Raw genomic sequence first — 131,949 nt, forward strand, 5'->3', positions numbered from 1 at the left:
CGCAATTCGGGCATAACAGTAAGGTTTCTCTCCCACTCTGAACTTCCTCATGCAGAAACTGAAGTCCAAGTGGAAGGCCTCCTCGGACTGAGGATATTCACGGAGGATTACATGTGAGATCGACAGGGCTTTGCCATGTGCTTCCAGTCTGAGGGCTTGTCTCCACCAGGAGGTCTCACGTGGCTCCCATGGGACGGGTGGCTACTGAAGTTTCCTCCAGTAGCTGTACTGGTACATCTCCCCTGTGTGTGCCCTCCTGCGGGCAGTCAGGCTAGAGCCCCTACTGAAGGCTTTTCCACAGTTGCTGCAATGGGAAAGCTTCTCCCCACTATGCGCTCTCCTGCGCGCCCTCAGATGGCATTTCCTCCCAAAGGCTTTGCCAAGGTCAGCACACAGATAGTCCCTCCTGGCGTGCGCTCTCTTAGGCACGGAAGGCCTTTCTACAGTCATTGCATTTATACAGTTTCTTCCAATTGTGTATCCTCTTGAGAACAGGAGGCTCAAGCTGGATGTGAAGAATTTCCCGCATTGGTTGCACTCGGTTTGTCTCCAGTGGGAGTTCGCACATGTGTCATAAAGGACGAATGAGGACCCAAAGCTTTCCAACAATGAAAACATTCATAGGGTTTCTTGCCAGCCTGAGATCACACGTGGGTCCGAAGGGATGGAGGGTAACTAAGCACTCCCCCACGTTCTTTACGTTCCTTTCATTTTTCTCCTGTGTCATTCCTCTTGGGCGAAATACGGTTAGAATTCCTTCTGGGGGCGCCTGGGTGGCTCAGTCAGTTAAGCGTTCGACTTCAGCTCAGGTCATGATCTTTGTGTCTGAGTTCGAGCCCCGCATGGGGCTCTGTGCTGACAGCTCAAAGCCTGGAGCCTATTTCAGAATCTGAGTCTCCCTTTTTCTCTGCCCCTCCTCTGCTCGTGATCTCTCTTGCTCTCAAAAATAAATAAAACATTTTTAAAAATTAAAAAAAAAAAGAATTCCTTCTGATGGTTTTTCTACATAGACTACATTCATGGGGAGTCTCTTCAGGCAGAGTTGGCACCTACTAGTTAAGGGATAAGTCGTAACTAAAGGCTTTCTCACTTTCACTCCACTCGTGAGGGTTCCCCCCTCCCCTAGAAAGTCTGTGCTGTAAGAAAAAAAGCAAATTCCTACATTAGAACTCGCTACCATTTTCAGACCTTATGTATTGCTTCTGCCTTGTTCGAGTTCTTTCAAATTTTAAGGTGAGTGCTCTGCCACAGGGTCCAGAATTAACTTGACATAGTCATGACATAATCATGACATTCACAAACCTTCTCACGTAGATTTTTCCTGAAAATTATTTTAACAAAAACTGAATTATGCGTCAACATTCACTAAGTCACATTAATGGATATGCTTACTTGTGGGAACTATCCATAAATAGATACTAGAAACTGGTTTAGAATGTTCCACAAATTCATGATTCTCAGAAATAACTTCTGGGTGAAGGTTACTGGTCTGACTCTGAGAAATAACTTCTTCTGGGTGAAGGTCACTGGTCCCAAGTGTCTCCCCTGGTGGTTATGCTCTTCTGTGTCACAGCAATCCCAGCAAGAGAACCAGCAATGCACCCTCAGGAGAGAGGCATTCAGGAGCCTTACCCTTTTCCTGACAGTAGATGTATTTCCCAAACTTAATTCTGCTTTGCAGTGGTCTCTTTGGCTTTATGTGGAAACTTTTGATCTGAAATTAATGGGGGAGAGGAGGACAAATATTTATCTTAGAGAAATAAATTATGTGGTAAAGGTGATTGAAAACAACAATGTGTGGGGCACTTGGGTGGCTCAATCAGTTAAGCATCCTAGGCTCAGGTCATGATCTCACGGTTCATAAGTTCAAGGCCCGCGTCAGGCTCTGTGCTGACTGCTCAGAGCCTAGAGCCTGCTTCAGATTCTGTGTTTCCCTCTCTCTCTGCCCCTCCCCTGCTCCTTCTCTCTCACCCAGGTGCCCCAGACAAGATAACATTGTAGATGGCACTGTAATAGTGGCGTATGGTGACAGGTGGTAGCTACACTTGTGGTGAACCCCTCATAACATATAGACTTGTCCAATAACTGTGTTGTATACCTGAAACTAATGTAACACTGTGTCAACTACACTTTAATGAAAAAAAAATCACGACATTTTAGAAATTTCCTGAATGGAGTTCCTTTTGCGTGAGGCTCACCTGAACAGATTTCTTGGACAATCAGAACTCTCCTCTTCTTGGTCCTTAGCTCCTCATGGGTGAGCAGGGTGGGTTTACGGAAATGATACCCCATACACAGAAAAAGACACATCAGGGGGACTGTGCAGGGATGAAAAGGCAACTTCCCCTCAGAGTGGGACCCCCACGTTCTGAGGATGGACAAGTGTGACCCCAAGAGCTATGACATGATGGTACCCAGGACCCAAACCAACCACCTCACATCATGCCCTGGAGGGACTGGGGATCCTCAGACCCAAGCTCAGAGACACACTTCGGGAGCACCAAAGCTTCTAATCATTAAAAAGATAAAGTCAGCGTAATAGATGAACCTTTATTCTTTTTTTAAAAATTTTTAAAATGTTTTTTATTTATTTCTGAGAGAGAAAGACAGCGGGAGCAGGGGAGGGTCAGAGAGAGAGGGAGATACAGAATCTAAAGCAGGCTCCAGGCTCTGAGCTGTCAGCACAGAGCCCGACGCGGGGCTCGAACCCACGAACCGTGAGATCATGACCCGAGCCAAAGTCGGACGCTTAACCGACTGAGTCACCCAGGCGCCCAGATGAATCGTTATTCTTAAGGGGAAGATGCTAGAGTAGAGATTAGTGACTACACCCCAGGGGTTAGCCACCTGCCTTTGTAATTATAGTTTCATTGGAACGTGGCTCTGCCTATTTGTTTACATCCCACACTACACTGGGCGCTGCACTGGCAGCACTAGATCAGTGTGTAGCTGCCAACGGAAACTCTACAGCCCGCTATGCTGAGAATAGTTTCTCTCTGGCCTTTTAAGGAAAAGTGTGGCCACTCCTGCTGTACACCGTCACCCCTCAAGACTGGGCCACATCTCCCTATTCACTACTCTCTTCCCGAGACCAAGAAGAGTTCCTGGCATGTAGCAGGTGCTTAAGAAATATCTGCAGCAGAAATCTACGAATGAAGACATGAGGCTGCCTGAGGCCAGGCTCCCGTAGCTGTCCGGCATCGCGTCTCTACACCAGATTTTCTGAGCAGGGTCTAGCGGTGGCCTGATGCAAGGCTTGAACTCACAGACTGTGAGATCATGACCTGAACCAAAGTCAGACGCTTAACAGACAGGCACCCAGGTGCCCCCAAGGGGCTCTTAAATACAGAGAACAAACTGAGGGTTGCTGGAGGGTGTTGGATGGGGGTGATGGGCGACGGGGGGAGGGGCATTAAGGAGGACACTTGTTGGGATGAGCATTGGGTGTTATATGTAAGTGATGAATCACTAAATTCTATTCCTGAAAGTATTATTACACTAGATGTTAACTAACGTGGATTTAAATTTTTAAAAATTAAAAATTAAAACATATCACACTGGTAGTTGTTCACAGGACAGAACAGGGAAAGCGAGAGTAAAAGGAGTAAAAGGGGTGGGTGGCTGTTGCCCCACTTTAGGGGCAACAGCAGGGTCCAGGTGAAGATGGGGACTCCTTGGCAGCAGCAGAGGTGATTGTACAGATTTTGAAGGGAATGTCAAAGGATCTGCTAGAGACTTAGATTGGGGTGAAAAGTGAGGAGAGGGGGAGATGTGCGGCCAGTGAGAGAACTTAGAGAAACCACAGGTTTTTGTACCAACAATGTCTAACTTCATACCCAAACTCTGCGCTCCTAGAAAAGTGTGACGGGCAAGAAATCCCCCAGCCCTTTGTGCTCTGGGAAATGCCTGGGTGCAATGACACACCCTTTCCTGCATGACCCCTTGTTTACCTATGACAAGGCCAGGCACAGACTGTCCAAATTCCCACTTTTATCTCATGAATGAGTAGCTCCACTGTTCATCCCCACTGGACTACTTAGATAAAAAGCCTCTGAATTGAATTTGAGTTCACTAAACTTCAGTCAATCTCCTCTCCTCCCAAACCCACTCCTGAGCACTGGGACTCAGAATAACCCTCTACCAGCCCCTCTCTGACAACCAGCTGATCTCCCCGACCAACTACCCTATCACCCCACCTCCCAGCCTTGTGAATTATTTCCTATAGAAGAAAAGCTCTTTAGTGCCAGTGTTTAGGGTGTCCTGCCTACAGCAATGTTCTTTCCTTACAATGCCAATAAACTGAAGAGGTGGTGGTGCTCTCACCCTAAGAGGGAAAGATTAAGAAGAGGCAAATTTGACAGTCTCTTCAACAGATGGTTTCGGGAAAACCGGACAGCGACATCCAGGAAGAATGAAACTGGACTACTTTCTTACACCATCCACAAAAATAAATTCAGAATGGATGAAAGAATAAATGTGAAACCGGAAGCCATCAAAATCCTAGAGGAGAAAACAGTCAGCAACCTCTTTGACCTGGGCCAGGGCAACTTCTTACTAGACAGGTCACTGGAGGCAAGGGGAAAGAAAACATGAACTGTTGGGTCCTCATCCAGATAAAAAGCTTCTGCACAGTGAAGGAAACTATCAACAAAACTAAAAGCGATCCTACAGAATTTGCAAATGATATATCTTTTTTTTCCTTCAGTTTATTTGAGAGAGAGAGGGGTGCCTGGGTGGCTCAGTCAGTTAAGTATCAGACTTCAGCTCAGGTCATGATATCACGGTTCATGAGTTCGAGCCCTGAATTGGGTGAATTCCAGCTCCACTTTGGGTGAGCCCGAGCCCCACTTTAGGTGAGCCCCCACTTTTCTCTCTCTCTCTCTCTGTCCCTCACTCACTTGTGCCCTCTCTCAAACACACACACACACACACACACACACACACACACAAAGAGAGAGAGAGGCAGAGAGAGAATCCCAAGCAGGCTCCTCGCTATTAGCACAGAGCCCAATGAGGGGGTTGGGGGAGAGGGCTCAGTCTCACAAACTGTGAGATCATGACCTGAGCTGAAATCAAGAGTCAGTTACTTAACCAACTGAGCCACCCAGGTGCCCCACAAATGGCATATCTGACAAAGGATTAGTATCCTATATCTATTAAAAACTTTTCAAACTCACACTGGGTGGCTCAGTCAGTTGAGCTGAGTGTTGAGCATCAGACTCTTTTGGCTCAGGTCACAATCCCAGGGTCGCAAGATCAAGCTTGGGTTGGTGATGAGTGTGGAGCCTGTTTAAGATCTTCTCAGTTTCCCTCTGCCCCTCTCCCCTACTCACACTCTCTCTCTCTCTCAAAATAAATAAACTTGAAAAATTTTCATAAAAATAGAACTACCGTACGACACAGCGATTGCGTTACTTGGTATTTACCCAAAGGATAAAAAAATATATTGATTCAAAGGGACACATGCACCTCGATGTTTACAGCTGCATTATCAACAATAGTCAAATTATGGAAAGAGCCCAAATGTCTATCAACCAACTGATGAATGGATAAAAAAAGATGTGGCACACATGTACAATGGAATATTACTCAGCCATCAAATTGAATGAAATCTTGTCATTTGCAATGACGTGGATGGAGCTAAGAGTGTGTTATGCTAAGTGAAAGAAGTCAATCAGAGAATGACAAATACCATATGATTGCACTCATATGTGGGGACTCAAAAAACAAAAGAGATGAACATAAGGGAAGGAGGAAAGAAAGAGGGAGGCAAAGGGGCTTTGGGTGGCTCAGTCGGTTAAGCGTCCGACTTTGGCTCAGGACATGATCTCATGGTTCATGGGTTTGAGCCCCATGTCGGGCTCTGTGCTGACAGCTAGCTCAGAGCCTGGAGCCTGCTTCAGATTCTGTATCTCCCTCTCTCTCTGACCCTCCCCTGCTCATGCTGTCTCTCTCTCTCTGAAATAAATAAAACATTTAAAAATTAAAAAACAAAAAAGAGGGAGGCAAACCATAAGAGACTCAACTATAGAGAACAAACAGGGTTGGTGAGGGAGTTGGGTAGGGGATGGGCTAAATGGTTGATGGATATTGAGGGCACTAGTGATGAGCACTGAGTATTAGTGATAAATCACTACATTCTACTCCTGAAACCAGTATTACACTATATGTTAACTCACTAGAATTTAAATAAAAACTTGAAACAAACAAAAAAAGTGGCAAATTGTTCAAGATGAAGTTTCACAGAACAAAAAATATATATATATATTGTGTGTAATATGTGAAAATTAATATGTATCATATGCAATATACCTTATAAATATACAGAACATTTAACATATTTTATGTACGGCATATTTTCCCATCAAATTAAAAAGTGTATATATCGGGGTGCCTGGGTGGCTCAGTTGGTTAAGGGGCTGACTCTCGACTTCAGCTCAGCTCAGGTCATGATCTCACAGTTCATGGGTTCAAGCCCCACATCAGATCTGCTTGAGATCCTCTCTCCCTCTGTGTCCCTCCCCTGCTTGTGTGCTCTTTCTCTCTCTCTCAAAATAAAGAAATAAACTTTAAAAAAGAAGTGGGGGGTTATATAACAGCAGAGAGCCCACGCACTAGGCAACTAGGAAGCACAGAGGGCAGGTACATCTATCCATCTGACCACTGTCTCCTCACATCATGGCAACAGAGGAAGGGATGGACAGCTGGAGGGTTCAGGGAAGGAAAGGAAATTTCCTCCTAGGGCAGGGCAACTCCCACAAGGTATGCTCCCCCTTAGAGAAGTTTAATAGGGCAGAGGGTTGGGGAAGGGCGGGTATTGGGACTTTGAGGGGGATCTTTTAGCAAGAGGCATATCAAGGCCTATATTTTAGCTTGTGGGAATAATGTGGGTTGGCAGGAATAATTTCAAAACATGGTAGACCATCAGGCTGAGGGAGGGCTTCTAGGGGATAACTTATCTGGGTTCCAAGTTCAGGCCACCAATTCCTTGGCACTGGGTAGAAAAACTGTCTTACCACAAATGACAAAGGATGACCAGAGGTCACTGGTAGTTGGGAGTGTGTTGGGATATTGGAATTTATGTCTACAAAAATTTTTAAATAGTCCTATGCCTTCAACCAGCAACTTGTAGGGTGGTAACCAAGAGAAACTGCAGCATCTGTGCAGATAGATAGACAGGTATGTGTGCCGTTCAAGCTTGTTCATTGCAAACTATTTATAATAGGTAGAAACTGGAACTAACTGAAATATATATTACATTATGGCAAGGGCCCAAATAATTGTCCTATATTCATACTATGGGATAAGACTATGGTGTTTAAAACAAAAACTGATACAAATCTGAAGGTAAAGTATAAATTTATTTATATAACTTATAAAATACATATATGCAGAAAGGTATATATATGCATTAAAAATGACAGGCAAAGGACTTGAACAGACATTTCTCCAAAGAAGGCATACAAGGGCACCTGGGTGGGTCAGCTGGTTAAGCGTCAGACTCTTGGTTTCAGCTCAGGTCATGATCTCACGGTTCACGGGTTCCAGCCCCACATCAAGCTCTGCACTGACAGTACGGAGCCTGCTTGGGATTCTCTTTCCCCTCTCTCTGCCTCTACCCCACTAGTGCTCTCTTTCTCAAAATAAATAAATAAACATTAAAATAAAGACATATGTATGGCAAATCAGCACATGACAAGATGTTCAACGTCGCTAATCATTAGGGAAATGCGAATCAAAACCATAAGGAGATGCTACTTCATATCCATTAGGAGAGCGATTATCAAAAAAATAAAGATAAAATAGGGGCACCTGGGTGGCTCATCAATTAAGCATCTGACTTCGGCTCAGGTCATGATTTCAGGTCTGTGGGTTTGAGCCCCAAGTCGGGCTCTGTGCTGACAGCTAGCTCAGAGCCTGGAGCCTGCTTCAGATCCTGTGTCTCCCTCTCTCTGCCCCTTCCCTGCTGGTGCTCTGTCTCTCTCTCTCTCTCTCTCTCAAAAATAAACACACACTAAAAACCTTTTTTAATAAAAAAATAAATAAAAATAACAAGTGTTGGTGAGGATATGGAGAAATTAGAACCCTTACTCATTGCTGCTAGGAATGTGAAAAGGTAGAGCCACTGTAGAGAATAGTAGGGTGGTTCCTCAAAAAGCTTAACATTGAATTATCATATGATCCAGTAAGTCCACTTCTGAGCATGTACCCAAGAGGACTGAAGGCAGAAACTTGAAGAGATATTTGTGAACTGATGCTTACAGTAGCAGGATTCACAATAGCCACAAGGTGGACAACCCAAATGAATAGAAAAACAAAATGCATACATTTAAGGCTGAGTAATGTTATACTTACATTTATATATTATATTATATATTATAAATTCTAGTGTAAATAAATGTAAGTACATTTAATGTATATTTATATATTACATTTATATTAAATATAAGATCACATTTTACAAATAAAATATATACAAAATGTAAAATATGCAAAATATGTAAATATATAATGTAAAATATATAAAATATAACCCGATATAAAATATGCAAAATATAAACATATAAATATCCTGTCATAAATATATAATGTAAATATATTATTATTCAACCTTAAAAAGGAATAAAATCCTGATACATGCTACAACAGGTGTGTATTTTAGAACATTATGCTAAAGTGAAATAATCTAGACACAAAAGAATGGTATTGCATGATTCCACTTATATGAGGCATGGACAAAAGTCGGGTTTACAGAGAAAGAAAATAGCACAGAGTTTACCAGGGGCTGGGAATTAGGGTTACGGGGAGTTATTTTTTTTAACGGGAATAGTTTCATTTGGGGAAGATGAAAAACTTTTGAAGACGCGTGGTGGTAACACTGCACAATAATGTGACTGTACTTAATGCCAATGAATAGTACCCTCAAAAGCGGTTAAAGGGAAAATTTTATGATTTGTACATTTGACCGCCACAATTAAAAAAATCACGCCAAGGCCACACGGCCATCAGTAACACTGGGGGCCTCCAGAGAAAAGCAGGACATGGTATTTTACGTGCACTTGGCAGGGAGAACGTGAAGGGAACCGTTAACATTCTCACCCTACGGTTTCTGAATTATTTGAACGGTGAACAACAAAAGCAACATACCCGCGTATTACTTGTGTAATCAAGAAAAAGAAACAGTCAAGCACAAACAAAACTAATGCACACAGCTGGGGCATCACGTCTGCACACAGCACATCTCACGGATCAGCTCGACCTTTGCCATCTCACTCCCCGCCCCCACCCCAATGCCTTCGGTCTGGGGCCCTGACAAACAGCACGCTCTAGACCCACTCGTTAGAGACTACAGATTCATACTTCATCTATTTCCCATCTTTCTTTCCAACCAAGGGAAAAGCATCTTAAATCAAACATCTACAGCCTTACAAGGCGAGCCTGGGTGGCTCAGTCCCTTAAGCGCTGGACTCTCGCTTTAAGCTCAGGTCATGACCTCAAGGTTCGTAAGTTCAAACCCCGCATCAAGCTCTCTGCCTGACCCGGCCCCCCAATCCCCCGCATGCGCTCTCTCTCAAAAACAAGCAACATTTTTTTTAAAAACTTTAAAAAATAAAAAATGCTTGTTGGGATGAGCATTGGGTGTTATATGTAAACCAACTTGACAATAAACTATAAAAAAATTAAAAATAGGGGCGTCTGGGTGGCTCAGTCGGTTTAGTGTCCGACTTCGTCTCAGGTCATGATCTCAACGGTTCGTGGGTTCGAGCCGCGTGTCGGGCTCTGTGCTGACAGCCCAGAGCCTGGAGCCTGTTTCCGATTCTGTATCTCCCTCTCTCTCTGACCCTCCGCTGCTCACGCTCTCTCTCTCTCAGAAATAAATAAAACATTAGAAAAAATAAATAAAAAATAAAACTCTAGCGCGAGGGCAGGCTCTTGGAGGAGAGGTGCGAACTACAGACAGAGCTGAGTAACTTTGTGAGGCTTGTTACTTACATTTTCACTTACTCCACTGCATTTCATTTTATTACACTTTTTTATTGACACGCTAGGATTCTGAGAAAGCATTTTCCCAAATGAATGTATCAAACGTAATTAACCAAAACTAAGTTTTAAGATATTCTCACCTCAGCCGTTCTCACAAAAGCCACAAGTAAGTCTCCTGTATAACGAAGGCAGAAGAAGACCTCCTCGAAGTAAATTTCACCAAGACCTCTTACCCCCCGCCCCCAAAACCGACACCCCGAGTTCAGAAGGACTGAAGGACGCAGAGAAACGACCACCGTCCGTTGGTCTCCAGACTCGCGAGACCGAGCCCCTGCCCCGCGCGCGGCCGCGGAGACTCAGTCCCCGCCCCACAGCCAGGGATCCGCCCCCCCGAGACCACGCCCTCGCTGGCCACGCCCCCGAGGCCTGTCTGGGAGGGGCTCCGTTTGCCCCTCCTCACGAGACCCCGCCTTCCCCAGCCGCGCATCCCCGCCTGAGTCAAGGGCCCGCGCGCAGAGGCTCGTTTCCCAGCTCTAGCCCCGACCGCGCACCTGCAGCCGCTCTTCGTGCCGGAGGCAAATGATGAGGAAACCGGTGAAGGGAAGTTGACCGCCGCTCAGATCACTAGCACTCCACTTCCGGTCTCGGGGCTTAAAAGGTGGAAGGCTCCGGCAGGGCTTAAGAGCGCCGAGGCAAAGGGGAGGGACCTCGGGGCGGGACCAGAACGGTCCAGAGTCGGTTGGACCGAGCCTCGCGCCTGCCTCCGACGGGTCAGGCGGCTTCTGATCAAAAAAATGCTGTTTTTGCAGTGGTATTCAAGGGTGTGCTAAGCTTGGAGGTGCTTTGTTATGAAGCAGTAGATAACTGATACATCCCTTTCACTATTCTTTAAAAACTTCTTTGCCCCTTCTCAGAAGTTTTTGGTATTATCTTTGAACTTGTCTTAAATGTGTATAGTAGGCTTGGGACTGTTGGCCTATGTATTTAAATCTTTCTGGTTTTGGAGAGCCTGGGTGGCTCAGTTGGTTAAGCAGCCGACGTTGGCTCGGGTCATGATCTCGCAGTTTGTGAGTTTGAGCCCCGCGTCGGGCTCTGTGCTGACCGCTCGGAGCCTGGAGCCTGCTTCAGATTCTGTGTCTCCTTCTCTCTCTGCTCTTCCCCTGCTCACGCTTTGTCTCTCTGTCTCTCAAAAATATATAAAACTTTAAAAACTAAATAAATCTTTCCGTTTTTATATGGCAAATATGAAACATTTTTAGACTTGAGTATGAACATGTTTAGATCTTTTATACATTTCATTGCTGGTTTTTGTGTGGTCACCATCACTTTTATTTACGTTTTTATGTAATTAGGTAATCTCTACATACAACGGAGGGCTTGAACTCAGGAGCACCAGATCAGGAGTCACATGCTCTTATGACTGAGCCAGCCAGATACCCCAACCAGCACTTCCCTTAATAATGCTTTTCCTTTTGCTCATTCGAGTCCTACATTCACACAACTTTTACTTCAAAGGGGGAGGAGGACAGATAGTAGAACAAACATACAAGAAAACATTTCCTATGTCAATGCCACATTGGGCTATTTGTAGTATATTAAAAATAATCTTGTGGAGATTCATTCAGTCATTTCTTTTTAAACCTTTTAAAGGGGCTCCCGGTGACTCAGTCGGTAAAGCATCTGACTTCAGCTTAGATCATGATCTCACCATCTGTGACTTCAAGCCAGCCTTAGAACTCTGTGCTGATAGCTCAGAGCCTGGAGCTCCCTTTGGATTCTGTGTCTCCCTTTCTCTCTGCCTCTCTCCAGCTTGTGCTCTGTCTCTTTCTCTAAAAAATAAGCAAGCATTTAAAAAAAAACAAACAACTTTGAAAAGGAACCCCCCCCAACGTTAGAAATCCCATGTATCCATTTCTCAATCATAATAAACTCCTGGCCCCCCAACATAAAAGTGAGCAATATTCTGGTTTTTATGGTAATCACTTCCTTGCCTTTCTTTATACTTGTGCTACCTAAGTATTCATTCCTGATTCAATATAGTTTAATTTTGCATGTTTTTGACTTACAGAAGTGGAGTCATACAGGGTTTAAAAATGTTGTTGTGATGAGTGTCTGGATGGCTCAGTTGGTTAAGTGTCCAACTCTGTCTCAGGTCTTAATCACAGGGTCATGAATGAGTTCAAGCCCGACCTTGGGCTTCACATTGAGACTGAAGCCTACTTTAAAAATAAATATGTAAGATAATTTTTTTTGTAAGATTCAGGCATATTAATGTGTATACTTCTGTGCATTTATGATAACATATAATATTACATTGCATGAATACACCACAATCTATTTCTCATTTTAGTGATGATGGGCTTTAAATTGTTTCTAGTTTTGGGTTGTTTCAAATCGTGCTTCTCTGAAAATTCTTGTACTAGCACCTATCTCTTGGTGCCCATGTGCAAGCATTTCTGTTGTGTACGTTCCAAAGAGTGATTTACAGGGTCCTTGGGTGTACATATCCTCTACACTAAAAAGTGTATTATCATTTACTCCTCACAATCTCAATGTAGCTCTTTCTGCCCACAAGTCCTGTCCCTGCGCTATAATAAAAGCACCTTTTGCACCAAAAACATCTCAAGATTTCTTGCTTGACCTTTCGCGCAAGGACCCCACATCACTATTCATGAAAGGTTGCTTCTTCAATGCCAGCAATAGGGAGGGGAAGACTCTAGAAACTAATGTCAGCTAGCTAGTGTTGTATAATGCATAATATCATTATAATGACAAGAGTGGCATCTCATCACCCCTGCCATAGTCTATTAGTTAGAAAGAAATGTGATAGGGCATATTTATCCTCCCACATGTGTGTGAGGATTACTGTTCTGCTTCCCTATCCATATTTGGCATTGTCAGCCTGTCATTTTCAACACTGTTAAGTGTGTACTGGCATCTCTGGATGGTTCTATTCCCATTTCATTGATCACTGAAACTGACCATCTTTTTTTTTTAATGTTTTATTTCTGAAAGAGAGAGAGAGAGAGAGACAGCGTGAGCAGGGGAAGGTCAGAGAGAGTGAGACAGAGAATCTGAAACAGGCTCCAGGCTCTGAGCTAGCAGTCAGCACAGAGCCCGATGCGGGGCTCGAACTCGTGAACCATCAGATCATGACCTGAGCCAAAGTCAGACGCTTAACCGACTGACCCACCCAGGCGACCCATGAAACTGACCATCTTTTCATACATTTGTTTGGAACCTTTTGTGAACTGCCTACTCAAGACTCTTGCCCATTTTTCTTCTGGAACTTTTGTTTTCTTCTTATGATAATGTAGGAGTTATTAATTTATTCTGGACAGCAGTCCTGTTCAGCTATATATGTTGCCTATATCTTAGCCCTCGTTATAGCTTATTTTCCCATTCTTAATGATGTCTTTAAGAAAAATTTTTTAATGTTTATTTATTTTTGGGAGAGGGAGCGCAAATGCGGGAAGGGACAGAGAGAGAGGGAGATACAGAATCCGAAACAGGCTCCAGGCTCTGAGGTGTCAGCACAGAGCCGGATGCGGGGCTTGAACCCACAAACCTCAAGATCATGACCTGAGCCCAAGTCGGAAGCCCAACCAACTCACCACCCAGGCGCCCCCCTCATGGGGTCTTTTTGATAGAGCTCTCTAGTGTACTAATGGCTCTGTCGTAAATGTTGTGGGTACTATTATTTCTTATCTATAAATTGCCTGTTTCCATGCCAATTGTCTATTGAATTGCTTGCCTTTTCCTCATTGATACCTAGGAGCAAGTTGTATTTCCTGGATTTAGTCCATCGTGAGCAGAGAAGCACGGGTACCCAGGGCTGGGGCGGAACGGAGTGGGAGGAGGGCAGAGTCTGAAGAAGCCAGCGGGCAGGGGAGAGTCTTTAATCCGCCCAGCCAGGAAGAAGTAGAGCATTAGCCGGCGGTGCAGGGGCGGGGACCGTGCCTGGGGGCGTGGCCTGGCTGGAGACAGGCCTTGGGGGCGTGGCAGGGGTGGAGACCAATCTTGGAAGGCGGGGCTGAGGGTAAATGTTAAGGCATCGTGGGCAGGGCTAAGGTGGCTTCCAGGCTCAGGGGGCGAAAACCGGGTGGGGACCAGGTGTGAGGGCAGAGCTTGAGGGGGGCCTGACTCCGCTGGCCTGTCCTCAGGATGCCCAATAAAAGCTTTTTTTGCTCCTTTTCTCTGCCCTTCCGAGACCCTATGTGACAGAACACCAGGTTTACAAAAGTATCTGCCAGTCCACAAAGTGGATCGCACTTCCATTTATCCCGTTCCTTCCTTAGGCCCTTAAAGTTTAAAAATTTTCTTCTTTCCGTTAGGTTTACTCCTAGACACTGTATACACGTACATTTAATTTTTTGTTTGCCTGGGTTTGCCTGGGCATGAGGTTGCAAATTTTTGCTATTCCAAAATAAGCCCATCTTTTGCTGATAAAATAACTGCCAAAACAAAACAACTTTTGTTTTTAAGGTCAACAGTTCTCACATTAAATGTTGGTTTATTTCTTTTTGAGAGAAAGAGCAGGGAAGGAGCATAGACAGTGAGAGAGAGACTCCCAAGCAATCTTTCACCAACTGAGAGATCATGACCTGAGCTGAAATCAAGAGTCAGTTGCTTAATGAACTGAGCCACCCAGGAGCCCCAACAGTTCTCACTTTAAAAAGCATTTTCCCTTCTCACTATAACTTTGGTTACAATATCTGCCTGGTGTTTGAGGTAAGGAGAAAGAATAAGGGATGAGAAAACTAAGGCCCAGAAACCTGTACACACAGTATTTCCACTTCACCCCCCAGCAATCTGGTTGAAGGAATTTAGAAAATGAATGTGGATTTCTGGGGAAAGAATGAACAGCAAGTGCAAAGGTCCTGAGGTAGAAGAGGTTTAGCCTCTAAACAACAATAGAGAGGCACCTGGGTGGCTCAGTCAGGTAAGCGTCCAAGTCTTGATTTTGGCTCAGGTCATGATCTCACAGTTTGTGAGTTCGAACCCTGCATCGGGCTCCACACTGGCAGCGCAGAGCTTGCTTGGGATTCTTTCTCTCTCTCCTCTCTCCCCACTTCTGCTCTCTCTCTCTCAAAATAAATAAACTTAAAAAAAATAAACCACATCAGAAGTCCAGTGTCTAAAATGATTGAAGTGAGTCGGGCAGGATGGAGACTAGTTGGAAGTGAAGTCAGAGAAGCAGTGGAGTCAGATCATACAAGGCCACCTGGGCAACTGTAAGAATTGCGGGTTTCACCTTGAGTGCAGTGGGGGAGCCTCTGAAGACCTTTGAGCTCCAGCAGCAACGTGATCTGATGAATATTTTTAAAAATTCTTTGTCTTTTGTGTAACGCTAGGGAGGCAAAGATAGAATCAGGGAAGACAATTAGAATGTCAAGGCAGTAATCCCAGTGACACATGGAGATGCCTGGACAAAGGTGGCAGGGAGAATGGAGGGTGTGGGATCCACTCTGATGCTAAAATTAAGACAGAACCAATGACTATCTGCTGATGGATTTGTGTAGTTTTAGGGAAAAGAGTCAAAAATGACCCACAGGATTTTTGTTTCTTTATCATTGTCAAAAATAATTCTGGACATTGGTAAAGAGACTTCATTGAAAGGGATTATCGCAAGAGGGAGAAAACACGGGTGTGCCTGGGTGGCTCAGTCGGTTAAGCTCCTGACTTTGGTTCAGGTCATGGTGTTGCAGTTCATGAGTTCAAGCCCCCCGTTGGGCTGTCCAAGTGGAGCCTGGCTGGGACCTTCTGTCCCCTTCTCTCTCTGACCCTCCCCAACTTGTTTTCTCTCCTCTCTTTCTCTCAAAAATAAACATTAAAAATTTTATTTTATTGGGGCACCTGGGTAGCTTAGTTGGTTGAGCATCTGACTTTCGCTTAGGTCATGATCTCGCGGTTCATGGGTTCGAGCCCTGCATCGGGCTCTGTGCTGACTGCCAGCTCAGAGCCTGGAGCCAGTTTCAGTCTGTGACTCCCTCTCTCTCTGACCCTCCCCTGCTCACGCTGTCTCTCTCTCTCCTAGAAATAAAATTTAAAAAAAAATTTTTTAATTTTATTTTATTATTTTAAAAAATTTTTAATGTTTTATTTATTTCTAAAAGAGAGAGAGAGAGTGAGCAAGGGAGGGTCAGAGAGAGGGAGATACAGAATCCGAAGCAGGCTCCAGGCTCTGAGCTGGCTGTCAGCATAGAGCCCTGAGGAGACTAAGTAACGTCATTTTGAGGTTAAGGCCTCCATTAAGAGCAACCTCGGCTGCACGTAGCCCCAGTTCCAGGAAAAGCCTCAGATTGCTCAAGGCTGAAGCCACCCTCGGACCACCCTCAGATCAGCCAATCAAAAGAAGTTAAAAATATTCCTGTGGTCTGAGTCAGGGACTGAGGATTATAGATACTTACTTTGTACAAACTAGCTAATCACTCACGGCTTGCCTAAAACCCCACGTGGGCCCTTTGAACTCACCTCATCATTGGTCATTTTCAAAGGATTCTCAAAGGTCATGATTGGGTCCCACCAAAAGTAACGAACACCTCACAGATACTGAATGGTCAAAACTGTTACCATGGGTGTTGTGCAATTATGATTGGTGCTTATGTGATGATGCTATATGTACAATGTGTGCACTGTAACACCCCCGTCCCTTACCCCATAAAAACCCTGCTCGCCATTGTTCGGGGCTTCACCCTGCTGCCACTGAGCCGGTTGACAGGTGAGCCCCTGCTCGAGCTTGTAATAAAGACCCTTATGTACTTGCATTGGTGTCGGCTCCTTGATGGTCTGGGGATTCGTGATTCGGGTACAACAGCCCGACGCAGGGCTCGAACCCACGAGCTGTGAGATCATGACCTGAGCCGAAGTCAGACACTTAACTGACTGAGCCACCCAGGCGCCCCAAAAATTTTTTAAATAAAGAGTGAGAAAAGGCCCATGGAAATAAGGCGAGCACTCCAACCATAAGATCTATAAGTATCTTAAAGGTTAAACAGAAAAAGCCTCTTCCTCTTCTTTTGTAGGCAGCAGTAAGCAAAGCCCAGGGAATGTCCATGCTTAAGGAGGTACCATGTTAAGTGCCTGCCATTTAGTTGTTGATTGAAGAGGCTTCCATTTTATGAACTTGAATAAAGGAAATGTCATTTAAAATGGAGTCAGGGGGCCGCTGGGTGGTCAGTCAGTTGGGCATCCGACTTCGGGTCAGCTCACTATCTCACAGCTTGTGACTTCGAGCCCTGTGTCAGGGTCTGTGCTGACAGCTCGGAGCCGGGAGCCTGCTTCAGATTCTGTGTCTCCCTCTCTCTCTGCCCCTCCCCTGTGTGCTCTCTCTCTCTTTCACTCTCTCTCTCTCAAAAATAAACATTTTAAAAATGTTTTAAATGTCTTTGATTTTTCTCCAAAGTCCCAGTAGTAGACACAATTCTAGAAGACTATATATATATCAAACTTCTCACAGTGATTTTCTCTGGGGCCTGGGATTAGAAAGAGGGTCACTTTTTGTAATGTTAAAATTCTTTACATGCGTATATTACTTTTTTATATCAGGAAAAATTATTTTAATGAAATATATGTGCTTTAACACAAATATCCATCAAAAGATGAATGGGTAACAAATTGTGCTATTTATGGCCGCATGATGGAATACTCAGGAACAAGGTTTTGATTCCTACAACAGCCTGGATGAATCCAAAATAATTATGATGAGTAAAAGACAAGATTCTCTGTCTCTCTGTCTTTATGTCTGTCTGTCTCTGTCTGTCTGTCTCTCTCTCTCTCTCACACACACACAGCATATATGATTCTATTTATATAAAATTCTAGGAAAATAAAAATAATCTATAGTGACAGAAAGGAGGTCTGGGAACAGGGTTGGAGGGAGGGAGAATTAAAAGGAGCCACAGGGAAAGTTTAGCGGGTTATGGAAATATTTGTTATCTTGATTGTGGTGATGGTTTTAAAAGTGTACACATGTGTCAAAACTTATCAAATTATGTTGGGGCGCCTGGGTGGCTCAGTCGGTTAAGCCTCTGACTTTGGCTCAGGTCATGATCTCACAGTTTGTGGGTTCGAGCCCTGCGTTGATGGCTCTGTGCTGACAGCTCAGAGCCTGAAGCCTGCTTTGGATTGTGTCTGCCTCTGGCTCTGCCTCTCCCGTGCTCATGCTCTGTCTCTCTCTCTCTCTCAAAAATTAATAAGTGTTAAAAAAAATTTAACAAATTTTCATTTATGCACTTAAATATGTGCTGTCTATTCCTATAAATTATACCTCAATAGAGCTACATGATAATTTATATGTCCAGTCTTTGTCCCCTGATGGGGCACTCTGTTGGGCCAGGCTTTTAGAACCGCTACCTATCCGCTAGGCAGCTTTGCCTAAGGGTTAGGACCATAAGATAAGATTATTCAGTTCTGCTACTTTTCTTAGTTGTGTGACTTTGGACAACTTAACTTCTCGGTGCTTCAGTTTCCTCCTCTGTACCTTCCTCAACGGGCTGCTGGTAGAAGTCCATGCATGAAGGACTGAGCATAGTACCTGACACAAAACAGACACTCAATAAATGTTAGCTATTGTGATTGTTCTTTACTTTCAGTGGAGAGTGTATTCATCGTGTTTTTAATTTTCTGTAATTTGTGATGCTTTCACACCGTAGGGCCTTGCAAACCTGGCTGAGGACACCCTTCCGAGGGTTGGGTAATTCCTAGAGATAGCAAACAACTTGCTTTTGAGTCCACTTTCATATGCAAACCAGTCAACCCAACTACCTTCTTTATCTCTCTTAGCATACAGGAAGTCAATGTTTCCTATGCCCTAAATCACCCCAGGGACAGTAACAGACAACTAGGAAACACCTGTAGAGCCCAGAGCCCACCAAAATTATTCAAATTAGCCGATTCTAAATGTTTCAGCTTGCCTACCCTGCCTCACCTATTTCTTCCTGCAAAAACCATAATAAAGGCTCAAGCTGGTGATTTCCTCCTATTCCTGCCTCCGACAGACCCTGGCTTTTCCCCGTAATGCCTCTGTGAGGCATTGTGTGTGTGCCCCCCTCCTCTGGAGAATTACACGTACTGTACCTTTTAGAAAAGAATCTGCCACTCAAAGCCTTGCTGGTTATGGATAATGCCCCTGCTCATCCTCCAGGCTTGAGGAATTCAAATTCGTTAAGGTCAAGTTCCTTCCTCCCAACACCACTCCAGTCCTCCAGCCCATGGGTCAGCAGGCCATTGTGAACTTTATTTTTTATTTTTTAGCATGAAATGGAATCTTCTCTTGGGGAGAAGAAACCTTTTCTTTTTTTAAAAAAATTTTTAAATGTTTTATTTATTTCTGAGAGAGGGAGACAGCGTGAGCAGGGGAGGGTCAGAAAGAGAGGGAGACACAGAATCTGAAACAGGCTCCAGGCTCTGAGCTGGCAGTCAGCACAGAGCCTGATGAAAGGCTAAAACCCAAGAACAGTGAGATCATGACCTGAGCCAAAATCGGACACTTAACCAACTGAGCCACCCAGGCACCCCTCATTTCTTTTTTTAATTTAACATTGAATTTTTGAGAGACAGACACAGAGTGAGCAGGGGAAGAGGCAGAGAGAGAGAGGGACACAGAATCTGAAGCAGGCTCCAGGCTCTGAGCTGGCAGTCAGCACAGAGTCTGATGCAGGGCTCGAACCCACGAACTGTGAGATCATGAGCCGAAGTCGGACGCTTAACCGACTGCGCCCCCTAGGCGCCCCCATTTCGAACTTTAAAAAGCTTCACACCCAAGCGCTATTTCAGCAATGATTCGAGGTGACTGAAGGAACAAACGTTACCCTCCAAGAGTTTTGGAAAAATCATTTCCACATCGTGAAGTGGCTCAGGATCATTGATAGAGCCTAGCGTGGGGTCACCAAGAGAATCCTCAATTCTGCTTGTAGAAAACTACGGCCCAATTGCGTTCTTGGACATGACTCAGAAGGGCTTGCTCATGAACAAGAGCCACCAATTGTCGATGAAAGTGTGTCCTTGGGGAAGACCAGGGGCCTGGAGGTGAATGAGGATGATATTCGAGAGCAGGTGGAGGAACATGGCCAGGAGCTGACCACCAACGGCTGACGGACCTGCATCATGAGCAACAGCAAGAAGCTATGGAGGAGATCTCCCCTGCAGAGAAGGAGGAGGAAAAGGTGGAGGGATCCCTCACCTCAACTGAGATTAGGGAGATGTGTAAAATGTGGGAAGCAGTGCCAGATTTTGTAGAAAAGTGCCACCTGAATGAGGCTGTAGCAGTGCAAGCGGTGAATCTGTTTAACGACAATGCAATGCCACATCCCGGCGAAATCCTCAAAAGGAGGCAAAAACAAGTGTCATTGATAGATTCCTTGTTAAAGGTGCACGACAAGAAAGATTCCACTGAGCCAATAGACAGCAGTGATTCCGTTAGTGATAGTGAAAGTCGTCCTACACAATCATTCTCCTCTCTCTTGTCTTCCTCACACCAGCCACGAAAGTCTTCAAAGGTAAGCGCAGGTTAGTTTGTTTCTTTCTCTTTATATTTTGTATTTTCTTTATTATTTTGTATTATATTACAGTATTGTAATCATTCTTATATGAATATTTCTGGGTTGTGGAATGAATCATCTGAGTTTCCATTCTTTCTTCTGGGGAAATTTGCTTTGATATACAAGTGCTTTGGATTACAAGCATGTTTCCGGAACAAATTGTGGTCGCAAACCGAGGTTTTACTGTAATAAAGTTTTCCTCCAAAGATGGTTGTCTCTGTGTCCATCACCGTACGTGGTTTTTGAAAAAAGATTTTTTTAAGTTTATTTATTTTTGAGAGAAAGAGGCAGAACATGAATGGGGGAGGGGCAGAGAGAGAGACACACACAGAACTAGAAGCAGATTCCAGGCTCTGAGCTGTCCGCACAGAGCCCGACGCGGAGCTTAACCCCATGAACTGTGAGATCATGACCCGAGTCGAAGTCGGCCACTCAACCCACTGAGCCACCTGGGCGCCCCTACCTTACGTGATTAAAACAGATCTCAGGTACATTTTATAACAGAGGGCATCCTCATATCCCCGGCCCCTTGTCCAGAAGGCAGTGGACAGGGATGGAAGCTCTGCCATAATGCTACCAGCCCTCAGAGCTAAGCCCAGGGAAGGGGTCACCAAAGTGGGGTGGGCCCGGGAGAAAGACACCGCCCGCGAGTGGCATGCTGAAGGCAGCCCAGGCCAGCTCAGGAGGGCCAAGTGTTAAACTTGCAGGAACTTTGTGAGCCAGTGGTTAGACTATTGGTAGCATGAAACCAGCCACTTACACCACGGAAATCGGCACACACTACAAATCAGGTCTTCCCCCCAACACCACTTGCTGGTGCTGGTTGCTAAGCACTTCCGGGTGCACCATGGCCTCCAACTTCATGCCCGCTGCTCCGTTTTCTGCAGGAAAAGCAGGAAGAAGAAAGGAAGGAAACTTTTTCTTTGTCCTCGAGCTGCTCCAGGACCACCAGCAGAGCCCGGCATCAGAGGGGGGCTGGCCCCTCCAGCACACTCGCCACAGCAGACCTCAGGCCTGCAGACACCCTCACAACACGATCTCCTGTCCCAACCTGAGCCTTCTTCAGTCCTAACGCCCCAGCCTAGAGCGATCTCGTCCCCCAGGTGCCCTGGGCCGGAGCTGCCAGATTTGATCACAGCATGGGACAGGTAGACCCCAACCATGGCCACACTGGGGGAGCACTCGTACCATAGTCCTCAGGTGGCCTGATGGAAAACTTCCGCTCCACCCGCTAGCGGGAAAGCACAGGAGAGACATCCAGGCCCTCTGAGAAGCGAGCTTGGAACAAGTAACCAAGGATATCAGCTCAGCTCCGTTTTCTCTTCTGGCTCTGGCCCACCGCAGAGCAGGCAGGCTGGGCTGGCGGGCCGGTGGTGAACCTGGAGAGTTCATACACGCCCTCCTACCCAGCTCGGGTCAGAAGTGACATTCATCCCAAGGGCAGGCGCCCCTGATCGCTATCAGCCTGCCACCTGTGTCTTTCAAGTGGCTCAGACACAACAGGCAGGAAAAGGAGTTGCTACTTTCTGAACCCATAAAGCCTGGGCCACCTGTGGGGACCCTCCAACCTCACCCCATCAGCTCTCTCACTTTGCTTCCTGTTGCTCACCTCTTGTTTTCTCGGCCACACAGATCTTCTTCCTTGTGTTGAAAGATAATCAAGCTCATTCCCATCTCAGGGTCTTGACCTTCGTTTCCCTGGCACTTCCCAGAGTGGGTTCCTCGTCACCCCTCGGGTCTCCAGACTTGAGGGGCTCACCCCACCCACTCCACCAGACACAGAAATCTCCATCACGTAAGCCTAGCTTAAAATCATCTGTCTTGGGGCGCCTGGGTGGCTCAGTCGGTTAAGCGTCCAACTCTGGCTCAGGTCATGATCTCACGATTTGTGAGTTCAAGCCCCGCATTGGGCTCTGTGCTGACAGCCTGGAGCCTGCTTCAGATTCTGCCTCCCTCTCTCTGCTCCTCACATGCTCACACACTGTCTCTTTCTCAAAAATAAATAAACAAACATTAAAAAAACTTTAAATCGTCTCAGTCTCTACAATTATCATATCAATGTGTTCAGCAGCTGATCGCCCTGCTGTCTGCTCAGGTCTTGTTTTGTTCACTGCTGTGGCCCCAGGGCTTCGAACAGTGCCTGCGAAATAATGGACACATAAGAAATGTTTGTTGAATGAATAAACCAAATGCTCTTGGAAAACAAATTATTTTTCTTTAATAGCAAAATAATATATATTGTGGAAAAACTGGAAAATATGGAATACCAAAATACCAAAAATACAACTGAAACCTTCATTGACACTTTCGATCGTCAAAGCAGAAGTCTTCCTTGGCTTTCTCATCTTGTCCCTCGTGTATCAATGGTGTGTCGGTGTGGGGGTGCACATGCATAGACGGTCTTTCCGGGACTCCTAAAGGGGCCCTGGTCCCTCAGGTCCCCCTAATCCTAACCCCACCCTGCTGCATCCATCCTGTTCCTGAGAACGACCTGTCATCGAGGACCCTTGCGGCCCAGGGCTGGTAGAGAGTAAGGCTTCACAATGTAACCATGAGGTAGCTGTATGATCTTCCCCACTTCCAGATGTGGGGACAGGCCCTCCGAGAGGCTGGCTAATGTCACGGAGGCCAAACAACTGGCAAACAGGGATTCGAACTGTCCGGAGGCCCCAAGGCTCTCAGGCCCGTGCAGCCCGATTACAGGCCCTCTGCAAGGCACTATTCGGAGGGTCTGGGGCTCAGCCATGAAAGGTGACGTGGATGCGTGGTACAGTCACATCCACCAGTCCATGGACTCTTTGGGGCAGGCCCTGACGATGACCACACAGTGGGGCAGCCCCTTACACAAGATCCTCTCGGCCTCCTGACCCTCCCACCCCAGCCCCTGCAGCTCAAGGACCCTGAGCTTGGGCATGGCAAGGCAGGAAGAGAGGATTTCAGCCGGGGAAGGCATTTCTGGGGTGATGAGAGGGCCTAGCAAGCACAGACTCTCCAGGGCCGGCATGCCCTCCAAGACAGACAGGCCGGGGGCCGAGAGGCCCCTCACGGTCAGCCGGATCTTCCGCACCTCCCGGAGGTGGCGACTGATGGCCAGGAGGGTGCTGTCGGCTGACAGGGTGCAGCCCAGCACCTCCAGCCTCCGCAGGTAGCTCAGCTCCTGTAGGCCCGCATCCAGCCCCGTCTCGGTCACGCGGTAGGTACCGCCCAGCACCAGCGACCGCAGGGCGCGGAAGCGCGTCAGGCCCTGCAGGTGCTCATCGCGGAAGGCGGGGACTCGGTCCAGCACGATGCACTCGAGCAAGGGCAGCACGGTGGGGTCCTGCTCCCTGAGGAGCCAGGCCATGGAGATCTCGCAGCTGTGCAGCTCCAGGGTCCTCAGGGTGCAGGGCAGGCTGGTGATGGGCACCATGGTCAGGTCGGCCACGTGCAGGCAGAGACGCTTCAGGTTGGGGCACTTCTGGCCCAGGGCCCTCATCAAGGCAGGGGACAGCTGAGGGGCCTGGGAGCCTGAGAACAGGTAACCGCCCATCCGCAGGGAATGGAGCCGGGAAGCCATGTACCGGCGAAGGAGGTGCCACATGACTTTAGGCCGCATCTGTAAGAGCCGGGGATGCGGGTGACAGCGTGAGAGATATGGAGAATATTCCACGACCCCTGCCTGCCTGGAGATGGACCAGCCCCAGCTGCGGCAATGTCCCCCCCCAGGCCTCTGCCCTCCCCCGCCAGCCTCATCTCACCACGCACCTCCCCAGGGATAACAGGACAATTTAACCCCATCATTTTGGCTTCTAGGTTTGTTTGTTTGTTTAATTTTTTTTTTAATGTTTTTATTTATTTCTGAGAGAGAGAGCATGAGCCGGGGAGGGTCAGAGAGAGAGGGAGACACAGAATCCGAAACAGGCTCCAGGCTCTGAGCTAGCTGTCAGCACAGAGCCCGACGCGGGGCTCAAACCCACAAATCGTGAAATCATGACCTGAGCCAAAGTCGGACACTTAACCAACTGAGCCACCCAAGCACCCCTTGACTTCTAGGTTTGAACAAAAGCAATGAGGGAAAACAGAAAATCATAACAGATCTGTCTGAAGCAACAGAGGGGTGTCCTTGTTATCCAGAGTGAGAAAGCAAACAGGTCACCAGCATTTTATCCCTTTCTTAATGCCCACTGCCACTAGGAAGAAGTGACACAAAATCCAATTGAAAAAGGCTACAACTGCCCAGAGTAAATTAAAGCCATGTTTAAAAAAAAATAATGATAATAGGGGCGCCTGGGTGACTCAGTGGGTTAAATGTCTGACTTCAGCTCAGGTTGTGACCTCACAGTTCGTGAGTTCAAGCCCCATGTCCTGCTTCAGACCCTGTGTCTCCCACTCTCTCTGCCCCTCCCCTGGTCCCGCTCTCTCTCTCTCTCTCTCAGAAATAAACAAACATTCAAAATAATAATAATAATAATGAAAATCACAATGGTGAAAACTGTAAAACTTAACCCTGGGAAGTTAATTATTGAAAAATAAACAAAATGTAACCGGAAGCACCCTGCATTTCATTGTATGTGCATTTAGCCTTTAAGAAAAAAAAAGACCATAGGGGTGCCTGCGTGGCTAGACTGAGAGTCCACTTCAGCTCAGGTCATGATCTCACAGTTCATGGGTTTGAGCCCCATGTTGGCCTCTGTGCTAGAGGCATGGAGGGAGCCTGCTTTGGACTCTCTCTGCTCCTCCCCTGCTTGCACATTCTCTGTCTCTCAAAAATAAATAAACATTAAAAAAAAAAAAAAAGAAAGAAAGAAAATAGAAAAAAGAAACTGCATAGTGTAAAATTTGTGCCTCGCATAAAACCTGAGAGGCCGTTAGAAATTCAGAATCTGGGGTCCCACCCAGTTCACTGAATCATAATCAGCACTTTATTTTTTTATTATTTTTTTAAAATTATTTTTAAGTTATCTCTACGCCCAACGTGGGGCTTGAACTCACAACCCCGAGATCAAGAGTTACATGCTCTGCTGAATGAGCCAGCCAGATGCCCTAGAATCATCATCTTAACAAGATTCTTAGGTGATTCATATACACAGGAAAGTTTCACTCTACTTCATAACACTGTTCACAGTAGTAAAAAGTTGGAAATAACCTAAAGGTCTGTCAACAGGTAAATAGGTAAACAAATTGTGGTATATTCATTTGACAAGTTGAAAGGAAGGAACTAGATTGATATGTGTGAAAAGCAATATTGTATGAATGAAGTCATCTGTGGATATGTAATAAATAGCACTTAATTACCTAGGCAGAATAGCATTATTTCAACATTAGAAACACATTAACAAAAATTGTATATTGCTTATGGGTACTCACACAGGAAGTAAACAAAAATGTAAAAGGAATACCACAAATCCATTTTATAATAGTGGTCACCTCTGAAGAAGGGTTTCAAAAAATACAATGAACATATCTAAAAACGTCACATGGATATACATACACATAAGCCTTTTCATGTATGTTTCACATGATCTGCAGCAAAAAATGACCAAAGGTTAGGGGCGCCTGGGTGGCTCAGTACCTTAAGCATTTGACTCTTGATTTCGGCTCAGGTCATGATCCCATGGTTGGTGCGTTTGAGCCCCAGGTTGGGCTCCAAGCTCAGAACTAGAGCCTGCTTGGAATTCTCTCTCCCTTCCTCTCCCTCTGGCCCTCCCCTGCTCCCTCTATCTCTCAAACTAAATAAACTTAAAAAAAAAAAAAAGACTAAAGGTTAAAATGGGTTAAATTATTATCCTCTATACATTTCTATATATATATTTGAAATAGTACACAAGAAAAGGAGAAAAATACAATGCAAGTGGGAAAACGTGGAAGAGGTTCAGTTGCACTACTCAGGAAATAAATTCTGGAAATTAAGTTGAATCTGGAGAATGATTTCTCCAGGAAAACTCATTAACAGCTAATGTAATCAGGAGACATTTGTCATATGCTTTCTGTACGCCAGACACTGCTCTAAGCTCCCTGCACGATATTGGTTATCCTCATTTTGGAGATGAGGACACAGGCCCGGAGGTCACCGAGGGGCGGGGTAAGGGACGCTGCCGGGATGCGCCCTGGACTGCCAAGCTCGAAATCTAGGGTGCAAGGGGTGGGCCTCGCGGCCCGGAGACCCGACCGCGCCCCATGCCCGCCGGGTTGGCCCCGCGTACCGTGTACAAAGTCAGGTCGACGTGTCGCCAGAGCCACCGGTCGTCCACCAGCCTCTTCCAGCGGTGACAAACCCTGGGGGAGGGGACCCGCCGTTAAAAACACTAACCGCGAATCCCCGGGAACCGGATCCGTATCTCAAGGTGCATCCCTCGCCCCCGCCCGGCCCTTTCCCACCCCACCCCCCGCGGGGCGGGGCCGCACCTGGAGATGCGAATTCGATCCCGGACCGGGAGGTAAGAGAAGATCTCCAACAGAACTGAGTCCGGCAGGTCCGCCAGAGTCGCCATGATCCCGCCGACACGCACTTCCGCTGGTGGCTAAGGGGATTCGGGATCTCGCTCTCCGGGCGCCGGCAGGCGGCGGGTGGCTGGGGGTGCCGGCAGGGCGGTGGCCGCCGCCTCCAGCAGCCGGCGGAGAGTCAGCTTTCCTCTCGCCGCGACATGCCTGGGCCGCGGCGACACGCCCGCCCACTATCTGGACGGAGCGCAGGCGAAGCGCTGGGAACCAGGCCTGAGCCCGGAAGGCGTGGCTGAGGCGGTGATGCAATCCGGGGGCGGGGTCGGGGCGGGGCCAAGGCTGTGGGCGGGGCTGGAGCTAGGACAGAGCCGGGAGGCAGGGACCGGACAGTGACTAGGGGCTCAGGGGCGGGCCTGGGGCGGTGACCGGAGACCCAGGGACGACTTTGGGGCGGGAACTAGGCTCGAGGCGGGGCTGGGAACTGGGATCCAGCCTGGGATAAGTGGCTCGATTGTTGACGGGCGGCCCCCGGCCGGGCCTAAGGGCGGGACAAGCCCGGAGCACGGCGAATCTTGGGTGGGCGGGGCTACAGACCCCAGGGCCAAGCCCGGAGTCTTGAGAGCCACGTTGGGGCGGGACGACTAACGGCTGGCCTAAAGGAGAGCGAGGCCCTAGCTTTTGTATCTAATAATGCTTTTTGATGCCTACAAACAAGAGTGAATTTGTAGAACCAAAACAGCTTGTTAAAGGGTGGACTCAACCTTTCATTTTGATTGGTAGAGCCAAGTTGTTCTCCACAGACGCTGAATTGACACTCCTGCCAAATGTATGTCGTTCTTTTAAAAAATTTTTTATCATTTACTTATTTTTGAGAGACAGAGAGAACGAGCAGGGGAGAGGCAGAGAGAGGGAGACACAGAATTTGAAGCAAGGTTCCAGGCTCTGAGCTGTCAGCATAGAGCCTGACACGGGGCTTGAACTCACAAACCTCGAGATCATGACCTGAGCCAAGTCATTTGCTTAACTCGGCCACCCAGGCGCCTCTATTTTGTTTTGTTTTTGAGAGTGCGTGCATGTGCGGGGACGGGCAGAGAGAGAGCATCTCAAGCAGGCTCCACGCCCAGCTTGTTGCCCGGATGCCTGGTTCCATACCACAACAGGGAGTTCATGACTTGAGCCCAAATCAGGAGTCAGATGTTTACCCAACTGAGACGCCCAGGTACCCCTAAGATTTTATAATTTTTTAAGAATTTATTTGAGAGAGAGCGAATGCACGCACAAGAGAGCAGGGGAGAAGCAGAGAGCAAGGGAGAGAGAGAATCCTAAACAGGCTCTGTGCGGTTAGCAGAGTCCCACACAGGGCTCCATTTCACAAATTGTGAGATCATGAGCTGAGCAGAAATCAAGAGTCCAATGCTTGAGTGCCTCGTGGCTCAGTTGCTTAAGTGTCCAACTTCAGCTCAGGTCATGATCCTGTGGTTCATGGGTTCAAGCCCCCCACACCGGGCTTTGTGCTGACAGCTCAGAGGCTGAAGCAGCTTCAGATTCTGTGCCTCTCTCTGCCCCTCCGCTACTTATACTCTGTCTCTCTCTCAAAAAGAAATTAAAAAAAAAAAAGTGTCCGATGCTTAACCAACTGAGTCATCCAGTGCCCCTTTAAGATTTTATTTTTAGGTAATCTCTACACCCATTGTGGGTCTTGAATGTACAACCTGGAGATAAATTTAGACATTTTTAAGTAGGTTCCATGCCTAACATGGGGCTTGAACTCATGACTCTGAGATCAAGAGTCACATGCTGTACCAACTGAGCCAGCTAGGGGCACCATATCACTCATTTTTTTTTTTTTTTTTTAAGATTTTATTTTCAAGTAATTGCTATACCCAACGTGGGACTTGAACCCACAACCCTGATATCCAGGGTCACATGCTGTACTGTGACCCATCCAGCTACCCCATCACTCATTTTTAAATTAGCAATTCATAAGAGCACTGAATTTTTTCCAAACATCCCTATATTGATGAGTATTCAAGCTGTTCCAGAGTTGTTACACAGACAATATTGGAGCTAAATATTATTTTATATATGTCTATACATGTGTATATACATATACGTCTCATGTTTTTATTTATTTTTTTAATTTTTTAATGTTTACTTACTTTTGAGAGAGAGAGCGAGAGAGCAGGGGAGGGGCAGAGAGAGAGGGAGACAGAATCTGAAGTAGGTTCCAGGCTCTGAGCTGTCAGCACAGAACCTGATGCAGGGCTTGAACAGGCAGATCATGACCTGAGCCAAAGTCGGACGCTTAATCAACTGAGCCACCCAGGCACCTACCCTCCCCCCCCATGTTATTATTTCTATTGGATAAATAACCAGGAGTCAGTTTGATGGGTCAAAAGGGATGTGAAATTTAATACTGAGGTTTTCCTAAACCATTCCCCCAAGAGCCTATAATGGCAATAAATGTTTTCAATACATACACACACACACACACGCAGAAATTGGAGATGCTGAAAACTGTTTTAAAAAGAAATGGATGGGGCACTTTGGTGGCTGAGTCGGTTAAGTTCCAACTTTGGCTCAGGTCATATTTTGGTTCATGACTTTGAGCCCCTCCTTGGGCTCCACTCTGATGGCCCAGAGCGTGCTTGGGATTCTCAATCTCTCCACACTCTCTATCCCTTCCCCTACTCGCACTTTCTCTCTCAAAATAAACTTAAAAAAAATTTTTTTTAATGCAAAACAGGGACATCTGGCTGGTTCAGTTAGAAGAGCATTTGACTCAATCTCAGGGCCTTGAGTTTGGGCCCCATAATGGGTTTAGAGATTACTAAAATTAAGTAGACTTTTTTTAATGTTTATTTTTCGGGGGTGGGAGAGCATTCACATGCACAAGTAGGGGAGGGGCAGAGAGAGCGGGAGATTGAGGATCTGAAGCTGACCTGTGCTGACAGCAGAGAGCCCAATGGGGGGGCTCGAACTCATGAACCATGAAATTAAGGCCTGATCCCAAGTGGGTGGATTAACTGACTGAGCCACCCAAGAGCCCCTAAATACAAATAACTTAAAAAAAAATGTAAACAAACATTTAAAAAATTCAAAAAAGCTAAACTCATTAAAATGTGAACATTAAATGTGTGCAATTTTGCCTGTCAACTATACTTCGGTAAAGCTAAAAAGAAATACATCAGTATGCGCACACTTATCCATAAATAAATAAAAAGTAAAACACTATGGTTTCCATCTATCAGCTTAAAAAAGATGAAGAAACTGGAAAATACACACACTGGCTTTGGTGTGAAGAAACAGACTCTTTCACCCCTGCAGAAAGGGCAGAATTGATTCAAATTCTTGAAGGCAATTTAGCAATATATCAGCCTCTATTGGACCCAAGAAACCCATGTCTAGGATCTCAAATTGCTATTAAAAAAAAAAAAATGAGGTACGTCTTTCTGTGGCATTTCAAACAATCTCCAGGATCGCTTTAAAAAGCAAAAGGTGTAGGGGAGCCTGGGTAGCTCAGTCGGTTGAGCATCTGACTCTTGACTTTGACCCAGGTCATGATTTCACTGTTCATGAGATCAAGCGTTGCATCGGGCTCTGCACTGACAGCGAGGAGCCTACCTGGGATATTCCCTCTCTCTCTGCCCCTACTCTGCTTGCATTTTCTCTCTCTCAAACTAAATAAACATTTTTTTTAATTCAAAATAAAAATAAAAAGCAGGGGCGCCTGGGTGGCTTACTCAGTTAAGTATTTGACTTTGGCTCAGGCCATTATCTCACAGTCTGTGAGTTCAAGCCCCACTCTGGGCTCTGTGCTAACAGCTCAGAGGCTGGAGTCTGCTTCTGATTGTGTCTCCTTTCTCTGCCCCTCCCCCACTCACACTCTGTCTCTCTCAAAAAAAAAAAAACATTAAAAAAAAGACACAAATGCTTAGAGCAGCATTGTTCATAGTAGCAAAAAAATTTAAAAAAAAAAGCAAAAGGTGTAGAGATCACTGGGTAGTTTGATTTACATAGATCTCCAAAAAATGCACACAATTATGTTTCACTTTTTTGTTTTTTTAATGTTTATTTTTGTTTTTTGTTTTAAATTGTCTTATTTTCTTAATGTTTTATTTATTTCTGAGAGAGAAAAGAGACAGCGTGAGCAGGGGAGGGTCAGAGAGAGAGGGAGACAGAATCTCAAACAGGCTCCAGGCTCTGAGCTAGCTGGCAGCACAAAGCCGGACGTGGGGCTTGAACCCACAAACCGTAAGATCACGACCTGAGCCGAAGTCGGACACTTAACTAACTGAGCCACCCAGGCGCTCGTTTTAATTTTTTTTAACATTTATTCATTTTTGAGAGAGAGAGATAGAGTGCGAGTGGAGAGGGGCAGAGACCGAGGGAGACACAGAATCTGAAGCAGGCTCCAGGTTCTGAGCTATTAGCACAAGCCCAATGTGGGGTACAAACCCATGAGTAGTGAGATCATGACCTAAGCCGAAGTTGGACGCTTAACCGACTGAGCCACCCAGGTGCCCCTATTTATTTCTGAAGGAGAGAGAGAGATAGAGTGTGAGCAGGGGAGGGGCAGAAAGGGTGGGAGACACAGAATCCCAAGCAGGCCCCAGGCTCTGACCTGTCAGCACAGAGCCCGACGCAGGGCTCAAACTCATGAGCTGTGAGATCATGACCTCTCATGAGCTGTGAGATCATGACCTCTCATGAGCTGTGAGATCATGACCTAAGCCAAAGTCAGATGCTTAACTGACTGAGCCACCCAGGAGCCCCTGTATTTTTCACTCTTTATACGTGAAGACCTGTATAAAAACCAAGTCATTCGTTTCTGCCCTTTGATATAATTCAAAATATTGTATGTTACTTCAAAATACAAAGTGTCTGTCTCTTTTGAAATGTGTTAACATCTGAAAGTTTTAATCATTTTCTTGGGAGGCTCCCTATCACACTTTAGAAGATGCAGGACTTTCTCTAGAAAATGGAAACTTTTAATGGTACTTGCCCCTGGGGAGGGCTGGGATCTGAAGGGTAACGAGACTTTATGCTGTCATAGATGTACTTTTACATGGCTTGAATTTTTACCACGTGCAATTATTGCCTTAAGAAAACAAAAGTTCCAAATGTTTATTAAGAAATCAACACCCTTTGATATTTTTCCTCAAACAAAGATATAGAAAAAAATGCTTCATGCTTCCGCAACCATCTTGCAACTGTGGAAAGACCAGAAGAATCCTCCAGAGGCCAAGTCACTTCCCAGGGCCACAGCTAAGATCTGATGCCACAGTACAGCCCTCTAGCACAGTCCTCTGTGGTCTTGATATCCTCTGGAAAGCCAATGCCATCACGCATGGGGAATGATGTCTTTGCTCCCAGCACCTTGGGCTTCCCCCTCACAGCATCTGTCACATCGTACAGAAGACCTCTTCATTTGTCTTATTCTTCTGTCAGACTGAATTCTGGGGTAGTGGGTCAGCCTTGGTCACTGCTGTCCCTCCAAGTCCTGCTGACAGGCTGAGACATTGGGGAAAGGGAACTCGTAAGCAATTCCCTCTGCCCCTAAGATTCTTTCCCCTCTGGTGAGCCTCAGGCGTGGCAACTGCTTTTAAGTTCAGCAGAACCCAAATGTTCCCTTATAACTGAGCCCCTTGCTCAGTTATAAGGGGTTCCTAAGAACCATCTCCTGCTCCACCAGCATTCAACGATGGAGGGAAGAAATCCTCACATAGTGGATCCTTCCTCTGGGTCAGAAACCCAGGAAACAGGGGGCAGAGAGGGCCTGACCAGCTTGCTCCTTGGGTTGTGACCCAGAATTCTTCCTCCCGGGAAGCACCTACCTTCTCCCTAGGCCAGCACCTCAGACAGCACACCTGCTGCTGCTCAGATAGGGGGTTGGGGCTGCCCTTGTCCCTTGTTTATTTATTTTTGAGAGATAGCATGAGCCAGGGAGGGGCAGAGAGAAGAGAGGACAGAAGATCTGAAGCGGGATCTGTGCTGCCAGCAGAGCCCGATGCGGGGCTCAAACTCAAGAACCTCAAGATCATGACCTGAGCCAAAGTCAGACGCTTAACAAACGGAGCCACCCAGGCGCCTCTTGTGTAAATTCTTAAAGAACTGTCAGAGGCTGGTCCAAGACCAATTCTTACTACAATCCTAGAGTGGGAATTGCTGTCCCCTTTCCGTAGATGAAAAAAAGAATAAATGTGGGTAGGGGCGCCTGGGTGGCTCAGACCGTTAAACTTACAACTCTTGGTTTCAGCTCAGGTCATGATCTCATGGTTCATGACTTCGAGCCCCACATCGGGCTCTGTGCTGACGGTGGGGAGCCTGCTTGGGATTCTCTCTCTGTCCCTTCCCTGCTCGCTCTCTCAAAAAATAAATTTTAAAAAGTATTTAAAAAAAAAAAGAATAAGTGTGGGTAACTGTCTTACTTGAAATCATATAGTTTAATATTAAGGGGTAATGTTGAGGTTTTGACTCATCTGTCTAAATCCAAAGCCTGTGTCTCCAATCTGAGTTTAAGTCTTCCATTCAGACTGGCGGCCCTCTCACGAGCACTCAGAAGGGCTCTCTGAGGAGTCACAGGTCAAAGTTCTGAGCAGAAAGGCCCCTGAACCTCGTGTTTGTGGTAGGACCTCTTGGGCCAGCTCCCTAAGTCAGGTCAGCACCCCACGGGTCCCAGAGCACCTGCCCTTCCCACAGGATGGCCTCTCACGTCTAACACCTAATCTCACATCCCAGTTTGAGAAGATGGATTGGGCAAACCAGAAGTGGTGGCTCGTTTTCGGGGCGAATCCCTTCCGGGTCACCAAACGGGGAAAATCCTGTCTGCTGAGAAAGAATGGTTGACTAGTTCCCTTGGTAGCTGTCTGGTTGGACTTAGAGAGGGGCACCCCCTGTCCCACCAGCTCTGGAGAATCAGACCAGTCCAGGGGCTTCTTCGGCACTGACCGGCATGGCTGAGATCGGGTACAAACTGCGCTCTGCAGGGCGGGAGCGACCTTCCTTGAAGACACAAACCAGAGCGATTCTGCCTTTGTGCCCTTTCCGGTTTACTTGCCGGTGTTGCCGGTTGGCGTGCAACTTGGACTCCATTCTAAGTGCTGGCGTCCAGGACGGCATCAGGCGGCTCCTCTGCTTCCTGACCGCAGTCTGCGCCCAGGTGTCCGGGGGGGGGGGGGGGCAGGCGCGACAGCCAAAGGGGAGGGGTGAGCAAAACACTTCCAAGGCCCAGCCCTGAATGCAGGCAAGGGCCAGACCAGATGACTGCATGACTCGATCCAGGCTCCCCATAGCCCTGAAGCTGCAATTAAGAGGCTTCGTCGGGCTCAAAACCGGGAGGTCACTACCCCCACGGGATGTCCCCAGAAACGCCCCGCCCCAAGCTCCTACCGGACGCCACACAAGACGGCTTCTCCCATCTAAGGGGCCTCAACCAACGGTTTCCAGCGGGCTGGGCGCCGGTCCCTGACCAATGGCTTTCCTTCCACGCCCCTTCCCCGGCCAGGCAGGGGCCGAGACCCCGACTTGTCCCCCATGCACCCACGACAGGTGTTCCCTACCCGGGCTCGGGACCTCGTACCGCTCCCGGGACCCGCATACCCATCCTGGGCCCCGGGACCCGACCGGAAAGAAGTCGGAGGGGTGTTGAGCAGGGAGCAGGGGCTGACGCTTCCGGTTGTGCACTTCCGCTTCCGGCTCTGACCGGGGTTCCGCCCTCGAGAGAGGAGGTTGTGGCGTCGGCGGATTCTAGGCGTTTCGAGGTAAGGGGCCAGGTAGAGCGGTCCAGATAGAGTCGGGGAAAGCTGATGGGACCCGGCCATCAAGGGTCTGTGCCCTTGCGAGAGACGAGGCCGGCCATTCGGGCGACCTGGAAAGGGGAGGCGCGGCTACCTGGGGTGCGCGGTCCTGGGACTTGGGGCCCTGGAGGACACGGATCTGGGAGGTTGAGGGGGTGAACATCGGACCCAAACCCCGGGGTCTTGGGTCCTGGGAGACCCCTGAAGGGCTGACTCTGCTGCCTTCCACCCCGCGCCCCGTGTAGCTCCAGACAGGATGATCGAGGTTGTTTGCAACGACCGTCTGGGGAAGAAGGTCCGCGTTAAGTGCAAGTATCCACCGGCGGCCGAGAGGCAGTGGTTCCCGCGGTGCCTGGCATAAGGCCGGCACCTCAGGCTGTGTTGTGGGGTGACTTTAGTTAAACCGGGGTGAGGGGCTGGACGGGGGCCTGGCAGAGTGCATTCAGCCCTGGAATGCCCTCTGCCACGTTCTACCTCCCCCTTCCATTTTCCTTAACTCCTCTGCGCCCAGCACTGATGACACCATCGGGGACCTTAAGAAGCTAATCGCAGCCCAAACTGGCACCCGTTGGAACAAGATCGTCCTGAAGAAGTGGTAAGTGCAGTGGTAGAACTGGGCGCTGGACAGGACCAGTCCGGACGTTGGGTTCCACAGCCCTGCAGGCAGCCCTCTGCCTGGGTGGGGCTTCCTCAGCTCCCCTCCAGTATGAAAAGCCCCCTTAGGCTTCTGTCTAAAAGGTTTCTATCCCACAGGTACACGATTTTTAAGGACCATGTGTCTCTGGGAGACTGTATCCTTTGTGTGACTTCTTGAGGAAGGGTCTGCACACCAGACTCGGTTCTCTTTGCTCAGTGCTGGAGTCTATATGAGATTGTGTGCATGAAGTGTTTAACTTAGTAGGCAGCACACGGTAAACATTTCGAAAATGGGAGCCATGTAATTATTTTGTTGGGGCAGGAGGGTGGGTGGTGAAATACTTTGATTTGGCTTAGAAGACACTTAAAGGTCAAAGTATTTATTACTGAACTCAAGTAGACCTGAGTGTGGACAGGAGGTCAGGGTGGAGTGAGACTCAGACCTGTCTGTTATGCAAAAGGAGGGTGAACTTTTTTTTTTTCTTATGGTTTGGATTCTTTCCAAATCAAAATGACCCAGTTCAAAATACATTCCTTGGCCCAGGGTGGGAGCCTCAGGCCACCCTGACCCACCTGTGCAAGATGAGGGGGGTGGAGATGGAGCCCACAGTGAGAATGCCTTAACACCTTTACTTCAGATGAAATCCACGACGGGATGAACCTGGAGCTTTATTACCAATAGAGCAGAATTCCTTCCTGCTGACCACCCTCCCCTCCCATTTCCTCTCCTCTCCTCCCACCCTCATCCCCACACTGGTATGGATGCTTGTTTTTAAAAACTCACATTAATAAACTCTTAGAAGTTGCTTCATTGTTGTCCTCTTTGAGTGAGGCCTTACCTGACGCGGGGAGGGTTGGCATCTGGTTGTCAGTCTACTCTCAGCCCCCAGCTGGTCAGTATGCTCAGGATCAACTGGATCAATGAGGGAAGAGTAAGCCAGAAGCCCAGGGGCCTGAATGGAAGCCCACAGCTCAGCTCTGGGGTTTGCCATGGGTCTCTGAAAGTCAAGAGCGTCATGGGATTATTGTTCCAGTAGACCAAGGAGTGCCTGGGTAGGGCCACCAGATGTGGAAGTTGGGAATACGGTTTCTGGATTGAGACCGACTGTGGTCGGAACCCTGGCTCTGCCACCAGGAGTGATCCTGAGCAGAGTAGTTAACTGCTCGAAGCCTTCGTTTTCTTACCCAAACTGGAACTGATGGCGTTGACTTCACTGGCATGTTGTGAAATATAGATGCGCTAAAGCCAGGGTTAAGTGTCCAGGGTTCCTGAACTTTTGAAATCCAAGGGGACAGTGAGACTGTGGCATAGACTGAACTTTGGTCATTAGCGGTGGGATTTGGGGAAGTCAGCCTCTCCGAGCCTAGATGTCCTGCTCTAAAAAGGGGCACCATGATGGCACCCAAATCTCAAGGAGATAATGCAGTTAAAATAGCAGGATGTGTGGCACCAAGTGTGTTAACCCGTCTCCAGCCTTCCCCCAGGTGTGAGTAGACAGGACACCAAACAGCCTGTCTGTGTTCCCTGGGCCACAGATCCCAGGTCGATGTTGGCGCTTCCCCAGAGCTGCCTTCTGGAGCCTTCCTTTCTCAGGAGCTTCACCCAGAAATTTGTCCTGTCCCATTTCCCCTTTCTTTTATTGACCTGGGTGATTTTCTTTCTTTTTTTTTTATTTTTTTTTTTTATTTTTTTAAATGTTTTATTTATTTCTAGGAGAGAGAGACAGCGTGAGCAGGGGAGGGTCAGAGAGAGAGGGAGTCACAGACTGAAACAGGCTCCAGCCTCCGAGCTGGCAGTCAGCACAGAGCCCGACGCGGGGCTCGAACCCACGAACCGCGAGATCATGACCTAAGCGAAAGTCGGATGCTTAACCAACTAAGCCACCCAGGTGCCCCAACCTGGGTGATTTTCTGCAGTACATTAACGTGTTCGAGGCTAGCCAACTGCTCCTCCCCTCCCCCTAAATTCCACCGTGTCTTCTGTCTTCATTTATTACCTTCTCAGAAGGTAGACCTGCTGGCGCCTGATTTTGCTGTTCATGGAGGAGGATCTCTCCTGGGTCTCCACCAGACGCCTCCCTACCTGCCTTCTTGGCTTCCCTCCCTAGGACTCACCTCTCTCCCGACATCAGAAATATCAGTTGCCTGGTGCACCTGGGTGGCTCAATTGGTTAAGTATCCCACCCTTGATTTTGGCCCCGAGTTGGGATTCTCTCCCTTTTTCTCTCCCCACACCTTTCCACACTCGCACTCTCAAAAACAAATAAACCACCGCAATAAAAAAATGTCTGTTTCCTTATACCTTGCTTTTCCTTCTCTTTGAGTGGTCTCTCCCCATATTTGTCTATTTGAAAGCAAACCTGGGGCGCTTGGGTGGCTCCTTCAGTTAAGTGTCCAACTTCGGCCTAGGTCATTATCTTGCTGGTTCCAAGGTCAAGCCCCGTGTCAGGCTCCATGCTGACAGCTCAGAGCCTGGAGCCTGTTTCAGGTTCTGTGTCTCCTCTCTTTCTCCGCCTCCCTCCCTCACATACTGGCGCTCTCTCTCAAAAATAAACATTTAAAATTAAAAAAAAACAACAACAAGATTTTTAAAAATACATCACAGCCTTTACAAGGTGGTTGCTTGTTAATTTCAAATCAGCATAGAAAAGTACAGGCTGAAAATAAAACCTTTCTTGCCCCATTCTCTCTCCTGAGGTCCGGTCTTTTCCAGTGCATTTATGGAAACCTCAATTTTATTTTTAAAAGATGACTCTGCTAATACTTGGTTGTAAAAACAATTTTTTTAAATTTATAGTTTGTTTATTTTTGAGACAGAGAGACAAAGCATGAGTGGGGGAGGTGTAGAGAGAGAGGGAGAGACAGAATCTGAAACAGGCTCCAGGCTCTGAGCTGTCAGCACAGAGCCCGACCCAGGGCTCGAACCCGTGAACCGTGAGATCATGACCCGAGCCGAAGTCGGACGCTTAACCGACTGAGCCACCCAGGCACCCCTCCAAATGTTTTGTTAAAAATTAAGTTTCTTATTTCTTAACAGCACCCCTCCCGCCAGTAACAAGTATTAACCTATGTAACATTTGTGTGAATCCCTAAATTTTCTGAAATGCAACCTGTAGTTTTTCCACAATTGGGATAGTTATGCATTCTGTAGTATATACTCCTCAGCACTTTATTATTTTTTTAAGTAGGCTCTACACCCAACATGGTATTCGAACTCATAACCCTGAGATCGGGTCACATGCTCCACTGACCGAGCCGGCCAGACACCCCAGTAGCTTCAATTTTTATTCTTTAATTTTTACCTTTCTATATAAATTACCTCCTTCATTAGTTTTTTAAATTGATATTTGCTTGGTTTGCTTTTTTTTTCATACAAAAAGGCAGTAGGAGGGATTTGTGATGCTGGAGCTCCCCTGTCTGGAACTGTGGCAGTGGAAGCAGGACTTTGCATTTGTCACCCAGGACGTAGGAAGAAAGATGGCATGCAGGCTGCGAAATGAATCTGCCTGCATTATAAATGAGTCACATGACCACACTGAAAGGGGTGGGGAAGAAAGGAGCTGACCTAATAACTTCAGAAAAAGCATTTTGACTGGATACTGTAAGGCTAAAGACAAAAAGAATTCTACACAAACACTCTGCTCTCGTTAAATAAATTCCTCACAGCATTATGACTGAGCAATTCTGGAAGTACTTTTGTACATCTATAAACACAGGGTGGAATAATGGGGTAAATACACTGCAGATAATGAAAGCCAGATTTCTCACTGCTGGAGAAAGAAAACAAACAAGGTGGGGGGGTGGGGGTAGAAGGAGATAGAATAAACCCTATGAGGCTGGGTTAGAGTTGGAGACATCAGTATGGACTCATGTTTGTAGTTTAGTATGTATACAGACATGCAGAATACCTGTGTATACATGCATATATTTCCTTGCTTTACCCACTTGAGCCCGAATGAGTGACACCCCAGGAGCAATGGGCATACCCAGCACCTAGATCTCGGCATTCTCCAATGAAAGGAACCAAGGCTTCTAGAAGTGATTGGTTCCAGAGCCTGGACGGAGAATATACAAGCCAAGCCTGGGATATCTTGTGGTGCCAGGAAGTAGGAAGTGCTCAAATAAAATGGATGAGAGCATGTAGAAAGGGCACAGAAGCCAACAGAAAGAGCTCTCAGTGACCAAATTTGAAATAACCTTCACAACAAAATAATACTATTGGACTATAAACAAAAGAAAATAAATATCTTTGAGCCCATGCTGGTATCAATAAATAATTGAATATGTAGAGGCGCCTGGGTGGCTCAGTTGGTTAAGTATCTGACTTTGGCTCAGGTCATGAACTCACGATTTGTGGGTTTGAACCCCACATTGGGCTTTGTGCTGACGGCTCAGAGCCTGGACCCTGCTTCAGACTCTGTGTCTCCTTCTCTCTGCCCCTCCCCCACTCACATCTGTCTCTCTGTCTCAAAAATAAATAAGCATTAAAAATTTTTTTAAACAATTGAATATGTAAATAAATGGGGAGAAGAGACAGCTCTTTACTACAAAAGGGTTCTAGTTAAATGTAAAAGGAAAGACAGAAATAAATCACCATAGTAATAACTACTGTAGACAAGAAATATTGATAGATGCTAAGATTGGTGGGCAAAAGTTTAAGCAGCAATAGGATATCTGCATAGTCTCAAAGTATCTCCCAAAAAGTACTTATTCATTACAAAGAAGAAAATAGTAAGTTTAGATACTGCTTAACCAAGCAATCAAAGTTAGTAATATCACAAGTGTGGTAGGCAGATTCTCAGATGGTCCCTAATGGCCCTCCTGTCCTGGTATTCACATTTTTGTGTAATCCTTTCCTCTTGAGCATAGACCAGACCTAGTTTTCGACCAATAGAACAGGGGAAAAGTGATGGGATATCACTTCTGAGATTAAGTTGCAAAGAGACTATGGCTTCTGTCTTGCCTGCTTTCTTGCTCTCTCACTTGCTCATTGATGAAAGCCAGCTGCCTTATGGAGAGGCCTTCAGCCAACAGCTAGTGAGGAACTCTTCCTCAGTCCACCATCCTCTTAGTAACTAAATCCTGCAAGCAATCACATGAAGGAGCTTGGAAGTAGATCCTGCCCTGGTCAAGCCTCCAGATGAGACCACAGCCATTTCTGCTGACACCAGCCAAACTGCCTGGATTCCCGACCCATAGAAACTGTGAAATAATAAGTGTTAATCCACTAAACACAAGAAATATTGATAGGGATAATCCCATTGAATGGGATAATTTGTTATACAGCAAAAGATGCCTTAATGCAACTCGTAATACATTGCAACATCACTGACCACCTGATATGATACACTGAGAAGGGCACATTGTCTCTGGATATCCTTCCCAATAACACAGAGCCTCAATCGGATCCTGAGAAAATATCAGACAAAACCTATCATGACAAATCAGGGACATTCTGCTTTTTGAAAGTATCAAAGGTCATGAAAGACAAAAAAAGACCTAAAAAATGTTATGTACTGGAGGAAACTAAGGAGACAAGACAATGTGGATCCTGGGAAAACTGGGGAAATTCTTTTCTAGAGTCTAGTTTAATGGTATTGTACTAATGTTGATTTCCAATTGTATTTACAAATGTCTGATCATTCTTCTAAGGCAGGGTTTCTCAGCTTTGGCACTGTTGACATGGGGGCTGGATAATTCTTTTTTTAAACACTTTTTTTTTTAATGTTTTATTTATTTCTAGGAGAGAGAGAGACAGCGTGAGCAGGGGAGGGTCAGAGAGAGAGGGAGTCACAGACTGAAACAGGCTCCAGCCTCTGAGCTGGCAGTCAGCACAGAGCCCGACGCGGGGCTCGAACCCACGAACCGCGAGATCATGACCTAAGCGAAAGTCAGACGCTTAACTGACTAAGCCACCCAGGCGCCCCTGGATGATTCTTTGTTAAGAGTGCTGTGCATTGTAGGATGTTAAGCAACATCCTTGGCTTCTACCTATGAAATACCAGTAGCATCCCCCTCCCTACCATTTGTGACAACCAAATATGTCTTAAGACCTTGTCAAATGTCCCCTGGGGGTCAAAATCACCACTGGTGATCTCTGCTTCATTACTTACTTTTTTTAAGATTTTATTTTTAAGCGAATCTAAATACAATGTGGGTTTGAATTCATGATCCCAAGAGCAAGAGTCACATGCTCCATCGACTAAGCCAGCCAGGCACCCCACCTCTGTTCTATTATTACGTAAGAGGTTAATATAAAAGATGGCTGGGTAAAAAGTATATGAAAAATCTACACTATTTTTGCAACTCTACACTAAGTTGAAAATGATCCCTTTAAAAAAATTTTTTTTAATGTTTTATTTATTTCTGAGAGAGAGAGAGAGACAGCGTGAGCAGGGGAGGGTCAGAGAGAGAGGGAGACACAGAATCTGAAGCAGGCTCCAGCCTCTGAGCTAGCTGTCAGCACAGAGCCCGATGCAGGGCTCGAACCCACGACGGTGAGATCATGACCTGAGCCGAAGTCGGACGCTTAACTGACACCGACGGAGCCACCCAGGCGCCCCTAAAATTATCTTTTTTTTTTTTTTTTTTGAGAGAGAGAGCACATGTAAGTGGGGGAGAGAGACAGAGGGAAGGGGGGCGGGGAGAGAGAGGGAGAGAGAAAGAGAGAGACAGATTTTTAAGTAGGCTCCATGCTCATTGTAGAGCCAGACGTGGGGCTCGATACCATGAACCATGAGATCAGGACCTGAGCCAAAATCGAGTTGGGTGCTTAACTGACTGAACCACCCAGGCACCCGTGATATATATTATCTCCTATCTTCACTTGCAGATAGTGAAGCTGAAGCACAGAGATGAAGTAATTTGTTCAAGGTCCTAGCAAATGGAGACCTCGGCTTTGAACCAAAGCAATCTGGCTTCTGAATGAGCTTAACCTACTACATCCTGTCTCAGATTTCCTGTAGGCATATTTCCCTGTATTTCATATCGCTGCCCTCATTCTTTTTAACGGGCACATGGGGTCTAGTTATAGATGAACTATCACTGAACTCTTCTCTGTTGGTGTCTTTGCCTCTCGTATCTATCTCCAGCCCGTCCCCAGGCACCTCCTCAGTGGCCCACACGTGCCGCACACTCAACTCTATATCAATTCAAACCGAGCTCACCATCCTACCGGCGGGTCCTCCTGGGTCCCCAGCTAAGTGGCAATGCCAACACCGACCAGTCACCCAGGACAGAGGCAAGAGCCAGACTGAAAGGGAATAAATAAGTAAAGTAGGTTCCAAAGGAAGTAGAAGTTTGGGTCAGTGGCGTAGGACAGGGTTAGCCTTGCAAAAAAAAAAAAAAAAAAAAGATGTGGGAAGATCGCCTTGGACATCTGGAGAAAACAGGTGGGAAGAGGGAGGATGGAGGAGCCAAATTTAGGCTTCTGGGTTCTTCGCGGCTCATTACCAAGGCAACTTCGTTGCTATGGCAACAGCTAAGGCAGCACCGCCTCTTCCAAGTACCTCGTGGGCCGCCGTCTCTCCCAAACCACCCAGGCACTTCCGCATGGGGGGGGGTTGAGGGAACGGTTTAGGAAGGTGGGAATTACTGCCGCAGAAGCCAATCGGATGGGGCCTGCGGCGAAGGACGCAAAGGATGGGGTCGGGACTTCTTTGAAGCTCACCAAAGGGCGTTGAGAAGGACGGGCTCCTTTCCCTTCTCTACCAGTTAGCGGCCGAGTGAGGAAGAGGGCGGGACCGGGGTGAGGCCGTACGGAGGCGGGACCCAGGTAAAATAAGGGGAGGGCCCGCCCAGTCTCGGTGCTACCCAATAGGAAGCCAGAAAGCCTCTCCGGTCTGTTAGGATGCCCAATGAGCATCGTCGCCAGCCCCCTGTGCGAGGCGCACCGAGCCAATCGGCGGCGGCGGTGGGTGGGCGCGGGCGGCATAGGCGGTGCGGCGGAGGCGGAGCGGGCGCTGCGGCAGGAGGGAAGATGGCGGACGAGGAGAAGCTGCCGCCCGGCTGGGAGAAGCGCATGAGCCGCAGCTCAGGTGCCGCGGGGGTCGGGGCTGGGGCGGGGCCGCGCGGGCCCGCGGAAGCGGGGCTCGAGCTCGCCCCTCGGGCGCAGCGCCGCCGCCCGATTCCCGTGGGGTCTTGGCTTCTCGGCGTCTTCCCAGGGTAACGGCCCGGGCCCGCCCCGTGGGGGCTGCGAACCTCTGGAGCGCGGATGCCGGAGGAAACTGAGGCAAGGGGCGGGGTCGGAGAGACCCTGCTCGCTGCCGGGAGGGTAAAGGGCCGGTGATCCCGCAGCACTCCCCTGGGCGATGGCCCTGGCCCCGCCGATCTGGCTGACACCTTTCGGCCTAATGCACCTGACGTCCCCGGGGAACGTCTGTGCACCCCGCTGGGCCCGAGGGACATCCCTGGGGAAGGACACCCCCAACCCTATGCTCAGGGCGTGGCCCCAGGATGGTGCCCAGCCTTGCGTGCACAACCTACTTCTGCTAACCCGCTTGCCATCCCCACCTAATGCTGAGTCTGCGATATCCGCCCGGTGGTGTTCTGCCTCGGATGGTCCCTGTGCTGGGAGCCCGATTTCAGGCTTACCCACAATCATATCAATAACAGGGCACGTTCATCTCACCGTCCAACCTTGGGCCAGGTGTTTTAAGTGTGTTGTCTCTCTCGCTCTCTGAATAACCACAACTCTAGGAGGTAGGTAGTTATTACCCCCATTTTGCAGGTGAGGAAACTGAGGTCAGAAAAGTTAATTCACCCAAGGTCATTCGTTCCAGGGGGCGGGGACTGGATGAGAACCCAGTCAGCCTGACTGCAGAGCCCCCTGCACACTACTGAGGATCAGGCCCCGCATCTCACTGCACTACCTCAGTAACCCATAAGAATTGCAGCCACAGTTATTTCTGTTAATTGCATGCCAGCACTCTGGTGACTCCTTCACATGTTTTCCACATTAACCCCATGTGTCCTTATTCACTCTCTTCACCCCCTCTTTTCAGATGAGAAAACCAAGGTCTGGGGGGATAGAGGCCGTCGGCAAGGTTTTAGAATCAGCCAGCGGCCCAGCTCTCCCTCAGCCTGCTCCAGCCCTGCTCTGTGGCTGCAGCCTGCATGATAATTCTGATGCCCTGCCCAGTTCTGGGCCCTCTCTCTCGTCTTTTCTGCCTGCCCCCTCCCTGCCTGATGGTCTTCCTCAAGGGTGACATTCAGCTCTTCATGGTGCTGGGTGCAAGTGGTCTGTGCAGCCCAGGCACAGTGTCAGCCCCTGGAATGGAGCCTGGGCTCTTCTGGGTCCTGCTCCAGTCTTGTTTGCAGCCTTCACTCCTTCATGCTCCTCGGGCCCTGGGCAATGTCTGGCCCCAGCAGTGCTGGTCCCTAGTTGTGCAGCTCTGTGCACCGGGTACAGATTCAGAGGAGAGCTTTTGTGTAACTCCTGCCTCCAACCCGGTGTGCCTGGAGCACAGCCTACACTCAGGAAGCGTTCCCAAAGATGGGGAAAGGGAGGCCTCGTTTTTGTCATCTGTAAAATGGAGATCATAGCTACCCCACTCTTGAGGCGTACCGGGCACTAACTGGGTCACAGATATGAACTCAGTCAGTCCTTCAAACAACCCGACAGGCAGGTACTGGCGTGAGAGCGTGGAGGCCCCCGGAGGGGAGCTCATACAGTGAATGACAGAGCCAATCTGAACAGGCAGTCCGGCTGCCGATTACATGCTCCAGCCCACTCCCGGTCCCCCTGGCTTCCTCTCTTCTGTCGCCCTGGGGTATTTTCCTCCTTGACGTTGTCAATAACTAAAGTTGTTATGTTGTCTTATTTGCTTGTCTGGTGCCTCTCTGCCCCCACCTAGAATGTTAGCTCCCTAAGGGCCTGTGGCACGTGGTGGTGGACACAGTGGATTTGCTGAATGAAGGTATCCCATGGGCCAGTCCCTTATCTTGGCCTCAGGGTGGTGTCCTACGAGCAGGTCCCAGCTGAATTCTTGCCCCCCTCCCCCCTCCCCGCAGGCCGGGTATACTACTTCAATCACATCACTAACGCCAGCCAGTGGGAGCGGCCGAGTGGCAACAGCAGCAGTGGCGGCAAGAATGGACAGGGCGAGCCCACCAGGGTCCGATGCTCACACCTGCTCGTAAAGCACAGCCAGTCGCGGCGGCCCTCGTCCTGGCGGCAGGAGAAGATCACCAGGACCAAGGAGGAGGCCCTGGAGCTAATTAATGGTGAGCAGGGCTGGAAACAGGTTATGGTGGGGTCTCTTCTCCGTGAGAGCCATTGCTAGCCTTGTGGAAATCACACTAGACCCTCCACCCCAGCTAACTCAGCTGTCAGCGTTGGCTGACCCAGAAGTGCCTGTACGTGACATGAGCCTCGCCCACACAGCTGTCTCTCCTTCTTCCTTTCCTTTCCCTTTCCTTCCCTTCCCTTCCCTTCCCTTCCCTTCCCTTCCCTTCCCTTCCCTTCCCTTCCCTTCCCTTCCCTTCCCTTCCCTTCCCTTCCCTTTCCTTTCCTTTCCTTTCTCTCTTCTTTTCTTTTCTTTTCTATTCTTTTCTTTTCTTTTCTTTTCTTTTCTTTTCTTTTCTTTTCTTTTCTTTTCTTTTCTTTCTTTTCTTTTCTTTTCTTTTCTTTCTTTTCTTTTCTTTCTTTTCTTTCTGGCATTTGAGGGTTCCGACGGTAGCTATGCCCAGAAGCTCTGTGACCTTGGGGGACTTGCGTAACCTCCTTTGGGACTCAGTTTTCACTTCTGTAAAACGGGCACTGTTGTCCCATTGTGAGGATTCAGTGAGGTGAGAGTGTTTGGTGCACAGTGGGCCCTTGACCAGTGGGAGCGGTTGTTGATGGTAATGTCATCAGGCAGTGTTCTGGGGCACTACGTGGGTAGGTCAGGAGGGAGGCTACAAAGGTAGCAGCATAGAACTTGCTAGCAGACTTGATTAATTAATTCTGCCCTGAGAGACGAGGCTGTTCCTGTCTCTGTTCTGTGTTTCCTCCATAGTCGAAGCAGCAGTGAGCAGACAGACTTTTCTCTTAAAAGGCCAGGTGGTAAATAGTTTAGGTTTTGCAGGCCATTCAGCTTTGTAACTGATAGCAGCTTGAGATAATAGGTAAACAAATGGGTGTGTGTGTGCCAATAAAACTTTATTTACAAAAACAGAATTTAGCCCACTAGGGGCCAGAAGTTGTAAACCCTGGCATAGAGTGGCCGGGTATGGCCACCACTCCCCACACAAGGCTGTTTTCACTTAAAATAACTAAAACTGAGTAATATTAGAAATTGTTCCTCACCTGACTACACTTCAGGTGTTCAGTAGCCACGTGTAGCGCAGATATAAAACATTTCCATCCACATGGCAAGCTCCCTTGGATGGTGTTGGTCTGATCTCACGTATGGTTTTATCATCCATTCAGGCTCTGCCACCAGGCTCTGCCACCACAGACCCCAGACCCAGACAGCCTGAGTTCCTGTCTGGCTCTGCCCCGGCCCTGGCTCTGTGACCTTGAGCAAGTTACCTAACATCTCTGAACCTGTCTTTTGACCTGTAAAATTAGTATTGTGATCCTAGGGTAGTTGTAAGGACTCTGACCTCATGCAGTGAAGCATGAATAACAGTCCCTGGTGTCCGGGAAATGTTCCCGAGTTGCTAGCAGTCATTAGGATGGTTGTTATTAGCACAGGCTTGGCCAAGTGCACTCCCAGTATTTGGCCTGTAGGTTATTACTTATGTACACCCACAGCCCCTGTATGGTATCTGGCACAATCCAACATGGCCCCTGTGAGCCTCATACCTCAGCATTATAGAGAGGAGCATAGTTCATGCACAGAATCTGGACTGAACTCTGTGAAGGCAGGGGCTGGCTCTCTTCCTACCAAATTCCCACGGCTGAGCACACAGCCTGGCCTGCAGTCCAAGCTCACGGCATGGTTTCTGGAAGCAGCAGGAAGCGAGAAGTATTCCTAGCAGAGGAAATGGCAGAAGTAAAGGCCTAGGACAAGGCTGTAGCCAGGACTCTGGGCAGGGACCCTCAAGGGTGCATCCCAGCCAGGTTTAGGGGGTCCCTGAATGGGATGAAGAGTTTGGGGCCTTTCTGGAGACGGCAGGAAACACACGGCCCCATGTGACTGGTAGGTGGGCCTCTGGCACTTTGTTTTCAGGAGAGAGCTGTGTGGCGGGCCAGGGAGGCCAGGGGCCCAGAGCCCAGCAGTGAGGGGGGCGGTCTGCCTGCCTCGGGGGTAAATGGAGGAAGTAGGTAGGGAAAGCCCAGAGAATCACGAGGGCACTTCTCGGGTCCTCCCATCTCTAATGGCCCTGTTCTGAAGCTTTTGGACCCATGAGAGTGGGCAAGAGGTAATAGGCATTTGGAGATCCAGTGGTAGAAGGTGCCATGACTGGCCAGGGGGACTTGGGAAGAGGCGCAGTCCAGGGAGGGACTCACGAAACCTGAGGGGCCCAAGGAAGAGCAACTGGGAGGGGGTCCAGGCCAAAAGACAAGTTCAGAGATGTTAAGAGATCTGGCTGCAGAGCAGCCGGGCCAGAGAAGGAGACCCTTGGGACAGTCCTGGCAAGAGATGGCAGGAGTCTGGGGCAAGTGAGCACAGAAGGAAGGCTGTCGCGTCCTGGGGACTGCGTGGGAGGGGCAGGTGAGGGTGCCTCCCTATCTCCAGGATGGACGAATGTGTGTCTAGTGGGCTGATACTGTGGTGGGACCCTGGAGGTGCTGAGGTCAGCTTAGGCCTTGGAGAAGGGGTATCCGGGAGCTGCTCCCAGGAAGTACCTGGGCCCTGGGGCCTCACCTTGCCCGTGCAGACTGGGGAGTGTTAGCAGGGGCTGGATGCAGGTACCTGCACAGTTAGCTTGGGGGACCCGCAGCTCCGAGCAGCCTGGCCTGATAGGCCAGGGAGGGGTGAGGGGAGCAGATTCTGGAGAGTTGAGAAGGCAGAGTCAGGAGGACTGGGTAATGGATTAGTTGGGTGGGGGTAGGGTAAGGTCAGAAGCAGTGTGGCCCGGCCTGGAGTCACGTGGAGATGGAGCCTGGTGCCAGCTGTGTGGCCTTGGGCAAGTGTCTCTATTCTCAGAGCCTTGGTTGCGTCATCTGTAGAATGGGGACAGGGACCAGCAGCTGACTGCCCAGCAGAGCACTGGGCTCAGTGCCTGGCACTGCCATCTCCATGGAACCCCAGTCACTGAAGGGTGCATGGCTGGGGGCCGAGGTCTAGGCAGGGATTCGGGAGCCTGGTGGGCTCAGCATGCAGACCCTCCAGTGACCTTGACCTGTGTGTCTTGGAATGAGGCTGCGATAGGCTCTCCGGAGGGGCAGGGTCATTAGGAGAGCGCAGTGAGATGGCCCAGGCCGCAGTGCGCTCTGTACCCAGACTCTCGTGTGCTGTGTCGGCAAGCTTTGGCTATCAGGGCCTTGGTTTTCTCTTCCATGAAAGCGGATGTTCCCTCTGCCCTGGGCTCGGTCCGGGTGATCAGATCAGGGCTCGGGCTTGACTCTCATTGGTACCATTTAGATCCGTGCTCCGCCATTGCCCCGAGGCGACAGGCTGCCCTCAGTGGGAACCAGCGTCCGCATTTTCTGCTGAGGCACCTCTTCCCAGAGTCTTCTCGCTGCAGCCGCTGGGCTGGGGCCAGGCCCTGGCAGGGATCTGCGGCCCGGCTGCCTGTCGTTGCCAGTGGCCTTGTGCAAGGAGGCCAGGCTGCGGAGAAGCTCTCCACCTGCTCCTTGTCCCTGAGGGTCCCAGGGAGGCCCTGGTGTGAGCAGCAGTCCCTTCAGACACGCTCACACCCCTTGGCCTAGTGTCCTCACACAAGGTCGGTGACTCGGGAGTGTTAGCAGGGGTGGCTGCACGTGCCTGTGCGGATGGCCTGGGGGACCCGCAGGTGGGCTTGATGGGCCAGGGAGGGGTGAGGGGAGCAGATTCTAGAGAGTTGAGAAGGCAGAGTCAGGAGGACTGGGTAATGGATTCGTGAGGGGTGGGCCCCTTCTTCTGGACCTTGGGTCTTTGGGGACAGCAGACCTAATCCTGTCACCTTTTTCTAATGTCCAGGCCCCTTTCCTAGTGTCTCGAAGCCTTTTTAGAGTCAGAGCCCAACCCATTATTCACTCACTTTCTCCTAAATAATTACGGTGTGTTGGCTCGAGTGCTCTAACAATAACACAGACAGGGTATTTATTTGCCACAATTCTGGGACTGGAAGTCTGAGATGAAGGTTTTTGTTTGTTTGTTTGTTTATTTTTGAGAGACAGAGAGACAGAGTATGAGTGGGGGAAGGGCAGAGAGAGAGGGAGATTTCGAAGCAGGCTCCAGGCTCTGAGCTGGCTGTCAGCACAGAGTCCGACACAGAGCTCGAACCCATGAACCGTGAGATCATGACCTGAGCCGATGTCAGACGTTTAACCGACTGAGCCTCCCAGGCGCCCCTGAGATGAAGGTTCTGACCATCGAGTTTCTGGTGAAGACTCTTCCTGGCTTGGAGACAGCTGCCTTCTTGCCGCGTGCTCACGTGGCCTTTCCTTGGCGCATGCGCGTGTAGAGAGGGCGATGGAGCTCTCTGGTGTCTCTTCTTATAAGGGCACGAATCCTGTGGGATCAGGGCCTCCCCTATGACTTCATTTAACCTTAATTACTTGCAGGAAGGCCCATCTCCAAATACGGTCACATTGGTGGTTGTTGAGGCATCAACATATGAATTTGGGGGGACACAGTTCAGTCCTTAACACAGGGACTGACAGGTAGTAACTATCGGGCTTGCTCTACACCAGCCACTGTTCCAGCAGTAACTACCCCCTCATGGCAGCCCTCCTGGTGGGAGCTGCTGTAATGAGCCCATTTTACAGGCCAGGCAAGTAAGGCTCCCAAGAGGCAGTCACCCACCAGGGTCACAGAGCTCAGGATGGGGAGAGCTCAGGTCTGATGCAACAGTTGGGGTCCAGAGTTTACCCGTCTCAGCCTCAGAGGCGCACTGAGCCGGCCAGCCTGTGATCTGCCAGCAGTGACAGGTGCTGTACTGTCGTGCACGCAGTTTCCGGGGCTCCTGATCTCCCCTCCCTAAAGCAGGTGGAGGTTCCCCATCCCAGACTGGGAGGTCCTTGAGAGGCTGCCCCTGGGTCTGCCTCGCTCTCAACTGGAACCCCTTTGGATGGTGCTGTCTTGGTGAGGGGTGTTGATTCGGTTGGGCTAGGCCGGCGCGGGGAGGGGGTCCGCTACGTGCTTCCTTTTCACCCTCCCTTGAGCCTTTGGATCGGAGATGCACAAAAAAAAGGACACAAGGTTCCAGCATTTCTGCATGAAAAGCCGAGGGGGATCCCTCCCCCTCCTTCCATGGCCTCTTTCTGTCTCCTTTATTCATGAATTCCTTCAGCATTAGTGAGCACCTGTTCTGTGCACAGAGCCGGGTACCGGGAACCCAGCAGTGAGCGAGGCCAGCCCGGCCCAGGCCTCTCGGTGTGAGGTGACTAACAGGCCACAGACAGGACATTGCTAAATGCACAGAGGCTTCCTCACGCAGCGGGGGTCTTGGGAAAGGCTCCTGGATGAGGCAGGACGAGACCGTTAAGCAAAGGCTGAGAGGTGCGGGGGCAGGGCTGGGAGGGGCGTCATGGGGGATGGGGTAGTACTGAATGAAGGGGATGCAGGGGGTCTGAGGGTTCTCTTGCATCTTGGCTTGTGGGCCAGGCTCCTGGAGGTCAGCTTCTAGAAAGGGGAGATTGGAAAGGAGTGTTTTGTTTTTAATATATTTTTTTAAACATTTATTCATTGTTGAGAGAGAGCCCTAGTAGGGAGGGAGCAGAGAGAGAGAGAGACACATTCTCTATCTCTCTCTCTCTCTCTCTCTCTCTCTCTCCCTCCAAAGCAGGCTCCAGGCTCTGAGCTGTCAGCACAGAGCCCGACGCAGGGCTTGGACCCATGAACCACGAGATCATGTCCTGAGCCAAAGTCGGACGCTTAACTGACTGAGCCACCAAGGCGCCCCTGAACTGTACACTTAAAAATGGTTACGATGGTGGGGTGCCCAGAGCTCGGCTTTCGTTTGATTTTCAGGCCGCTGTCTGTGTATGTGCAGCTTGGCCAGGCCGTCTAGTCTCGGGGATCCCCGTTGACTCGTGGCCCTCTCTGCTAGAGGGTGCGGCAGGGTGGGGGTCACCCTGGACTGAGGGGCTGGGCCTGGCTCTGCAGGTGCGGGGCCTGCGCGGACAGCTGCACTTCCTGGAGGCAGGCAGGTACGCTGTGAGCGCTGCGTGCTCAGGACTCTCCGGCCGGCATGTTGAGGTCTACACAGGAGAGGAGGCAGAATCTTGAGGCTGCCCGGGGGCGGTCGAGAGCCGTAAGCAGAAGTCCAGGGAATGGAGCGGGAGGGCCGTCGTCGTGATGTCCACTTCGGCTTGGATCACTGATGCACGCAGCTGGCACAGGGCGACCACCCAGCCGCCCCAGGGCCCACAGCGGGTGGGGCTCGTGTTACATTGGCGAGCCCTTCTGAGCAGGCAGCGTACCACGCTAATGACCAGACCAGACTGAGACGTGCAGGCGAGGGAGACCGGGGGTGGGCAGATCAGACAGAAATAGGGGTGACCCTCTCTCTGGGATGCACAGCCCTCACGGAAGGGAGAATTGTGACGGCAAGTGGCGTTTGTCAAGGTCTCTGCCGGGCACTGTGCTGTGTCGCGGTGGCCTTCTGTGGCATTAGCGACTAATGGTTCAGAGGCAAAGGGATGGTCAGGACATGACAAGTGTGACAGGGACATGGGGCAGGCAGGGGTGGCGGGGACAGCCGTGGAAGCAGCCAGACATATCTGGTTCCAGGATGCTGGCTGCTGCCGTGACGTGCCACAGGATGGGATGACACGTGTGTGGTTGTGCCGTTTCGGTTGTGGTCCTGGCCCGGCATCAGGCAGATGGCCCTGGCTGGGTGTCTGGGCTTCGGTGCACGAGAGAGAGAGATCAATCAGCAGTGTCCCTGTGGGGCCCAGACGGGGTCCGTGAGGCAGTGTCACGGTAGTGTCAGAAGCCCACTGGCAGATGCGACAGCGTGATCCTCACATGCATGTGGGCTGGCTGGGTGGGTGGGGTGTCCCCAGGAGAGTGGACGTCCGGGAAGCCGCGTGGGAGCAGCTTGAGGTGAGGGACCATTCTGGTGGTCTGGGGCTGCACGTCCCAGGGGCCCACCCAGTGGCTGCGCTGGGGGCGCAGGGACCAGACTGGCAGGAACCCTCACTCGTGTGCCAGGGCGCCCGGACGGGGCAGGAGGGAGGCATTTAGGGGAGGAAGGCAGCAGGGGCTCCTGCCTGGACTCCAGAGCGACTGGGGCTCTTCCCCACGGTGCAGACGCACTCCTCCCGCGCGCTCTGCGTCCCACACGTGAGTTACGCAGGTGCTCTGTGCTGCCCCCGGCCTCTCTCCCCGCAGGGAGAACGGCACCCAGTGGGGACAGTTTGCGCCCCACAGGGGGTGAATCCAGTGCCTGGATCCTTTAGGGGCAGCGGGGGAGACTGTGTCGGCTTCCTCTGGGGCCATGGTCCACGTGAATAACACGTGTCCCACCTAAACTGCCTCGTGGTCTCTTCACAGCGCCCCAGTGAGCAGCCTGGCCCTTCGTCCCACTCTGCATACACTGGACAACTGAGGCCCAGGGGCTGACGGTTTAGCCGGCTCCTGTGGCCGAGCTGGCCTGGTGCCCTGGCCTCCTCCCTTTCTCCTGAAAGTCTCTAGAAAGTCTCCGCATCACTGCCTGGGAGGTCTTGGGGGGCGGGGAGCCTGGGTCCCAGCGTCTCTCTTCAGCAGGGCCTGGGCCCGGGGGTGGATTTTTCTCCCAATGTGTGTGTGCGGGGTGGGAGAGGTCAGACGTGTTTGAGCTGTTTGTGGGGGGAAGCAGTGGAAGAATGGGGTGTGAGCCCCGCATGGCTGTTGAGGCCACCGCAGGGCCAGGGTGTGCTCGCGTGTGGAAGGCACGGTTTCCTGGACACATGTGACTGCACACGCACGTGGGGGGGGTCGTTCATGGATGTGTGTGAGGCCGGTGTTCACATGTGCATGTGTTGCAAGGCAGGGCAGTGTTGCATGCCGCCCCCTACCCTGTCTCGCCTGCCCGTGACACGCCGTCGCCCTGCGTGTCCCCGTTTCGTGTGTCTGCAGGCTACATCCAGAAGATCAAGTCAGGAGAGGAAGACTTTGAGTCTCTGGCCTCACAGTTCAGCGACTGCAGCTCGGCCAAGGCCAGGGGAGACCTGGGTGCCTTCAGCAGAGGTGTGCAAGGAGTGGGTCTCCCGAGCTCGGGGTTGGGGGGTGGGAGGGGTGGTCCCTGCTGCACAGGCCTTGAGGCTCCACCAGGTGGCAGCACAGTCCCTCAAGCTTCAGCCATTGCCCTGCTAGGGGGCAGCTGGGCGGCAGAGCCCGTGCCCTTCACTCCTGGGGTGGGGAGTTGGTCTGCGTGTCTGTGTGCAGTTGTCCCCATCATGGACCCAGCAAGGTAGGTACTCTCCTCCTGTTGGGGGAATACAGCTGGGTCCCCGAGCACCCCAGGGCCTGTCCCCTAGAATACCCCTCCCAATACCACCATCAGCCGTGGGGACAGTGGAAGGGTGGAGGGGAGGAGAGCAGCTGTGGGTTTAGGCCTGTCTGGCTCAGGCAGTAGGAGGAGCAGGCAGAGTGGGTCAGACCCCCACCCCTTTCTCCTTTTCCCCTCTGTACTGGGGTCTGCAGAGCATCAAGGCGGGGCCCGGGATGGGGAGAGGGGTGGGGGAGAGCCAGCAAGGGCCTGGCAGCCGATGTGGCGGGGGCTGGGATCGGGGGGCCCTGGGAGGCGAGTTTATCACTGCAGTGTGCTTCCAAGTGCGCAGCAGCAGCTCTGCCTGCCATCCTTCATGCTGTCCTCGGCTTCCCGGGGCCTTCTTAATGGCCCTGCCGCCCCCGTGACAGGGCCATAAACCGCCTGATGGATGAGCAGGAGGCTGGCGCAGAGGGGAGCCCCGTCTGCCTGCCCCACGCAGCCCGCCCCGCGGCCAGGTCTTGACCCCCGCACCCCATGCCTCACGCTTCCCCAGGTCAGATGCAGAAGCCCTTTGAAGACGCCTCCTTTGCACTGCGGACGGGGGAGATGAGCGGGCCCGTGTTCACGGATTCTGGCATCCACATCATCCTGCGCACCGAGTGAGGGGGTGGGTGGCCAGGGCCCAGCCTGCGGGGCAGGGCAGGGCTGGACGGCGGCCGGGCCCACAGACCCCGCTGCTCCCTGCTGCCGGCTGGCCAACAGGTGGCCCTCCCTGCTAACGTCACAGTATTTATTGTTCCCAAAATGGCCAGGGGGAGCCCTTCACCCCTGGGGCCTCCCTCTCTGCCCCCAGTTGGGGCTGTCCCTGCCAGACTCCTCTCCCCTTTAGGAATCGACTTCAGAAGGGCGGCTGCGTGGGGAGGCTCCCAGACCGAAGGCGTGGGGGTGACCTGTCCCAAAGAGAAGGCCTAGTCAGCTGAGCTGCCCCCTCTGTCCCCCCACCCAGGTCCAGGATGGGGGCAGGAGGGCCCCCAGTTGTTTCTGGTTATGCTATGTTCCTCTATTCAATTGCAAAAAGCTGATGCTCCCCTCGGGACCCAGGCTGCCCAGCTGCCTGGGGGTCCTCTCTGAGCATCAGTGCAGCACCCTCGCACCCTTGATTAAACTTGGAACCACTGCTCTGCTGTCCCGTGTCTCATTTCCTCCCTGCTGGGGGGGGGGGGAGTGTGGCTGTCGGAGGGGAGATGGTCTTCCGCCATCCCCAGTGTCCAAGTTGCATTTCTTCCCTGAGAGGGTGAGAGGGGAAGGCGCCCGGGGGCTCCTAGCCAGGAAGACTCCCAGGGAAGTGGGGCACCAGTCAGCGCCAGTGCGCCTCGAACTCGGGTGTTTAAGAATATTCTAGAATGCAAGGGCAGCGCGCTGACCCCACCTCTCAGAATGCGGCAGATCAAGGTGGAGTGGGGATCTCCAGGGGATCCTTGGAGGGAGAGACAGACCGAAGCCCCCGCCTGCTCTAGGTGCCCTCCACGCACTCACGCACGCACGCACACAGATCATTCCTAAACAGAACGGATTGGACCCAGCACCCTGATGCCTGCTTCCCTGTTAACACAAATGCTTTGGCAGGTTGTTCCTGGGTCCTGCCTTCTCCCTCAGATGCTGTTACCTTAGCAACACAGAACCAGCCAGGAAGGGAAAAGGGCTGCTGCTGGGCACCTCTGAGAGCGGCATCCTGCCCGGCGTCCCTGTACTGGGCCACGGGGAAGGGGCTGCCTTGGGAGCAGAGGGGATCCCTGTGGCAGATCAAGTGGATGCACCTGCCCGGTGGCCTGCGGGTGTGGCCCACCTGCCTTCCATCCCCTCCCAGCTACCTGTGCTGGGGCCTGGGCTGGGGGCACAGTTCAATCGGGGTTTGTGGGTTTCGCCCACTCTGCCCCCCTCACTTAATGGGAACCAGTCAGGATGGGGGGTGGGGAGGTGGCAGGCTAGCAGGGCTCGGGGACCTGAGCAGATTAAAGGCCTGCCCAGCCCCACTGACCCCAAGGGAGGCCCCCAAGACTGTGTCTCATAAACAGTCACCTGGGCCGACTCCCATCTGGCTGGTTTCTGGAGCAGTCGCTCTGCTCACTGCCTGCCAGAGTGTCATTAGGAAGGTTTAATGGGTTTCCTCTCCGCTCTGGCAGGCTGCGGGGGGAGCCGGCGGGCTGCACCTCCACGCCTCCAGGCAGGATCTACCATCGCCTGCGGTGAACACGAGGCAGGCAGCAGCCCGTGTCCCCAGTTTGCACCAACAATTCTGTGGGGTCCAGGAGCGATCACGTCCCTGCTGAGACAGCGGAGTCTCTGGGGGAGGGGCAGGAAGGGGGGGAGGGGCTGAGACACCACTGGGGGTGATGGGTTTTCCTGGGTGGAGTCGGCAGGGAAATGGCCTCTGTGGCAGGGAGAGAGCGAGCGAGCGTGTGTGTGTCTGTGTGTGGCCGTGTGACCCTAGTTATCCCTAGGTGTGTCTCCTGGGTGACACTGGGAGCCTCCCTGACCGGCTGAGACCACTCCCTCTGTGGACCTCCTCCCCCCTTTGGCTGGCTGTGCAGCTGCCAAAACCCAAACACAAAAGAACATGGCTGTTAGATAAAAGTGCCCCCGAGTCCACTCAGAGTCCACTCAGCGCCAGGCCGAGGCTTCCCTCACCGCGCCACATTCCCACCCCTGCCTCCTGCCGGGAGCTGGGGCCGTCAAGCCATCAAACCCTGGCCTTCTGGCCACGACGGTGCAGTCTTCCCTCCTAGCCCAAATGCCCCGGGGACAGGGGTGGTTTCCACTCTTCTGCCACAGGCACCGGCTCAGGCTTCTGTGGCCGTGCGGCAGGGCCGGGGTGGGTCACCTCAACCCGTGGCCAGGCACACGTCCGCGAGGGGGGCAGCCAGGGTTGGGAGCAGGCAGCCAGGCACGCACGGCCCCTGGCCTGGGGAGGCGCGGTATGACTCCTGCCCTTCCTCAGTCGGAACAAAACTACAAACGAAGTGTCAAGAGCGCTGGAGCCTGCCTGTGTGTGTGTGAGAGAGAGGGCGCTTAGGGCGTGTATGACGCCAGGTGCTCTGGGCGTCACTTGGAGGGCAGGTGCCGCTGGGACAGCCACAGCCACAGCCCGCCTGGTCCTCTGTGCCCGGTTCCAGGTCTGTGTGTGCCTGGGACAGAGACTCAGCAGCCCTCAGTCCCCAAACTTCCTCAGTGAACTACTCCCCACCCCCACTGTGTGCTATCTGGGGGATTTGCCTCCAAATAAATGGAATGAGGGTGGCCTCAGGGGACCTAAGTGTCCCAGCCCTGTGCTTTTTTTTTTTTTTAAAGCAGGTACCAAGTGCCTCTCAATGGGCTTATCTGGGAATCGGTTCTTTTTCAATGTCAAACATGTCAATTTAAATGGAAATTAATTGCTTTTCTTGAAGATTTCTTTAAAAATTGGTTTTAAATGAGTGCATTAGGCAGTCCCATTTATTATTCATTGGTTTCATTTGCGGCACGGCCCCGGTGTCCCGAGTTCCCGGAGATGGCAGCATGGAGCGGAGATGATTTAATCAGAGAGGTCATTAATTAGAGATGGGGGTGGGGGGTAGCGCCCAGAAGAGCCGGTTTCGCCTCCTCCGTGGTCTCAGTAGGGTGGGATCTAGGCCTGTGGGGGCTCTTTGTGTAATATTCTACCCCGGCTTCAGTGGGGGGCCATGTGGTGGGGCGAACGCGGGGTGGTGCCCAGCACGACCTCTGTTCCCGACCCCCCCCAGAGGTGACTCTCCCTTCTCCTGCAGTCTGTCTCACCTTGGCCACCAGGAATCTGGCTAAATAAAGCCCTCACCTGTTTGTTCCCTTCTGTGCGCGTCCCCGCCTTAGCGACATCACCGAAGCTCCTCCTAAGGAATCGCCTCTGCTTCTCTGACCTCTTCCCAACTCCGCTCACACCCCTGCCTCCCATACTTCCTAGCTTCCCCCCAACCCCGTCCTTCCCTGCAGGAGTTCTGGGCCCATCTCTACCCAAGCCCCTTCCGGGTAAATGGGCTCCAGGTGTGCGGTGGGGGCATGTTCGGCTGAAGGTACCCAGCGTAACTTGAGGCTGTTTCTACCTTGTTTTAGTGAACTTGGAACAGGTGAAACTCATGTAAAATGATTTTGAAATCACTAAGCAAAAAGAGAAAAGGAAAAATATTACTGTGTCCTGTTCTCTTATACCCAAATTCTTAAAAGCAGCCAACACACACACACACACACACACACACACAGTTGCCAGATGGCTCAGTGATGCAAAACCAGCGACGGAGAAAATTCATTTGAGGCCTGTTTTCATCGCTGTGGTAGAATTCTCGGTTGTTTGGATCAAATTGCTTTTAAACAAATTGCTTTTGAACAAAGCAACTTTGGATCGGGTCTCTTTGCCTGTCTTCCCAAAGGGCTCGCCCGGCCATGCCCCTGCGCACCACCCCTCCCCACCCCTGGCCTGCCGCACCCCCAGGCTAGGCTGGCTTGCCCTGGTTTACACACCTTGTGTCATGGGCTACAGGGGCGGGTCTCCAGGCCCGGGCTGAGCCTCCACCTGGCCTCCTCTGCCCTGTCTGGACACACAGAGCAACCAAAGCATCAAATGTCAAAGGTCCCGTTTATTCCAGCAACCCGGAAAGAACGAGTGTAAATAAAAAAAGAAACCGATCCATGCACTCAACTCCTTGGGGGTTGGGGGAGGCGGGGGCGTGGAGTGAGGGGGTGAGGAATGGGTGGGAAGCAAGGAGGGTGGGGAAAGAGGGAAGAGAGAGAGAAGCAGACAGGGAAACAGAGAGTCAGATCAGTGAAAAGAAAGAGACAGAGGGACATTAGTAAAAAGGCAGAAAGAGTGAAGGATCAAAATTTGAGACCAACAAAGGAGATAAGACACAGAGAGAGAGAAAGCACTAATAGAAACGGAGAGGCAGAGAATGAAAGCCTGGCCAAAAGGGAGGGGGAGAAAAAAACATACAGGAGAGGGGAGAGAGAGGGCAGCACAGAGACAAAGAGTAAGGGACGTGGGTAGAATAGAAGGGCCCCGGCCCTTGGGTGGCAGCCTGAGCCGCTGTGGCCCTCAGGGGTCCCCGGCGGTGCTGATGACGTGGAAGAGGGTGACGTTGTAGAGCACCTGGTGGCCATTGTTCCAGGTGTACAGAGCCCGCTCCCGGGGGTTGTAATCCAGCATGGAGATGTGGGAGTACTGGTTGTGGAAGGGCACGTCTGTGTACTCGTAACTGGACGTGTTGGTGAAGTAGGCGAAGTAGACCTTGGCCCCGGCCAGGTGGGAGTTGGTCACATAGAGCACACCACAGATCATGAAGGCCTCGCCGGCGCTGCGCTTGGGGTAGCCGGTGTCCCAGGACCGCACGACCTCGAGGGTGTGCGGGTCCAGCCGGCTGACCACGATGTTGCCCGCGTTCTGGTTGGTGGTGTAGACGGCCCAGAGCCCGCTCTCGTCCACCATGAAGTCCATGTCCGAGAAGCCGCCCCAGGAGTAGGGGAAGGTGTTGTTGTAGCCGGCCCCCGGGAGGCTCCTTTGCACCAGCACGGAGCGCGAGCGGAAGTGGTACTTGACCACCACGTTGCTCTGGTACTTGTTGTAGAACAGGGAGCCATTGTACACCACGTGGCCCGTGCCCGCCCACGGCTGGGGCAGCAGGTGCTGGATAAAGTTCTGGCCTTTGATGAAGTCTCCCAGAGTGCGGAACTCCAGGACCCGCCGGCCTTTATAATAGCCATCCATGTACCAGACCTACGAGAGAGTCGCCGGTCGCTGCGGAAGCACCGCCAGTGACCCAAAGGCCCCAGCACCACACGGGAACCACCCACGGTCCTTAGGGATCAACAGTCGCCAAGTAGTCATCAGTCAGCCATGGGATGTCCAGTGACCTTTCATGACCCATCATAGCCCCAGTGATGGGATCATTTGGTCAGGAACCACTGTTGGCCTTAAAACAGAAACTAACTGGATGGTGTTTGCTACCTAAGGATCAGGGGAAATTGCAGTCCCTGGTGACTCACAGGGAATTCACCGGTCACTGGAGATGGGGTGGTTAGTGGTTACTGGATAGCCCCTGGGTGATGGGGTCGCTTGCATTCACTGCCTGAGGGTAACCCCTGTAGCCACGACATGACCCAGCCTGTTGGTAGCATTTCCTCTGCCATGTCAAGTTGCACGGGTGCGTGCTCTCCCTGGTGCAGATTGTTGGGTTAATAAGCACGTTAAAAACCTTAATGCCAACACTATCATGACCATTTTGAAGATAAGGAAATCGAGGCTCAAAGACATTCAGGAACCTGCCCAAGGTTCTCTAGCTAAGAATTGGTGGCAGCAGGATGCAAAGCCAAGTCTGAGTCCTCAACCCAAGCTCCTAAATCCTTGGCTGGACCTCTATAATCCCCGGGAGACCAGTGATCATAGTGAGGCCACGGCTATTCACTACCTCCAATCCGTGGCCACCTCATGACCAATTATCAGTCACTAGATAGTCACTGGGCAGTTAATGGAAGGTTCTGGTGGGTCAGAGGTGATGGGCAGTCATGACCATGGAGGCCACCGGAAGTCCAAAGGTCAAAAGACTTGGTGATTTTCAGGGCTGGAAGGCCCTTGGTCACCTGGTGGTTACATAGACAGTCAAGGGGAGGGTCAAGGGCCCTGGAGATCTTAGGACACTTCAGGCTACAAGAGAAGCATTGGTGTGGAATTGCTGGGCATCTGTGGGTGACCACAGGCTGTCTCCCCCAGGCTGTGACCCCCGGATGGGCATAGTCACTCACCCGGCTGTCCGCACTGGGGGCCATCGTGTCAGTCATCCAGGAGCCGAAGCGGGATCCCATCGCCCGAATGGTGATGGGGTTACTGACCCCAGTCAGCTTCCCACAGCCTGGGAGGCAGGAACAGGGCAGATGAGGGTGGAGAATGGGAAGAGCCCGAGCGAGGCAGGGCAAGGACGGTGTGGTACCATCAGACCGGGAAGAGCTGGGACCGGGGGTGAGGGAGGATCCCGAAATCTGGTCCCAAGATGGAGTCAGGTTGAGGGTAAGAGACTGGAAGTCAAGGGTCAGGGCCATTTCCCGTGTCCTGGGTCTACTTTGGGCCTTGGGTCGGGAAGCCAAAGGTCAAAGTTTAGAAGTCAGAGGTCAAAACCAGCTCCAGCTTCTGGGCACATGGGTGGTGTTAGGGTTGGGCGTGGAGGTCAGGGGTCAAAGTCAAGGGTCAAGGCATACCGAGCTTCTGAGCGCAGGCATGGAGCCGGGCCTCCAGGGCCATCACCCGCTGCTGCAGGTCCTCGTACCCATAGGCGCCCATCTCCTCCTGGATGGCGGCAAGGCTGCTGGAGAGATTCCTCACTTCTTCCCGCAGGCGCACGATGGTCCGCGTGTCTGCCTTGTACTGCTCCAGCACTGAACTCAGAGGCAGCAGCTCCGACATCCTGTCCTTCAGCTCCTGCTGGCCAACACGGAGCCCTCACGAATCCTAGCCCCTGACCTTTGACCCAGGCCTGACCTCAACTTTGACCCATAACTTCCCTCATCTTTTTTTTTTTTTGGTATTTATTTTGAGAGAGAGAGAGAAAGCATGTGCACAAGCAGGGGTGCCACAGAGAGAGAGGAAGAGAAAGAATCCCAAGAAGGCTCTGGGTCATCAGCACAGAGCCCGATGCAGGGCTCGAACTCCCAAAACATGAGATCACGACCTGAGCCGAAATCAAGAGTCGGACACTTAACCGACTGAGCCCCCCAGGCGCCCCTTCACCCCTTATCTTTGATGCACACCTGGCCCTTGACCTGACCCTAGATCCCAGCCAACCCGTGGCCCTCCCCAGACATGACTCCGCTCCCAGAAGTAATGGGTGCTGATCCAGTTCTTTCCTTGGCCCCTGACCTGACCCAGAAGGACCCACCTGGAAATTCTTGGCTGACAAGGACCCATCGGCCGCCCGGAGTCGTGCGTCCAGGCTTCGCATGAGGGTCTCCATGCTGCGCACATACTGGAGGTCACGGTACGTCCGCAGCTCAAGGACCTCCATGGACTGGGAGACGTTCTGGACCTGGGAGCGTGGGAGGGTGTTGGGGGGGCCAGACTCCTGCCCTCCCCACCCCCCTGAGATGCCACGGACGAGGCCTGATGGAGCCAGAGCCCAAACACCCAACCAGCCTTCTCCCCTGATCTTATGGGCAACCTCCCGATGACACGCCCAGGTAATCCGTGTGCTCCCACCTCGTCTGGCCACCACCACCTCCCACCTCTCTCCTCCACCTCCCCGGTCTCCCTGCTTGCACTCTGCCTACCCCCTCACCCCACCTCAGTCAATTCTTCAGTCAATTCTTCGCACAGCAGCCAGAGGGAGCTTCGCAAAAGGAATATGGGGTCACCCTCCCCTGCAGACCCTGCGAGCTGGTCCTCCCTCCTCACCTGCCTCCTCTTCATGTTCATCCACTGCGACCACCAGCCCCCTTTCCTCTCACAGACTCTAAGCTCCAGTCCGCTGCCTCCTTCAGGTGGGGTCTTCACAGGCAGACCCCGTGTCTAGCTTGTCCACGGCTAAATCACCAGTGCCCAGCACTGGCCTAAACCAGACGCTCAGCAAGTACTTTTCAGCTACATGAATGAGCTGGATTCCCTGGTCGTAGCCTCTCCCAACCCAGAATGAGGACCCCCAGGCTCCCACTTCTACCTGGCAAAGGTGAACTCAGAGATAATACCGGATGCGTGTTGAAACACACAGACTCTCCTGAACGCCTTGTTCACATGACGCTTGGGAGGTCTCAGAAACCCAACAGCCTGATACCCACGCTGGATGCCACAAAACGTTTTCATAGCCATTGTCAACGGTCAGGAGACACCACGTGGATGTCCCAAACTGGCGGGGAGAGCAGTTCTGGGGTTGTGCGCAGGGCCGGGATCCTGCAGAGTTAATGGCTGGAGACTCCTGTGCTGACCAGGGTCTCTTCTGTCCTCTACCAAACCCTCAGCTTCCTCATCTATAGGATGATTACGTGAGGTAGCTGGTCCCTTTGAACACTGACATCGGAGCTGACTGATGAGCAGTTCAGCTGGGTAGTATCAAGGGCCAGTGATCAGTCTGTAAAGGGCATCAGAGCCTCCTTGGGGATGTTTTGAATGGGGACTGTTTTATATCGACCATAATCAGAAGGGGGTGGAATGTTATATAAGCCCCTTGGGTTGGAGGAAGAGACCCCTCTCCAAGGGACACACAAGGCACTTTTTTAGCAGGTGAATCTGGTGACTCAGATGCTGCCTCCCCGCACAACGCTCAGCTTCTCCTCCAAAGAAGCATGGGTGAAAATGTCCACCTGGAGGGGAGCCAGGTTGTCCACCAGCTCAGAACAATCAGGAAGGCTGGATCTGGCGCCGGCTGACCGGGACGGGGGGCTGAGGGCAGGGTGGGACCTGAGAGACTTCCACCGTCTGTTCTTACCTTCTCCATCAGCTGCCTCAGCTCCCGGCTCCGGCCATCGCGGGAGCAGGTGCTCTGCGCAGGGATCACAGCCGTGCAGATGCATTTCCCGTCAGGGGCCTGGGCCGAGGTGTACAGCTGCCAGCCTTCCTCGGGGCTTTGGAAGAGGGTCTGCAAGGGAGTCAGGGGTCAGAGAGCAGGAACCCAATAGGGGTTCCCCCTGCCCACGCTAGGGGAGAAAGGGGACGCAGGGAAACGACAGATGCCCTGGAATGTGCTGGACCATGAGCTGAGTACCCGGTGTATGTGATCTCAGCCCTCCTCAAGGAAACCCATTTTCCAGATGATGAGACTGAGGTATGGTGGGGGAGAGTTCAGGAACATGGCAAGGAGCTGTGGGATTTGAACCTTCCATCAGACAGGAATTCGTTCTCGCACACGTATTCACATACACACAGCACTGTCTCCATTATGGCCACAGGGACACAGACACACCTGTACTGATCCCCAAACCTGGACCTCCCTCTCTGCTTTCCCAGCCCACTGTGACACACGGACTCTGGACATACCGTGGCCATCCCCACCCTCCACCCCTGCTCCTGAGAAGCCCAGATAAGGTAATGGCGAAAGGATGACAGAATCCTCACGGAGACTTCCAGGCTCTTGAATAGAAGGCATCACTCAGACTCCTCAATTAAACTTCAGGCCCGTTCACGATGCTCAGATAATTGAGGGATCAGTCATGGCTGTGTTTCCCGAGCCATGCTCCTTCAGAACACTGGCAATCTTTCCAGGCATGCTCAGTGATCAAACAAATTTGTGCACTGCTATGTGAAACATGTTCCTTTGGTGCAAGACTTATCAGAGGCTTTGAAACGCTAACGTGCCTCGGGGAACTCCAAAATTTTCTACACTTCTTAGAACATATCTAGTGAGTACCTATTCTATGCCTGGCATGGGGTCTGGGATCGGGCTACGAAGAGAGGGGTAAAGAAAACATATCTGGCCATGGTCCATGGATGGACGAGACAAGCATCAAGCATGAAAAGCCACTGATACTTCTGGAACTATTCGCTGCAGTAAATGCCCCGAAGAAAGTGTAGGGAATAGCAGGCGTTCTTCCCCAGGCTGGGGATTTCTGAGGAGGTACCTCAGAGAAGGGACATTCAAGTTGAAGTGCAGACAGGAGTCAGCTAAGGGAAAGTGAAAAAACAGGGGACACTTTTGACACCACAAATTCAAATCAATATCTGGAGGTATTTGAGCAACGTTGTTAGAAAAGTGATCACTGGATGGAACAAGGTGGCCCCCAGATCAGGCCCCCTCGGGCTTCCCCAGAACATAATGGACTTAGTCACAAGCCCCAATCTTTTTGTTTTTATCAGGGCAGTGTGCTCTCCCTTGTTCGGCAAATATTTGTTAAGCTCCTACTGTGTGTCAGGCTCTATTCTGAATATTGAAAACACAGCAGTAAACAAAACGCTCAAACACAAAAGCTCTTCCATTAGACAGAGCTTACCTTAGACAAAGACAGAACACAAACACAAAAGCTTTACAAACACAAAAGCTTACATTAGCTTTTTCCTCTGGGGGAGGTGGGAGCCACAGAGGGTCCTGAATCAGGAGGGATGTCACCTGACTCAGGTGCTCACAGGTGGGTGGGGGTGGGGGCGGGGACAGACTGGGGGCAAGGGCAGAAGACCAGGGCAGATGAGACAGTATAGGTCAAGGCGAACAAGGATGACTGGTAGCCAGAGGTGGGAAATGGAAGACTCTAGTCCTATCCTGAATGGGTTCCTACACACCCAGAAAGAGTCCTGATAAAACTCAAGCGGTTTACAGAGAAACAAAGCCCCACAATAATTGTTCATTTGGACAGCTGTTAACTGATCACAGAAGCTGTTCCCATGAGCCGTAGCAGAGATAAGCCAGACCGTGAGTTACGAGCAATCGTGCAGACACAGCTATTAGCCCACCTTTTTCTCTCCCACTCAGTAAAGTCTCTTTTTTAAAGCTTATTGTAAAGGGAGCGAGTGATATAATTGTACAGATGAGCCTGACTCCTTCACTAATTTATAAGAAGAATAAGCCATTCATAAACGCCAACTGAAATGATTGTAATTAGTCATTCTTGGTGCTTTATTTATCTACACCCTTTTTGAAGTTGGGGGATCTCCCTTTTTTAAAAGGGATTCATTTTTGAGAGAGAGAGCGTGAGCGCAAACAGGGGAGGGGCAGAGAGGGAGGGAGACAGAATCTGAAGCAGGCTCCAGGCTTTGAGCTGTCAGCACAGAGCCCAACGTGGGGCTCGAACTCATGGACCGCGGGATCATGACCTGAGCCGAAGTCGGACGCTTAACCACCCAAATGAGCCACCCAGGCGCCCCTAGGGGGGGATCCCCCTTTGTAACGGCCCACGCCTCCTCCATGGAGCAGTGAAGTCACCCCCCCTTCTTTGCGGGCAGGAATGACGCAAGTAGAGCCAACACTCGTGCCCCCCAGGCCTTAACTGCAGAGACACCAGAGTCCCCGCTGCCAAAGGCTTCCTCTGTAAGTCGCAGCCAGCTCTGCCTTTGCACTGGGCAGGCAGCAGAAGCCCCTCCCACCCAGTAGTCCCCAGCAAGGCCACACAGGAGTTAGTGACAGATACTAGTAGCCCTCTGGCCTCTCCCGGAGGAGAACCCCGCGATGCATGCTGCATACGGCGTTCCAGAACTGTGTTCAGGTGCCCCCGGGGCCACCCTGTTCCTTAGCTCACCCTGCGCGGGAGTCCTTCACTTCCTGGCTCACTTCCTCTACTGCTGCCTCCTGGTATCACCTCCCAGGGGGACACTTGACACTCAAATCCTCCCCTCGAGCTCTGCGGGGAGCCTGACCTAGGACCAGAAGAGCGGCCTGAGACAAGAAGGGTAGGTGGTCCAAGAATGCCCTCCCCTTGGCTCCAGGAGAATGTGGGACTAGCCTTGTCTCCTTTCGTGACCAATCCAGTTCTTTTTTTTTTTTTTTAAATATTTTTATTTATTTCTAGGGGAGAGAGAAAGAGACAGCGTGAGCAGGGGAGGGTCAGAGAGAGAGGGAGACACAGACTCTGAAACAGGCTCCAGGCTCTGAGCTGGCAGTCAGCACAGAGCCCGACGCGGGGCTCGAACCCACGAACCGCGAGATCATGACCTAAGCGAAAGTCGGACGCTTAACCGACTAAGCCACCCAGGTGCCCTCAATCCAGTTCTTTACAAGGAAACAAACAAAGAAAACAATAAACTAACAAGAAAAAAAAAAAGAAAAGGAAAGTATGAACCTGAGTCTAAGCACCCCCACCCATGCTCCCCTGGCTCTGATCCCCAAGCAATTTGGATGACACCCCCACCCCCACCCCGAAGAGTCTCATTTGTGCAGAGACAAAGCAGCGGTCAACATAATTAACATCTCCTTTCTACAATGCCTAGTGAGTCCTTTGAAGCAAACAAGGCATTTTCTCTCAACATATGAAATATTGAATTGTAAAAGAGAAGCAAGATTTAAGTGGCAAGGAGAGAAGGCCTCCACGGCTCTCCTAAAATAATTGTCTGCGCTGGACGCACCTCGCTCAAGCATTCTCTGCAGCAGTGTAATTAAATGCCTGGGGCTCCGCTGCCAAATCTCAGCACAGCAGAGATCCGGAGTTTCGCCTGGCGGGTTCAAGTTCAAATACACAGTCAAGTTCACTTCCCTGGGAACCACTGGAATGTCCTGGAAGGCTCACTGTTTGAAAGTCCAAATGCCAGCTCTCTCAGACTGGGTTTAGCTCGGAACCTCGGTCATGAACTCTCGGGGGGTGCAGTCATAGGGATAGAGAACGGCTACCCTGAGAAAAATGCTTACAAAGGCAGGTGTGGGGGCCCAGCAACCGTCCAGGTACGGAAGCCTCCGCTCATCAGGCGGCCTCACCTCCGATGTGGCAAATGTACCGGAGAAGCCAGCTGCTCTCCTGGCTGAGCTGCCAGTACTGAGTTTAATATTCCTGCTAATGGGCTCGAAGCGGGTAAGCTATGAGCTCAAGTAGCTGTTTCTCAAATTGTCTTTTTTGGCTGGGAGGTGTTTCAAATACTTTCGCCGAGGATGCCGCCCCAATTAGAGCCGCAGTTCCCCGGGGCAGGTCCAGGACGGACACGCAGGAGGAATTTCTCTCGCGGCCACACCCGGGAGCATCATGGTGCCTATGGCTTTACCACCCACATCTTGGTTCAAAAACAATTCCTGGTTCTTCCTGGGGCAGAGGGATTGCGTCCAGGACCCCGGGCCAGCCGTCCGTGGAGCACTGGCTACCAGGGTTTAGCCAACGGGAACAGAGCTAGGGGCTTCCTCTTAAGAAGACAAGGATATTATTGCATTTGAGGCCGGGTAATTTAATCAGAAGGCAGAAGTGGCTCGGGGCTTATGTATTTATTTGTACCCTGCCTTGTTCCAGAGAGGACTCCAACTGGCTTACAAGGGTGTGTAAACCACCACCCGGTAGCTCCAATTAGATAGGAGAGTAGGAATTAGATGTTTCTGGAGGGCAGTCTGCTAACCCAGAGCAAAAGCCTCAAGGTGTCTGCTTGTGTATCTAACCCAGCCAGTCCGAGTCTAAGGACTTGTGGACAAGCACATGATTGCTGCAAGGATGCTCATTAAAGTGCTGTTGAAAATTGGACGCCTGGAATGTTCCCCCTGCAGCCCTTTGACAGCAGGGGGCTTGATTTCAAAACGTCAGGTGTATGCACCGGAGGGAATACTATGCAGCCGTGACAATAGGAGATGAGTGCGGACTTTTATTGGGATCTTCAGATGGATCCTATCTTCTAAGTTTCCTACAGTGAACACATATTCGTCTTGGAAAGATTTTTCAATCCTCTCCCCTCCCCCCCTTTTTTTTTTCTTGCAAGGGAGACGAGGAAGAAAGAGAAAAGTGGGGACATAGACGGAGCCAGAAATTAGGCTAAGAAAAACTCATCCCTTTAAAACCCGAACAGCCAGCATATGGTCAGGCCATAAATTTGGCTCCAAGTTTCTTAGCAGCCAGCTCGAAAAGGGAAAGCTGGTCATTTATGCGGCTCCCAGTGTCCTGAAACAAAAGCACACCAGATGCTTAGGAGCGGGCTTAACTATTTTCGGTACCAAGAACAGGCAAGGATCTCTCCCACGAGCCTCCCAAAAAGGAGTCCCTGTGATGGCACCAGCATCTTTCCAGACAAGATTCTTACACTGGGCGGTTGGGGGGGTGGGGGGTGGGGGGGAGGGGGAATGGGCAAAATAGGTGAAGGGGAATTAGGAGGCACAAGCCTGTAGTTTTAAAATAAATAAGTCACAGGGATGAAAAGCACAGCATAGGGAAGGTAGTCGATATATTGTAACAACGTTGTACGGGGACAGATGGGGGCTACACTTCTGGGGTGAGCATTGCATAATGTATAGAATTATCCAATCACTTTGTTGTACACCTGAAACTAATATACCATGTATATTTTCCCAGTTAAAAGAAAAAAAACACAGCTTATAACAGGGGCGCCTGGCTGGCTCAGTCTGTGGAGCATGCAACTTTTGATCTCGGGGTTGTGAGTTCAAGCCCCATGTTGGGTGTAGCGATTACTTAATATAAAATCTTGAAAAAAAAAAAAACTTATCCAGAAACAACTCATTTTCTTTGGCTGTTTCTTACTCGTACTCAGATGATAGAGTAGAGCCGGGTGGTCAACAGCAGAGTCAGGGGGTCAGGCTGCCCGGGATTTATGTCCTGACTTGGCCACTCCCTTGTTATCTGGCCCGGGCAAGTCATTTAATCTCCCTGTTAAATGCACAGCCTCTGTTTCCTCATCTGGAAAATGGACACGGTAGTTGTCCCTGCCTCATAGGGTTGGTGGGAAGCTTGAATGAATTAATGGTGTATGTGTGAGCAATTATAACAGTCAGCATGTAGTAAGTGCTATCAGCATGTAGTAAGTGCCATGTGTTTGCATTTATTCTTATTACCCTTGCACTGGCTGGACCCTCTGCCATGAATACTCTTGCCTCATCTCACAGCCGGACTAACTCCTCCTGTCCATGGGGCTCTTGCCTAGATGTCTCTTCCAAAAGTAGTCTCACTGTCCTTGCCCCATGTCACCCACCTCTCAAGGCACCCTGTGCTGGCTTTCCCTAATACTTCCACTTCTTACTCTATGTCAAGCATCGTTCTAAGTACTACACAGTCTGGCAGGCACTGTTATTCTCTGCCTTTGATAAGGGGAAGAAACGGGGACAGAGGGTGCAGATCTCTTCCCCAGAGCTTCACAGTCTCCTGTGCAGTCCTGGGCTTCGAACGCAGCCCACCTGGCTCCACAGTCTACACCTCCACGTCGCATCTTGCCAGTCCTCCTTCAAGGCGTGAGCACCATGGCCAGTAAGACCTCAAGGGTGTGACCACTGGCCCAAAACCTGCCTCTGAACCGGCAGGGTGCTGGGGAATTCTGTTTGCTGTGCTCGTCAACTGCATCGTCCGGGCCTGGCACGCTGAGTGTTTGTTGAATGCGGGACAGTGGTTGGCCAGTGGGACAGAAAGCAAACTTCTTGATAGATTCACCTTGCGTTCCCCCTTCTGCACCAGACTAGCTTCTCTCCGTCTATCCCTGGGAGGGATCAGGGATCTTGTGATGTCAGGCTGAAGAGCAGCACCAGGCAGGCTCTGGAGCGGGCATGGCTTTTCCCTGACTGCTGGGATGGCAGAAGGGCCATGATGAATAATCAGGGACATGCCTGTTGGCCACGTCTGAGCCATGACAGGGGCTACGTCCCTTTGGAGGGCTTGAGATAACAGCAGACTGCTCCTGTCAGATCCCGAGGTATTGGGCAAGTGGCCCCCTGAGTGATAAGCACGACAGATGTTAAAGACATTATCAGCTCATCCGTGCCAACTGGGTCTCCGCAACCCAAGCAGCTGGGGCTTTGCCAGTGCCAGCCTGTGACTGGGGGTGACTGTGAGCTCATTCGTTCGTTCGTTCGTTCATTCATTCATTCACTCACTCACTCACTCACTCACTCTCAATGCTGTTAACCCATCTTGCGCTGAGAGGCTCTCCAAGCTGGCAGCACACCACAACCTCTTACACTCTGACGGCCCCGAAGCCTTGAGAGGAGACCCCCCAGCACCCTGGAGGCTCAGCAAAGATAGTAGTTACATTCCAGGATGTCTTAAGCCATCATAGCGCCAGTGTGGACCAATAATCAATGACACAGACTTTCTTGGGAAACACGGGAAGAGACACAGCTCTCTTGGTTCAACTGACCTCCCCCACTCAAGTTCAAGGAAGGCTTGGGTTGTGCTAGTATATATACACTCAGCCCCTTCCCTCCGAGGATGGCCCAGACTATGTCGGAACCCCCATGAATCACTATAGACAGCCCTAAAAGTGGGACTTATGGACAGAGGTTTGCGTCAAGGCTACAAGTTCTCATACAAAAGCCATGCCAGTTATCAGAGAAGCTTGTCTTGAGAAAGTGTTAAGTCCCTTCCACCCTGCCCCCAACACTCAATTAAGAACACCTTAATTGAGGAGGGCTTTCTGGGAGGGAACAAACTCTCTCCCTAGGCTGCTGAGTTTCACAGGCCTCCTTTCAGATCCTCAATGACTCCTGAGCTCTTTATCACCCCAGGCCCTTTGAACTTGCTGCTCACCACACAGTTGTCCATGTGAGCCATGATGAGAGCTTCCCCCTGGGTAGATTTAATAAGGGACAGACGAGTCAGAGCTCACAGGATTTGCTGAGGGTGGAAGGAAAGTGGGAGAGCTGAGCAATAGGGTGCGTGGATGGGGGTGTCATTTACTGAGATGGAGAAGGCTGGAGAAGGGGCCCTGTGGCGGGGGGAGGGGCAGATGGGGGGATGGAAATCAAGAGTCTGGTCTGAGATGTGCATTTGGATGCTGCCTGTAGAGAGAGGAGATTGAGCACCCTTACTGAGGTTTCATATTTTATTTAACACTTGTGCCCTTTGCTACGGGCTGAACGTCTCTCTGTCTCCCCGAATTTCATATGTTGAAACCTAACCCCCAATGTGATGGTATTTGAAGGTGAGCCCTGTGGGAGGGAGATCAGTGCCCTGAAAAGAGACCCCAGAGAGTTCCCTCATCCCTCCTGCCTCGTGAAGACACAGCGAGAAGAAGCTGTCTATGAGCCAGGAACCTGGCTCTCATCAGACACCGAATCCGCCAGCACCTTGATGGACTTCCCAGCCTCCAGAACTGGGAGAAGTAATTGTTGGTTGCTTCAGCGCCTCCACCTATACTACTTGTGTTATACAGCCCGGACAGACTAAGACATTCATCTAAGCTGCTTTACAAAAATGAAGTCTTCATAGCCCCCCTCACGCAATGAGGTAGGTACTAACACCAGCTCCATTTTACAGATGGAACAACTAAGGCACAGAGAGGAAAGTCAGTTATCCAAACTCATAGGGCTGCTAAGCATCCAAGCTGGGATTTGGACGCTGGCCTGTCAGACTCTCAAATCCTTGCTCTTAGCCACTATGCTCAGGGAAGAAGTCTCTCCCTCCATAGAAGCTTGGCCTCAAGACTTATACCTCTGATCCACTCTCCCCAGAGAAGCCAGAGCTGGCTTTCGACAGGGCCCCTCCACATTGAACCCTGCACAGTACCAGGTGCCCTCTGTATAAAGCCCGTCACTAGTCCTGCCCTGTCAAGCCTGGCTGAATTCTCAGCCTTGCCTGGTTTTTTGTGAGTTCCTAAGCAGATCACTTGGCCTCTGTTAGTTTGTAAAATGGAAATCAAAACTGTCTTCTGACCCTGTGCGCACACACACACTCTTAAGCATAACCTGCTTGCTGGCTGTCCCTGCTCTGCATGGTTGGGAACTATATTTCCCAACCTGCCTTGCAACTCTGGCTTCCAGGAAGATGCAGCCAATGAAAGGCATTCATGGATGATCTGAGGGAGGCACCAAGGGATAAGCAGGGGTATTCTTCCCCTTGCTGTCTCCTGTGTTATAGCCCTCGGTACATCTCCTCTGTGGCTTAAGCTTCCTCGAATAGTTCTACTCCTAAGCTCTGTTTGTACCATCTTTTCTATTCAACCCCAAGTCCTGGGGGATAGAGGCTCTCTGCTGCTGTTAATCTCTGGGTTTCATCTCCATCCCTTGTTTAGTTTTGTATCTCTTGCATCATCTTTGTAAACAATTCCCCATATTAAAATCCCTAAAATCTCTCAAAGAGTGGTTTCTTTAATCAGACCCTGAAGAGAATAATAGCTGCTCAGTAAATACATGTAATACATGTTAACACATGTCATACAGTTAATACATGCTAATACAGGCAGCTTAGAGCTTTACAACACAGGCTGCTTCAGTCCAAATTCTGATCTGTTCCTTCCTGTGTGACTTGGGGCAAGGAGCTTAACCCGTCTGTGCCTGCCTTAACCTCTCTGCCAGGCTTCACACAGTTGTCGTCAGGATGAGGAGTTAGTACATGTCAAGAGTCAACCACAGTGCTTGGCACATAGTGTGCCCCATTGGTAGGACCTTTTATATCAACTTACAGAACCAGCAACATTCTAGAATAGTTCCATGTCCCCTGCTGGCTTTTTTTTTTTTTTTAATGTTTTTTATTTATTTCTGAGAGAGAGAGAGAGAGAGACAGCGTGAACAGGGGAGGGTCAGAGAGAGACGGAGATACAGAATCTGAAACAGGCTCCAGGCTCCGAACTAGCTGTCAGCACAGAGCCCAACGCGGGGCTCGAACCCACAAACCGTGAGATCATGACCTGAGCCGAAGTCGGACGCTTATCCGACTGAGACACCTGGGCGCCCCCCTGCTGGCTTATTTTTAATAATTCTTTACATTTTGGAATAATTTTAGATTTACAGAAAAGTTATGAGGATGGGACAGAGAGCTCCCATATGCCCGCCACCCAATTTCTCCCACTGCTAACATCTTACATACCCACAGTGCACCTGTCACAACGAGGAAAACAACACTGGTGTATCACGACAATTAAACTCCAGGCTTTATTGGATTCCTCCAGTTTTTCCACTCATGTCCTTCTTCTGGTCCAGAGTCCCACGCTGCATTTAGTTATCACATCTCCTTCATCTCCTCAGTTCTGTGATAGTTTCTCAGTCCTTCCTTGTTCCCCAGGACCTTGGCAGTTTTGAGGACTAGTGGTCAAGGACTTTGCACACGCCCTTGTGCTTTGAAGCGCAGAAACCGGGTCCTAATTTCTCCCTGTGGTTTCCTGGCGCACAGCCCAATGCCTGGCACACACTAACTGCTTCAGACACTTCCTAAATGAATGAATACATGAATGGCAATCATTTCTTTATTCTCCCACACCCCGTGTTCTGTAGGCATCCCTGCCAGAGGCTAGATCTAGAAAAGTTCACAGCGGAATAAAAGCTCTTCTCTTTTCAGAAGGGTTCCTTTTTGATCCTTTCTTTGTAGACATCAAGGATCTATTTCTTTAATATTTAGGGGGTTTTGTACCAAAGAGAAGCAGCTGCACTTGCATCAGACGTCTCGTTTTTCAAGGCAAGTGAGAAAGATCTTTATAGCAGGATGGGTTTCTTCCTTCCCAATCTATCACTCGATTTCTCTGCTTCTCCCTCCCTGGACTTTGGGTCTCTGGCAGGGCAGGGTGGGGGACTGGAGCCCTGGAATCATCCACACTTTGACGTCCTCTCTGTCCCAGACCAAGGAAGCTTAATTAGAACCTCATAGGGTACTTAGGCGGCTCAGTTAAGCGACTAACTTTGGCTCAGATCATGATCTCACGGTTCGTGAGTTCGAGCTTTGCATCAGGCTCTGCACTGACAGCTTGGAGCCTGGAGCCTGCTTCAGATTCTGTGTCTTCCTCTCTCTGTGTGCCTCCCCCACTCATGCTCTGTCTCTCTCTCTCTCAAAAATAAATTGATAAATATTAAAATAAAAAAAAAAAAGAACTTCACAAAGTTGCCGAGACTGAGCCTGCCTCAGGAGCTGGTGCAGGAGGCTGGCTGGTGATGGAGATGAATTAGCAACTTTATTTCCCATCCTTCTGAATGGCTCAATATTTGCCATGGGGACCCGGGGGCCTGCCTTTGGGTACACAGAGCATGCCCCTTTTCTAACATTAGCAGGGCAGAAATGGGAATTCCCTTTAACTGCGTAGGCCTGAGGGTCTGACTGCTTTTTATTTCTCAGCCCTGGCAGGCGAAGCTGAAAGCAGAGATGGGAGGAAAATGCCCCCATCGAGGTCATTTCCCCGCCACCACAGCCCCTGCGGCTGGAAGACACTGGCTGGGGTTTAATCTCTCCCCTGAAGTTTGTCAGAAGTAAAAATGAGCCTGGGTGAGCTTTTCCGACACTTCCCTCGACTTACAGGAATTCAATTTCTGGACTGGGCATAAATTTGCAGCCATCAGCGCCCGCGGCGGGGGCTGGGGCTGGGCACATTGGCTGGGGATGGATTTCTGAAATCAATCCGTCGGCGCGTGGAAAAGGTCGTCATGGGGGAAATTTATCTTCCGTGGCTGGCTGAGGCAGTTCATGCCACAGCCAGGGACGCCCCTGCACAAAATGGAGGTGTTTGCTGCAAGGATCCCAGGTGGGGGCTGGCGGGAGGAAACCTTGAAGGCTGGAGAGTGTGGCCAGGAGGTGACAAGGGACCAACCTGCCAGCTACTAACTCACGGGGGCAGCCGGGTGCCAGCACTGCCCGAAAACCCAGTTCCATGGGCTCTGTGTACGCCCCTGCGGGCGGCAAGTTAATGCGGGGTTCAAACCCTTTGTCATTTGGCTGCATCTTTGACACACATTCCGGGGTTTCAAAGGAGTTGCAAAGGCATTCGATTCCTGCAGCCGAAGTGAGGCCACAGAGCACAGTCACTGAGGGTTCTGGCTCTGGAGCCAGTCACCTGAGCTTAAGTTCCAGATCTGCTGTGTGACCTTGAGCACGTGGCTCAACCACCCCAAGCCTCCCTTTCCCCAACTGTAATATGGGGTTAAGATGAGCAGTAATGTGGGCACCTGGGGGGCTCAGTCGGTTAAGCGTCCAACTCCTGGTTTTGGCTCAGTTCATGATCTCACGGTTTGTGAGTTCAAGCCCCTCATCAGGCTCCATGCTGGTGGTGCAGAGCCTGCTTGGGTCTCTCTCTTCCTCTCTCTCTGCCCCACCCCTGCTCTCTCTCTCTCTCTCAAAATAAATAAACTAAAAAAAAGAATAGCAGTGATGTTATTGAGATGTTGTTAATACATTAAAATGACTTAACCCAGGCAATGTAATACACAAGTGAGTGCAATAAAATTGATCATAGAACAAAAAAAAGCAAAATAGGTGCTGCAGGGAACACAAAAAGGCAGCTCAGTATCTGGGGACCAGACAGTCTGCATTTCAATCCTGGCCCTGTGTTACCTTGGGCAAGTTACTTACCTTCTCTGAGCCTCAGTTTGTCCATCTCTCAAAGGGGAGGGGAGTGATGACAATGTTGGTGTTTGGAGGGTTAAGAGAGACAAGCGAAGGGGAGATTATAAATCAGTTTGGCAAGTGCCATGCTGGCGGCAGTATAGGGTACTGTAAGCAGAGGCTGGCTGCCTATAGATCCTGGTTTTGAGACTTCAAGGACAGCCTCCCAGAAGAAGCCAAAGCTAAATAGACTGTATGATGGGCAGGATTCCACAGGGTGAGTGAGAGGGTTCTAGGCGGAGGGAACAGTGTGGGCAAAGACCCAGAAGGGAGAGAGCACCTATGCATCCCACCAGTATTTATTGAGCAACTGCTATGTGCTGGGCACCCCTTAGGCACTGGAGACACAGCAGCAAATGAGACAAAGATCCCCGCCCTCATGTCAGTTTCACTCTGGTAGGAAGACACACAGCACACTTGAAAGTTGTTCAGTGAGGTGCCAAAGCTCAAGTTGGGAGGCGAGAGGTGAGCTGGGTGGTCTGCTGGTCTCTCCAGATCCTCTCGCCCCACTCCTCCATCCTCTCTGTGCTCTGGGGGGCTGACCTCTCCAGCCCTCATCTCCCAGAATTCCCTGCCCTCCAGCATTCAATGGAGTTTGGCCAATGACGACAGCCACAGGAGACAGGGGGGCAGAGGAGAGTTTGGGGGGACACAGTTCAGCCCATAACCATGTGTGAGGAGGGAAAGGATCTGACCAAGAACATCATGGAGGGTGGACTGGCCAGAGCAAGACAGAGAGGCAGAGAAATCCACCCGATGAGCATATCGGAAGGCTGACTTGGCTCAACCTTGTGAGTTTTCCAGGGCTTTCAAAGAAATGAATCTCAAAGACAGAAAACAGCTCCAGCCGGGAGACATATCCTCCTCTCAGAGGGGAGGGGGCAGTGACAGCCACCAGGGTCACCAGAGCCCTTTGTTAGCGAGAATGGGCCACTTGAAGGGAAATCGATCCCAGCTAAGCGCTGAGCAGCTGCTCCCAGCCAAAGCTGCCGGAGAGAGGCCCTTTGCCCCTTCTCCTCCAGGTCTGGGACGAGAGCCAGCAGGAGCCTGAAGACTGTTCCGCCAGGTGGCCGGTCCCAGAAGAGCCTTCAATCAGCATGCATTGTGGTGTCCATCCCAGGTGGCATTCCAGCATCACCTCCAGCCTCAGTACTAAACAGAGACCAGCTCCACATGTAATAATTATTATTGTCACCAGCCTTGCCAACACTGCCTGTATGCCAAGCACTATACATGCATGATGCATGTGTGAGGGACCTCCCCTAGTGCCACCTCTTAGCCATGTGACCCTGGGCAAGTGACTTGAACCTCACGGTACCTCGGTTTCCCCATCTGTAAAACAGGGCTAACAGTAGTACCCACCTCACCAGAGTGTTGCGGAGATAAACAAGTGCCTGTGTGCATAGCTTCAAACCATACATAGTAAGGACCGTGTAGGGTCAGCTACTGGTAGTATTGTCTCTATTCATCTCACAGCAGCTGTGTGGTATCAAGCTGTTATAAACTGAAGGTCGGGGAGGAAAAGTCAACTGGCAGAGACTGCTGTGGAACAGAGGGGGAATAGAGGCCACACTAGATGGTTCCATGGAGGGAATATAATAGGGCAAGTGTGATACAGAGGAGCCAGAAAGGCTGAAAGAGGAAGTGGGGAAAGCAAAGTGATCCAAAAGTAGTAAATGCAAGAAACTTCAGGGCAAAAGGAGGAGGGGTGTTCCAAAGCCCAGGAGCAGGGACAACCAAGCAGGAATTGTGGCTGCCTGAGTGGATGGCAGGTGGGAGCTGGACCCAGGGAGGAGACAAAGCCACAGCCTGCAGCAAAGAAACAGGGGGAGAAATCCTCCAGCTTCTCTCTTCCTCCCTCCTCCAACTGCAACCACAGCCTCCCATTGGCTGAACCTAACAGGAAGCCAGTGAGCAAGGGAACTTGGGAGATGTAGTTTTCAGTCGTCAACTGCCCTGCAATACAGAGAGAAAGGAAGGGCTAGAACAGATCTAAGGGGCACCAAGTGAATGACAAGTTCACAGGACTATGGCCCCGTGCTGCCTCTCCCTAAAGTTGTCTTAACCACCAAGCTACAAACTTACAGAGCACTTGCCTAGGTCAACTGTCCCATTTCATGCCCCATAGCAAGTCTGATGGAATTGTGATAATGCTGGATCCTTCTTGTCCATAGTTAAGAGGTAAGTTTAAAAGTCACCACCTCAGGGAAGCATTCTCTGATTACCTCCTTAAAGAAGCCCTTTTCAGTCCCCATCTCCCTGCCTGGCTCTTGTCATGGCAAACATCATACTATATATACTTTGTTGGCTGGTATGGCTCCTTCTCACAAGGACGTAAACATACAAGTACAAATACCTCGTACCTTGGTCACTACCACACGTCCCCAGTGCCTAGAACAGCACTTGACACATAGTAGGTGCTCAATAAATCTTAATACAATGTTTTTTTTTGTTTTGCTTTGTTTTGTTTTACAATGCTGCTTCTTTATATAGTAAGTGGTGGAGCTGGGATTACAGATGCCGGTGTTTCTACTCTGCTGCCTTCCAGCAAGCAACCCCAGACTCTCCAAACTCTGTGCATCCTTCAGGGCTGAGAGCAAACATCACCACCTCCAGGAAGCTTCTCCGTCCCTGAAGACAGACTGTGTCTATCTCCATAGTTCCCTACCCTTCACTCTCACAAGGTTCTTATATTTTATACCTTCTCTTGCCCAGGTGGGTGTCTATGAACCCATAGGCAGTGGGTTCCAAACGGGCAGGGCTGGTCTACTTTCCTGCTGTGGCCCCAATACAAGCACATGCTGGACAGAGTTAAGCAGGCCTCATCAGGACATGAATGAATGAACGAATGAATGAATGAATGAATGAACAACAAATGCCTCCTGCATACTCCAAGTCTTCTATGGGAACTCTTTCTCCCCCACTCTGCTCATACCTTCTATTCCATTCTCCCAAGCTCACCTCCCTTCTTCTCCTTCCTTCGCAGGATGGATACGAGGGCTCTGGGTTTTAAAGGAGTCACGGGGTCTATGGCAGTTGAGTGTAGCTTGGAAGCACACAAACCTTAGAGCCTAAAACCTTGAGTTCAAATGCTGGCCCCTCCACTTTCTAGCTGTGTGACCTTGCGCAAGTGACTTAACTTCTCTGTGCATCCGTTCCCACTTGTGCAAAGTGGGTACAATAGCGGTGTCTTTGGATGGGACCTTGGGAGAAATCAATGAGCTATTCCGACCTGTTTCAGGGCAGCATCTCTTCTTCCCAGTTCCCTTCTGCAATTCCCAGGCAGGTCTGGGAAGCAGAGCGCTAAGTCTCCAGCAGCTAATGAATCCAGAAAGGATCTCATCTGTGTCAGGGGAGCCCTGGTGCCAAGGTGGCCTGATTTTCATCCCGAGAGAGCTGAGAACAGGTTCTGGTGTCAGACATCCACGTTATGATTGGCACAAATGCCTGGTGCTCCCGTGACCCTGTTCGTTGGAGCCTAAGGGTACAGGGCATGCTCGTGGGTCTCTGCCCAGATCTCCTCCCTGGGCACACCCACCCTGCATGCGCTGAATGGGAGCTCACAGCGAGTGCCTCTGATCTTTTCTGGAGACTTGCCCTTGGCTTTTGGGAATCACCACACCCCGGAGAGGCTTGGGAGGCATCCTCCACCCCTCAGGGGCAGCCAAAACGGAATTGATACAGCGGTCCAAAAGATCACCTCTCTGCGGTGCGATTTACATTCCAGAGAGGCCTCCACCCCCATGGAGCAGGGCCAGCCTGGAAGGTACCTGAGACCCCTCCCCGCTCCTGCTTCCCTTACCCTCCACTCACAGTTCATCATGTGCCCCAAATCCTCGTCTCAGGTTCTGCTTCTCAGGAACCCAACCGAAGATGGGGGGCAAACAATGACCATTCCGCCTAAGAGGGCATTTATATGGGTGTCCCTTGCAAGCTCATATTCACACCCAGGCTCTAAGTTCTGTCACTTCCACCTACACATGCAATCCGCCTGCCAATCCTTCGCTCTCGCTTCGAAATGCACCCTGAATCCTGCCCAGTACAGCCAATCTCCACGTGCAGCCGCCATCACTCTCCAAGGCTCTCTCTGCTGCAATTTCCACATAAAGTGTACTACCCCTTGATCCTACATTAAAATTCATCTTGTTTCTTGTGTGTCTCCCCCGTGATACCGTCAGTCCCCCAAGGGCAGGGATGTTTATCGCTATGTTCTCCAGCTACAACAGTGCCCAGGACGTAATAAGTGCTCAATAAACATTTCTGGAATTTAAGAATGAATCCTTGAATGCATTCATTTAGAGACAGCGTTAATTACCTCTTTGTCTTACAGCTTTACAATCAGATTCTACTCCCTTGTCCCTCCTCCCCATCTCGACAATCATCTCCCCCGGGCAGTCGCCTCTGATTGGTCCCTATGTGGCCACCCTAGCTCCACAGCAGCCAGAGGGTGTCAGTGAGCAGCCGAGTCAGGCCATTTACCTCCTCTGTTCAGAGCCCTCCATGGCTCCCACCTCCCCTGAGTGAAAGCCCAAATCCTCACCACTGCCCATAGGGTCCTACAGGATCTGACCCGCCCTCTCCCTGCCCTGTCTCCATGCCCCTCTCTCCCCCTCCCTCCGCTTCAGCCACAGGGGTCCCCTCTCTCTTCCTGCAACACCTCAAGCTCCCTCCTTCGATCTCGATCTCGATCTTGATCTCGAGTCTCAAGGCTGGCTATTCCTTTGGAATGTCCTTCCGCCTCCTCCAAATCTTTACTTAAACATCACTGTTTTCTGGGCCCTTCCCTGGAGGCTCCCACCCCGGTCAAAACTACACGTGTCTCAGCACAACACCCCCCGCCCCAAACACCTTACCAACGTCTAACACGCCACATCATCTGCGTGCCGATTTCGTGTGCCACCATTTTCCCTCCAGGACACCAGGCAGGGATGATGTGTTACCTGTTTTTGTTCACTGCTGTGTCGCCAGCACCTTGCGCACAAGAGCTACTTGGTATTGGTTTGTTCACGTTTTTTTTTAATTCCGCGTGACCACCCTAGGAGGTAAGGACTCTGAGTGTCCCCCTTACGCAGATGAGGAAACCAAGGCCCAGAGCAAAGTCCTGGGAAAGCCCATGAGCTGGGACCGGGGGCGTTTTCTATAGTGTGTGAGACTGTGTGTGGCTGTGTGTCGTGCGTGCTGGCCTGAGCCTGAGCGGCTGTATCTGCCTGCGTGTGGACACAGGAGGCTGCCCCGGACACGTTCAAACAGCGTGTGCAGGTGAGTGTCTGCGTGTGGAAGGGGAGTAGCAGGCCAGACCGCAGGCAGGTGCAAACGTGCGTCCGTGCCCTTGCTGTGTGAGTACGCGTGTATGACAGTGCCCTGGAGGGTGGGAATTTGTGCACCCATCACCAAGCAGTGTGTGTGCGCGCGCGTGTGTGCGTGTGCACGCGCATGTGTGCGTGTGTGTGTGGAGGGGTAGCTCTGGGAGGCTTGGATGGGGTTGGAACTGAACTTGAAGGAAATTGGTGGGTGAGGGAAGAATCCCCATCAGCCACAGGCCTGTTATTTATAGACGGATCTTGGTTCATAAATTCCGAATGTTTTTTTTTTCTCTCTCTCTCACTGCCAGGCCCCTATAAATATTCATGAGCTTCCTGCCTTGGAATATGTAAGTAGTCGAAGGGAGGAGTGGGTGGGCCATGAGGGGAAGGAGGGGTCTCCTGTGGCGTTGGGAGGACATGTGGGTGGGGAGGGCGGGGGTCTCTCTGGATTTGTCTTCTCCCCTCGGGGCTCCCCTTCCAAGCACAGCTGGCAGGACAGAGAAGGTTCTCAGCCAACACAGAGATCTCCCGACGCCTATTATCATTCTTCCCCAGCGTCTGTGGAAAAATACCGCCCACTCCGGGGGCAGAGAAGGTGTCTGCACTGTTTTCTCAGCTCCGGCTTGGAAACTCTACCCCAGGACCCCCAGCTCAGGAGGGAGGGGCAGGCCCCTCGGATGTGCCAGGAGGGAAGGGAGCTCTGCAGGCAAACCACGGCAGGGTGTGTGTGTGTGTGTGTGTGTGTGTGTGTGTGTGTGTGTGTGTGTGGCTGTGTGGCCCCCTGCCTGGTCCCAAGGACCGTAAAGCCTGGCGGGTCGTAAAGCCTGGCACATATAGGGGGAGCTCAAACAGTGCATGTGTGAGTGTGTCACTCTCTGAATGTGTAAGAAACTGGGGCAGTCAATACGACCGTTCACAACTTTCCCGTTTTCCTCTCTCTTGGGCCCAAAGAGAATTGTGCTTCCCAGTTGTGGCCCTGCACTCCCTTTAGCCAACGGTGTGTGAGTGTTAGTGGCCTCCCGGTGACAGCTTTAAGAGCCGGTGCCTGATCCGCCACGTTCCTGTCTCGGCAGCTGTGGAAGTGCGTGTTGACATGAAGCCTCTGTCAGCTGGGGTCCCCACATGACCACAAGAGGCAGAGACCCCCGTCAACCGAATGCAGCGTGGGCTCATTTGACGAGTGAGACGGACGTGTGGCCAAGAACACACGACTGTGCAGAGCCATTTATAAGCCGGAGTGTGTGAGCATCGGCGAGTGTATGAAATCACACAAATGTGTGTACAAAGCAGGGAGGAGTCAGAGCGTGCACGAAGGTACGCGGGGGGGGGGGGGGGGGGGGATGTGAATGTGGAAGGCAAGGCACTGACCGGCACACCTCCAGGGGGCGCTGTTCTCAGAGCACAACCCTCGTCCTAGAATCTGCCACTTCACAGATACGGAAGTGTCATCGTGCGGGAGGCTGTGTCTGAGTGTGCTGCGTGGTGGCCGAGAGCGTGTTTGTGAGAGCGTGCCCGTGTGCCCCGGGATTTGTGTGTGTGTGCTGTCACTGTGCGTGTCTGTGCAAAGCGTGTCGCTGTGTGTTTGAGGCACAGGCGTGGGTTTGGTGCGGTGTGGGTGAGCGAGCCCCTGTGTGTCCTGTGCCGGTGGAGTGCAGGTACTGCTCTTCTGTGTCAGAGCGGCCACCATCATCATGGAAGCAGGGACGGCCACCCCGGGCATTCCCAAGCTGTCAGCTCTGCTGAGCGTGTTTCCAGGCTCAGGCGCCTGCACTGGCCCAAACTCGGGTCCTAGGATGACCTCACACTGGAAAAAAAAATTCATCTCTTCTCATTAGTCCTGGGACACGCCATGTCATTTGCCATGGACATTAATCACAGAGGTACTCAACAGTTTCAGGGAAGTGTCTCAACAACCAGAGAGATTCCCACAGGGCAAACCTGCTCGCCCTCAACTCCCCCAAGATAAGCCTGTTTCCTGCTTCTGTCGTCATTAGCTCTGCTCTGGTCTATCCCAGGACCTGGGTTTGGCTTTGTCTATATCTCAAGCTTCCACCGTAGCCCTGGTTCACCCAGGACTTGCATTTGTTTCTGGTTTCCTGGGACCAGATTTATCTTTGGTCTATCCCTGGACCCAAGTTCAGCCTTTGTCTACCCAGGGTTTGGGCCTGACCCTTGTCTGTCTGAGAGTCAATCATGGAGTATCTTAAGACCTCAGGGGTGTCTCCCGGTTCTGTCCCAGGACTTGAATTAATCCCCAATCTTGGAACCCAAGTTGAGCCTGGTCTATCTCATAACTCAGTTTCCCCCAGGTCTATCTCAGTATATGGGTCCACCTTGCCTGAGCTTGACCTTCATAATGGGATGAGAAATCCACTAGCTGAAGCTTCTTCTTCCCCGGCATCTCCCTGCTCTTGAGCACTGTCCTCCTTCCCAACCCCACCCCCCACCCCCAGGAGCTCAGGCCTCTGGGATGGATGTCCACTGCAACTGATCGTCGTGTTCCAGGATTAACAAGGGTAGGGGGACTTGATTTTTCCGAAGCCATTATCTAAAATTCATCAGAGTGGATTTTATGGGCCTTTTTTCAAGGATTATTACAAGGCTTTCTTGATGGGCTATTATAAACAGCATTAATCTTCAAGAACGGGGGACTTTACGAGAACCCATCACAAGTCTTACCTCATAAATACTGGACTTGGACATCCCCCAATCTGAGCTCTCTCTAGGCTCAGAGGCCACACCTCAGGCCAGGGTTCAAGAGGGGACTTTGAAGAAGGCTTTCTTCATGGTTGTGCACCATGGGGAAAGCCAGCACACTGTCAAGGGCAACTTGAGTGACGCAGAAAGACTCTACACGTTCTCCGTTCTCCTCCAACCTTCCCTGATTTCCCAGGGAAAATAGAAACCATAACATGGAATCCCTCTTCTCCTGCCATAATTTACACACTTCTTCCCCATCCTGGTCCTTGACTCCTGTGACAGTGGAGGAGCTTTCCTTCATCATAAGGTTCATGCAGCTAATCTTGTTTTGGCCCTTTTCTCCCATCTTTTTTTTTTTTTATTATATTTTTATTTACTTCTAGGAGAGAGAGAGAGAGAGACAGCGTGAGCAGGGGAGGGTCAGAGAGAAAGGGAGTCACAGACTCTGAAATAGGCTCCAGGCTCTGAGCTGGCAGTCAGCACAGAGCCCGACGCGGGGCTCGAACCCATGAACCGCGAGATCATGACCTAAGCGAAAGTCGGACGCTCAACAGACTAAGCCACCCAGGCGCCCCCCTTTTCTCCCATCTTGGGAGTCTTATACAATCAATATCCTGTCTTTGTCTTGCATATTCAACTTAACCCTCCCAGGCAGAACTTTCTCATTAGTTTTTAAATAAACTCAAGCCTCCCTTATTAAAAAACTAAAATGCCTTACTTGATTCCTCCTTCCATCTGTCTCCTACTTCTCTCCTCTTCCCAGCTGCCTACACTAACTGCCTCTATTTCCTCACTTTCTGGACTCCCCCCTCCACCATTCCTATCTAGTTTCTGACCCCATCATACCACCAGCGCAACTCTTGCCAAGTCCACCAATGGCCTCCATGTTTCTAAATCCAATGAATGCTTTTCAGCTCACCATCTTTCTTGACCTCTCCACAGGATCTGACTCTGTTGACTTCTCTCTCTTTCTTGATACCTTTCCTTCTCTTGGATGCCATGACCCATGCTTACACGGTTCCCTCCTACCTCGATGCATCTCCTTTTAATCTTCCTCCATGGAGCCATTAAATGCTACTCTAGACCAGGGATTCTCAACCTCAGCACTACTGATATTTTGGCTGGATAACAATTGTCTGCCCTGTAGGATGTGTAGCAGCTTCCACCCACTAGACGCCATTAGTACCTCCTCCTAGTTGTGACAATGAAACATCTCCAGGCATTGCCAAATGTCTCCTGAGTGTGAAACTGCCTCCCAGTTGAGAACCACTTACCCTTGCCAAGCTTCTATCACCACCTGCATGCATAAATGTCCTCAGGACTCCAAACCTGTTTATACATCTGACTCTTTGACCTGACTCATCTGACCCGCCCCTTTGTAGGTCTCAAAGGCATTTCAATCCCAACATGCTCAAAAGAAATGCAAGATCTCCTCTCTCGAACTTAGCTCTCATCATCCCCACAGCATCCCCCCTCCCACTGCTGCCAAGTCAGATGCCCAGGCATTATCCTCACCCCCATTTGTATTCCCTCACCAAGTCTAGTTGACTTTAACTCCTCGATATTTTGTGTTCGTGCATGGTTGTCTGTCTTTATGGACGCTCAGTAGTCCAACTGAGTCCAAATGGTCCACCCTCACAATTCAGAAAGTCTATCTGCTCTACCTTGATGGGCTTTTCCCCTAGATAGTCCATTCTACACACAAGAACCTCAGGGACATTTCACAATGCACATCTGATCATAACTTTCTCCCAACCCAAATCTCATTGGTATATTCCCTTTATTCTTAGGATACAGACAAAACTCCTTAACATAACCATAAAGCCCTGTAGGTCTACTCTTTACTTACCTCTGCTTTCATCCCACACAGTCCTTCCCCGCCAAAGTCTTCTTTAGTCTGTCATACTTTCTCTCACCCCAGGGCCTTTGCATAAGCAGTTCCCTCCGCCCAGAGCACCCTTTGCTCTCAGCTCCAGATCCCAGCTCTTGCTTCCTCCAGCCTTTCAAATTAGATCAAATCCCCTTATTAGAAGCTCCAATAACACCAGAGATCTTTTCTTCAAAGCTGTTATCACAGCTGCCATTTATATTTATTTGTGAATATTTGATCATTACCTGTTTCCCCATTTTGAAGGAAGCTCCCATGCACTCTGTCTGCTTGGCTCGCCATCTTCTCTCCTGTGATGTACATAGGAGGTCCTCAGAAGTACTTGTTGAACAAATACATGGATAGAAAAATGGCCCCACTGTTTTCAGGATCAAGTTTGAGTGTCTTGCGCTGGCACGTAAGGCTCTCCATCACCTTGAAGACTGAGCTTTCAGTCTATGTAAAGGTCAGAGCAGACACCAAAGGGCACAAGATGCCAAATGGAGAATAATAATTCAGCAGAAGCAGGAAGTTGAAGACAAGGGATGACCAAGAGAATATAGGCCCCCCTGGGATGGGGGAAATCTTCGGGAGACACTGGCTTTCTAAAGAGCACAAAAGGGGGTGCAGACCATTATCTCTTCCTGGCTATTAAGAGGTAGGGAGACCCAGAGGACATATGGTCTGCTCTGGTCCCTTCTTCTTTTAGACGTTCTCCTTAGGATTCATGTTTGCCTCCAGCCACCATCCCCTTCCTATGTTCCTTTTTCTCATCCCTCACATATGATCCATCAGCAAGTCCTGGTGACTCTACTCAAGACATATGCCAAATCTGCCCACTGTTCACCATTCTGGATGCTTCTATTCTGGCCCAGCCACCACTGGCTTTTGCTTGGGCTATTGCAGTTACCTCCTCCCTGACCCTCACTCCCACCCTCAGTCCCTGAAACCCATTCCCTAATAAGGAAGTTAGAGGGATCTTTAAACAGCATGAATCGGACAATGGCACTCTTTCCCTCTGCAACTTGCCCAGCAGTCTCATGTTGCGTGGAAGAAAAACCGACAACTCTCTTTGGCCTGTGACGCCCTGTATGCAGGGGACCCAGCTCACCTGTACAACCTCATCTCCACCTTCTCTCAAGCCAGCCAGGCCCTGTCTTTCCAGACAGGCACCAAACTTGTTCCCATGTCAGGGCATTTGCCCTTGTAGCTCACGCTCCCAGAACGCTCTTCCCCCATGCTTTTCATGCCCTCTGATCTGTCAAGTCTCTGCTCAATGGTCACCTCCCCAAAATCCCAGTTATAATATGAATAACTTCTGGAGATCTAAGGTACAGCATGGCGACTACAGTTAACAATGATATGTTATATACTTAGAAGTTGCAAGAGAGTAGATCTTAAATTGTCACCACACACACACACACACACAATGGTAATTATAACCCTACTGTGGTAATAATTTCATAATATATACATGTATCAAACATATACATGTTGTTGTATACCTTAAACTTAAACAATGTAATATGCCAATTATATCTCAATAAAGATGGGAAAAATCTTTATTTTTCTCTGCTCAAAGGTCACCTCTCCAGAGAGCCTACCGAGATGTCCTGACAAAATGAGGCACCCTGGTTACCTTCTTTCACGTCTCCTTGTTTTCTTTACAGAGCTTGTCTATCTAAAACAAACTTGGTTATTTGTTTGCTTACATGCTTCTTGTGTGTCCAGTATAGAATACACATTACAAGGGATGCCTGGACCGCTCAGTCAGTTGAGGGACCAACTTCGGCTCAGGTCACGATCTCACAGTTTGTGAGTTCGAGCCCCGTGTCGGGCTTTGTACTGACAGCTCAGAGCCTGGAGCCTGTTTCAGATTCTGTGCCTCCCATTCTCTCTGCCCCTCCCCCACTCATGCTCTGTCTCTCTCTGTCTGCCAATAATAAATAAACATTAGAAAATTAAAAAAAAAAAACACTACAAGACTGAAACGGAACCATCCTATTCTCAGCTGCGTCTAGGCACATACAACAGTGCTGGGGACTCTAGTCACTCCATCGGTTTGTCTGGTGAATGAATGAATGAATAAGTAACGGTGTCTGTCATGGCCTCCCCTCCAGTGTCCTTTACAAGAGAAGGCCCCTACCTGTAAATCCCTACTGAGAAAGGGCGACCTCCATAGCCAGGTGTTCCCAGGTTCTGAGGTGTCCAGTCTCAGCCACTGGACAAGTGGATTCCTGATACACGTTGAAAGAGACAAGTTCTCCAGTTCAGGGAGATGGACTTGGAACATGGAGATCAAGGCAATTAAAAGGTGTGGGGCTGGAGCGCCTGGATGGCTCAGTCAGTTGAGTGTTCAGCTCTCGATTTTGGCTCAAGTCATGATCTCACGGTTTTGGGATTGAGCCCCAGGATGGGCTCCACACTGAGCATGGAACTTGCTTGGGATTCTCTCTCTCTCTCTCTCTCTCTCTCTCTCTCCTTCCCACCCCCCACTAGTGCACATGTGCTCTCTCTCTCTCTCTCAAAAATAAATAAGCATTCAAATAATAAACAAACAAATAAAAGGCGTGGAGCCACGAAGCTGAAGGTGCCCAGGAGATCAGGGCTACAGAAGCCCAGAGCTGCAGGGAGGGGGTCCCAGAGTGGAGGGGGACAGTAGAGTCTTTCCTGAGTTCAAAGTCACCTTGCTCTGTTTTAACTCTCTGCACGGCGCTATTACAGGATAACAACTTCTTGCTTGTTACTGGTCTCTTCTCACTACAATGCCAGCTCAATGAGAGTAAGTGCCCCGTTTTATCTACCTGGCACATAGTAGGTGCACAGTAAATATTTGCTGGCTGAAATGATAAAGTGAGTGAGTGTGGCTTTCCAAGGCCTTGGAGCCCCAGGTATTGGGTTGTGTGAGATTCCCTGCATTCCTTACCTAAAGGTCCTCTTAAACTAGGCCATTTTAGGGGGCTTTCTATTTCAAACACACTCTCTGACACCCACCCACCCCCAGGCAGACAGATCAAACCATGATGCTTGGAAGCAAATGAGAGAAAAGAGAGACATCAGGCAAAAGCTAACCAATGAGAGAGGAGACCATGGCTTTGGAGGACTGACTCTCCCAAGCGAGAGCAGGAGAGAAACAGATGAAGCTGGAAGGCTGGAGGGACACTGCAGTGATAGCCAGGACACAGCGGGGGGGGGGGGGGGGATGCAGAGAAGGCCGGAGAGCTAGACACAAAGAACCAGGATCTCTTTGCATTTTAAGGAGAATATTGATAATGGTTATAACGATTCCACCCAATGCTAATGATGGTCCCTAACATTGACTGAGCTCTTCCTTGTCCCAGACACTCTAAGCCTTTTGCCAGCACTGGCCACCATAATTATCTCTGCTGAGAGGTGGGCATCGACAGGGAAGAATCTCAGCTGAGACAGTCTGCCCAGTGAGGCTGGGCTCAGGGCACTATATTCCTGGATGGCACTGCCGGGTCACCCTGGTGCCATGTGACTCTGTCTGGATTTCCCCTCCTTGTTCCTCCGAAAAGGGCCTGGGGGCAGTTCCAAGGCCACTCCTATTGGCTTGAGATCTCACTTTGCAGGAGTCCAGAGAACGGGGGGTGGGGGTGGGGGGTGGGAACTGGTCATTCACTTCCCTAAATAGAAGCATGTGGGTATGGGGAGTTCTGTGACTGTGCGGACATCTGTGTTTGTCTCCAGGTGCCTCTGAGCATCTGTGTTCTGGACATACATGGGACATCTGGACACGTCTGTGATTAGTCACAACACAGGTGCACATTCATGTCAATCCAGGCAAATGCTGGTGTGCATCAGTGGACAAGTGCAAGTATACGTGCATCTTGCACTGTGGCCCGTGGCCATGAATGCTCCCTTCATTCTGACACATTCCATTGCCATATGCTCTGTGAACAACTCATGAGCCCACAAGTCAATCTGTGTAGCTGCTCTTTTTATGTGAACACCGGATATACTTGTGTCTGTCTGCCTTTTCCTTGAGCATTCATGGCCATGGGCTGCTCTACAGACACGTATGTAAATGCATATTGCCTACACCCACAAACAGCTCTACCACAGCGTGAAATCACCCAGGTGAACACCTCCCTATAAATACCATGGCCCTCTGTGTGGCCCCACGTGCATGTCTACCCAGAAGCCTCACACGTTACACATCTGTGTCCATTCAAGAATACCAGGGGCACCTGGGGGGCTCAGTCAGTTAAGCGTTCAACCGTGGATTTCAGCTCAGGTCATGATCTCATAGTTTGTGAGATCGAGCCCCATGTAGGGCTCTGCACTGACATCACGGAGCCTGCTTAGGATTCTCTCTTTCCCAGGATGCCTGGGTGGCTCAGTTGGTTAAACACTGGACTCTTGATTTCAACTCATGGTTCATCTCATGGTTTGTGAGTTCAAGCCCCATGTCCAGCTCTGTGTTGACAGTGCAGGGCCTTCTTGGTATTCTCTCCCTCTCTCTCTCTCTGCTCCTCCCCCACGCTCTCTGTTTCTCTCTCTCTCAAAATAAATAAATACCTTTGACTCAGGTCATGATCTCACAGTCTGTGGGTCCAAGCCCCGCATCAGGCTCTGTGCTGACAGCTCAGAGTCTGGAGCCTGTTTCTGTGTCTCCCTCTCTCTCTGCCCCTCCCCCCCTCAAAATTAAATAAACATTAAACATTTTTTTAAAAAGGATTCTCTCTGCCCTCCCCCTCTCTCTGTCTCAAAATAAATAAACTTTAAATTAAAAAATTTTTTAATGTTTATTCATTTTTGAGAAAGGCAAAGCAGGAGTCGGGGAGGGGCAGAGAGAGAGAGAGAGGAAGACACAGAATCCAAAGCAGCCTCCAGACTCTCAGCTGTCAGCACAGAGCCTGACATGGGACTTGAATTCCCAAACCATGAGATCATGATCTGAGACGAAGTCAGATACTCAACTGACTGAGCCACCCAGGAGTCCCTGAATTTTTTTTTTAACAGAATACTCATGCTCTTCTACAATTCCTTATGTGCATTTGTGTCTACATGTATCCATGAACATTCTCTCAGTAGGAACTGACATCTGTGTATATTCTATCAGCTGTACTCTTAGGTCTCCCTGACTAACTCATTAGCATTGCAGTCAGTCCTGAAATATTCCTGCAGAATTTATGGTTTACTAATAAACCTGGTGTCCTGCTGAGGTCACATGCCATTTGCAAGGTCTAATGGAGCCAGCCACAGCCAGCAGCTTTGGGGAATCCTGGACTCCTGGAATAGCCAGAGAATGCACTCACTATAATGAGCAAACTCCTCTTCCTTCTCACTGCACCAAGTGTCCCAGCCAGCGTCTGTCAAGATATGTTATGGTCCCAACACTACCCTGGCATCACTCACACAGAAGGCTGTACCTCCAGATCTGTCATTGTACTGAAGGCTGCATCACTCATCAGGTACTCCACTGAAGGCTGCATCAACAGACTTGTCATTGTACTGAAGGCTGCATTACCTTGTTGGACATTACACTGAAGGTTGCATCATCCAACCTGTCTTTAGGTGAGGATGGAATCATCCTTTTGGTCATAACACAGAGGGCTTTATAACTAGAAAGTAAAACTTGAGAAGCAACATTTTCCTTCTGCATTGATAACTCCTCTGTGTCGGGTGAGAAGGGGCAGGCAGAGGTGAGGTTGAGAAGTAATCTGAAGGGAACTGGTGGGTCTATAGCAGTGAAGGAACCGCGGACCCTGAAGCTATGCATTGGGGAAGGAATAGCTACAGAGGAGCAAATAGTACATCAAGAGCTGGAACTCAGGGCACCTGGGTGGGTCAGTCGGTTAAGCATCTGACTTTGGCTCAGTTCATGGTCTCATGGTTTGTGGGTTCGAGGCCTGTGTCAGGCTCTGTGCTGACAGCTCAGAGCCTGCAGCCTGCTTTGAATTGTGTGTGTGTGTCTCTCTCCCCATCCCCCCTTTCTCTTTCTCTCAAAAATAAACATTAGAAAATGAAAACTAAAAAGAGCTGGAACTCTTCTGATCCACCCATGATGAAGGGGCTGGGGAAATTCAGAGTGTGTAGCTGCAGGGGTCCCTGACTAGTTCCTCCTGGAAGCTATAGATATTGTCACTGCTCGCTGTTCCTACCAGGGAGGCCTACAAGACATATCTTGCCATGCCCCTGGGGACAGATGTCTAAGCTGCACATGCGGACCTTCATAGCACAGCACACGAGCCATGCTATGGCAGGTCCTGTCATGGGCCACATCCCCTGTTGTGCTCCACACGCCCTGCTGCACCCGACACGCTCAGGCGTGCCACGCTCGGACAGTCCCAGGTGAGAGGCACGCTCTGACCTGCTCCAACATGTCCCATGGGCTCAGCCGTAACCGGTGGCCATCAGATTCTCCTTACACAAAGGGGCATGGCTGCTATGAAGACCTGCCCTGTCACGTTCGAACATCCTATGACACACCCCGACGTGTGGGGCAGAGTATCCAACAGACACACACATGCCCCAGCGGGCCCCAGGTCTCCAGCCCCTGCACCCGAGTCTACACACCCGTGGCCACCTTGCCCTTCCAGATGGATTGATGGGGCAGCAGGGAGAAGGCTGTTATAAATTAAACATTGAGATACCGGCTGAGCACCAGGATCTGCCATCTACTCATTGGCTGGTTCTCTCCCAGGAGGCTGCGGGACCACAGGGTGGGGGAGAGGGCAGGGGAAGTGGCTCATTTAATTAATTTGTTCTAATTGAGATACCTTGGTAAATATCCCTTTATTGAAGGACACGATCCCATCATTTCCTGGGAATTTTCCGTCTCTATTTGTCTCCAGCCCCAGAGTATTGCAGAAATGACAAGAAAAGAAAGAGCAATCCAAAGGGCTGCCTGAACCCTAGTCATGCTTCTGACAATGACAGCCGCATCGAGGAACGGGCGGGGAGGCTCAGAGAGAGACACAGAGATCCAGGCAGAGTGGCGGTCAGAGAGACAGGGAGACACGGGCAGGGAGAGATGAGAAGACTGAAATACAGGGCAGGGGGTAGGGCAACAGGCAAAAGGGAGATCGAGCAACACTTGCGGGGTCGGGCTGTGGGCTCTGAAATGCAGAAAGATGGAGAAACTTCACGACAGGGAGACCAGAAGTGGGGACAGATGGACCACGGCTGGGCAGACAGACCTCCCTCTGCCTTTTCCTGCCGCGCCTGGTCTCCCCAGCTCCTGGGCAAAGGACCCGCTGCAGCAGGAGCAACAATCAAGCCTGATTCCTCTTTGGCCCTTGCTACCCTCCCCTTCTCTCTCCCTCCCCAATCACCCCTGCAATCATCTCCCTTGTTCAAAATGAGCCTCTGCAGCTGCAGCCCAGACAGCTGTTCCATCCTGGAGCCAGCGCCGGGGCCTGATGGCTGGGTCCTAGAGGGAGGCCCTCCTAGGTGGCAGCAGGGGAGTCGGAATAGGGGTGGAGGAAAGGGGCTCACCTGGAGCTTGAGCACCAACCCACAGCTCACCCTGGGCCCCCGTTAAAGCCTGGCTCCAGTCCCCAGCACCTCCAGGGGTCCAGACACCCCAGCCCCCTCTAGGGGGGTTTGTGCTGGTCTGGTTCATCCTGTTCACCGAATCCTGCCAACACCCAACACAAGTTCAGGTTCTGCCCTGTGTCAAGAGTCTCAGGTCTGAGAATTCTGGTCTCTTTTCCACCCCCGTCAGAGTTCTGGACTGTGATACAGCAATACGGGGATACAGAAGCAGGATTCCAGAGAGAGACAGAGAGATGGAGGCAGACAGAGAGATACGGGCCTAGAGATGGGGATGGAAGAGATATAGAGACAGAGACATCAAGAGACAGAGATGACAGAATCAGAGACTAAAGAGACACACAGAGACAAAGACAGAGACACATAGAGAGGCCTTAGAGATGGACAGAAACAGAGAAAGAGAGAAGACAGAGTATGACAAAGAGAGGCGGACAACGAGACACAGGCAGACAGAGGTAATCATCAACATCCAGCCAACAAACATTCACTGAATGTCAACCATGTGTTGTAAACACACAGTTAAGACAGAGAGAGGGAAATGCGGTTAATAAGACAAAGATACAAGAAAGAGAATGCAAAGACAGAGACTCAAAAGACAGAGTTTAAAAACAGTGAGGCATCAGGGCTCCTGAGGGGCTCAGTGGGTTAAGCGTCCGACTCTTGGTTTCAGCTCAGGTCATGATCTCATGGCTCATGAGTTCGAGCCCCACATCGGGTTCCATGCTGACAGTGTGGAGCATTCCCGGGATTCTCTCCCTCTCTCTCTGCCTCTCCCTGGCTCACTCTCTCTCCCTCTTTCTCTCTCTCTCTCAAAATAAATAAATAAACTAAAAATAAATCAAAAAAATAAAAGCGGTGAAGCATCAAGGCTGAGACGGAGAGAAACAAGACTGGGAAGCAGGCTGTCCCCATAGGTGACAGCCTTTTTGCTCCCACACACAGACAGACCCAACCCCACAGCAAACTCGCTCAAAGCGCCCGGGCCTCCCCCAGGTGGCTGCTTTCTTCCTCGCCCAGCTTTGTGGCTGCTCCCCACTGGTGCTTCACAAAGGCGTCAGCCACCCAGAGTCAGAGGGGAGAAGGATGCTGGGGGTGTGAAAGACACCACGAGGCAGAAGCCAGAGCTTCCCTGTGGAAGAGGAAGACCCGGTTCAGCCACACTCAAGTGGCCCCTGGGTCTAGACCACCCTCCCTTAGTGGCTGTCCATGGTGCTGACGGATAGCCAAAGGCTGCGCCTCAAACCATTTCTTACGTTGGCCTCAAACTTGGGATAGACTGGGTCTAGGGTGGTGGTCAGGAACACCCAATGGGCTAAGGCTGCTACCTCCTACCTCACCAGCTCCTCAGACACACCACCTGCGATCCTATCTACCCCAACACCTTCACACACCCTGCTCTCTTGGCCTCTCTCCCTCCCCCTTATCAGCTTTGTCTCTGCCCAACTCCTACTCCATCCTTCATGTCTCAGGGCAAATGTCAACTCTTCAAGGAAGCCTTCCCTGACCACCCCTTCCCAATTACATGCCTTCATGGCTCCATAAATTCTCCTTCATGACCCATAACAAACTGTGATTACACAGCCATTTGCACAAATTCACATTCACTATGTCTCCCAATGAAGATTTTTTTTTAAATTTTTGTAAGGTTTTTATTTATTTTTGAGAGACAGAGAGCTAGCGTGAGCAGGGGAGGGTCAGAGAGAGAGGGAGACACAGAATCCGAAACATGCTCCAGGCTCTGAGCTGACAGCACAGAGCCCAACGCGGGGCTCGAACCCACAAACTGTGAGATCATGACCTGAGCCAAAGTTGGGTGCTCAACCGACTGAGCCACCCAGGTGCCCCCAATGAAGCTTTAAGAAGGAAGAGACACTCTCCCTTGCTCACTGCTCTACTCCCAGCCCCCAGCACAGACTTGGCATAGAGAGGGGCTCGATGATTGCTGGTTGGAAATGACTGTGCTCTCTGGTGGCAAGACTGCCCCATATCTTTATGTGGGAAGTTGGCAAAGTGCACATTCGTTGGACATCCATCCAAACAGAGAAGGATTGAGAAACAAGGACACATGAAAAGAAGCTTTAAGAAGAAACAGATGCTTCTGATTCACTGGAAAAGACTCAGGCATCACAGAAATACTCATCCAAGTTCGGAGGTGTCATCAGGAGGAAGAAGGGATGGTGGTCTCGTGAGGGCAGAAAGAACTGAGACCATACAGGAAGTACCTACTGCCCTAAATGAGAAGATCCCAGTGATAGACAAAAGGGACAAACTGCTTGCATGGCACTTCTATTTTGTTGGTAGCAAACAATTACCAAGATGATTTCAGATAATTATGAGTGCTGGGTAGAAAATAGAACAGGTCCAAATAGCAGTGTGGGGACATTTTAGCTGGGGTGGTCAAAGGAGGTCTCTCTGAGGAGGTGACATTTGAGCTGGGACCTATGTGGTGAGAAGGAGCAGGCTAGAGGAGGTTCCCGGAGAATGGCCCAGCAAATGCAAAGTTCCAGAGGCAGGGACAGAAAGAGGGATGGAGGAGCAGCCCGAGATCTGACTCGGGAAGGTAGGGTCTTGTAATAGTAGCAATAATAATGACAATAACTAACCTCTATTAGCACCTTCCATACGTCAGGTACACTGCTGAGCACAACATGATATGGAACATTCCATCATTATCCCCATTTTGTGGATGAAGAAACCGAGGCTTAATGAGTTGGACCAAGGTAAGGGGTTTAGATTTGGTTCAAGTGAGGTGGGCAAAAGTTCAGAGGAGGCAAATTTCACACGCACAGTCTAGAAGGATTTTCTAATGATTATAGGTCTCTTAAAAAATGAAAGAGGCAACTTCATATTCCTTTTCTGCTCTAACCTCCTCCAAATCTCCCTTCCTTTGACACTCAGAATGAAGTACAGGCGCCTCAGGCCAAATCCCTTTGTGACAGGGACTCTCCTGGCCACACAGGCCACTTCCAAACTCCTCCCCACCTGGCATGTACGCCTCCAGGAGCTCTGAACTGCTTGGTCTCTCTCTGCTCACCAGGATGCCCCTCACCTCCAAGACTTTGTTCACGCTGCTCCTTCTTGTTCTGTCTTCACCTGGCCAATTCCTTCTCAACTGTAAGACTCAGTTTGACTACCACCGCCTCCAGGATAGCTCCACTGGGCACCCTGGCTGGTTTCAGTGCCCTCCTCTGCAACCCCCACGTCACTCCAGAAATATCCTTATCACCACACACACCATGTTGTGTCATAAGTACTGCTGAGGAGGCTGCAAACTGGTTGAAGCCAGAGATGTTTATTCACCTCTCCATCCCATAGTCTGGGACCCTTCCCAGCACAAAGTAGGAGCTCAATAAATGTTCCCTCACACTTTGAAGTCCACAGTTTAGGAGCAGGTAAATATGGTAGGTGGGAGTCAAATCTACACTGTGCCTACTTTTCTCCACCCCGTGGCCCCTACCCTGGTCCAGCCCCCAACATCACTCACCTGGACCAGTGCAGTGGCCTCCTCTCGGGTCTTCTGGCTCCTGCCTTCATCCTCCATAGTCTGCCCTCTTCCCAGGGGCCAGAGGGGAACTGAACACCTGAGCCAAGGCCTGTCCCTCTTCTGCTCAGAACTCCCCCTGGACCCCATTTATTGAATATCTGCTGTTGTTAGACCCTATGCAAGGCACTAGGGCTATAACAGTTAACAAAAATTAAAAATTTTTTAACGTTTATTCATTTTTGGGAGAGAGAGAGAGAGGAGGGGCAGAAAGAGAGAGGGAGACAGAATCTGAAGCAGGCTCCAGGCTCCAAACTGTCAGCACAGGAGGCGGGGCTCGAACTCACGAACCATTAGATCATGACCTGAGCCAAAATCAGACGCTGAACTGACTGAGCCACCCAGGCACCCCAACAGTTAACAAAAATTTAAAAAATTTAAATTAAAAAAAATCCCTGCCCTTGTGGACCTGACATTATGGGGGCGGGGGGAGAGTTGGACAAGATTGAAAAAGTCAACTACGCAGAGTATATTAGAAAGTATATTAGAGAAAGTTAAAAGTACAACAGGGAAGAGAAAAGCATGAGGAGTTACAAGTGAAATCTAAAATCCCTACAAGGCTCCCTGCCCTCACCACCCCATACTGCCTCCACCCCTCACCTCACCTTCCTGCCCTCACCTTCCTGCCCTCATCTCCTCTTGCTCCCCCACCCCCACCCCGCTTCACTCACTCTGCTTCAGCCACTGGTTTCCTCAGTTTCTCCAACGTTTCAGGCATATTCCCACCTCAGGGCCTTTGCACTTGCTCTTCTTTCTACTTGTAACCCTTCCTTTAGATATGAGCCCTCTCTCACTTTCTTCAGATCTTTGCTCAAATGCCACCTCCTCAGGGAGGTTACTGAATCTACAATAATCCCCTATCACACTCCACTCCCCTATGCTGCTCTATGATTCTTCATAGTACGTGTATCACCATCTACAATATAGATTTATCTATATATTGATTTATTTCTCCCTGTCCCTGCTCTAGAACGTCATTTCCCTGAGGACAAGGGTATCTGTCTGTTTTGTTCATTGTTATTTCCCAGGCACCTAGAATAGTGCCTAGCACATAATATATGCTCAGTAAGTATTTGTTAAAATAAGTGGGTGAATGAACCAATGGAGATATCCTCTAAGAATTGTTGTTACTTAGGATAAGAGGAGAGAAGGATCAGCAGACTGGGGTGCTATTTAGGGCTATTCACAAATACCTACTCTCTGTTCTGGTCACGGTGGGACCACCCTTCTCACCCTCTTTGAAGTTAAGCATGTGACTTGTGTTGACCAATGAAATGTGAGCAAAAGTAACATTCCAGAGCAGAGCTGTAAGACTTGATGGGGGTTCGCTGTGCCTTTTTCTGTTTCAATGATCATGTCACCACAGAGCCTCTGTCATCCCAGGTCCCTGAATGACTACTATGGACAAAATTCTCCAGCCAACGATGGATACATAGTGCCAGGGAGAAATGCCCCTACGCCTTATTAAACCACTGAGAACTGAGGCTGCTTGCTCCTACAGTGTAACTTGACCTCTCTTGACTGATACAGAGTATCTGGGGCCTTTTCCCCCAGGAAATTGTCAAGAAAAGACATTGATTCTTTGGTTCTTTGCAGGAAGTCCTCAAAGAGCCTTTTGTGGATAGCTGCTTAGACCCTCCCCATTCCTCCCATGAGGAAAAGGGTTGTCCCCAAACAGAATATCTCTTCTTCATCTCCCCTTCCTTTTTCCAGCCGCTAAAGAGGGGTGAGCGGATGGGCAAGGACATAACATGTAAGATGCAGGTAATTCTCTTCAGGTGCTGTAATGACAGCAGCTGCTGGCAAGGGGCTGACAGCTCTGAGTCTGGTTCTGGATTTATGACGCCCAGGTGAGAAGCCATTCCGCTGAAGGCTCCCATCCTACAGGGATGGTTTATGGCTGAGAGTTGGCCAAAGGAATACTGGTGGCAGCTTCCTCTCTGTTTCCTTCCAGAGATGGCCTGTGACAGCGCTCTTAGAATCTCTTAAGAATTCTTGAGAAGAATGCTAAGTTGCTCCTCCAGATCGAATCGGGAAGGGAAAGCCCGAGACGAGAATGGCCAGAGGGTCTGGGCTCACCCCTACCTCACCACTGAGCTCCTTTATTAAGTCAAACACCAGCATCCAATCTTCTGCCTCATGACTGGGGATTCTTGCTACCTGGGTTCCTGAACCCCTCAGATAAGCCACGTTGGGGGTCTACACTTTTCTACAACCCCTTCACATGGAGCACCTCAAATGTTCTGCTCAATCCTTAGGAGGGTGGATTTTTGATCTAGACAACTGACACATATTTATTCCGTGCCTCCTATGTGCTTGGCTACAATGGCAAACAAAGCAAGTCCTCCTTACTGAACACCTACTAGGCACCCAGATGCTTGTGTCTATATGAAGGTAGAACCCATGAATCCTAATGAACACGTGATTGCTGGTTCAGTCACTTGACAAATACTTATTGTAGGCCTACTATGCATCAGGCCTTAGAGCTCACTAATGAGCAAAATACAAAGGTTGTCTGTGGTCCTCATGGATCCTGGGGTCTAATGGGGACTCTAAAACTCTCCTTGACTAATGAGGATATTGAAGATTAGAGAGATTAAATAATTTCCCCCAAGGGCATACTGCTAGTAAAGCGCAAGGCCAGAATTCAAACCAGGTATGCTTGACTTAGAGTCCTATCACTCACTGATTATCTACTGTGTCAGCCACTGAGCTGGGGCTTTTAGGCATAAACATGCTTGACACAGAGGAGGCAATCAATAGTTTTGCTGAATAAACAAAATGGATGGAAGGATGGATATACAGAGGACAGATGAAGAGATGGCTGGATGATGGATCACGGACGGATAGAGATGAGTGGATACATGGATAGAGAGATGGATGGATGGATGGATGGATGGATGGATGGATGGATGGATGGAGAAACAGATGGAAGGATGGATGGGTGGAGAGCTACACTCTATATCTCACAACAGTTCTGTAAGGAAGGAATTATTATTCTCATTTTTATATGGGAAACCGCAGCTGTGAGTGGTGAAGTCACTGGCGCCCGGAGTCAAAGCAAGTCATTGACCAAGAAGGGTGAGAGTGGATTGCAACCTTGGTCTACCAGACTCCCAGGATGCTTTCCAGAGCATTCTCGTGTGACAGCGTCCTCCCTGGTCTTACCCCAAGTCCCGTGGCATCCAGTGGCAAGGCTTAGTTAGACTGGGGGATGGGGGGTGGATCATGGATGGAAGAAATACTAGCTTTCGGCAGGTGATTTCACGGAAGCATGGATTGTGGTCCTATGAGCTACAGATGGGCCAGAATGGAGAGCAGGTCTGTTTGGGTACACGCACACATGCGCACACACACAGTTACAGAAAACACACGGTTCACACAGGAATCCACCCACATGCATACAAGGCAGGCACACACACCATTCATACATACACACTTGCACATATATGCACACACTTCTATAGATATACACATCCACACTTACATGCACACACACATGTACATATTAGCACAGACACATGCAACATACAAAATTGCAACTCAGAGACATACTCTTCTACACTTATGTACACATTCCCCACATACCATATGCTGCACATATGACATGCACACATTTATACTAAAGACGAACATTCTCTGAGGCTGGGGGAGGGGAATCTGGCTTCTGATTTCAATGAGACACCATCTCTCTCCCCCCTCAGAAGGCAGGAGCAAGAAGCTGTCACAGACTCACGTGTACAAACCCATATGTGCACATGCAATCACGGAACACACACCGACCCACAGTCAGGGACACAGAACTGCAGATAACACACTGAGACACATCCACACCCAAACACACTCACTCAGGAACACACTCACACTCCTTCTAGGACACGCCTTCACACACAGGAAGATGCACATGGATCTTCACGCTGGCAAACCTCATAAACTCTCTCCCTCAATTCGCACACAGCGCCATCCACACACCAAAACTCATGCCTGGACAGACGCCCCAGGATATACTCGCGTAATATCCCTCGATGTGAGAGACACTCAGAAAGACACTGTTTCACACACTGGCTTCACTTCTGAAAATTTGGACTGAAAGTCCTCACCTGTGCCAAACCCAATGCCATCCCCCCCAGGGGTTGAGCAAAGCCTGGGCACAGTGATGGCACCCCCCTCCCCACTTGCCTTCAACCCCCGGGGAGCAAAGTCTTCTTTTCTTTTCAGCAAGGGGAAAGAAAGAAGTGGTGTGGTGGCCACGGAGGCTGAACAGAGGAGCTGGTGAAGTTAAGGAAACACTGAGGAGAGGGAGCTCCATGCATCCCACTTCTACCTACAGGGAGGAGTCCCGCAAACACACTGAAGACGGGAAGAGATGGGAGGGGGGCCCAAATCTGGAGGAGACTGAGGGAAGTTTGCAGGGGAGGCTGACCCCTCTCCCTGCTGCCCAGGTCACCAGGAACACCATGAGTGACCCCGAAGGAGTCCCCCTGCCACCCACCCCTCGCCCGTGGCCAGGGAAGCTGGAGGCGACAGAGGAGGAAGGATAATCCTGTGCTTCTGGGGGTCCCTGTCAGCCTTCACCCCTGCTCCCCAAGTCTGAGACCCGTCTGCCTCCCAGAGAGTGCAGTTCTGGGAATAAATATTCAGCACATGGTGAAGCAGGTAACCAGAAAGGAGATGCGGGGGCCGAAGGGAGGGGGGCGTGGGGGAGAGAAAAAGACAGAAAAAAAGAGATACAAAGTCAGAGACAGCGCAACAGAGATAGACACAGACACGGAGAGACAGAGAGAAGCAAACCAGAGGGAAAAGAATAGACAGAGAGAGACAGAGGGAAAAAGACAGAGAGGGAGACGGGACGACTCAGAGATACACAGACGGGCAGAGATCCTGAAGGTGGAGACACCCCGAGCCCCCGCGGCTCCCGCATTCGGAGGCAAGGTCCGCCCGGGACCCCCGGAATCTCCGCTCCCGCTCCCCCCCCCTCGGCCGGCCCCGGCTCAGTTCCGCAGCCCTCACCGCCTCCGCCGGGGCCGAGCGAGCCTAGTGCACTGTCGGCGCTCGGACACCGCTCGCGGATCCTGGGAAGCAGTAATAATAATGCCAAGAACGACCAGCGCGGAGACGCCCGGGGGTCCCGGGGCTCCTCCGCGTCCAGCCCCTCAGCCCCCGGGAGGGCGCCCCTCGGCCGGGCGCGCAGGGGAGCCGGGGGACGGGGGCCCCCGGGGGCTGCGGCGGCGGCGGTGCGGGCACCACGCCCCCCGGGAGCGCCCCCCGCGAGGCGGCCACTCACGATTTTCTCGGAGGCGCCCGCGCGGGACACGGTGCCGTTGAGCCCCACGAGCGAGGGCAGCGTCTGCGACATCCAGTTGGTGACCATGGCCATGGTGCTCAGCACCGCCCCGATCTTGAGCAGCGGCACCGACATCGCGCCCCCGCCTCATGCCCCGCGGCCGCCCGCCGCGCGTCCCTTCTCCGGCCCGCCGCCTGGCGCTCCGTCCCTCGCCACCCAGCCGCCCCGGGGGCGCGAGCGCGAGCCGGGGGCCGGGGCCGGGGCCGGCCGGGGGGCTCGCGGACGCGGGCTGCGGCTCCGCGCGCCTGGCGGGCTCCGCTTATAAAGCGCCGGCTCGGCCCCCCCACCCCCTCCCGCGCCTCCGCGCCGGGCACTTCCAGCCGCCGTGACGTCACGGCTCCTGCCCGGAGCCCGGCGGGGGCGGGGGGCGCCCAGACTGCGCCCCCCCCCGGGCCGTGCCGCCGCCCCGCCGGGACCGCCCCCTCCCCGCCCGCCCCGCGGCGGACAGGGCCCCCCGCGGCGGCGTTCCCCTCCGGCCCCACCCCCACCGCCGCGGCATTCCCAGCCCCGCCCCCCAGCGGGTTCCCCCCGCCCCCCCGGCGCCCCCCGGACGCACTCCCGGGCCGCCCTCCGCGCCCAGCCCCTTCCCGAGCCCTCGGCCCTCAGCCCCCAAACCCCGCGCTCGCCGCCGCGAGCCGACCCCGGAGACGGGCAGGGGGCCGGGGTCACAAGTCCCCACCCTCCGCGCAGGACGCCGACCCCAGCTCGCTGGGACCCGCGAGCGCAGGCGTCGGGGCCGTGGGGGCGAGGCCAGTGCGCGCCCGTGAACCGGGCGCCCAGGGTCTCCTCTGTCGAGGGGAAGGGGCTTCCCCAGTACCACGCTGGGGCCCCTTCGGGGCTTTCGGGACCAGGGAAGCCCGGAGTGACGGGTCCGGAGCCAGTAGGCGCGACTGCTTGGATGGAGGTGCGGCGGTGGCGGCGGGGGGCGGGGGGCGCGGTCGCCCGGCGGCGGGAGGATTCCCACCGCACCCAGGGGCGGCATCGCAGCCCGGGGCGGCTGAGACGGAGGAGCCAGCCTTGGGCACGCAAGTCCCCGGCGGGTCCCCGCTCGCAACTTGAACTTGGGTGGGGGCGGGGAACTGACACTTCGCACCTGCCTCCCAGCCCCAGGGCTCCGGGGTCCGCCCCTCTGCGGAGGGGGGTGCGGAGCCGCCCCCACCCGCCCGCGCACCAGCCGGCCGCGGGGGTGGCGAGGCGGCGGCGAGGAGCGCCCGGCGGGGTTTAATTTCCTCTGTTTTCCCTGCACTCACGCCCCCTCCCGGCGTCCCCGCGTCACCTCGCGCCGCCGCCCCGGCCGCCGCCGCCGCCGCCGTCGCCCGCAGCCCGCGGCCGCCGCCGTCTGGAGGCGGCGATGACTCAGGCCTTTCCCGGCCGTGGCCGCTCGCCGAGGGCTCGCCCAGGGAGACGCGCTGAACAAAGGGGCAGGGGTGTTGAGCTGCCCTTTTTTCTGAGCTTAACACGGGGAGGCAGGTGCTGACGCTCTGTGACCTCCAGCAAAGAGCTCTCCGCCTCAGTTTCCTCACCTGCAACCTGGGTGGTGGTGAGGACCCATGTACCTAATATGTGTAAAGGGCTAGGGTGTCCTGAGAATCAAGTGAGAGATTTATTGAACATCTACTATGTGCCAGGCACTGTGAACAAAAGATAAAAATGCCCGCCTTTGTGGAGCTGCTGAATGTTACATGGGGTGAGACAGACAAGAGATAGGAGAGGGGAAAGTAAAATAAGAAGGCTATGGGGAGGAAGGGGCATCCAGACTAAGTAGGAGAGTTAACTTTAGTCAGGAGGGTTGGGGAGTGACATTTGGGCAGAGACCTGAAGAAGGTGAGGGAGGGAGCCTTTGGGCTATCTGAGGGAAGAGGTCCGGACAAGAACAGCATGTGCAAAGGCCCTGGGGCAGGAACACAAGTATTCAAGGAACAGGCCAGTGTGGTGGGAACAGAGTGAGCTGCAGGAAAGTGGGGGTGGGAGGGGGAAGATGTGCTGGTAAAGTACTTTGCAGAGTGTCTGGGACATGGTGTTTCATAAGTAGAAGGTGCCATTGTTATTATTTGCGACTGGTGATGAGCTCTAAAAAATGAGATGTGTCCTTGCCTCCTTGTACTACAGCTTACGTTTACAAGTGCTGAACACTTTGCAAATGTGCTGGCTGAGCACCAGCTGCAGCCTCCCATGAAAAGTACGGCAACATCGCTATTTGCAGGTGAGGAAACTGGACTCAGAGAAGAGAGGGGACCAGGTGGAGGTGACCCAGCAGGGAAATGGAGGCCCAGGATTTTAACCCAGTCTGTCTGATTTCAGACTCCAAAACCACTGGGCTCCAAGGTCTCCCAGCTTAGAGGATTTGGAACCCACTGATGCTCGCTCTCTCGCCATGGGTACTGTAGGAAACTGCCCTCGCGGCTTCCTGTCAGGCTTCTCCAAGGAGTGGTCTACACTCACATCTGCATCTGCGGCCTCCACTTCCTCACTTCCAACCTCCTGAATGTTTCCAAACTCCTTTCACTGAAGGCAGCAGTGGCCTTCTGATTTGCCAGTCCCACAGCGTCACACGAGCCCTCAGTCTCACAGGTTAGTCTTCATGGATCATTCCCTCTTTCCTGAAAGTAATTTCTCTTTTGATTCCGGAGACACCTTATCATTTCCTAGTTCTGCCCCCACCTCTCTGGCTGCATCATCACTGTCTCCTTCCTTCTCCCTAAATGTCTACATTTCACAGGGTTGTCCTGAGTCTCCACTCCTCTCATTCTTTTTTTTTTTTTAGTATTTTTTATTTATTTCTAGGAGAAAGAGATACAGCGTGAGCAGGGGAGGGTCAGAGAGAGAGGGAGACACAGACTCTGAAATAGGCTCCAGGCTCTGACCTGGCAGTCAGCACAGAGCCCGACGCAGGGCTCAAACCCACGAACCGCGAGATCATGACTTAAGCGAAAGTCGGACGCTTAACCGACTAAGCCACCCAGGCGCCCCTCCACTCCTCTCATTCTTTATACTGTGCCTGGACCATCATACCCACTCGCAAAATTTTGGTTCTATCTGGCATGCCCCCACCTCAGGACCTTTGTACTTGCTGTGCACTGCTTGCTGTCTACTTTACCCAGAACATCATTACCACAGATACACATATAGCTGCCTCTTTACTTCATTTATATCTCTGCTGTATTATTCTGTAGGTCAGAGCCATGCCCTACCTTTCTCTGGAAGACTACATTCCCCGGGTTCCCTTGCACACTGGCTTCCTGTTAGGCTCATCCAATGGGAGGCACTGAAAGGGGACTGGAGGGTAGGGAGGAAGGGAGAGGCCAGGGTATTTCTCCCCACTCTTTCTGCTTGGGGTTGTGGTGTGTTCCAACAGTGGCTACACCCCCTCCATGGTCTGACTCCCACACAAAAGCCCCTCCGGCACCACAACACCCATTTATCAGGTCCGTCCAACAGCTTTGTACTGTGTTTTATTGCTGGATTTCTTGATCATCCCATCAGTTTGACTTTTCAACTCTTCCATCATACACTTAACCAATTCCCTGTATTAAATTTCCTCTTTTTGAAACACCTAGAGTAGTCTGTTTTCCTAACTGAACTCTGAGTGACACGGCCACTCTGAAAAGACCTTCCCCGGCCACCTCATTGACAATACGAGCCCACACCACTCTCTTTCCCTTACTCGGCTCTATTTTCTTGAACAACATTGATCATGATGGGACATCACTTTTATTTGTTATGATCTATCTCACCCATAAGACTTCCAACCTCACAAGGGTACCTATGTGCCTGTATTTTTCACAGTGAAACCCCAGGGCTTAGAATAGTGCTTGGCACATACTGCAGATGCTCAAAAGTTTTTTGTTGATTGACTGACTAAATGAATCCGCAGCTGAGGCTCCCAAAGGTAAATGTACAGCCCAGATCTCCAACTGGAGTTAAGACCCGTATGCCCATCAGCCTCTTGGGCATTTCCATTTGTCTTTCACAGAACTAACAGCACATGACACCCACCAGAACAAACTCAATCAGAAAGAAAGGCAGTTCTGGTGATGATGTGGAGAAATGGGAATCTATTGCTAGTGGGAACATAAAATGTTATGACCACTTTGAGAAATGACTTAGCAGTTTCTTAAACGTTAAGCAGAAGCTTAACATAAGACCCAGCAATTCTATCTGCTTAAGAGAAATAAGGGCATATGACCATGGAAAGACTTGAATGTGAATATTCACGTGAGCATTTTCCATTGTGAATGAAGCCATCCAAATCCCCATCAGCTAGCGAATGGATAAAAAAATTGTGGTACATCCATACAAGGGAATGTTATTCAGCAATAAAAAGGAACAAACTACAGATATACACTACAACATGGATGAACCTCAAAAATATTTTGCTGGGGCACCTGGGTGGCTCAGTCAGTTAAGCATCCTATCTTGATTTCAGTTCAGGTCATGATCGCACAATTGTGAGAATGAGCTCCCAGCATTGGGCGCCGTGCTGACTGTGAAGCTGCTTGACATTCTCTTTCCCTCTGCCCCTCCCATGCTCACGAATACCAGCACTCTCTCTCTCTCTCTAAAAAAAAATAAATAAATAAAAATAAAAATAAATATTGCTAGGTGAAAGAAACCAGATACAACAAGCCACATTTTGGATCATTCCATCCCTACAAACTGTCCAGAAAAGGCAAATCAACAGAGGCAGAAATTAGATTAGTGACTGTCTGGAACTGGGGGAGGGAGGGGGAGGGATGGGCTGCAAAGGGACACAAGGGGTCTTTTAGGGGGCCTGGGAATGTCCTAAAACTGGGTTGGGGTGACGTTTGCACAACTCTACACATTTACTAAAAAGTCACCGAACTGCACACTTAAACAGGTAGGCTTTACGGCATGTAAATTACACAGCAACCACACTGTAAGGGGAGGGGCAGTCCTCGATTTCCCGGCAAGCCCTCTCCCCTGAGGTGCCCTGCAATTGCACTGATGTGAGAATGAGTCCTTAAATTCTGTGCCCTAGTTTCCCTGCTTGCCTCACCCTGGTCCTGGCCCCAATATACCCACAGTTAGAAACTATTGGGGCGCCCGGGTGGCTCAGTCGGGTGATCGTCCGACTTTGGCTCAGGTCATGATCTCACAGTTTGTGGGTTCGAGCCCCACATAAAGCTCACTGCTGTCAGCGTGGAGCCAGCTTCAGATCCTCTGTCCCCCTCTCTTTCCTTGCCCCTCCCCTGCTTGCTCTCTCTCTCTCAAAAATAAACATTAAAAAAACCCAAAACTATAGACTGTGCCATTACCCTTCTTTCTCCTTCCCTGCTCCATCCAAACCAGCACCAATGACCCCTGATCTTGATACAGAAACATCTCCAGAAAGTATCCCTTCTTCTCCATCACCATTCTCGCTCTAAGCACTGTGTTGGAGAGTGCTGTAGGTTGAATATTTACATCCCTCACCCCCCTCCCCCGCGCCACATTCCTTGGTTGAAACCTGAACCCCAATGTGACGATATTTGAAGATTAGGCCTTTGGGAGCTGATCTGGGTGGAGCCCTCATGAATAGATTAGTGTCCTTATAAAAGAGACTTCAGAACTCTCTCTCTCCACCACTAAGGACATAATGAGAAGACACCAAGAAACGGTCCTTACCAGACACCAAATCTGCCAGCACTTTGATCTTGGACTTCCAGCCTCCAGAACTGTGAGCAACAAATGTCTGTGGTTTAGAAGCCACTCAGTCCATGGTATTCCATTAGAGCAACCTGAATGGACCAGGACCAGGAGCCACAGAAAGAAATGTTTTTTTCCCCTGACCTGAAAATTCTCAGGAGGGGAAAAAGCTCACAACTGTCAGAAACAGTAACAATAGTTGCTAAGGCTCGTTGAGTACTGATCATGTGCTAGGTATCATTTGCAGCAAGGTACATGTAACAACTCACTTAGCCCTCTGACTGTCCCTGAGTAGAAGTAGATACGATTATAAGATGACATAGGATTACAGTTCCCGTTTTTAAAATGAGGAAACAGAGGCACAGAGATACTAAACATTTCCCAAAGGCCCCCAGGATACTATCCAGACAATCAGGCTCCCGAGTCTACACAGTGCATCGTCACCTGGGCCTATTCACAGGGGAAAGAATAAATGCTGATCCCTACCTCACATCCTATGCAAAAATCAATTCCAAAAAAAAAAAAAAAAAAAAAAAAAAAAAAAAATCAATTCCATATAGATTGTCCATCTAAATGTGAAAGGTAAACACTAAATCTTTTAGAAGAAAATATAGAAGAGTATCGTCATTACTCTGTGGGTAGGCAAAGATTTCTAAAACAGGACACTAGCAAGCACTAACTTTAAAGGGGGGAAATATTATTTGAACTACATTAAAATTAATTTCTGGGGCACCTGGGTGGCATCCAACTCTTGATTTTGGTTTGGGTCATGTTCCCAGGGTCATGGGATTGCCCCACATTTGGCCTGCACTGAGCATGGTGCCTGCTTGGGATTCTCTTCCTCTGTCCCTCCCCAGCTCACACATGCCCTCCCTTCCTCTCTCTCTCTCTTTTTAAAATAAAATAACATTAAAAATTGAGAAAGTCCATTGATCAAAATGCCATTAAGAGAATGAAAAGACAAGCCACGGAGTAGGAGAAGATATTTGCAATCCTAATATCCAACAGAGAACTCGTCTGAATTTTTTTAAGATTTCTTTTTAATGCTTATTCATTTTTAAGAGAGAGAGAAAGAGAGACAAGAGTGTGAGTGGGGGAGGGGCAGAGAGAGAGGGAGGCACAGAATCCAAAGCAGGGTCCAGGCTCTGAGCTCTGAGCTGTCAGCCCAGAGCCCGATGTGGGGCTCAAACCCACAAACCGTGGGATCATGACCTAAGCTGAAACCAAGAGTCAGATGCTTAACTGACTGAGCCACTCAGGCACCTCATTTTTTTTTTATTTCTTTAAAAGTAATCTTTACACCCATCTGGGGCTCAAACCCACAATCCCAAGATCAAGAGTCACATGCTCTACTGACTGACCCAGCCAGGCGCCCCACTCATATCTTAATTTTAATTTATATAAGATATGGATAGATAGATCGAGACACCAATACAAAATCTGGATACACACATACACACACACACACACACACACACTCCTACAAATGAGTAAGAAAGGCAGGTAGCATAATAAAGCATTTCACAAAAGGGAGTACTGAGTGGTCAATAAGCATGTGAAAATGTATTTAACATTAATAGTCACAGGAAATGTAAATTGAATCCGAAACGTGCCACCACTACACACCACCCATCACAAAAGGAAAGACAGCACCCAGTGCTGGTGACAATGTGCAGCCGCTAGAATGTGCAGACGCTACTGGCGGAAGAGGAAATGGAAAAACTGAAGAGTCTTGGAACTCTGGAAAACCAGCAAGATCTCCTAAAGCCCAATAATTTCCTCCCCCAAGACGCAGCAATTCCACCCTCAGTGAATACAGCCGAGTCTCTGGATTTGCAGATTCCATACTGCCAAACTCACTTACTCACGACAATTTATTTGCAACCCCAAGATCGATACTCACGGGGCTTGTGTGGTCATCCGTGGACATGCAGACGGAGGCAGAAACAGAGTCCCCAATGCACGGGTTCTCAGATGAGATCCAACTTGCCCATACTCTGCCTTCTTATTTTAGCTCTTAAAAAAATGTTTATTTACTTATTTATGAGACAGAGAATGTGCACGAGCAGCAAGGGGCAGAGAGAGAGAGGGGGAGACAGAAAAGCCCAAGCAGGCTCTGCGCTGTCAGCACAGAACCCGACGCGGGGCTCGGACTCACGAACCCAGAGATCATGACCTGAGCCGAAGTCGGACGCCTAATCGGCACTGAGCCCCCCAGGCACCCCCTGTTTTAGCTGTTATGCCTGTAAACAAGCATCTTTTTCATACACTATTTAGTGCCAAGATTTTCACATTTTTGTGCTTTTTATTGGTGATTTCACTCTTTTAGGTGGTCCCCACGCACAGTACTAAGTAACGTCCAGTGTTCTAAGGGAAGCAGGCTGTGACGTGTCTTCAGAGAAAATACGTCTTGTCACTAAGCTTCATTTGGGCATGAGTTATAATGCCTTTGGCCATGAGTTTGAGGCTAATGAATCAACAATATATAAGAAATTAGGTGTTTTTAAACAGAAACATACATAAAACGAGGTGGCATGTTGTTTGCTCAATAAAAATGTGACCAGAGGCTTGCAGAAACCCCGCCCTGCGACGATTCAGTGCAGTGGATCAGAATTTGCTAATGCCCAAACAGGAAGGCGAACGAGAGCTCACCGAAGACAGAGCATCAGAATATTTACAGCAGCACTGCTCGCATCGGCCAGAAACTCCACCAGCCCAAACGCAGAAACCGCAGAACGAATATATCACGGTAGAGTCACATAGCGGAGCCACCAAGTGATGAAAACGACGGAGCCACAAAGTGATGAAAACGGGCAATGAAAACAAAACGGTAATATGTGGGCTCTTACAAACATAACGTTTGGCAAAAGAAGCCAGGCCCCCAAAATTACACATGTCAAGACGTCATTAAGTTATAAAGTCAGCCGGGGGCGCCTGGGTAGCTCAGTAGGTTAAGCCACCAACTTCGGCTCAGGTCATGATCTCAGGGTTCGTGAGTTCGAGCTCTGCGTCGGGCTCTGCACCGGCAGCGTGCAGCCTGCTTGGGATTCTCTCTCTCTCCCGCCCTCTGCCCCTCCCCCACTCGCATTCTATCTCTCTCAAAATACATTTAAAAAAATTTACTCAAACATATGAATTCAGGCATCAAGTATGAAAATATAAGTTCCAGGGGCACCCGGGTGGCTCAGTTGGTTAAGCGTCCGGCTTCGGCTCAGGTCATGATCTCACGGTTCGTGGGTTCGAGCCCCACGTCAGGCTCTGTGCTGACAGCTAGCTCAGCTTCGCATTCTTCGTCTTCCTCTCTCTCTGACCCTCCCCTGCTCACGCTGCCTCTCTCTCTCTCACAAATAAATAAAACATTTAAAAATTTAAAAAAAAAAAGAAAATATAAGTTCCATCTGTCTGATGTGCAGCAGGTAAAAATGACAGAACTCTCTGGTAGAAAAGCCAAATAACGCAAACCAAGCAAACCTAAGCGTCCTTTGCAATCAGCCACGTGGCCTCTATGGAGGCCATCCTGGCCCCCGGGGTATCTCATTCACACGTGAGAAAGGCACGAATTCCTGTCCACACAGCCTTGAGTGCCTCAGAGCACAAATGGTGTCAGTCTTCTAGCCTGTGCCTGCCTTCAGTGCTGGGTCTGGTGACACCAAGCCTGTGGAAATGCCGTTGAAACACGTCTCCCTTTTTTCTCCCCGGAAGACTCGGGGCCCCACACCCTTCCTGTCACTGCTTCCCTGCCTGGTTTCAGAACTCCAGGAGGTGGCTGAAAAGGAGACAGTTGTGTCCTTGTTAAGGACCCCAGGCCCCAGCGACGAGAGGCACACTCCCTCCATTCCCCAAATGTTGGATCCTCTAGGCCTCCGGCTGCCTCCAATTTGCCTCAGGCCTTGTCAGCTCCTGAGGTGACCCTGTCTTCAGGCCCTTACTCTCTCACTCCAGTGTCTTCCGTGTTATAGCCAGGGGCTCGGGCCCTCACACAAATCCAGCCCCGGCTCATTCATGGCTTTAAAACCTTATACTCCACCCACAGAAAAGCAAACAATCTGGTTTAAAAAATGGGCAAAGGAGGGGCCCGGGGTGGCTCAGTCGGTTGAGCAGTTGAGCATCCGACCTTGGCTCAGGTCATGATCTCACAGTTCCTGAGTTCGAGCCCTGCATCAGGCTCTCTGCTCTCAGCACAGAGCCTGCTTCAGACCCTCTGCCTCCCTCGTTCTCCGCCCCTCCCCCACCATCCCTCTCAAAAACAAATATTTTTAAAATAAAAAACGGACAAATGGAAGCTACACAAACAAAAAGAAACACATAAGAAGCCCAACATCACCAACTCTTTTAAAATATCTTTTTAATGTTTATTTTATTTTTGAGAGAGAGAGAGACAGAGCGTGAGCAGGAGAGGGACAGAGAGAGAGGAGACACAGAATCCGAAACAGGCTCCAGGCTCCGAGCTGTCAGCACAGAGCCCGACGCGGGGCTTGAACCCTCGAACCGTGAGATCATGACCTGAGCCGAAGTTGGACCATCAACCCACCGAGCCCCCCAGGCGCCGCACTGTGTCTTCACGAAATGCAAAGCAAAACCACAAAGAGAGATCACGTCACAACCCATCAGGATGGGCTGAAGTCAAAAAATTAGCAGCAACAAGGCGGTTGGCGAGGACATGGAGAAACCAGGACGCCCGGGCGCTGTCGGCGGGAATGCAAAATGGTGCAGCTGCTGCTGAAAACAGTGCGTCGGCTCCTCAAAACACTAAATGTGTTATTACCGTCAGATCCAGCAATCGCCCCTCTGGGCACACACCCGGGAGTGAGAAGTAAGGTCTCAAAGAAATACTTGCACCCCACCTTCAGAGCAGCATCCAAATGCAGTAGACCCACACGGTGGAATAGTATTCAGCCCTAAAAAAGGAGGGACCTCGGACACATGCTATTACATGGAGCGAGCGTTTTGAGGACACAATGCTAAGTGAAAGAAGCCATTCACAAAAAGACAAATATCTCACGGTTCCACTTACATGAAGCACCTAGAGTCCTCATATTCACAGAGACAGGAAGCAGAAGGGGGTTCACAGGGGCTGGGGGGCGAGGGGCATGGGGAGTTGTTTAAGACGGAGACTTTCCGTTTTGCAAGATGAAGAGTTCTGGAGACAGGTGGTGGGGACAGCTGCACAACCACATAAATGTACTTACCGCTAGAGAACCGCATGTTTGTTTTTTATTAAAAAATGTTTTTTTAACGTTTATTCATTTTTGAGAGACAGAGAGGCAGAGCATGGGCAGGGGAAGGGCAGAGAGAGAGGGAGACGCAGAATCCAAAACAGGCTCCAGGCTCTGAGCTGTCAGCACAGAGCCCGACACGGGGCTCGAACTCACAGCCCGTGAGATCGTGACCTGAGCCAAAGTCGGACGCTTAACCGACTGAGCCCCCAGGTACCCCCAGAGAACCACACATTTAAAAATGGGGAAGGGGTTGGGGCGCCTGGGTGGCTTAGTTGGTTAAGCTTCCAACTTTCGCTTAGGTCATGATCTCGCGGTTTGTGGGTTCGAGCCCCGCGTCGGGCTCTGTGCTGACTGCCAGCTCAGAGCCTGGAGCCTGTTTCAGAGTCTGTGACTCCCTCTCTCTCTGACCCTCCCCTACTCATGCTGTCTCTCTCCTAGAAATAAATAAAACATTAAAAAAAATTTTAAAAAATAAAAAAAATAAAAAAAATAAATAAAAATGGGGAAGGGGTGCCAGGGCGGCTCGGTCGGTTAGGCACCTGGCTCTTGAGTTTGGTGTGAGTCATGGTTCGTGGGTTCATGAGATTGAGGCTCACAGCAGGCTTCACTCTCTCCCTCTGTCTCTGCCCCTTCCCCACTCATGCTCTCTCTCTTTCAAAATAAATAAACTAAAAAATATACATATCTTTAAAAAGTAGCATAAAATATGAGGACTGATGGGTATGGGGGAGAGAGGAAGGGAGGCGATAGGCATGGAGGAGGGCACTTGTGGGGATGATGAGCACTGGGTGTTATACAGAAACCAACTTGACAATAAACTATTAAAAAAATCAAATAAAATAAAAAACAAAAAAAATGAAGAAAACACATAACACAAAACAACCGAAAAAAAAAACTAGCATAAAAAAATATGGCTTAGATGGCAATTTTTATGTTCTGTGTATTTTGCCACAAGTAAAAAAAAAAACTATTTAAACACACACACACACACACCCTTACTTAATCCTGAGAACGACCCCATGTGGGCTGTGTCACACCCTTCCACATGACCAATAGCTCACCTGGTGTCTCTCACATAGGAATTACTACATAAATTAGGAAGAGAAAGAATTGGGTTTATCATGTCCTCACCATGTATTTTTCTTGGGAACACCTTTTTCAGGGCCCAAAAGGTGAGGGGCTATTTGCCATTTCTTTCAATGGCTTCAACTGTCTTTGCCTCTTGGTTTCTTTCTTCTCACGCTGTGACTCCCTGTCTTCCCATCTGCAAAGCAGGGCTTAGATGCTAGCTGGCCGGGATTGCTACAACTATGAGCAAAGTATGAGTAAACAGACACTAAGAGCCTCCCAGGGCTCCCAAAACAGCACAGATAAGCTTCTGCGCACAGACTTCGTGGAGTCTGTTCTGACCCCCCTCTGTTCCTCCTGGTTTCTTGCTGGTTTGCGGCTGAGCGGTGGATGCATGAAGTTGTGAGATACCCCAGCCTTCCACTCAGCACGAAGACATACCCGTGTTTTCAGACGAGAGCTCCCGAAACGTGGGAACTCCTGTCACAACTCCCTTCTCCCCAGCACAGCTAGACTCAGCTTCGAGAAGCTGAATCTTCCACCCCACCCCTTATTAGCTCAAACCACCACCCAGACCTTGGTGTCTGGTGTGAGGCTCAAAATACAGAAGACTCCAAATGAAAGCATTCTAAATGTGCACAGGGTGCATGAATAAGCCAAATCAGCAAGTTACTCTCCCCAAGGCATGACACCGAGTGCTAGGGACACAGTCATGGCCCACACCCGATGCCAGGCTCATGAGAAATCCATCCATGTGCACATGGTCAGCCCATAGGGAAAGAGTCACTGTGTACACATACCTGCAGGCGTGATCATGGCACACATGTGTCCCTATGCCCAGCTCGGTCAATGCCAAGGGCGTGGTTCTGAAACACACACACACACACACACACACACACACACCCATGGACACTGCAGATGAACTCCTACAGGACCAGGGGCAGAGTGAGGCAAGTGAGATATGAGTCATTCAAATGCAGAGTTAGTTCCCATGTTTACTTACAATTTTGATATGTTTGTTTCACAGATTTTTTTACATTAATTTTGATTTTCTTAAAATATTATTTATCTTGGTTTCAGACTTTTTACAGGGAGCATCCCCTGCAGTTCTTTTTTTTTTTTAATTTTTAATGTTTATTTATTTTTGAGAGATAGAGTGTGAGACAGACAGGGGCAGAGAGAGAGGGAGACACAGAATCCGAAGGAGGCTCCAGGCTCTGAGATGTCAGCACAGAGCCCAGTGCGGGGCTCCTGCAGTTCTGCACCCAAGACTAGTGCCTCAGTGGCACCGACACCTCCGCTGGCCAGGGCACGGACACACACCAGGACATCTGCCTGCACACCTTCACCATGGCCACGGGGACACACATCATCTCCGCACAAACCTCGTTTTACCACTAGGTGTCACCCTAGCTCTTTCATCTTGGGCCCAGGCTTCACCACCCCACCTGGGACCGAGGAAGAAAATGTCCAATTCGCCTATTATCTGAGAGTCCTCAGGACCTCCTTTCACCGCCTTCTGCCTGGGACATCTGCACTTCTGGAAGGAGCCCAGGAGAACAGTGTGCTAACCCCAAACAGTGGTGCCCTATCATGGCGGAATTTGAGACACAGATGAAGAAGATGGGGTTTCCTGATGCCTCCGATCCAGGAGCAATGGCTGACTTGAAATGGGTACAGGATGGCCCAAGGGGACGGCTGTTCCCTCACCACCACCCCCCCTTTGGTGCAAGAGTCCCACTGTTTTGGAAAGAAAGAGACTCTGTGTGTGGGGGGGGGATCCACCCATTCATCCATTCAAGTTTTTATTTTAACAGATATTTGCTGAGCACCTCCTGTGTGCCAGGCTCTGTTGTAGGCACTGGAGATACAACAAAGTCCACAGTCCCTGATGAGCTGCCACTCTAGGGGGAGACAGACAATGAATGAAATAAACAGACTGTGGAGAGGTAGTGACAGGCTATGAAGAAAAATGACAGAGTAACAGCTCAGAGGGTGGCCATGGGGAGGTCATTTTAGATGGTTAGTCAGGGTGGGCCTCTTGGAGGAGGTGTCATTTAAACAGAAGGAGAGGAAGGGAACAGTTCCCAGGCAGAGGACATGGCAAGTGCAAAGGCCCTGAGGCCTGCAGTACAAACTAAACTACTCCCTCAACCCTCCCTTCCTATGGGGACCCCAGGGAGGAGATGACTTTAAATCCAGGTAGTGTCCAAAAATATAGCTAGATCTTAGGGAGGACTTCCCAGTAGTCAGGAAATGGGCATCTTTCCCACAGGGGAAGCTATATAGTAGTTTCCAGGGCATTCACAGGTCAGACACAGAACATCTGAACAGACCCTGGATGGATGGATGACTCCTCTGACAGGTGCCCACTCTCCTGCTCTCACGATCAAATCCAAACTCCTGTCTACAGCCCACAAGTTCCCACTTGGCCTGGCCCCTCCTGGCTCCCCTGGCCTCACCTCCCCCCCCTCCCCTCCACTCACTCCGCTCTCACTTCTCTCACACCAGCCTCCTTGCTGCCAGGATGTTCTCACATCAGGGCCTTTGCACTTGCTGTTCCCGCTGCCTCGAATGCAATTCTGGGTACTCAGCAGGCATTCTCTCTCACCTCCCTCGGGGTCACCTCGAGTACCACCTCCTTACAGACACTAGCTTGGGCCACACCTGCTAAAACTGCCACCCACACCAGCACTCTTTAATCCCCTTTATCCTTTGTATTATTCTTCACGCCACTTGCATTGTAGTACATATTCATTTCACTGTTGACACTGTGTTATATATTTATTCACTTCTTGCCTGTGTCTCCTGCCGGAAGATCGTCTCCTGGAGGACAGGGATTTGATAATTTGGTTCAGAGCTACATCCCCAGTGCTTACTCATGTCTGTCGATTGAATGAATAAATCAAGGATTTCTAGCAAGAATTCATGGAGCCCAGGGCCCATCAGGGACTGAGAAGGGGGCTATGGGAACAGATGGTGGGGGAGGCGGAGAGGGGACAGAGCATTCATTCTTCAGAGCCCTCCCTTCTCTGGGCCCCAGGCTAGGTGGGCACCTAGGCGCAGAGACCCGTTCATGATGCTGTAGTGCCCGTGGTGGCCGCCTGGAGGCACTGCAGCCCGCTGCAGGACGCCGCCAGCCGCAACTGATTACCTCAGTTTAGCTCTGCTCCACCCACCGTTTAGCCCCGCCTTCCTAACCCAATCTAGTCCCGCCCCCACCCAGCCCCTTTTAGCCCCGCCTCCAAAAATCCCTGTGTTAGTCCCGCCCCCAAGCAACTCCCTTCCCGACGTGGGGTCTGTAAACCCCCCATAGCACCTTTCACTGCACTCTCCTGGGCCACTAGCCAGTCTTGGCGACAGGTCAAGGAATCGAAAGTTCCCCAGGAGCTAGCAGGGGTGTAGGGAGGCAGGAGGACCCCGAGGTGGGGGTTCCCCGAGATCCTTCTTGGAAGCCAAGTTCACCTTCACTCCTGGTTCGTTGTTAACCAGCATTCTCTCACCCTTCGGGCTCTTCTGGTCTCTCTTTCCTTCTCTCTGGCTGACATATCAATTGAGTATCTACCGTGTGCAGACTGATGCCAGGCACTGAGCACACTTCCCTTCCCAGCCAGGATGTGGGTCCCAAGGACCCCACAACCTCTCCTAGAGGCCTGGAGATCCCATTTAGAGTCTGACCTCCATCCCTTCCAACGACCCCTGGGGTGGGTCTCAGGGTCTGATTCCTTTCTTCCTTGACCAGGAAAGAGAAGGTGCCAGCACTATTTTCCCTCTGAGCTTCTACCTCAAAAACTCTTCTAGTTTTGACCCAGCCACTGCCCCCACCCATGGAGTGGATTATTAAACAAGAAAGTAAACGTGTGGGCTCAGGACCCGTACCGCCGTGGGTCAATCCTAGCTCTGTCACTCCTCAGCTCTCTGAGCTTGACATAATAACTTCACTTTTCTATGCCTTGGTTTCCCCATCTGTAAAATGAAGGTAGCAATAACATGCACTAGTAGGTAGGTGCCAGGAGGTTGTTAAACGCCTTCGCTCATGTTGTGTGCCTGAAACAGCGCCCAGCACATAATAAACACTTAATAAATGTTAGCTGGATTATAATTATTATTTTAGATTCCCGCTTCCCTCTGAGCTCCTGCAGATCTGAGAATGTGAGGGGGCTCCCACCTCCAAGATGGAGGAGGAAAGAGATTTCCTGATAGCTGAAGAACACGGGGACCCCCTCCACATTTTGCAAGGCCCCTCAAGCCTGCCCAAGAGATGGGGGTACTGTGGAGAGGAAGGCTTGCTTCCATGAAAGCATGAATGGAGTTACAAGGCACCAGCACACACATACGCACATGCACACAGATGCATGGATGCACACATTTGCACACACAGCCCTTGCTTTTCACTCTCCTTTTAGAGTGATTTACTCAAAGGCGCAGAATAGCACAGGTCACCCCAAACTCTTGCACAGCCACACACCTGGTCACACACGTTTTGTACAACCCCCAGGCAGATGGACAGAATCAGGACACACACAGACCTTTACCCACAGCTTCAGCTGCCCAGATATGGCCAGGATTAACACAATCCTCACTCACTCTCATACCGCCAGTCACACGGACGCACAAGTCCAGGGGGCAGGCTCACAAGCTTCACACTGTCACATCAACCCTCCCGCCACAGCCTCCCACTGTCACACACAGACTCCCCCTCACGTACAAACACCCTCCTCCATCACACCCCCAACTCATGCACAGCCCAACACACAAACTCTCAGTCACACCGTGACACAGACACACACGTTTACCCAGCACTCCTCCGACACCTCACACACGTCCCCATCAGTCACTCACACGTGAGCCCCACCCCCTTCCCCACATGGGGGTGCAGGTGAGGAGTGGGCTGCAGAATTTGGGCACCTCCTGCCATAATGGGGGGCGTGAGGGGGTAGGCAACACCCCAAGGCCCCCTGAAGTTGCCCTTCCAGCCCCACTCAGCTCCAGTGAGACGGCGCGTGTGGGCTCCGGCTCAATGAGAGGTTGAGAACCCTGAAGCTGGGGTCACACTGTCCCCCAAGCCATGGCAGCTTGAGGCTGGATGTGAGGCCCCTCTTCTTTCCCCCTAAAGCCAGGGTGCACATCTAGCCCCTCCCCCGCTGCGACCCCCGCCCCTCTCAACCCCGGGGGGGGCTTATGGAACCCCAAACCGCATTTCTGTCGGGACCCGTTCAGACCCTCGTCCCTCCTGGAGCCCCTCGCGCCTGCACCTGCCCGCCAGGCCCCTACCTGTCCGGCGAGGCCTGAGCACAGCAGCAGCAGCAGCAGCGGCGGCGGGACCGTGAGCGGCCACATGACGCGCCCCCGGCCCGGCGTCCCGTCCCCCCGCCCGCCCTGGCGGCGCCTGGGCGCGGGCGAACGCCACCTTGCGCGACCCCGCCCGCCCGGCCGGGGCGACCCTCGCCGCCGCCTCCCCCGCCTCGCCGGCGGCCGGGATTCCGCCCCACCCCCGCCCCCCCTCGCGCGCTCCTAGTCTTTGTTGCGGGCTCCGCCCCCCGCCCCGCCCCCAGCTCGTCGGCGGGCGCGGACCCAGCGTGGGTCTGGGGGCGGGGAAGGGGGAGGAGCTGGCACCGGGGAGGAGAGCTGCGGACACGGCCCCGCAGTCCCCTGGGCCGGGTGGGGGAGGGCCACGGGGATGGGGGAGGGGGTTCCGTCACGTGTTTGTAAATTTCACCCTCCCGGGACGTTTCCCACGGAGAAAATAGGGGTGGGTGGGGTCAAGGGGCGGGGGCAGTGAGAGAAGGCCTGGCAACGGAGAAGAGAACGGGAGAGAAACTGAGGCAGAGCCTGTGAAAGGGAACGTGGAGGGACGGGGGTCACTGCCGGGCCAGGGGAGGTGAGACCGAGACGGAAGGCGGCGTGAGAGACAGACGCAGGGCGGGAGGCCGTTGGGCCTGGGCCGCTGGGGACCGACCGGGAGGGCCGGGCCCCCGAAGCGCGCGACCTCCCACCTCGTGCTCCAGGCCCCCCTTCCTCAAAGTCTCCCTTCCCCGCCACACCCGAGAGTCTCTCACTCCCTTCAGTGGCCCAGGACGGGAGACCGAGCCCCAGACCCCGAAAGGACCAAAATATTCACGCGCCTCCAACGAGGACATTCGCATATGAAGGGCGTCGTTGTCCAGCCTCCAGCCTTTCCCGCCTCCCCCTCGTCTCCGCGTTCATTCGCCTTCCCTCTCTTAGTCAGTGGCTTTTTTGGTGGGGGGAGCAAGCCAGTCAGGTTACGGGGAATCGGCTCTAGCACAGGGGGTGCGGAGGCCTGGCACTTCTCTGACGCTCCTGTGTGCCAGGCAGGTAACGCACCACGGATGGTTTTGTCAAAGCAAGAAGGAGGTTTGTGTCCAATGGACCGGGGTTTGAGCCTGGTTCTGCCACTTCTTGGCCACGTGACCTTCGGCAAAGAGCTTTCCTTGTCTCAGGAGACCTGTTTGCTCCTGGAACTGTGACGACACACCTGTTAGGACAGGGCACCCAGCCAGCCCTCACACCCCAAGAGCGGTACCACAGGTGGCCTGGAGTGGAGGAAACTGGCCACGGGCGTGGGACGCAGAACGGAATCTGAGCCAGGGAAGGCATCTCATCCATCCCTCTACCTCCTCTTCCCAAATGGGAGATTGTTGGGGCGCCTGGGTGGCTCAGTCGGTTGAGTGCCGGACTCTTGATTTGGGCTCAGGTCAGGATTTCACAGTTCATGAGTTCAAGCCTTGCATCTGCTGTGGTTAACAGTGGGGGTGGGAGGGGAGGCCCTGCATGTCCCCTTACGAACAATGTCCTCTGTGCTCATGTCATTGTCATGGTCAAGCATGGCCTGTGCTGTGTAGTTGACCGTTGGCCAGCATGCCCTTACGTCCATTCCCCCTCCTTCCCCGGCTCTTCTGTTTCAGGGGTGTGGCCTCTGCAAACTACATTTCCCAGGCTCCCTTGCATCTGGGCTCAGCCAGTGCGGTGGGGAGAAGCCAGAGTATTTCTCCCCCTCTCTCTCCTTTCAGTGTTTCTGGCAGTGGCTGTCTGTCTCGTCTGGGGTCTCAGCCCTCCTGGGACCTGAGTCCCCATGGTGGTGCAGCTCCCGTCGGGTGGTGGCAGGTTCTGAACTCTACTGACTACTTTGTCCCTTCAGCTACTTCAGCTCTTGGGAAGATGGGGGCTTGCTACTCACTCGAGTCAATTCTCTTCTCCCATTTACTCTTTTAAAAAAAGCTTCACTGGGGCGCCTGGGTGGCTCAGTCGATTAAGCGGCCAACTTCGGCTCAGGTCATGATCTCACGGCTCATGGGTTCGAGCCCTGCATCAGGCTCTGTGTGGACAGCTAGCTCAGAGCCTAGAGCCTGCTTCTGATTCTGCGTCTCTCTCTCTCTCTCTGACCCTCTCCTGCTCACGCTGCCTCTCTCTCCCTCTCAGAAAGAAATTTAAAAAAACATTTAAAAAAATAAAAATAAAAATAATTTAAAGCTTCACTAACCTCTCTGTGGCTAAGTCCCCGCGTGAAATTTTGCTGTTGAACCACCTGGTGTGAGCTTGGTTTTTCTGACTGGACTCTGGCCAATACATTCGATGCTGTGGTCAGAGCCACAGCTGTAGCCACTAGCAATCTGTGTCCTGATCGCCCTGTGGTCAGGGTCCTATTGAACTGGGATCTGTGCTGCCACCAGCATCCTGGTTCTACCGGGGTCAGCTTTGTGGTCAGTTCTGTGGTCTCTACCGATCGTTCCTGGTTGTGTCGTCGTCAGCGTGGTGGGCAGTTTCCGGGCTGCAATGTGCTCAGAGTCACAATCACCGTCCTGGCCATGCTGTTGTCATTGTTCTGCCCTTGCTTTGGACAGTGACCTGGCCATGCTGTGGTCAAAATTATGATCAGGTCACGCCGTGACCAGGGTCATACTCAGTGTCCTGGTTGTACCGTTGTCAGCTTCAAGGCCAGCCCCACGGTCAATGCTATGATGTGCATGGTGTGTACCTTTCTGTGTGGCCCGGGAAGTGATCAGAACTGTGGGCCGTCACTGAAGAGATACCAGCTTCTTGAGACCCCATGCAGCAAAACGGATGGCCCAGGTGGCTCAGGGTCTGGCTCTGGACAAAGTCCACTCCTCTCCACAATGTATGGAGGCAGGACAAAGGAACATTGGGTCCCTGCCAACACTCACCAGCTCACCATTGGCTTTTCCTAATTGGTGCTTGGGCAGCCATTGGCTTTACTGTCTTGCGACCCCTTTCCTGTGTCTAGCCAGAGGAAGAAACATCCAGACCTTTGTTTTCCCATACTCTGCACGGGGCCTGACACAGAGATGATCAAGAAGAATTTAATGAGTGAATGAATCTATGCCATGCAGGTCTATACATGCCTTTGCTCTTGCAGATCCCTCTATGTACTCAGAGGTCATTTGGTAACAAGTGGCTGAAAGGCAGCTAGAACTGTCTTAACAAAAAAAAAAAAAAAAAAAAAAGAATATCAGTTCACACAGCTGGAAAAAAAAATCCAGGGGTGGTTGAATCCAGGCATGGCTGGATCCAGGGGTCCTGTGGTGTCATCAGGATTCTGTCTTTCTCCATTTCTCATCTCCAAAGCTGGGTTATTTGCTGTGCATCTTTCCCTTCTTGTCAAATCCGCATAGGCAACCGAGGGTCAGTCCTGCTGGGGACCCTTGGGAGAGAGTGTAGAATCAGTTGTCTTGCTTGAGGGCAAGGGAGGTGGGTGTTCTGTTCTCCAGGTCCAGCGTGTCACTGCGTGAGGGCTGTTCCCAGGGGTGCCCACTCTTTGGCATTTCTGGCCTGGCCAGTGTGTGAACTGAGCCCTGAGGCTGGCAGAAGTGTGCATAGAAACATATCGCAGCCAAGGGGATATGGGCAAGGCACTGACATCATCTGCCTCTGTCCCACTTTTCAGATGGAGAGATCAAGGTTCAGAGAGCATAGGACACTGTGTGACAGCCACAGAGAGTACGTACAGCAGAGGTAAGACCACAATTTGGTTCACGTCTGACTCCAGACGTCAAGTTCTTTTTTTAGTATTTAAAAAAAAATTAATGTTTATTTATTTTTGAGAGAGAGAGAAAGCGCAGAGGAGGGGTAGAGAGAGAAAAAGACACAGAATCCGAAGCAGGCTCCAGGCTTCGAGCTGCCAGCACAGAGCCTGATGTAGGTCTTGAACTCATGAACCATGAGATAATGACTTGAGGCGAAGTCAGACACTTAACTAACTGAGCCCCCCAGGCGCCCCTGACATGCGGTGGTTGCAAGGGAATACCCAGGCCAGACCCTGTGGTCTTACATGGCATCAAGAAGGCCTGGCCCCACTCGGGTGAATCAAACATGCAGCTACATGGGCGTCATTCCGGTGCCCTCCAGGTCCAGGGCCCAATCCCACACCTCCGAGTGCTCACGCAGAATGGAGCACAGCCCTCCTTCTGTGTCCCAGGAGAGGCTCCTGAGGTCTCCCTCAGCCCTGGGGGTCCCGCGGACGACCTCCCTGGCTCAGTCCCTTTCTTTCGCTTTCTTGGGCATTTCTCACCCAGGAGCTGCTGCCAGCTACTCCCTCCCTTCCAGGCTCCACACAGACACACCCGCAGGCAGACTCACCCACACATGCGCACACCCACACACATGCAAACACACCCATACATTTACACACATGCACGTGCGTGCAAACACACCCACACATTTACACACATGCACACATGCGCGCAAACACACCCACACATGCACACGCACTGAACGACCTAGCTGTGGGAATAGGAATTTGTCCCCAGTTGCCCAGACTGGCGCACAGTCACCCAGGGACCCCGTATCGTGATATGCAGTCCAGGCACATCACACCCAGACAGAGCAAGTGTCACCCAGAACGAGCACACACAACCACACGCAACACAGCCAGATACACACATCCCAGGCCCAAGGGCCCACAGAAACACACACCCGCTGTCAGAGGGGGAAGAACATCGGAGGCGAACCAGCCACAATTACCCAAGAACAGGCTCTCATGAGTACACTTGCCCAACACACACGGTAGACCCCCCGACACACAAAATACACAAACCCCACAACTCAGGCACACAGCTCACGCACACAGACCCCTGGCATGGACACGCCGTTCACCCACAAATCCCTTGTTTATCACCCACAAATCCGCGGCTTGGCCACGTGAAGACAAACACCCCACAGGCCCGCAGTCCCGTGCGGAGACCCGTGAAACAGGCACACGGTTCGCACGAACCTACCTGGTGACTCACAAAACAGGTAGTTCGTACACAAGCACACATGCGCGTCAGGGGCAGACGGCTGGTGCCGGACACACCCACAGACCTACGCTGCACACCCAGTCGCACACGCAGGGGCGCAGCACAGGCACACGGTTCTCACACACACACACAGACCCACAGGGACCTACAGCGCGCACAGACGCCCTCTGACACGCAAACCCCAGGCCAGGGCAGCGTGGGAATGAGGTTGTGGGAAGGGGGAGGTGGACAGAATGACTAAGGAGGCCTCTCTAGGGGAGGAGGGGGGAGGAGGACGGGTGGGCCTGTGTCCAGCGCATGTGGTTCCCATTACCGGCCTGGGAATTGAGGGATGAGCTGGCGGGACAAGGAGACCCAGAATCGCTTCCCAGCCCTGCCAAGCCAGCAAGAAGCGAGGCCCTAATCCGAGGTTACACGCCCGGAACTTGGCTCAGAATCACAGCAGCTCCTACCAAGAAGGGTCTCTACCCCGAGCCAGGCCTGGCTGGGGCTCACTTCAACCCCTGCAACAGCCCTGGGAAGGGTTTCACAGGAGAGGGAAGTGAGGGGCTCAGAGAGGTTAAGCTTCTTGCTTGAGGTCACACAGCTAGGAAGTGGAATTCAGGTCTCTGTGCAGCCCTGGCTCCTGCCCCAAAGTAGATGCAAGACTTCTCCGCTCATCCACAAGTCGAGACAGGGCACTCGCTCTGGGCCTAGCCTGCGCTGGATTTGTGGCTATAAACCAGAAAGTCCCTGCCCTCACATAATTGAGAGCTTGGTGCATGAACAGATGGGCAGAGTTCTCTGAGCATGTTTTGGAGAGCCCTGATGTAGCCCGGGGGTAGGGTGGTTCAGAGCTAAAAGCTGAGTAAGAACTGGCAGGGCTCAGTGGGCAGAGAGGAGAGCAGATGCAAAGGCCCTGAGGCAGCAAAGCACAGGAGGTTAGCTCTCCTGGTGAGAGATGGTGACGAGTGAGGCCAGAGCTGCCAGGTAGAAAGACTTGGACTTTAACTTGAGGCCACCAGGGAGCCTTGGGAGCCTGGAAGACTGGTGAGGGGAAAGGGGTATAGTGTGGTTTGGGCAGCCAGCGTGAAGATCGTACCCAGGACAGCTGAAGAGGTACCTTCACACATAACCATAACCCAGAATTTCCACTCATGTGTATTCATACACCCCAGACACATTCATCCTTGTGCACAAAGACACATGCCAAGATGTTTGAACAGGAGCCAAATGGAAAGCACCTAAAAGTCCGTGAGCACCACACATAACGATGCTGAGGAAAGCACTTACAAAAACAGGACTAGAAAAACTGGTGTCTGCACGCAGAAGCGGCAAAAGCCTCTGGCTGAGCTCACAGAGCAAGTTGCAAAAGCATCTTCAATATTGTAGCAGTTAGAGATAGTTTAAAACCTGCCAAACTATGTGCATGGCCCATGGATACAGCCCCCTGTAGGCAGTAAACACCAGGAAATACTCTGCGGACAGAAATCCCCACACTCAAGGGAAGAGAGAAACAGGGCATCGTGTTTAATGGGGACAGAGCTTCAGTTTGGGAAAAGGACTTGGATGGAGGTGATGTTTGCACAACAGTGTGAATGTGCTTAATGCCACCAAATGAACACTTAAAAATGACTTAAAGCGGGGGGGCACCTGGGTGGCTCAGTCGGTTAAGCGTCCGACTTTGGCTCAGGTCATGATCTCACAGTTCGTGGGTTCGAGCCCCGTGTCGGGCTCTGTGCTGACAGCTAGCTCAGAGCCTGGAGCCTGTTTTAGATTCTGTGTCTCCCTCTCTGACCCTCCCCTGCTCACGCTGTCTCTCTCTCTCTTTCTCTCAGAAATAAAAACATTTAAAAATTTTTTAATGACTTAAAGGGTAAATTTTATGTGAGGTATATCTGACCACATAAAACATTTTTTTTAATTTTCCATACTCATTTACCCATAGTGGGGAAAAGAAAGGCAGATGATGGCACAAATGTATACAGCGGCATCAAATGTGTGTATGGTGTTTTGTTTTTGGGGGTGGCTGGTGGGCACGTGTTTATTATGAAATTCCTGCTCTATGTATTTTTTATAATGGCAACACTTTATAGCATTTGCCACATGGTGGACATTGCTCTAAGTGGCCTTTTTATAGGTAATTTAACCCTCACACAACCTGATGCTTAGATGCTCTCATTCACCCCACCATCACATATGTGGAGACTGTGGGTCACAGTGAAGGTCAGTGAAGGTCACACGTGCCCCATTGAAGGAGCTGACACTGGACCAGAGGGTTTGGCTCCAGGCATGACACCGCACTGCTTCCGTACACCTTCCATGTCTCCCTCATTGGCTTTGCAACACTAGAAATGTACCCAAGAAGTTGTGGTGTCTCAGACGGGTCATGGGAAGGGAGATGAGGAACTTTCTGGAGTGCTGGAAACAATCTGTATCTTCTTTAGGGCATGTAGACAGTTGTCAAAATTCATCAAACAGAACAGCTAAGATCCATGCATTTTATCATATATTGCATGCCTCTGTGCAAACAATTCTTTGAAGCCCATTATTATTATTTTTTTTACTAATCTCTACATGCAACATGGGGCTCAAACTCATGACCCCACAATCTAGAGTCACACGCTCTTCTGACTGACCCTGCCAGGCACCCCCATGCAAACACATTTTTAGAAAGAAACATACCCAATCCAGCAATTCCACTTCCGAGTATAGGTTCAAAAGAATTGAAAACAGGGTCTTGAAGAGATATTTGCAAACCCATGTTCATAATAGCAGCATTATTCACAGCAGCCAAGAGTTGGAAGTAGCTCAAGGGTCTACCAATGGATGAATGGATACACAAGATGTGGTATGTCCATTCAAAGGACTAGGATTCAGCCTTAAAAGAGAGGAAAATTCTGACATACTTTAAGTACCCTTGAGGACATTATGTTCAGTGAAATAAGCCAATTGCAAAAGAAAATACTGTATAATTCTACCTATATGAGGTCCCTAGAATAGTTGAAATCATAGACACCAAAAGTAGATGGTGGGTGCCAGGGGCTGGGAGAGGGGAATGGGAAATTGTTTCATGGGGACCGAGATACAGTTTTGCAAGATTAAAAAGTTCTAGAGATCTGTCACACAGCAATGTGAATATACTTAACAGTAATGAAGAGTACACTTAAAAATGATTAAGATGGTAAATTTTATGTTTTTTAACACAAAAGTAATGAAATAAAATAAGAAATATATCAAGGAAGGGGAAGCATGTATAGGGATGAGACCAGCTTGGAACAGACGGTAACAGCCTCTCGAGACCAATCTGGTCCTCGGTTTGCTCAGTGTCCCCTGTCTCCCTAGGATCTCCCCAGTCCCTCGAGGTACAGACCCACCCTCTCAAAAGAAAACTCTGGTGTCTGGGCTCCCTGACACAAGGGCGCACACATCCGCTCTTGTGGGGACAGGCCCTTGTGAGTCTGCATGGCACGTGCGTGTTAGTGAACCTGTACCTTGTTGTCAGTGAGAAGCCACACAGCACCCTCCCTCTCTCTGTTTGAGCCTCTGCTTCAAGGATGCCTCCTCCACACAGCCTTCCCTGACGACCATGTCTCAAAGAATACCTTTTCTTGTCCTCCTTTCTGCCTTCTTTTTCTTTTAATGTTTATTTTTGAGAGAGAGAAAGACAGAGCATGAGCAGAGGAGGGGCAGAGAGAGAGGGAGACACAGAATCCGAAGCAGGCTCCAGGCTCTGAGCTGTGAGCACAGCGCCCAATGTGGGCCTCCAATCCATGAACATGAGACCATGCCAAAGTCTGATGCTTAACCGACTGAGCCACCCGGGCAGCCCTGCCTTATTTTTCTTCATAGCACCACTTGGCATGTCACATGGGCATTGCTTACTGCCTGTTGCCCCCACTCAGTGCAAACTCTCAAGGGCAGAGACCTTTGTTATATTCCCTGCTGGACCACCAGACCCTGTAATAGTACCTGGCCCACAGCAGGTGCCTCAACGGATGGATGAATGTGCGGTGTGGGGGAGGGGATCTCGAAACGTCTATGACGCCAGTTTAGCTGGGCCTGTGCACGTAGTTCGTGCTGGTGGCATGTCTCCCTGTGTGGGCCTGTGTGTCTCTCTGCCTGCCTCGCATGCATCAGACTGCGGGATACAGCAGTTCCCCGTTCTGACAATGGGGGTCTCAGCTGTGGCTGCACATCTAAGTGTGGGTTTATGAACATGATTCTGTGTGTGTGTGTGTGTGTGTGTGTGTGTGTGTGTGTGTGTAGGGCTTTGGCTGTGTGTCCAGGCACAACTGGGTGTGTGCAACTGCTTGTGTGGCCTGCTAGGTGTGTCAGCACGTCTGGATCTAGTCAAAGGTATAGGGCTGTGTGTAACATGGGGCTGCCTCTCTGTGTCTGCCTGGGGACCTGGGGTGGGATGGTCTGATCCTGTGGGCCCTTGGTCCGTGTATGTCAGTGAGCATGAATCTCCCTACTGCTGTGTGCGTAAGTGTGAAATTCGCGACTCCACCCACCGCCTACAACCATGTACGAAGCCACAGGAGGCTCTCACACTGGCCGCCCTGCCCCACCCCCAGTTCAGAACACTTGTGCTCAGGATGCACAAGTGCTGTGATTAATTATGGCCACTGAATATGCAAATCAGCTTGGGGGCTTTCCCAGCAGCCGCCTGGGTGCCGGCGGTGACGCTGGGTAAATACGCAGAGCTGAGTGTGTGGCCCAGAATTCCCTCCTTACACCTTTGTCAATTACCTTAATTTAGCAGGGCTGAGATTCTAATTCTTTAACCAGCTTTTAGCTAATTAAAGAGTACTCATTACACTATTAATTGTTCCTGCCTTCCAAAACACCTGCACCAGGGTGGGACTGGAGTTGCAAAACCAGAGGCCGGCTGACTTGCATTCGTAAACCCTGGGCTGTGTATTAGATGCAATTTTTTAAAACAATGGGAGAAAGTGCCCCTAAAGGAGAAGATGGCTTTTTGTTTAGCAAAATCTCTAGCTCTAGACTCTGGTCAAGTTACTCTCTCTGTTCCTCAGTTCCATTAGCTAAAAAATGAAGATAATAACAGAACCTTCCTCAAAGGTTGTGATGGAAATACATAAATTCATTCAGGGAAAACGTTTGATGGGCAGTGCCTGGCATGTAGATACTCAGTGCATTTATTAACAGTATTGGTTGAGCTAATCATGGATTGTATGCGTACGAAGATGTGGTCTGTAAGAAATGATGTGAATAGTTCCTTGTAAGAAGGTGAGACTGGGAGCCCCGGTGGCTCAGTCGGTTAAGTGTCCGACTTCAGCTCAGGTCATCACCTCTTGGATCGTGAGTTCGAGCCCCATACCGGGCCCTGTGCTGGCAGCTCAGAGCCTGGAGCCTGCTTCAGATTCTGTGTTTCCCTCTCTCTCTCTGCTCCTCCCTCGCCTGTGTTCTGTCTCTCAAAAGTAAATAAACTTTAAAAATTTTTTAAAAAGAAAGTGAGATAAAAAAAGTTTTTGAGAGTGCATGATGAGAGGGGGCAGAGGGAGAGAGAGAATCTTAAGCACTCCCCATGCCCAGCATGGACTCCAACGTGGAGCTCAATCCCACGACCCTGGGATCATGACCTGAGCCAAAATCAGAAGTTGGATGCTTAAGCAATTGAGCCACCCAGGTGCCCCAGAAAGCGAGATAAATTTTATCTAAGTGTAGACAGCCTTAGAGGAAGGGAGTGAAGAGGCTAGACAAGAGGTGGCGTCAGGGAGGGAAAGACGGCAGAGGGCAACAGAATCCTGGGAAATCCAGACTGGGGGAGAACACACCACCAGTGACAAATTTACAGAGGTGGGGACTTTTAAGAACAAAGATATACCAGGGGCCCCTGGGTGGCTCAGTCCGTTGAGCGTCCGACTTCGGCTCAGGTCATGATCTCACGGTTCGTGAGTTCGAGCCCTGCGTCGGGCTCTGTGCTGACAGCTCAGAGCCTGGAGCCTGCTTCACATTCTGTGTCTCCCTCTCTCTCTGACCCTCCCCTGCTCATGCTATCTCTCTCTCTCTCTCAAAAATAAATAAAACATTTTTAAAAAAGAACAAAGATATTCCATATTAAATTCTAAGTTGTTGACTTTGCTGCAATGGGACCTCCCAGTTTGCACATTCTTACATGCTGACCTTTAGTAAAAGTTGGATTCATTTGCTGGATTAGTCAGGATAATTAATAATAGCTGCTGTAATAAGCAACCCTTAAACATCTCAAGGGCTTAAAGCAATCAAGTTATTGGTTTCATGGACATCTCCTTGTAGTATTCCTCCAAGCAGTAGCTCAGGGAAGTTGGCTCCTTTCTAGTTCCATAGGAGATACCCCCATCTCCCTGACAGATGTGACCTCCAATGTCAACATGGACTGAAAGAGCTCAGTGGATCAAGCCTGAGGTTTTATGGTTACCCGCATCCTACTGGCCAAGACCCAGGCACGTGCCTCAATCTAACTGCAAGGGAAGCTGGGAAATGTGTTCTCAATTAGGAGTTCTCAGGAAGAGGAAAACACATAGCATTGGTGTTACCATGTGCATTCTTGAGTTAAGGATGTTTGGAAGAGAAACTAAATGGGAAGGAGGCCTGGGTGTACATCTGGGTTTATATAACAGTGTGATAAAATCAGCAAAAGCAACAAATCAGGAGAAGAGGGAACCAAGGGACACATCATCTTTTCAAGAGTCTTCATTTGTCTTTGAGGGTTTCTGGGTTCTTCACTCTGCGGGGGATACTTCCCCAAATGTCACATGGCCTTTCCTCTCAGCCTTCAGGTCTCTCTGCTCAAATATTACCTCTTCAGCGAGGTCTCTCCTGACCACCTTATTTCAAGTTTACACTACCCCATCACTCTGTAACTTGTCTGATTTTCCTGAAGTCACATTATAGAGCTATACATCTGTCTATTCTATCTCCCTCAGGAGTAAGATTCCCTACATCTCTCTTCTACCCTAGCATTTGGAATGATGCATGGCCCCGAGGAAACAATCAAGAGAATAAAACAAGCAAGTAAGTAAATGAATGAATGAGTGAATGCATCAATCAACCTCTGAGCCCCAAAATTCTTCATAGAGTTACAACCCACTAATGTTTATTGAGTGCATGAGGGAATCCAGGGCAAGCATTCAGGTGGCCTTGTGGGGTCTGGTGGCAGAGATAGTGGGGTAAGCCCTGGCTTTGGGGGAGACCATTCACCCCAACTTGAAACCTATACCTACCCAGTCCCACCTGATGCAACTCAACTCACATGGGCCCTCCATCACTCCTAACTCAATTTGGCAATGTCCATCAACCAACAAATGGATAAACAAAATGTGGTATCCCAGACAGTGGAATATTATTCAGCAATAACGAGGAATGAAGTTCTGATGTGTGCTGCAGCATGAACCTTGAACCATTAGGCTAAATGAAAGCAGCCGGGACCAAAGGGCCACATATTAAACGATTCCATTTATATGAAATGTCCAGATCAGGCAAATCCATAGGGACAGAAAGATTAGTGGTTGCCTACCACTGAAAGGTTTGGGGGAAATGGAAAGTGACTGCTAATGGATACAGGATTTCTTTTGGAGGTGATGAAAGGTTCTAAAATTGATTGTGGTGATGGTGGCACAAGTCTGTGGATGTACTAAAAACCATTTAATTGCATACTTTAAATGGGTGAATTGTATGGTAAATGAATTACATCTCAATAAATCTACTTTAAAAAA

At 50.8% G+C, this 131,949-nt stretch overlaps 4 protein-coding genes and 1 long non-coding RNA gene across 6 annotated transcripts; 2 read left to right on the forward strand and 3 right to left on the reverse strand.

Moving 5' to 3' along the window:
- Positions 1 to 22,771: 22,771 nt before the first annotated feature.
- FBXL12 (F-box and leucine rich repeat protein 12) lies at positions 22,772 to 27,217 on the reverse strand. The gene is made up of 3 exons (XM_039250933.1): positions 26,910 to 27,217; positions 26,708 to 26,780; positions 22,772 to 24,120 (listed from the first exon to the last, which is right to left on the reverse strand). The coding sequence occupies exons 1-3, from the start codon at positions 26,993 to 26,995 to the stop codon at positions 23,299 to 23,301; spliced, it is 981 nt and encodes a 326-aa protein (XP_039106864.1). The 5' UTR covers positions 26,996 to 27,217; the 3' UTR covers positions 22,772 to 23,298.
- A 4,840-nt stretch (positions 27,218 to 32,057) lies between these two features.
- On the reverse strand, positions 32,058 to 34,112 carry LOC120244472. The gene is made up of 2 exons (XR_005531549.1): positions 33,897 to 34,112; positions 32,058 to 32,459 (listed from the first exon to the last, which is right to left on the reverse strand). It is a non-coding gene; the product is annotated as an uncharacterized LOC120244472 (long non-coding RNA).
- Positions 34,113 to 34,597: 485 nt separating this feature from the next.
- On the forward strand, positions 34,598 to 36,189 carry UBL5 (ubiquitin like 5). The gene is made up of 5 exons (XM_039251025.1): positions 34,598 to 34,708; positions 34,990 to 35,056; positions 35,256 to 35,339; positions 35,498 to 35,535; positions 36,019 to 36,189. Exons 2-5 carry the CDS (start codon positions 35,001 to 35,003, stop codon positions 36,060 to 36,062), a joined length of 222 nt encoding a protein of 73 aa, XP_039106956.1. The 5' UTR covers positions 34,598 to 34,708; positions 34,990 to 35,000; the 3' UTR covers positions 36,063 to 36,189.
- Positions 36,190 to 43,319: 7,130 nt separating this feature from the next.
- On the forward strand, positions 43,320 to 55,050 carry PIN1 (peptidylprolyl cis/trans isomerase, NIMA-interacting 1). Its single transcript, XM_039251049.1, has 4 exons — positions 43,320 to 43,416; positions 45,392 to 45,604; positions 53,518 to 53,628; positions 54,426 to 55,050. The coding sequence occupies exons 1-4, from the start codon at positions 43,359 to 43,361 to the stop codon at positions 54,533 to 54,535; spliced, it is 492 nt and encodes a 163-aa protein (XP_039106980.1). The 5' UTR covers positions 43,320 to 43,358; the 3' UTR covers positions 54,536 to 55,050.
- A 3,793-nt stretch (positions 55,051 to 58,843) lies between these two features.
- On the reverse strand, positions 58,844 to 119,331 carry OLFM2 (olfactomedin 2). 2 transcript variants are annotated; one of them, XM_039250935.1, is made up of 6 exons: positions 119,247 to 119,331; positions 63,343 to 63,492; positions 61,804 to 61,950; positions 61,127 to 61,346; positions 60,677 to 60,783; positions 58,844 to 59,651 (listed from the first exon to the last, which is right to left on the reverse strand). In XM_039250935.1, exons 1-6 carry the CDS (start codon positions 119,310 to 119,312, stop codon positions 58,974 to 58,976), a joined length of 1,368 nt encoding a protein of 455 aa, XP_039106866.1. In that variant the 5' UTR covers positions 119,313 to 119,331; the 3' UTR covers positions 58,844 to 58,973. The 2 variants fall into 2 exon arrangements, with proteins under 2 accessions (XP_039106866.1, XP_039106865.1); XM_039250934.1 differs by lacking the exon at positions 119,247 to 119,331 and adding an exon at positions 101,980 to 102,147.
- Between the last annotated feature and the right edge of the window lie 12,618 nt (positions 119,332 to 131,949).

This window comes from Hyaena hyaena, unplaced genomic scaffold (assembly GCF_003009895.1).
Source record: "Hyaena hyaena isolate Hyena2069 unplaced genomic scaffold, ASM300989v1 scaffold_392, whole genome shotgun sequence".
Taxonomy (NCBI): domain Eukaryota; kingdom Metazoa; phylum Chordata; class Mammalia; order Carnivora; family Hyaenidae; genus Hyaena; species Hyaena hyaena.

Bases quoted from the DNA above. Each gene is read 5' to 3' on its own strand.
- FBXL12 (XM_039250933.1), bottom strand. From the start codon at position 26,995: ATGGCGACTCTGGCGGACCTGCCGGACTCAGTTCTGTTGGAGATCTTC. The intron at 26,781-26,909 runs GTGCGGCCCCGC...CCCCTCCCCCAG, and splicing joins GATCGAATTCGCATCTCCAG to GGTTTGTCACCGCTGGAAGA. The intron at 24,121-26,707 runs GTACGCGGGGCC...CGGCTCTTACAG, and splicing joins TCGACCTGACTTTGTACACG to ATGCGGCCTAAAGTCATGTG.
- PIN1 (XM_039251049.1), top strand. From the start codon at position 43,359: ATGGCGGACGAGGAGAAGCTGCCGCCCGGCTGGGAGAAGCGCATGAGC. The intron at 43,417-45,391 runs GTGCCGCGGGGG...CCCTCCCCGCAG, and splicing joins GCGCATGAGCCGCAGCTCAG to GCCGGGTATACTACTTCAAT. The intron at 45,605-53,517 runs GTGAGCAGGGCT...GTGTGTCTGCAG, and splicing joins GGCCCTGGAGCTAATTAATG to GCTACATCCAGAAGATCAAG.
- OLFM2 (XM_039250934.1), bottom strand. From the start codon at position 102,114: ATGTCGGTGCCGCTGCTCAAGATCGGGGCGGTGCTGAGCACCATGGCC. The intron at 63,493-101,979 runs GTGAGTGGCCGC...ACTCCCTTGCAG, and splicing joins CGGGCGCCTCCGAGAAAATC to ACCCTCTTCCAAAGCCCCGA. The intron at 61,347-61,803 runs GTGGGTCCTTCT...GTTGGCCAGCAG, and splicing joins TGTCAGCCAAGAATTTCCAG to GAGCTGAAGGACAGGATGTC.
- UBL5 (XM_039251025.1), top strand. From the start codon at position 35,001: ATGATCGAGGTTGTTTGCAACGACCGTCTGGGGAAGAAGGTCCGCGTT. The intron at 35,340-35,497 runs GTAAGTGCAGTG...TCTATCCCACAG, and splicing joins AAGATCGTCCTGAAGAAGTG to GTACACGATTTTTAAGGACC. The intron at 35,536-36,018 runs GTATCCTTTGTG...CCTTTACTTCAG, and splicing joins CCATGTGTCTCTGGGAGACT to ATGAAATCCACGACGGGATG.